Source organism: Mus musculus, chromosome X (assembly GCF_000001635.26).
Source record: "Mus musculus strain C57BL/6J chromosome X, GRCm38.p6 C57BL/6J".
In the NCBI taxonomy this organism is placed as follows: Eukaryota; Metazoa; Chordata; class Mammalia; order Rodentia; family Muridae; genus Mus; species Mus musculus.
The window spans coordinates 52,047,949-52,192,127 of NC_000086.7; the positions used below are offsets into that span (position 1 = coordinate 52,047,949).

The following is a 144,179-nucleotide window of genomic DNA, read 5'->3' on the forward strand; positions in this document are numbered from 1 at the left end:
CACAGTAAAATGTGCCTAAATGTCTGTTCACTGCTGCCACCAAAGCTGGTGTCAAACGATTCAGAATGAAATAACAAGAGTTTAAAAAATCATTCCATGTGAAAGGAGAGTTTCAAGCAGGGCCATGAAGGGCCTTTAAAGACACATTTCATTGAAACAGAGTTGAGATCTACGTACATGTTTAGAAAAGTCAACCAATGACTGGTACTGTGGCCAATTCCATATGCAAATGCACTGTAGAGTCCCCATGAAGAGAAGCTAATGGTCCACTTTTGGTTCTATGTGGTGAGTTAAAAAAAAAAAATCCCAGGCAGTGGTAAACCTAAGAAATGCTATTTGGGCTCTGGAATGCATTTTATATGTAATTTTTTTCTTGGCAGGAGACTTACCTTTCTAATTATGTTCCCTTTAGGCTATTATTAAAATCAGTCTGCATTTCCTAAGCATAGGCCACTGACAGCCAGAGGAAGGCAGTCCACAAGCGACTGAGTAAGTAAGGTCTACCTGGGGTTAAGTGCTAGAAAATACAATACCAATCAATCATAGAGTTTATGTGTGGGGCTATGTGCACAGACAAATGTTCTTCTAGTACTATCATACAAGAAACAAGAATAAAGAACAATATGACAAAGTTCTTGCAAAAGGCTTTTCCAGAGATCCAAGTACAAGATCATGTAATCTTTCTGGAGTCACGATGTCCATCCATAGCCCCCGAGGTCCTCTACAGTCTTTATCTGCTGAGATTGATGCATTATTCTTTCTATTAATCTTCTGCATTTTTTCTAATTTTCTGTTAATTTGTTAAGAAATTCCAAAAATAGGGCCAGGCGTGTAGTTCAGTTGTAGAACACTTTAGCAAGTACAAACTCCTGGACGCCTTCGACATCACTTGAACAAAGAGATGCAGAGGAAGGTGGAAGAGAAAGACCATAGTTATCAGGAACAGTGCTATGCATCTGTGGTCTCAGCTACATGGGAGGCTGAAGCAGGAGGGTCACTTAACCCAAGGAGCTGAGGGCTATCCTGGGCAAAATAGCAAGATACCATCTTAAGAAAAAGAAATGTCAAAAGTATACTGCACTGTATATTCTAATTCCACACACGAATATTCATGCTGAAAAATAAATTTCTGTAGGTTTTACCAATAAATGCTGAACTCAGAAGTGTCTTCAAACACTGATCCATAAACATTCCATTTTACACAAACACACACACACACACACACACACACACACACACACACGATTTTGTGTATAATGATTCCTTATCCATAGAACAGGTAACTTCTTGCAATATCCAGAATCCATTTACATATTTTCATAATACTCTTATCTCTAGCTTTTGTGGTGGCTGATGATGCTGAGGGCATTAGGATCTTTCGAAAGCATCAAGAAAGAGTACTTTGTATGAGGAAATCACAAATACATTCCAGGTCAAAGGACCTTCTTCGACCCATTCCCTAACAGTAGTCGTAGTATTGGGTTCTTCCCAATAGTCTTGGTGAGTATTGTCTCAAATGGTAATAACAAGGCTGAATCTTAAAACAAATGTGGTGCACTTGAGTTGTTCCCCCATGATTCTAGATGGTCCTTCTTTCTGTTTAATAATGGCTTCTTGAAAAACTGTGCTGAGATAATTCCAGGCCATGTGTACTAAATATCAAATTATGGCACTAGTGAGAAGTCATGCTCTCAGCGTTGGTGTCTACAGTTACTCAGATCCATTGTCATTAGCCCTTCACTCTCAATATATTTCAGCTAACCTAACTAGGAGAATAAAATGTGACGCTCTGATGTGCACCACATGTGCACCATCCTTCTGTTTATGGGGTGCTGGAGATGGAAACTAGGGCTGTCTCAAGTGTGCTAGCCAAGCATCCTACCAACTGAGGTCCTTCTCCGGCTCTCTTCAACTCGTGTTTTAAGTATATAGGTTTTAGAAGAATTATGGGTTAAAAAGTATAGAAACTCAATTTACAAGGTTATCATAGAATGCAGTTCATTTTTCCCCAGTAAGTTCTGAATTGGACGGATTCTGAGTGCTTTTTTCAAATGTTTCCAGGGGGAAAGATATGATTTTCTATTTTCCAATGATATCTGTCTCACAGACACAGCCACTCCTCTAGAACAGTGCTGCTCAACCTTCCTAATGCTGTGACCCTTTAATACAGTTCCTCACGTTGTGGTGACCCTCCAGCCATAAAATTATTTTTGTTGCTTCTTTATAACTATAACTTTGCTACTGATTATGAATTGTAAATATGATAATGCAGGATATCTGATCTGTAACCCTGAGAAAGGGTCCTCTGACCCCCAAAGTGACGGTGACCCATGGGTTGAGAATAGATACAGTCATTAACTTACAAAACTCTTTCACTATGTAAATAAACATATTCTTTCAACACAAAACGGGAAGTACAACTATGTTTTGCACCATCTACTTATTTTATTGTTGGTTCTATTATCTCAAGTGACAATTTATATTTCGTGTAAATCCTTTGGTTTTTAAATAGTCTAATTCAAGCTTAAAGGTGCAAATCACTTCTTCGCACTTCTTTCACTTTTATCCAAATAATAGGTGCTCACTCCTTTACCAACACAAGTTGAACTATGAACCTTTTTCTGTTTTGCCTTACATTCCCCTCCTGGCAATCTCTTCTATGATGTTTGTCTTAAATGCAGAGTATGTGAAGTGTTTGAAAGCAAAGTACTTCATAAATAACTTGGTAAAACTCAGACCCTTCACATGCAGCTAACTTTGTGGAAGTCAGGCCCCACTCCTAAGGCTTTTCTTCTGCCTCCTGCTCTAAACTCTAAAGGCTTTCAAATATTCAACTTGCCTTTCTTCTCTATTGAGGGGAGGGGTAGTATGTGTGTGTGGGGGGGGGAGGGTAAGCCTGCCAGCTGGTGAGAAGCCAAAAGTTGTCCAGTCAGACCTGAATGGAAAAATCTATGATTTGTTTATTTCATAGTTCAAGTTCAAAAGCAAAAGACAATTTAAATAATAAAAGGGCAACAGAGGGAAAAAAATGCAAAGAAAGAAAACAAATCAGCGAGCGTCCAGAGAAACCTTCAAGAATATTTAATTCGGAAAATGTTATTAGTTTGGAGGACTTGACTGAAAGAAAACAGCTGGGCAGAGTTCAAGGTTTTAAATTAAAAACAATCTAACAAGGTCTACAGGGACAACTCTTTGAGCCATATTTTGGAGACCAGATTCGTTTCTACCAAGTAAAAGTAATAGCAGTCTAAGCTAAAAAGGAAATTCCTCACAACTGAGGTACTTTCTAACTATCAGCACATTTTCCAAGTTCTCTCAAGGCAGCCCAGCTATTTACAATCTAGTTTCCCTCTTATATAAATGGAGTTATGTTCTCTGTGATTTGCTTTAAGAAAAAAAAAACAAACACTTATACACACCAGCTAGAATATGCCTATTTTATTAACATCGTGCTTTAATAAATAACTGGCTACTTCTAATAAAATTAAGCCTCTGTTTACAACAGCCCCCAATATTTTATTTTGACCATTCTTCAGAATTTGGTGTAAAAAGTTGAGTGAAATGTAGACCCTGAGCTATCAAGTAATTGTGTTTCAATATAAAAATAGAGATTTCCTCTTACAGCTGAAGATTGAATAGTAACATGAAACCGCCTCTTTGTGGGCTTTCAGTTCAGTAGAATTCTGGGATCTAAATGACTTTTAGAGCAGGAAGAGACTTGCATGATTGTAGTCTTTCTGAAGACCTGAGAACTCATTTTGAAATGATCTGCTATGTTTTCCAGATTTTCTGACTGGTTATTTGTACACAAGGAAAGGGCTTCCAAGGGGACAAGGCAGTGGACAGTCTTTGGCCTGGGACAACTTCGCCACTCCATCCATGTGGCTAAGAGTCACTGAGAAGATGTGCTCTTCCCAGTTTTACTTATTCTCATCTCTCCCACAAAAGATAAGATGCAGGAGCTCAGCACTCAGCTCTCTTCCCTGTGGGCTCCTTGCCTGGGATATGTAGCAAATGGATGCAGACCACTCTAAGTCCTTCATTTAACTGATCAAAAGGAGCAGGCAAAAAAAAACAAAAATCAAAGTAGATAGCCTTATACTATTTTAAAAACTGGAATATAAAACAAACAAACATACCCCCCCCCAAAAAAAAACCCTGCAAATATGTACACACTAGACAAAAACTGCTCAAAAGAGTGTTAACAGCTATTCACGGAGCCCAGACAGCTCCCTTTTATGGCACTCTGCCCAGAGTGGTCAGAAGGTCAGAAATCTGCATCACTCTAACACAGGGGAACAAATGAGATCGCTGGTCACTTGCTACTGCCATCGGGATAAAAAAAAAAAAAACAGAAAGTGTCAGCACTAAAACAAAAAATTGGTACACTGTGACTTCCTAACTTATCTGGTGTTTAATAAACATCCCCAAGCCTACGTGTCCATGGGTTAAGTGGGACGTCCTGAGTGCCGTTCTTCTTTCAAGGGAGACTACATCAAGAATCTTTACTTTGCTGGATGGGGTCCACTTTAAGTTTGGGTGGGTTCAAGAAATCAAGTTACATGTGATTCAACTCAATAAAAAAAAAAGGGGTGATCTGCAGTCTCTTCCAATCTCCAACTATGAATGAAGTCTCATTCTGTTCTTGTCCTGGTGTTTGAACACAGTCTGGCAATTGGCTCAGAACCCTGCTTGTGCCTTCACATTCTGTCCTAACTTAATATAAATGAAAGAAAGAAAGAAAGAAAGAAAGAAAGAAAGAAAGAGAGAGAGAGAGAGAGAGAGAGAGAGAGAGAGAGAGAGAGAGAGAAAGGAAGGAAGGAAGGAAGGAAGGAAGGAAGAAAGAAACAAAAAAAGCAAAAAGAAAGGGAAGAAAGGAAAGGAAGGAAGGAAGGAAGGAAGGAAGGAAGGAAAGAAAGAAAGAAAGAAAGAAAGAAAGAAAGAAAGAAAGAAAGAAAGAAAGAAAGAAAGAAAGAAAGAAAGAAAGAAAGGAAGAAAACCCAAAGTCAACTCCACTTCTCTCCCAATAAGGCAGCTAAAATAACAGGGATAAATGGAAATTTTCCAGCTTGTTTGGGCTTTTTCTTTTAATAAGATAACATGATAAATAAACCTGCTTCTGTACAGCTATTTAATATTTCAGAAATACGTACATGTTACATGCCAAGAAAGGACCCTGGTTTTCTTGTGAGAAACAAGGTGAGACCATAATTGGAAAAGAAAAACCCCACAAATAAAATGAGAGAAGCCAACAAAGAAAACAAGATCACCAATGCACAACTAACTACAGTTCTGTACCTACACTGCTAGCCACGCAGAACACGAGTCTCAAAGGAGGGGGGAGGTGAGGGGGAGGAACAAACTTAAAGGCAGGAGGCCCCGCTGTCCCCTCAAACTGAATGAGCAAAACAAAGTCAACATTGCTTAAACCAGTGGCCACACAGTAAAAACTGTACATTGTTGTCCATTCATTTAAAAAGCAAAGTCACTAGGATGGTTAAAAAAAAAAAAAGTGAGAACTTGGTGCCTTTGAACTTTCTGATGATGAACGCTTTTACTCAGAGTTTGACAATTATCTCCACTCTCCCTGCACAGCGAGAAACAGGATGCAGAGAGCAGCGAGGAGGTAGGGCTTTGCCTCTGCATGGGCACCACCGGCACTGTCAGCTTTCTCGTTGGCACTCTTCCCAGAATGGTCAGTGGCGTTGTACTCGAACTCCGAAGGGCACTGCTGATATTCACATCCGCTTCCACTTCCCTCTCCACTACTCTCATCACCTACATCGAAAAGAGAACAGGAAGTCCATCGCACATATTCTCACCAACTCAGAGAACAAACCCCCGCACTTGAAAGTCACCAACGCTTACTGATGTCAAAGAAGTCCACGTCATTTCCATTGTAAGCATTCTTCATTTTACTGGTCATAACCCGAAGGGCCATGATCTGACGAAGGATCAGTATGTCTGGCTTGCTGGTGTCAACCTGGACTTCTGGGTTGTTGCCCTGGTTGGCCAATCCATTTCCTGTCACTGCAAACAGGTACCTGAAAGGAAGAAATGGTCCTGTTGACACGATCACTTAGCTTGAAGACTTTACTCAATTTTAGAATCTCCACTGAGCATGGTGGAACGGAAGTTCTTCCATCTATAATCAACTATAATTACTCATTATCCTGGGAATGTGTACTTTCTGTGATCTGCCTGTGATCTTTTTGAAAGTGATTCCCTTTTTTGTGGCAATTATTCTGTCAAAGAAAAACACCCTCTCAAATGGGTGCTTATCTCACAGAGTGTGCCAGGATGGACACATAGAATCAAGAAAGAGAATGTGACCTTTTGAGGAGTGGTGCTGTATAAAGCCAGACCCCAGACCCCTGATCCAAGGGCCACAGGCACTAAATATTTTTTAATAGTCCTTAATACTGGAATATAACTACTGCCAAGCCCAGTCCTTTGTAAGTATCTGGGTGCCTCGGGGGGGGGGGGGTGCGGCTCACCTGCTTTTGCCTTTGCCATTCCAGCAGTCATCCTCATTTTCATTTCCTGCTGCCATCCTCTCATCATTGCAAACGGTGCTTGGGAGAGAGGACCAGAACTTCTTAGCTTGTTTCAGTTTCTCCTTGACATCAGTAACCTAAGGGAAAGAAAGAAGAAAAAGGTCCGTCCATGTATGAATGTGAAACTACCATGTATGATCCCAGCAGACAGGAGGCTAAGGCAGGAGGAAGGTTTCAAGTTTGAGGTCAGCAGTGGCTGATCTACACTGAGTTCCAAATCAGCCTGGGACACAAAGCAAAACCCCATTCCATTTTGTCAGAGGTATAGCCAGTGACAAGCTGCCTATGATTCTGTAAATCGCCTCTCACCTTTGCTTCTTTAATTAATCCTATTAAACTCATTGAGACACACACACACACACACGTAAAATACAAGTAGTAAGGGGACTAACTTGGAAGACAACAAAAAAGGATAATAGGGATACATAGCATCAAAACACATTATATATATATTTAAACCATACAATGGGGCTAGAGAGATGATTCGGTGCTTAAGAGTTCTTGGTGGTCTTGCGGAGGATCTGGGTTTATCCCTAGTACCCACTTGATAGCTCACAACAACTGCCTGTAACTTCAGTTTCAGAGGACCTGATGCCCTCTTGTGCCCTTTCACTTACCCTTACACAGGTCGTACACACACATACATACAAGCAAAACACTTATATATATGAAATAATAATAAAAACCACAAGCAGGCAAATAATGTTGCTAACATATAGCCATCTCAAACAACCAAGCCAAATCCGAACTACTTATAGATATACCTTTTTGATCATTTCTAAGTATCTGTGGATTATATGCAACTCGCTGTTTCAAGAACGGGCTGAAGAAAAATATACAGGTTTTACGCTTAGAAATAAATAATCTCTCAAAGGAATTAATAGCTCAAATGCAAACTTTAAAGGAGCTATCTGGATCCGTTCTCTACCTCCTCATGTACTTGCCATCTGAGGTGTACCCAGCCCTATACTCTGCAAACACAATCTTTCACTCCAGGATTTTACAGTCTGAACCAAGCATCCACATCACACAGGAAAACTTTACTGACATTATTTGTCCTCCTTTCACATCAGTGTCCTGTCAGGCTTCCTGCTCTATGGTCCTTACTATTACTATACTAGTATTCCCAGGTTACCATAGCATGCTGCCATATATGTAATCTTGTTCATTTGTGGTGTGTCACTTCACTGATAGCCACAAGTCACTTTTAGACTTTGGAGGAACCTAGCATTTTCTCGCAAGTACCAGATTCCTTAACGAAAACAAGCTGTTATTTGTTTTCCTGCCATCTGTGCATTTGGGGATTGTGAGTTGGTATTTAAAAGTATCTATATTCCTATCATAATATTATCTCCTTTCACCTTATACCACGTGGCTCTCTGCCCTCAAATCACTTTAACTTTAAAATCCAATACACTAAAATGTATCACCAAAGTTTTTGAAATATTTAAAATACAATGAAGATGGACTGAATTAAGATTGTTTTTCACTATGAGGACATTTACTTGGAAAAGGTGATTAGGAAACAGTAGCCAATGGTAAAGATATCTTTTTTTACCCAGAGGTAGTTGTTCATTTGCTTTCTATGTACAAGGTGAATGGTGATCACGTCTGGACATTTTGTGTATAGCACAAAAAATGCAAATAGTATGGGGATATCTTAAATTGACATTATTGGTTTTATTGGCCAAAAAAGTAAATCCATGCATGACCATAAGAAGTTAGTGTTATCCTATGAAATCAATTCAGGGTTTTAAGTTGTTTAGTCCTAGGCTATTTTGGCACCTATTGAACAGCTTAGACTCTCCCTTTGTTGAGGTCTTTTGATACCAAGGCCCTGTCTTATTGCTCTGAGCTTCCCCTGGGGCATAACCTAATGGCAGGTATATAACAGATGCTAAGTAAACACACAGTGACATTAAAGGGAAGTCGGAAGATGAAACGTGTTACAGCCCATTTCCTTGATGATACAGGAACTTTCTGAGACAGAAAACGAGGTACATTCACTGCCACCCACACATAACTAAATTAAAAAGCCGGAATATAAAAGACTCAAGACTCATGCGTCCATGCTTTCCAAGGAAAAGTTCATTTTGAAGCAAATGTTTGCAGTTCCTTGCCATTAAACACACCCATCCCTGCTAAAGAGCTCACCAGTCGGTCCAAACTAGTGCCAGCTGCCGTGGTTGGGCGTTGCTCTGGATGATAAGGTCTGAATCGAGCACTGAAGGCACTTTCAGAGATGGAGCGAGAAATTCGTCCAGCTGGGAGAGGCTTCGGAGGGCCACAGCCTTGGAAAACCTGCATTGGAAGTGAGTGAGTTTTTATTAGGGACTTTACAGGACAAGACAGTGGGCATCTCTAGCCATCCTGCCCAGTGTCCTGCCTTCAATACCTTCTGAGACACTTGAACACTATTATCCTGCATATTCATGATAGCATCAGAAATCTTCACATCGATGGGATCCATAACGGACTCAATGTTGAAAGGACCCTCCAGCCTCTCTGCCACCATCAGCATAGCATCTAACAAGGTTTAGAGAAAAACACAGACAGCATATCATTAGTGCAGACCTGAGTATCAGTCTTGGTTATTTAACAGCCTTTTTTTTCAATTTATTCATATTTTCTAGTCATTTCCATGAGTTCAAATTGTATCTATACATTATGCATCAGTAGTATACAAAAGTGTGAAAGGGACAGATGAATTTTCTGTTCTGTGGTAATTCAATCAGGAATCGTCTATCATTGAGATTGTTCAGTCCTTGGAGTGTGTCAGCCAGCATTCAGCTGCCAACCGTGAAGCTGGGGGCAGAGTACCAGGCCTGTTCTCCCAGACACTTCCTTGGGATCTTTTCCTTTCAGGTTCCATTTACGAGACTTGAAAACATAAATCAGTTACAATCCTGGCACACCAATTCTTTTCTTTCATTTCATTTAGACATTTCAGATCCCTGTGTGCACAGTTGGATAATAGAAATGAAAGTGTTCAGGGGATTCTAAAGACTTCAAATAATGAAACTTTGAGGCTTGCAATTTGAGGGCTAAGATAAGCTCATTTGCCAATGTGAGAGCCTCAAGTGATTTAGTAGTAAAACACAAAACGCCTTTTTGTAGTCCGGTGAAACCATGAGACAACATGCACTGCACAAACATTGTCCATTTGTGGTGTGTCACTTCACTGATACCTGCAAGTCGCTTTTAGACTTTGGAGGAACCTGGCATTTTCTCGCAAGTACTGGATTCCTTAAAGAAAACAAGCGGTTATTTGTTTTCCTGCCATCTGTGCATTTGGGGATTGTGAGTTGGTATTTTTACCTGATACTTGTACAAAAGTAGAACTCTTGGGAATGAAAATCCATCCCCACACCCAAGGAGAAAAAGGACGTATAATTATTAAACAGTAAACTAAAAAATATTTTTACCATTATTATTTTTAAGTTTTATTTATTTATATTATGTATATGAGTGTGCCATCTGCTTGTACACCTGCATACCAGAAGAGGGCATCGGATCCCATGACAGATGGTTGTGAGCCACCATGTGGTTGCTGGGAATTGAACTCAGGACCTCTGGAAGAGCAGTCAGTGTTCTTATCTGCTAAGCCATCTCTCCAGCTTCCTTTTATTATTATTAATTTGTGTGTGTGTGTGTGTGTGTGTGTGTGTGTGTGTGTGTGTGTATGTGTGTGTGTGTGTTGTCTGTCTGTCTGTGGATGTATACAAATGAAGAGTGGGTGCCTATGGAGCCACAGTCGTCTGATCCCCTGAACTTGGACTTAGAGACACCTGATGGACCTCTGGAAGAGCAATTAAGTGCTCTTAAAAGCTGAGCCCAACTGGTAACTTAAATGGGGTTTTCTCTTTTATACTTTCAGTACCAATGAATGACAAGCAAAAGGAGTTAGATCCCCATTGTCTACTCCTCTAGGCACCTCAATGTCAAGACCCAGAAAGAAGTATTCTTTTCCGGAAGGCTGGGTGTCCCTCTAGGCTGCTACCCCAGCCTCTACCTAATTTTCTAGTGTGTGTGTGTGTGTGGGGGGGAAGCTTTAACTATCAAAATGTAAACGAAATCGAAGTTGGTTATCAACCTTTTGTCTTCAGCCTACCACAAATGCTACACAACATTTTAAAGTGTGAGGTCATTTCTCTAAACTACAGTTCCAAAGTCACCAACAATGAACAGATTTCTGTGACGTGCAGTATTTTAAAGTAACAGCAAATGAAGTTTCAGACTGCATTGTGGTAAGCACCAATAAAGTGATGCCTCTAACCTTTAAAGAAAGGCTGACAGCATGAATATGCCATTATACTAGAGGAGAGAGGAAAAATGCTTTGGATGTGCTAGCGAAAAGGCGACTTTTGCAAACAAGTGGAGCACAACGTAAATATGTTCATCACTGTCAAAGTGTCAGGACCGCCACATACAGAAAGCACATTCCTTCGCAAGCTGAGAAATATTGCTGGCTCCAAATAAAAATATTATGAATAGATAATAAACATCTAAAATCAGAGGCTTAAATGGGGGGGTATGCATTTTGTACCTACTTATTCTCCTCGTGGTGAGGAAAGGCCAGATTGATCGCTAATGTGCTTGTGAAAGACTGAATAGAAACATAAACCCTAATTCTTCTGGCTGTTTGGCGTCTTTGTAAACTTAGAGCTGCTGGCCATAGATAAGGACCTGGGAATGGAGAGGGAAACCAGGCCTTTGTTGGGGCTGGTACCATGGTGTTGCTTGTTGCCCAGCTGAAGAATGCCAGTGACGATGTATTCTGCCGATGGCTCACAGCCCACAGCGAAAGCTGCCTCTAACCCTACAGGAAGTTATGTCTGGCCATCTATTGACCAGTAGCTGCCACCAATCCCCCGCCCCCTAAAAATTACCAAGAAGAATCTAAAGATGGCTGCTCTGGTGTTTTATTTTCTTTCTGGTTGATAGAGGAAACAATTTTCATATGCATGTGATATTATACTTGCTACTGTCTCCTGCCAAGAACTGGCTAGTGTCCTTGTCAGCAATTCCAATACTAAAGTCCCATTGGCAGCAAACAACATATGACATTAATAGGGTTGGCTCTGAGTCAAATGAGTGTTAACGGAGGCACAGTATGTGACAGACAAGTTGAACCTAAGAATAATTTATGATTCTCTGAAAACAAACTTCTTTTGGGGTAATCAAAGGGCCAGCATTTGGTTTACTTTGCAAATTGAAGGCTTTGTATCAGCCTGCTACAAAGGCAAGTTTTCAAAGGTGTTTCCTATATTTGGACCCATCCTGTTGAAGACTGGCAAGACTTAGCACTTAGAACTTGTGGTGATAGGCAGATGTGGATACAGGGAGAGCCCAGCAGCAAGGCTGACTTGGAAAAGTCCCTACTTGGTTTCAGAAAGAGTCAAGTCTGGTCCAACCACAGAGCAGCTCAAGGCACTGGTCTAAATGGCCCCTTCCCAACTCACCCAGAAGAGCATCCCTGTCTTGGGAATCAGCAGGAGTGGGAGGGGACAAGTGAGATTAATTAGGATGAGTATGATCAAATACATTATATGCATATATGAAAATGTCATATGAAACCCATTATTATGTATAATTAATGCATACTCATAAAAAACAATGTTGAAAAAAAGTATTCCCTTCTCACTAGGGAAAGTGACTCCTTTTTCATTTTGTCTCCAATAAAGAATGAGAGACCTACATCTTCAGCCTCCCAACCTGACTGAAGAGCTGAATGCAGTTTCCCAACTTAACCGCAAGATGCGATTAAAAAAAAAAATCTTTCACTATGCAGTAACTGTGCAGTCATTTAAACAAAGAAAAATGAGAGAGAGAGAGGGAGGGAGAGAGAGAGAGAGAGAGAGAGGAGAGAGAGAGAGAGAGAGAGAGAGAGAGAGAGAGAGAGAGAGAGAGAGAAATGAACATTTACAGCAGAGGCGTGTAATTGGGACGGAATTGTATGACCATGAAGGAGATTAATTAAACCCTTGTGAAAAACCCATGAAAAAGAACAGGAGATAAACATGTCTATTATTATGCCTGGCCTTTTAAATCAGCTTATTAGAAATAAAGAGTAGTGTGTCCATTAAAAATATTTACATACAATTGCATACTACACTACTCCAAAACAGTATCATTTAAAATAGCTGCAGAAAATCAATTCCAAAACCCCATCCATTTCCACTTGGGTTTAATTTTGTTTCTTCACAGATAGCACATGCAATTTAAAAAAAATACACTCCAAGAACAGCAGCAACAACTTAAGGCTGAAAACATTACTTAAGCCAGCCAGAGTATGTTTCTGATATGCTGCGGATCTGTAACATCTTAGAAGAGACATAGAGAAATTTGTAATTTATTTAATACAGAATGTGAGAAGGCCTTGGTAGTAGTCACTGGGCAGGATGAAATAACAGAGCACAGCAAATGCCCCTGTATTGTCCTCAAGGTGCCTAGGTAAGAAAGGAACCAAAGTTTAATCACTGTCACCACGGTTTTGTACTATATGCCAAAGATGCCCTTGTCCCAAAGAAAAGCCTACTATGTGCAGAAGTTAAATAAAAGCCCCACCATCTAAGAACTAAGTTTAACCAGCTGTGGTACAGTACACCTGCAATTCTAGTCATCTGGAGGCAGAGGCTAGAAGATGGTGAGTTGGAGGCCAGCCTGGGCTACATGGCAAGAAAGAAAGCAAAGCAAAGCAAACCAACCAACCCAACACAGAAATTTAAGAGGGAAAAATAAGTGAATTACAAATGTAACAACTGGCTATGTGGGCTATGTGGCCTAATGTGGGGGAGGTGCTTAGATGGGGACGCATCATAGTTTTTATTCCCATGGGAAATTTTGGCTTTCTCCCCTGGTTTCATTCTGTGTGTAAAAGCTTTTTTTCCCCCATGGTTTCCAGCTCTGAGCTATTTAGGCCACGATTGTGCTTAAGTGCTTAATATTTACATCTTTTCCCTCCAATGTCTGTGTTTAAGAATCGGTGGGAGCCAATTTATTGATGCACTTTCAAACAGACTTAATACGGCAAGTCACCCTCAGTCTAAAAAAAAAGGATTTTATTACAATTTTCTCTACCCCCAAAAAAGGGGAAAGAAAAGAAAAATTAGGCCCCCCCCCAAACAAACAAAATGAAACAAAATAAAGCAAATCCAAGGGAAAAAATGACATGCGTGCTCCATGATGTCAATGATTTAATAAAACCTTGCTTTCTATAAAGACTGCAATTCTGTAAATGTGATTAGGGAGTGAGAGAACGAATTGGTACATTCTCAGCATGTGAATGATGTTCCATCAGCGCTAGGCTTTATACATTTCAGTGTTGGCCTTGGAGGTTGCAGGACTGATGCACACGTTGGGCAATAAAGTAGATGATTGCTTGCGTTTTCCCAGAAATCCTAATTGCCCTTCTCAGAACCTAGCTAGCTTGCTTAGAGTATGGTCCGGGTTCTAGTAATGTTTTCATAAGTGGCAGAAACACTCAACAGTTCTACTTTCCAAATCATCAGAGAAAAACTCTGTCCACTCACATAAGAGGAGTCGACCATGGCTAAATCCCCTACAAAAACAAATCCAGTAATTTTCCACATCAGAGTTCTAATCTGATGATCCAATGCATATCTGGTCAGTCTCCCAAAGATGTGGTTGCAATATAAAAAAAATATATGAGAGACAGACAGACAGATACAGACAGACAGACAAAGGCAGACAGGCAGGCAGAGACAGGTTGTTGTTACATCAACCTTACATATCAAATAAAAAAAGAACTCCTTCAGGTTCCCCACAAATGCTACTTTCACCCTTATCTTTGTGAGACAGGGTCTTTCTCACTGTCCTGGAGGCACTGTTCTAAGGCTGGGCTGACTGTCTCTACCAACCAAATCCTGGGATTACACATATACCACCATACCTAGCTTTGTTTCTGGTTCTTGGGATCAAACATAGACCCTTATTCTTGCAAAACAAGCGCTTTGCCCACTGAGCCACCTGCCCAGCCCAAGAGAGACTCTTCAAAGCTACTTTCCTGGCTCTGTGAAGACTGTACATCAGAGGGAACATGAAGAAAGAAAGACCTAGGATGAGGACTAAACCTGAGTTTCTCAGAAAATATCAAAAAGGTACCTCTGCAACATTAAAAGTTGGTGTATCTAACTGTCTTCTGAAAGAGGACACTGACTTGAAGTACTGATTTTACTAACCTCAAAGTACTTAGTGTAGCAGAGCCAAGAGTCTGGAGAACGTCTAACACTAACATGAATTGAAAATTTCATACCTGGCAATGACAACAGTCCTTGTGGCCAGAAGTGGAGTCATCTCTAGTAAAACACAGAACATCAATCACTTGCTTACCTATGAAATTGTTCCACTCAAAATCAAGGTCTCCTTGGTTGGCCAAACAGCCTCGCATGATGTTTGAGCAATAGTTGTAACAGGGCTTCACAGTCACCAGGCCCCGGCAGTGGGAGCAGTAGATCATCTTCAGCAGTGCATGGGTGCACTGAGCTGTGGGGTTCACCTAATGGGTGACAGGGAAAAAAACAAGAAAATCATGTTTGAATTTAAATAGACACAACTGACACTGGAGCATCAACCATGAACTTAAGGATGGATGAGCAGATGCTGTTCCCAATTAGGAAGCTTGCCTCCAATGGAAATCAACTAAGAGTCAGATCAGACAAGTAGAAGAAGACAGATGCTGGAAAGCTAGAGTTAATGTTGGGGTGAGTATCACATGAGGTTTGTTTTTCTTCATTCATTTGCTATTTCTAGTGCAGCTGGAACTCAAGACCCTGTGCATGGCCTGCTACAACCACTACTTTCTTCAATGTCAGGCTACAACATTGGTACAACTTCTGAAATACTGATTCTAAGACTGCCCTTTCTTCTATTTTTGGTTGTGAGCCTAGCCTTTAATGAGTCATCTCTCTAGACCGTATGAAGCCCAAGAAGAAGGAAGATCAACGTGTGGAGGCTTCAGTGCTTCTTAGAAGGGAGAAAAAATATAGGAGGAAATATGGAGGCAAAGTGTGGAGCAGAGACTAAAGGAAAGATCATCCAGAGACTGCCCCACCTGGGGATCAATCCCATATACAGTCACCAAACCCAGACACTATTGTGGATGCCAAAATGCATGCTGACTGGAGTCTGATATGGTTCTATCTCATAGATAGAGGCTCTCCCAGAGCCTGACAAATATAGAGGCAGATGCTCACAGCCAACCATTGGACTGAGCTCAGGGTCCCTGATGGAGGAGTTGGAGAAGGAACTGAAGGAGCTAATGGTGTTTGCAGTTCCATGGAGGGACCAAAAGTATCAACAGACCAGATTCCCTGGAGCTCCCGGGGACTGGACCACCAACCAAAGAGTACAGATGGAGCAACCCATGGCGCTGGCCACATATGTGGAAGAGGATGGCCTTGTTGGATATCAGTGGGAGGAGAGGACCTTGGGCCTGAGGGTGTTTGATTCCTCCAGTGTAGGGGAATGCCAGGGCAAGAAAAGTGTGTGTGTGGCCAGAATTTAGAAGGTCTTGGACACTGAACAGAAACTGGAAGACCCTACAGATGAATGTCTGCTAAGGAGTCAAATAGCAATGATAAAAATACTACTCAAGTCAGACAAGGATAGCCCTCCTCTGCAGAGCAATGGCATTTACTGTCATCTTTCTAGATGTGGAGGATAAAATTATTTGGGATCATGAAAAAGCCAATTCCATCCTGTCATTCATTTCCATCAATAGGCAGAAAGGATCACAGCTAAGAATCAAGTGCCATCAGCTAACTAAAAGTTCCTGGCTTACTCTCTCTGCCCTCTTCTCTTTTGGAGCCTTTATCAGAGGATTAGTGCACTCTTCACTATCATCATCAACTAGTTCTTCAGACAAAGACTTTTAGAAGTTGATACTATCACAGGGAGCAAATCCATCCCAGAGATGCTCTCACTGTGATGCTGGGTGGCCGGCCATGCATGTCACCTGCTCTGGTATGTTACTTTGGCTATCACTTAATCAACAGCGCCCTGAGTAACAGGAACAGAGATTAATATTGTCAGTCTCCTATCTGGTAAGTACACACACACACACACACACACACACACATTCTTCTCTGGCTTATTTCCCCCAAAGAAGTCTAGCATAAAAGGGGGAAAGCATACAACATAATGGTAATTGTATACACTAAACTCAACATTCTCTATGAAGAGTTAGAATTTTTCCACAGTTTTAACCAGTCCCAAATGTTTTCCTAAACACTAAATTAGTCCCTTTAACTGTGTATTAATGTACAGTAAAATTCTGGCTAACCAATTTCCTTGAGGATTGGCCTCTCTGTATAACTAGATTTCCTGGATAGCGGAAAGTTCATTCCTTTGAAGTCACACATTGTTAGGATTTTGATGCTCATTCACCTCTCGTTTTCCAGATGAACAAGCGGGCCTCAAGAAGGAAGGGTGCCCAAGTCATAGGATCTGCACCGGAAGGGGCCTCAACTATCACCAGTAGTGTTGCTCTCACATTGTAGAGATAAGCAAACTCAAGCCAAAGAGATGAAACAACCTGCTGACAGTCACCCTCCCACGTTTGATTCCAGTATCACACCTTATCAAACACTGTGTCACAAAGTTTCCCCAAATGGGTCACATTTTCCGGTCATCCTAAACAGCAGATAGGAACCTCTATTCTTAGGCAGTGCTTATTTTTCTCTTTTATTTTTAGTCCCAGTCCACATTAGAGAGACTGCTAAATGGCTGGATCTTAGAGATGTAAAGGTTATGTAAATGACTTATAAAAAAACCCACAACACAACACAGCTGGATGTGTTAGAGCATACTTCTAATCCTAGACATGGGAGATGGAGGCAAAAATACAGCAAGGAAGAGTCAGTCTGGTTTAAATAGTGACACCCTGCTTAAAAGATAATAGTAATAAGCGAAGAGATAGAAAGCAGCAGAGGGATAGGAGGAGGAACAGGGAAGAGGAACAGGAGAATTATGGAACAGTACTTGGCATGTTGAATATTACTATTAAGAGCCAGCAGTATCTTGGTGGATTAAATGCCCTAAAGTGTCAACAAGTAGATGTCAAGCATTTCACACGTGCCTGGGTTTATTATTGATATCAAGAGAGGTGATATTTCTACATTAGAATATGAAACCTGTTCTATAGAACATAAATAAATCCCAAGGTAGAACAGACCCTTTCAGGAAGTAAACAAAGATGTTCAAGTTGCGATAATTAGATTCGAGAAGCATTTTCTGAAGCCCTTGTTCTACTACTTATTTTTCATGGAGTCAGGGAGCTAACTCTAAGAAGCAACACACTGCATCCTAAGTTTAACTGCAAGTCAAACCATGAATACAGTAGACCCCGTGATGCCTGCCCCTAAATTAATCTGATGGAGTCTTCAGTTTAAAGTCAGAGACCAAATGAAATGATATGACACAGTGGCGTTTAGTTAAAGGAAGATTATGGAGCTGGGTTTGGCAACATTTTTTCCCAGCTCAAGTTCTACATGTGATCTGTTACTTAACTACTAAAAAAAATGATCACAGAGCACTTGGCTATAAGATGCTATGGGAACACTAAATACACCACAGCTGTAAAGAGAGATGGAGACGTTATAAGAAACCTGGGATGAAGAAACATGCTAAGCATTAAAGCGAGAGAAAAAAAATGTTCTTTATTTTCACAGCCATAAATCAGACCACCATGTATGGTTCACACAAAGAGAATGCAGAACCTGGGAAGCAAGCCCCACATGGAGGGTGAGACCATGTATATAAAGAGGTTTTCTTCAATAGCCAGGGGATCTAAAGACCTGAAGGGGGAGCCCACAGGACCTCCCCTTTGTAGAAGACTTTTCAATAAACTAACAGTTCACCCTGAACCCGAGCTTTATCAACCTGCCTAAGGCTGGATGGTAGATGTAACAAGGACAGCTCTTCACTCTAACTCTGCAACAGCCCTGCCTCTTGGGGTTTAGCAAATGGAACCGCAGAGGACTTCTTATTAAAAGGCAAAGTAGGTTAGTTAAAAGGCCAAAGGTGTATCAATCAACACAGGAAAGAAAGGGGTAAATACTAGTGTGTGAATAGTGGTGCACTGGAAATTCTCTTCTGGAGTCTCTGGCAAAAGCTCAAAGCCCCGTCGATCCAGGGATGGTTCTTGCTGCCTGTCACATGGTAACAACAGGCCATGCATGCACTGCAGGATGCTTCTCCACAAGTTCCAATGGGATATCTACACTCCTGAGGAGGAGTGAAAGGTTAGACCTTTCTCATCCATAAGCCAACATACAGTCATAATACCATCATTTGTTTTGGGACCAGGTTGGCCTTGAACTCAAGAGACACATCTGCCTCTGCTGGGATTAAAGCTGTGTGCCACCACACCTGACTGGGGAGCTCTTTCTTTCTTTCTTTCTTTCTTTCTTTCTTTCTTTCTTTCTTTCTTTCTTTCTTTCTTTCTTTCTTTCTTTCCTTCCTTCCCCCCCCTCTCTCTCTTGTTTTTTTGAGACAGGGTTTCTCTGTGTAGCCCTGGCTGTCCTGGAACTCACTCTGTAGACCAGGCCTGGCCTCAAACTCAGAAATCTACCTGCCTCTGCCTCCCAAGGGAGCTTTTTAAAAAAGGGAAAAATCAAGTTCATTTACATTCTATTCCCTGGTGATCATCAAAAAGGAAGTCAATACTGCCTTCATTCGCTCTAAAACTCACTTACTGAAATATATTTACTTCAGAAGTCCCCAAACCAAATAGTAGATCATGCCACACAGGGGATAATTAAAAGAGCAAGATGCTCCAAGGTCTCCATTTCATCCTCAGCTATGTACTTTCCTATGTGGCACAGCATGCTACTTCAAATGTTCAATGTGACTGGGACTTTGGGTCACATCTCTTGACTAATAGCTGCTATGTTTTTCTTTCATTCAGAAGGCTCTGAGTCTAGATATGAATCACTTCCCAAATCCATAGGGCTGGGATAAGAATGTGGGTGGACATTTATGATTGTATTTCAGAAGATGTCACAATTTTTAGACTTCTCCTAGGGATATAGTTGTTTCTCAAAGCTTCTGAAGACAGAACAGGAATGAATGAATATATATATATATCCCTTCTACCTTTGAAAAAAATATGGCTTAAAGCACTCACAGAGAACATGCTTGCTTAGCTTTTACACGTGTTGGGGGAGGATGGTTGCTGTCTTTCTGAAATTGGCAGAGCTAAAAGCTGAGCCTGAGAGACAGGTAGACAGGGGTTCTGGAGTGCATGCAGTTAACTTCCTTGAGGTGTAGCATTTTGTCAGTGATGAGGATCAGATCTAGGTCTCACAAATGCCAGAAAAGTACTATGAGCCCCAGATGCTTTGGTGAAAACCGACATGACTTCTTTGGAATCAAAGCCTAACTAGGAAGCCTGGGGGCAACACAGGGGTTCTCAGACTTCATACACTTTCAGCACACTCAATGGACACTCTATATCAGCTACAGGGCTGGATGCTTTCTAGTGATAAGGTATAGTTTTTCAGGTTTACTGGTGAAATGAATCAGGGATTATGTTAGAGGGCAATTTAGGACACAACTATATATGGAGCAATGCATACTAGATACTGGGGGGAAAGGACATATTGTTTAATAAAATAATAATGACTTACTGAGTGCCAGCACCATGACTTGAAAACTGTTCAAGCTGCTATAGGAGTGAGAAAAGAGATATAATTACAGTGTATTACTCACTGTCCCAGCTCACAAAGAGTTCAAAGGCTCAAGAAAACACCACTGGACATAGTAGACAGGCATTCCCTTGGCTTGGGGGTGGGGGTGGGGTGGGGTGGGGCATTGCAGCTGAGTGGCAGAACACTTGCTTAGCAAGCACAAGGCCCTGGGTTTCATCCCTAGTATCACAAAAAAAGCTCCTCTTTTAACCAAACAGGCTGAAAATAACTCATATTTTCCCTAAGTTCTAAAACTTAAAGAACTTCAGTGAAATGTAGCAGAGGTAATGAATTTTTACCAGATCGGACAATGTTTATAGGAAGAAAAGGTTTATAGAAGGAAGAAGGGATGATATTATTTATGGAGAACATGTATTCACTCTTGCTAAGGAATGTTTAGCTTCTGGACTGAACAGTTCTGTACTAACTCAAACACCAAAATCAATTTGAGTGATTGATCCATAATCCTAATACACGAATATCCAATTTCTAAGACACTTAAAATTCTTTACAACTGACTTATCATTTTCCCAATATTAAGACAACTCTAGAAAGCTACTCAGAATATATCCTAGTAAGAGTCACTGGGAAGCCATTCATGTACTTCTTAACTTCGTTTAAAAGTATTCATTGTAGGCTGGGAATGTAGCTTAAAGACAGGGATTTTAGAGCTGAAAAATGGAGAAAAGGAGGGGAAAAGAAGAAAGAAGAGGGAAAGGAAGGAGAGGAAGGGGAGGAGGGACAATAGCAGCAACCCCCTCCTCTTTGCCTTCCTGAGCATGTAGCATGACATCTGTATGCCATATCTGCTATAAAAAGCCTTTATAGAAAAGTCTCCTTGTCAAAGCCTCTTTAAAAAAAAAATACATCAATGGAGCCTTTCTACCTAATAACCTGCATCCTCGAGGCCCACATTGAAAACTCCAGTGAGCATCTTACAAAAAGAAAAATGCTGGAGCACAACTCTTCCCACAGCCTGCATTTCATTTCAGAAATTCACAAGGAGCTTTAACCAACATTACACAACGACGGAAGTCAGCGTGCTGCGCTCAAGTTAGAAACACATTACCTTGTACTTTATTCCAGCTCTGAACACGCATGTGTTGCTGCGCAATGCCCCCTCCCCTGCATTTTTTTTTTTTTTACACAGCCACTCACACCAAACAAACAGCAAAGGTCTAGCTTTTCATCTGTTGCCTGGTAACATAAGCACCCAATAAAAACAACAGGAAATATTGCACCAAATTATGGTAAGAAAAAGAGATAGGGAGCCCACACTTGCCGTGGGATGTGATGAGTTTATTTAGCAATTTCCTAAGTCATCTCGAATTCAGTACACACACACACACACACACACTCTCTCTCTCTCTCTCTCTCTCTCTCTCTCACATGCACGTGCGTGCGCCAAGAGATATATATGAGACATTCCTTGCTGTTGATCTGATAAGAAAAATTTGAAAGCGTAATATATAGAATAGCTCCCATTCATTCACTCAAGAATACTTGTGGGCACACTGTAGATAGAAGCTGTACAAATACCCGAAACTCTTTTTTTTTTCTTCATGTGAAATCACTAGACTCAGTTATGCTCCCATAAAATAAAAATATGATTATTTTAACTCCCTTAAAGACTCTACATGTTTTGGTTTTATACTTTGCAGTATTTTTTTAAAATTTTTTCATTGTATATATTCATTTTATTGGTATTATTACCTAAAAATATCTCCATACAAGGACATGGAGCATGGCTTCTCACACCCCACTACCCCTACCTTCTCTCTTTTTTGCCTCCCATTAGTCTCCTTTTGTGCCCTAACAGTTCTCTTCTGCTTTTATGTCATTGTTGTATTAGCTATATAAAATTTAGAAATCATAAAGCAAATATCCAGAATCTGTGGTCCTGAGATTGGTTTAATTCACTTAATATAATTAGAGTGTTTGCAACTTTTACTTATTCCGCCTCTTGATACACCAACTCATCTCTAGCCTCACCATAGCTTGAGTTCTACCATGCCCTTTGCAAGTCTAGCCTTTACATTAAAGTGAAAAATATTAATAAGGGTAGAATGGAAGTTTATACTTGGTTTCTTAAAAGCTTATTGCCATTTATAAAGGTGTGGGGAAAAATTTAAAAATATATATACATATATGTTTTTTAAAAGCTTATTTGCATTTATAATGGTATGGGAAAAATATTAAAAATTGGTCTAGTATTTGGAATCAAGGGAAGTAGAGAGGAATCCACAGAAATCATTTTCAAGGCAGGATGGTCATTCATAACATCTTGATGGTAAAGCACCATTGTCTAATTATAGTCCCTGTAGTTTGGCATGCGGGTGTAGACACAGACCCATTATGCCAGTGCTAATTGAAACCATGAGAATGTATCTCTTTGGCAGAAGAGCTATTAATTTTCATGATTCATGTAACCACTTGTGTATTTCTTGAGCACCAAAATAGACTCCATCCTCCCAGGCAAAACTGCTGCTACAAGCAGGTAAGTAAGAAATGCATCATGAACCATGACAGATAACGATGGGGTAAGTAATACAAAGATGCATAGCAGCAGGATCCTCTTGAACCATCTGTTCCTAATGCAGGGGCATCACATCAGTTGGAATCCTAAGGCTCTAAGGAGTGTGCTAACAGTGCCGGGTCCAGCAAATGTGAGGCACGGCAAGAGTACTTCAACCAAGTAGTGCCCTTCTGTGGAAGGGAAGGAAGCTTGCTGGTGCCAGTGGCCCTTTCAAAGGCATTGTGTTGATCAAATCATTATTCATCTTGGAAGTTCAAAAGGAAGCTGGAAATCCAGGGTGTTGTCCACTTATAAAGAGAAAGTGAGACCATCTCTGAGTTAAGTATTCCAGCAAGTTGCCCCAAAGCCAGGAGGCTTTTCCAGTTTGCCTTTCAACATCTCTTTGTAGCCAAGTGATTTGGGTCTCCTCATTTGGCAAATATATTTTCTACCTTAAAAGGCCTTTCTTCAGGCTAGAGGGCATTAATTTTATTAGGTACCAAAATGTTACATATGTTAAATTGTTCTTCCAAAGAAAATGCACTTGGGAAGGATTAGCAGGTGAAGAAACCCGGGCATGAAAAAAAAATTACTCAATATATAAACTGGAAGAGAATCCAAATTATAAGTTAGTCATATGGATTTGGTACTTACTAATTTTGAAATACATTTGACAGCTCATCGCTATGTCTCCCACATAGTAAAAGTTTAATTGCTTAACAGAGACCTACAGTCCAAAAATATTAAAACAGTTAAGTATTTTTTTCAAAAATATAAATATGCCTGGCATACTGCTACATAGGGACATCCCATACAAGATGTCTTAATTTGGCATCTTTAGGAACTGATTTAATGTCTATGTATTTTGCTATTGCGTTATTAAAATAATATAAGCAACCTTAGTTTAAAATTTTGGTTTCAAATCAATCCTTAAGTCCAGAAGTAGTTCAACACTGAAGCCAAAACAGTATTTATTTTATTATTATTATTATTATTATTATTTTACAAATATAATACTTAATATAGCCTGATATTATTTTAGCCAAGTAACTGGCAAATAACCTTTGTCCTGTGTAATTTAGATGGCATATCTTGTATTCTCTGTATTTCCATAAAACTATGGACTATCTTTTAAGAAGTCTTTTAAGAAGTACAAAATGAATACAGAACTGAGCTCAATTCTGAAACAAAAATGTTTAAGGAGTTATGCTAAAAAGCAGCTTTTCTTTGTCCCCCAAACTAACAGTAGAGCTTACATTTGGTTAAAGAGAGCACTCTTCAAACACTTACTTAGGGATATCCATCCCTTGTCTTTCTCTGCATACTTGCATATATAGCACAGGGGTAGACATGTGTAATATACACAGGGCACTTAAACCACACATTGGCTCCTTCTAGCCCATTCATCTTAGAATGAACATAAGACACTGTTAAAAGTCAATAAATATGCCTGGTAAACTGCTATGCCAGTAACATGGGCCTTAAAGAATTGTATACTGTGGACTGCTTCCAGACTGGGATAGAGGTTAAAATGACTGCTGAGGCTGACAGAAGTACAGCATTGAGATTACTTTTCTGACTATACCTATCACTTCACTTACCCTACCCGAGGTTTATATTCCTCACCGAAAATTTGTCATTGACAATGAAAGGATCAGAAGGAAAAAGATAAGGGGAACAAAAATATTCTACAAAGAAATTCCTAACAATTTACAACCTGGAGTTGAGAGAATCCGTAAGTAGGTACATAGAGTTTTCTAATTCCAACCTATCAGCACCTATTTTCTGTGGTATCCCAGTCTCCAGACTTATTTGCTTCATTCTGGTAAACATCAGCTTCCTCTCTGACTGAGGTGACAGGACATTCTGTGTACTTAGTTGCTCATTAACAGTTAGCAGTCCCTGTTGCCTGGTTATGTTTGTTAATAAGCATCTGTTGGTTTAGACAGTAAGTGCCTTTGTTTGGATAATAAATTACATGGTCATCCTACCGGTAGATGAACTCTATGGCAGTCAATCTGGTGGGTATTTTGATATCTATAATACTGTTCAATATTTACATTGACCTTTTGTCCAATCACCAAAACAACTAAAGGACAAAAGCCACTATCTGTGCATACAGGATTTCAACAGTGGCTTACGCATTGGCCTTCCACTTGAGAGCCTAAGGGAAAAGCCCTAAGAGCAATCTGACAAAGATAACTTTGCTCCGGTGTGTATCTTTCTTCCCTAGTATTACATTATAAACTATCTCTACCTAGGTTTCTTTTGCTACTACAAAAAAAAAAAAAAAAAAAAAAAAAAAGACTAAAAGCAACCTGGGAAGGTCTGCCTTACATACCCTGGGTCACAGTCCACACAGAGGGAAGCCATGGGAGAGTACTGCCTTACTGGCTTGCTCTCCACAGTTTGCTCACTCTGCTTTCTTATACCAACCAGGACCACCTGCCCAGAGGTAGCAGCACCCACAGTGAGCTGGGCCCTCCACCGTCAGTCACTAAGCTCTGAACACTCAACACCTTCTTCAGCCCCAAATTCCAAACTGCTTTACATAAGGGTAGTGGCACAAGGTCCTTTAAAACCATTCAAGGGCTTAAGGGTACAGCTCAATGGTAAAAACTGGCTAAGTATCTGTAATGCCTTAGAGTTCCATTCTCAGGACTACAGGAAAAAAAAAGTTGGCAATCTAACAGAAGGGAGAGAACCATTTGCACTTTAACATCTTGCTCAAAATCCTCCTGCAGGAAATGTAGGAGAGCTAAACTTCCCTGTGGCAGTTACGGTACAGATGGGTCAGTCTTCTACCACCAACACAGAAGAACCCTTGTTCTTCGCTTCACCTCACAGACACTCATGAAGGCCCTTCTAAGGTGGCTCCATGGAACAGTCTGAAAGATACCCGTCTAATCCAACTCTTTTAGTTTACAAGAGGTTCCTTTTATCACATATCACAGTAGTATTTTCTACCCTGATAATCTCATAAACAAGGTCATGATCAAAACCTTGACTAGTGCACAGTATTTTTATGAAATCTCTGAGCACACTTTGTGATAAGGAAACAAGTGCTCTTAGGTACATATCATTTCCTAGTCTACAACTAGTGAGCTCATAGTAAGCATGGAGCCTGTGTGTGTGGTGTGGTGTGTGTGTGTGTGTGTGTGTGTGTGTGTGTGTGAGAGAGAGAGAGAGAGAGAGAGAGAGAGAGATTGGGAGAGAGAGATATTCTTGCAAGAAGAGAAAAATAACTAAAAACAGATGGAGGCTAATTTGTTAAGATCATTTTTAAAATTAAGATTTTAGAGTCAATGTACATCCTACTTAAGAATGGCTACCACGGAAACTACAGAAAAGAAGAATGATATATAAAGATGCTCCTCCTAGCACTGGTAAATAATTCTAAACAACACATGCCTGCGGACAACGTGTGGGAGGTGAGAGACCAAGAAAAGATCGTTATTGAGCCAATGGAACACTAATGATTTGGTTTTGCACCATTCTTCAACCTTTCTTTTGAAAGCAAACCAGTCAAAATGTCAACACACAGAGTACGTGCAGAGAACTTACCACGGACACTTTGCTTACTACATCCCTTGCAACTGCTAAGCCTTGAGCGAAGGTCCTGGCTGCAACAAATGCGCGGGTAACCTGGAGCTTCAGTTTCCGAGGGACATCTCCAAAAGGCTTCAGCTGCTCTGTATATTTGCTCACACATTCCAAGTACTCATCTGTAAAATGGTACTGGGAGTTCACCAGGCGAAACATGCGCTCCAGAAGGCGAGCCCAGAAGTCATTTAACATTTCTTCCAGGTTCACATTTCCCGCCACATAGTAGCGCTTCAACTCAACGAAGAGATCTTTAAATAGCTCTGAATTTTGCATGTATAAGTGGCCATATGTCTTCACGAACATATCATTCAGGGATTTCTCTGCATTTTCAAGAAGTTCTTTGAAGAATTCTAAAAAGAAAACCCCCAAAAAAGGAGAGGAAAAATGAGAAAGGCAGTTTTCTAGTAATTAAATAACTGAATGAGATAAATTAGAAAAAAAATGAAAAACAATTGTGAGATTAAACTGGAAAGCACATTTGCATATAAAGTGTACTTCTGAGGAATTTCCATCTCAAATCATTTGTCAATGAAAAGAAATCTCTATCACGAAGTTACACTTTCATAGATGGCTACCTCCAAGGGAAGGGGTAAGAGAATTTTACATCAGCATCTTTGGAATCAGTACAACATTCTGAAATCCTGAAATGAACAATGGCAGGCTGGACATAGTGATACCTGCCTGTACTGCCAACCCTGGAGAGGCAGGGGGATCAGGAGATCAAGGATACACAATAGATTCAAGGCTAGACACAAGACTGTGGCAAACAAACCAATAAACAAACAAACAAGCCAGAAAACAGCAGCAGTAGCTAAAAACAAACAAAACCTAGATGGAAATGAACACAGTATGTCTAAAAGATGAGGTTTCCCCAAACATTTTATTGTAAGACTCTAAGCCTTGCTAATGCTGAGACCCTTTAATACAGTTACTCATGATGTGGTGACCCCCAACCATAACATTATTTTTGTTGCTGCTTCATAACTAATTTTACTTTTAATTAAAATTTAAATATCCATGGTTTTTGATGGTCTTAAGCAACCCCCATGAAAGGGTTGGTTGACACCCTAAGGGGTCTCTACCATTGCTCTAAACCAAAGTAAACCAAGCCTCCTGATTATGACCTAAGATTAGGACAGGTGTTTCAAAGACTTCTTTTATCTCATTTCTTCTTTACTTAGTTACATAATATGCCTGGAAAATGTCTGGGGGCACAAAACCTAATCAAACTGCCCTAGAATCAAGCTCACGTTGCTGAAAATAATTTCTTGAACGTTTTCTCTGTAACATTAGTGTACCTTAGTGGTATCCACCTTGACTTTGGGATCCTACAGGATTTATACTGTGACATTATAATGTTCTTTTGAAGATTGCAAAGACACATTTATAACAGATGCCATCACAGCTCTGGTGTATTTGTAAAATGACATAGAAAAATAACTGAAAAATACAAATGACAATGTCTGGATATTTCCGATTCATACCTTAGCCACCATACACAGTCATAGTCCAAGTGCTAAAGGCTTTAAGTTTTAAGTGAAAACCGTAACTTAATTTTCTCTTGAAGCTTAATGAGATTAAGAGATGCAGGAGAAGTCCCAAGCTAGCTAGCGTTTACAAACACAGGTGTGAACAGGAGATCCTGTAATAAGCAAGATGGAAGATGAGAACTGACACCCCAGGTCATTCTATGACATTGACTCCATACTCTGTGTCATGTGTGCTTGTACTCATATGTGTGCTTGTGCAGGCAAATGTGCATTCACACGAAGATTATTTTTTTTAAGAGTGAGAAGCTAACACTAATTTTTTTTTTTTTTTTTTTTTTTGGTTTTTTTTGAGACAGGAACGCACTCTGTAGACTAGGCTGGCCTCGAACTCAGAAATCCACCTGTCTCTGCCCGGCACATTAATCATTCTTAAAGAATTTCTTGCCTGGTATAAAAATAAATACCCCCATGATATTAAGTTTAAAAGCATGAAATATAATGAATATCAGAGCAAACTATGAGAACTTGATTGAATGAGAAATTGTGTCTAAGTGAACATGGATCAGAAGGAAGGTGGTGCCACTTCAAAATGCAATAGTGCTACAAAAGTGTTCTCTTCCCACGCTGGGAGGACAAACCAGAGGCTGAAAGTTAACTCCAAATAGTTTTCAAAACCCTTGGACTAATAAGTACATCCTTTTGGAAGAAGAAAGACATGTGTGGGTTTCCATACATGCCAAGAGAGCCCATACCAATGCTTTGAGACCCTAACTCATCAATACTTGCTTCTTTGAGGTTTAGGGATAAGGTCCAGTATTCTGTCGGGTTTCAGATTTTTAGACTTTTGCTTCTTGGGCTGTTTCTTCTCTCTTGTTCCTAGTTGTGGATTTTCCCCCTTCCTTTCTACTACTTCTGGTCCTTTGTTTCCAACGTTTTCTTCAGAGCCTTTCTGCACAGGAGCCAAATAAAGAAGCACTTGCATCCTCACTGGCCTTTGTACCAATGTTTTCTCCCTTAGAGTGAGAGCAGAGTATATGAAGAACTACGAGACATGTACTAGGGTTCTCCAGAGAAACAGAACCAAGAAAGGGGGAGGCTAATTATAAAGGGAATTATTGGACTGGCTCCCACAACCTCAGAGACTTCGAAGTCCTGAGACAGTTATCAACACACAGGAGGGCCAGGGAGACCAGTAGGTAGATCCTATGTCTATGAAGCCCAAAGGGCTGGAAGCCTCCTGAAGAGCTACTGGTGCCAAGGGAAACCTGATATGCATAAGCACCAGCAGAGCAGAGGAAAACACACCACCTTCAAAAGGCCCATCAGCATGAGCTGGGTTCTCCATTTGTGTGTCATTATTTCATCAGGGCCAGCAGCCTATTAGATGGTGCTGCCTGCACCAAGGCCAGGGGCTTCTGCTATTCAGATCACTGGCCCACATGCCAATCTTCTCTGGAAAACACCTCCACAGACACATCTAATAGGATGCTTTATCTCATCTCTGAGGACATTTTAACACGCCATCATAGGAACATGTGAGAAGAACGCTGTGAGGAGTCTGTGTGGGGAGGCCTGATAAGTTCTCCAAGGGTACACCAAACAGGGCTGGAGAGATGGCTCAGCGGTTAAGAGCACTGACTGCTCTTCCAGAGGTCCCGAGTTTGAATCCCAGAAACCACATGGTGGCTCACAGCCATCTGTAATGAGATCTGATGCCCTCTTCTGGTGTGTCTGAAGAGAGTGACAGTATACTCACATATACACAATGAATAAATCTTAAAAAACAAGTCTTGGCCCCACCCAGACTCACTGAGCCAAAAACTCTAGGTGTTGATCTAGTGTGCTGTCAATTCTTTAATTAATGAAAAATGTCTCAATTTCACTGCTCACTAGCATTTGAGGGGGTGGGGGGCAGTGCTGCTTTAATGACAAGGAAAATGTTTTCTTTCCAATGAACTGCCTCTAAAAAATATTACCTTCCTAGAAAGGATGCTGTGTGATGTCTTGGGCGTAAGTTTTCTTATATCGGGTTCTTTCAAGTACGTGTTAACATAGATGACTAGTATGTGTTGCATTTTCCCATAATTCCTAGTTGGGGAGTTTGAGGGTACTAAGGAATTGCAAATGACATCTGGTCTGTGTCCTTTACAGTGCCTTTTTACCAGCATCCTTGGTAAATGGTGCTTGTTGAATCGGGGCATGAAATGTGGAAGTGGATTGTGTTTGGACATGCCCAGTATGCTACACTTGCATATTGCAAAAGGGAAGACTGGTCACTGCGAACAGTATAAAAACCTTATGCCAACCAAGAGCTCTTAATACTTCCTGACCTAAAAAAAATTCCAACAGCAACAACAGGCCCTTCCTTACATTATATTTTATCATATTATTCATAACATTAGTATACACCGGAAGAAACTGGGTGTGAAGAATTGTTTGGCTTCTGCTTCATATTTGTTTAATAAGTAAATCTGAATGTTCAGTTGCATTTTTAATCAAAAGCTCTTATAGTCAGGATTTTACAGGGTAGGAGACATACAGTGGGGTTCATTGAAGTCAGTTTAATTTAAAACTTAGAAAAGAGTCAAGACTGATCCATTAGGCTTCAGAATACTATAAGCCAAGGATATCATATGGAGAAAGTTCATCATCCTATTTTTTGTTTTTGTTTTGTTCTTGAGGCAGAGTCTCACTATGTAGATCAGGCTGGCCTCAAAGTCACACAGACCTGCTTGCCTCTCTTTTCTCCTAGGTGCTGAGATTAAAGGCATGCTCAGTGAATCCATCCATTCTCGTCAGGAGCTGACCATAGATGCAGCTGTCCTTAATACAGCTACACAGAACATAAGAAAAATGACTTAATGAAAAGGAAATGGATTTGATGGTGACATATGCCTTTGTCCAGCATTACCACATGGACTTTACATTGGGTCTCATGACTCAAGATTTTCTTGTGAGCCATAAGCCTCTGTTGCACATGTAAATATGTGTGTGTTTATGGCAACATGTGTTCTAGGAAATTAGTGTGGTGCCACATATACACTAAATCCTAATGTATCTCGTTACCCAGAAATTTTATCTTCTTGCCTTCACACATTAAAAGACTCTTTTATGTGGCCATTTAAGTTGCAGATATAAAGAAATTCTGAATGGGTATGTGGTTAATAAATGCTTGAGAAATTCTATAAAAACTAATACAACAAGTTAAAACCTCACAGCTTAATCTCTCCAAATGGCTATGCAATTTGACAGGTATGTACTGAGTGCCTATTATGGGCTCAAGTCAAAGCACACAGCTTTACCGTGTACCTTAAGCTTTCTTCTGTACAATCAGACTACAACAAAACTTTCTAGAGAGACAGATTTCCCCTATCCAATTTACCTTTCCTATACAGCCACTTTCCACTTTGGCTTTATGAGTGCACGAGAGACTGTCAAGCATCTATACAATTCTTAATCCTTCACTTCCTACAGTGAGTTCTTCAATATTTATATATTTCACCCTTGAGTCAAACAGACAAATAATTCATGAGACCCAAATTCATTTCTCCTTACATTCATTTCATTAATGGGACTATTCTGCCTGGTTTTTGGTTTTGGCTCAAAAGAATGGCAGACATCATGTAAATTCTAAAATTAGACACGGTATCAACCAAATCATAATTTTCATGCATAATTCTAGTCTATCTCCACTGCTCCCTACTACTCTTCCTATGACATTTCCTTCCAGAATAAGGACACATTAGACAGTCAAGTAAGTACAGGGCCACGGCCATCCTTCGTAGCAACTTGTAAGTGCTGCAGTTCTCATCTCTACCTGTGCCCCACCCATCCTTAGCATTATTCTTGTTCCTCAGAGTCAGGGTCAGATCCTAACTGCTAAAGAAGACCTGCCTAGGCCAAGATGCATAGCAATCATCCTCCATAATCATTAATGAAACCAATTATAATACAAGAGTTGGCGAAGGGAACCAGCAAGGGTAGTGTAAACCAGAGTTCCCACTGATCAGAGGCTGAGTTAATTGGAAGTTAGAGCTCCTATACAGCAACTGCTTGTACTTGTGTAAAAATACTGCTCAGACAGAGTCTGTTTTAATTTAGTGAAACTACTGGTCTGGAAGAGAAGTCGGAAGAAGAGGCAGTAACTGAGCATTTGTGAGCAAGTTTATTTCTGTAATTTTCCATTTGGAAGCTTACCCATACAAGCAGCTCTTACTCCTTGAGCTCACAACTAGCCGCACCTGAAGGGTGGAAATCAGTACCCTAAGGTGCTATGAATGTAAAGCAATGTGACTGGTGGGGGAAAGCATGAAGACTCCTTCTTAGACTACATGTCAGATTTGGGAAGAAAAGAAAAAGAAAAAGAAAAAGAAAAAGAAAAAGAAAAAGAAAAAGAAAAAGAAAAGGGAAAAGGAAAAGAAAAAGAAAAGGAAAAAGAAAAAGAAAAAGAAAAAGAAAAAAGAAAAAAGAGAAAGAAAAAGAAAAAGAAAAGGGAAAAGGGAAAGGAAAAGAAAAAGAAAAGGAAAAAGAAAAAGAAAAAAGAAAAAAGAAAAAAGAGAAAGAAAAAGAAAAAGAAAAGCCTATGTCTTTGATGGCATCTACAAAACAGGCAATTCTTTCTCACCTCACATGGCTAATGCTGGTACAAAGTTATGCTCAGTATACACAGACACAACTAATAATGCAGGGAGTGATGCGATTGTCACTCCTAGAATTTCTTTATGTCAACAACATTTTCAAACATCTTTTTAAAGACTGGTTTATGTCTTGTCTAGTGGTGTCGAACATAATCCATATGGGGGAAAATAAATGAAGGTAAGGCTGCTGGAGGTCTGCTAAGAAGACCTAAAGCCTTATAAAACCTGGAGCTGTTTATCCAAAGGGAAATGCTTAATGGCTCTACCTTGCAATGTTGTGAAATGGCCCAGACATCCATGAGACTAGAAGCAACTCCTGGGTGAAAACTAAGGAAGGGAATGTCAGCAGCTACACAAAGAGAGAGTTTACACTGCCTGTACGCTAGAATGTTGCCAGCACTGCACACTCCAAACACTTAATCAAGACTTCTTATCCCTCTTGTCCCATGCATTTTATATGCATACTACGATATTTACTATGGGCCTAGTGGGCATAAGAATTGAGCTTGGGGCCTGTAAACACTTCTTGACTCTAAAATTCAATTATTCATAGTGTTAAAAGGACTTATTTAACATGGGAAAAAACTGGAGTGAAAAGCCAAGCCTTTCCTATAAACATATTCTATGTAAATATCCTGCTTTTTATAAAAGAACATCATGTACTTCTGGAATTTCTATCGCCAGCCACTTGCCTTGCATCAAATAAACATTCAAAATTCTTGAATAGGGTCAAGGGAGCTCTGCTTGTGCTATTAAATAGCATTAGTTACTTCTATATAAACAATCGAGTGGGTATTGATGAATGAGCTAGAATGTATTCTAGAACGAGCCCATGCCCTTGAGAGACTGGAAGCCTTTTCTATTCAATCCATTTGTTTGATGCTGTAACTCAGCGGCTTGAGTTTACATTATGAGGGAGCTGTCTTTACACATAAGGATTAATTTCTCCTTCACTAGAAATGCTGCATCTCACAGCCTTAGTGTGGCTTGCCAACACTAAGTTATCACAGCACCAAAATTCTTGAGAAGCCTTCATAAGTGCTACAACTCATCCTTTCCTGGTAGGCAAACCGAAGGAAGCAGTGTGATGATTTGTATATTCTTGGGCCAGGGAGTGGCACCATTTGGAGGTGTGGCCTTGTTGGAGTAGGTGCGACCTGGTTGGAGGAGGTGTGTCACAGTGGGTGTGGGCATAAGATCCTCACCCTAGTTGCCTGGAAGTCAGTCTTCCACTAGCAGCCTTTGGATGAAGATGTAGAACTCTCAGCTCTGCCTGTGCCATGCCTGCCTGGATACTGCCATGCTCCCACCTTGATGATAATGGACTGAACCTCTGAACCTGTAAGCCAGCCCCAATTAAATGCTGTTTTTATAAGACTTGCCTTGGTCATGATGTCTGTTCACAGCAGTAAAACCCTAACTAAGACAAGCAGTCTATCCCATCTTTCACTGCAAGCAAGTATGTAATGAAGAGCAGCTAAGATGGGCATCTATGAATGGAGAGAGAAGGAGAAACAGAAAGCATTTTCCTGACAATGTGAACTGCTGGCTTTGTGGCTATCTCCTCCTATAATCTGGTAGCCTGAAAGTGTGTAGCAGACACTTTCCTCTGCTGTGCCATGTCACTCCCGGAGAGCATGTGAGAGAGCATGGGGGTACTAAAAGGTCACATACCCAACTCATGTTTAGCAGGAGATAGTAAATTAATAGGCTACCCCTAAGTTGGCAGGACAACTGCCAGCTGTAGTCCTCATTTGGGGCTGTTATCATATCAAAGGGTACTAGGGGATCCTGCCAAAGGGTCAGTCTTTTCTCTCAAAGGTTAATTTTATTAATGACTTCTCCTAGGGAGAAAATAAAGAGTATTTATTCTCTTATGGATCTTGATTTTTTTTTGTGTGGCCAGTGATTTAGACTGGGTACTATGTACTTAGTAGTTCTGGGTACTATGTACTTAGTAGTTCTGCTGGTATTGTTCAGTTTACAGAGCTAGCCACTTGGGATATAGCACTCTCATATTTCTTTGTACCCTGCAGCCCCACAGAGAAGGCTTTGGGCATACATAAGTAAGTAAGGAAGCTACAGGAACCACAGCAAGCATTCTAATGTACAATCTGTGTCCATCATTCAACAGGTTGTCATATGGCTTCACAAACCCATACATATACACACATACATTCATGTATAGACACACATACATTCATGATCTCATGTCAAGAAAAAACAGGGCACCAAGTCATTTAGTGATTCTACTTTCATGTATGTATGTGTGATTTGTGTTGACACACAAAAAAGGATGACGTAGCTACAGTGGTGATGGTGGAATGTTAATGATCAAAGATGATTTTTTTCAATGTCTCTCAAATTTCTGTCTCCTCAAAAATTTCAATGACATTCTCATATATATGAATGAGTACACTGTCACTGTCACTGTCTTTAGACACACCAGAAGGTGGCATCAGATCCCATTACAGATGGTGGTGAGCCACCATGTGGTTGCTGGGAATTAAACTCAAGACCTCTGGAAGAGCAGTCAGTTTTCTTTACTGCTGAGCCATCTCTCCAGCTCCAGCATTCAATTTTTTTTTTTAGATTTACATAACATTTCTACAAATTCATGAAGTAAGAGTGATATTTTGATTCACAAATGCATTAGGTAATGATCAATTTGGGGGTTTAATATACCTGTCACCTTAAACTTTTGTCAATTCTTTTGGCAAGTGTATTTAAATTCTTCACTTCTATTTTGAGATACCCAATACATTCCTGGTGTCTATGGTACATCTATTTGGCAACAGCACACCAGAGCTTACTCCTCTACTCAACAAGTAACCCATGGCCAACCTTCTCCCAATTCTCCTCCCTTCTACTCCTCCCACCCCCCCCCCATGAATCTACTCACAAATTCTGTGAGCTTTTAAAGGCTTATGTAGTACTTCCACGTTGTCACAAATGTTAGGATTTCCTTCTTATGGCTGACTCATATTCTGTATGTGTACATCATATTGTCTTCTTCCACTAATCAGTCAGTTGACAGACAAGTTGAATCTACACTCTGGCCACTGTTAACAGTATGGGCAGTGTGACTTTAAGAGATTGCTTTCATTTCTGTTGGTTCTCCCTTCAGCAGTGGAACTGCTAGACCACACGATAGATCTACTCTATTGCACTTTGCTGTGCCACTCTTACAATGCCTACAACAGTGGACTGGGGTCCCTTCCCCCTCACAGTATTTTATGATCAGAAAAGCAGTATTCCTTCCTGTATTCAAAAGGGGTTTTAGTTTCTTTTACTCAGTTTCATCAGTGGAGGCTTCAATGCTTTTTTTTTTTTTTTTTTTTTTTTTTTTTTTTTTTTTTTTTTTGCTTCTTCCCAAATTGTCTACAGTGAACAGTGACAACAAAGAAAAACATCATTTTAAAAAGACCAACGGGGGTCTATTTTTTTCCACTAGGAAAAGCGCTTCTTTTGCAGAACAGAATGTTTTTCACTGTAGCAATTTGAAAATTATGATAGGTATGGAGAAGGCCCCAATTACCTGTAACTCCACAACTGAAAGAAAGCTCCAGCCGCTTGCTGAGTTCCTTTTGTCTTTTCTCCCATGAAAATAAATAGTATCACATGATAGAGAGACTAGGGCCCCCACATTTCTGTCATGTAATATTATATAGTTAACACTTCCTATGTGATTAAAGGTTCTTCAGAGGCATTGTTTTTAAGGTAAACATTTAATTTTTTGAAGTATTTCTTTTGTGAGATTATAGTAAAATTATATCATTTGCCCCTTTCTTTTCCTCCCTCCAAGCCCCCCATATACCCTCCCTTGTTATCTTTCATATTCATGGACTCTTTTTTTCATTAATTGTTGTTACATGCATTTAATTTGTATATGTGGATACATATACAAGTATAATATAATATAATATATATTCCTAAATATAACCTGCTCAGTCTGTATAATATTACTTATACGTGTGTTTTCAGGGTTAATCATTTGGTATTAGATAACCAATTGGTGTGCTCTTTCTTGAGGAAGACTATTTCTCCCACATGTAACATTTTGGCTAATTTCCAATATTTTAGTATTCTAATTAATACTGTGATGTGCATCCTATTAATATCTTACACTAATCTTTATGAGCTTCTTCCATTCCTTAGAATACATAGCTAGCAGTCAATTACTAAGTCAAAGGATATGAATATATTTAAGACTTCTAACACTGTCGCTACATCAATCACCTGAAAGGTGTGCCCATGAATTACACTATATATTTGAGTCATGTTTAATTCTAAGTTCTCATTGCTCCATTAATTCTCCCAAGAGGGAGGATGATGAAGATGGGCTGGACCAATGAACAAGAATGGCCTAAATCATGACTAGTCTGGGAATTCTCTCAATTAAACAACTGGATCCTGTAATAGCTCAAATAAGCTCTTTCTTTACCTGGACAGGCAGACACATAAGAGACAGCTGGGATGAGTGACAACATTTCAAATCCCCAGGCTCAGTACACAACAAATAGTGAAGTCAAAAGCTTATGCTTATCTCCAACCAGATCAGTAACTTCTTCCTGATGCTATGTCTTCAAGAGAAGTCAAAGCTAAGTGCAGAGCCTCAACTAGCATTGTTGTGGATTCTGCGGGAACTGCACATACCCTTTCAATCCAATGAGATAACTAAAACCACAGAAAATGCTTCCATCTCAGAGAACAATTCAAAAGGCAGGGGAAAAAATGACTAATACCAAAATGTACTTATTCATTCACATCAAGTATCACACATATATTGAAAAAGTGTTAGGGGGTGGGGTCTGGAGAGATGGCATAGCGGTTAAGAGCACTGACTGCACTTCCAGAGGTCCTGAGTTCAAATCCCAACAACCACGTGGTGGCTCACAACCATCCATAATGAGACCTAATGCACCACCCCCCTCCGGGGTGCAGGTGTGCATGCAGATAGAGCACTTACATACATTAAATAAGTAGATGAATAAATAAATTTTTTAAAAGTTAGGGCATAGATGGATAAGCAGTTAAGAGCACTTGTAACTCTTGCAGAAGATCAGGGTTCAGTTCCCAGCACCCACGTGGTGGCTCACACCTTCCAGGAGATGACTTCTGATGACTTCTTCTTACCTCCATGGATATCAGACATGCACTTGATACAAATCATTTGAATGCACACTCTCATACAAACACATAAAATAAAAATTAACAGCAGGGCGTGGTGGTGCACACCTTTAATCCCAGCACTCGGGAGGCAGAGGCAGGCGGATTTCTGAGTTCGAGGCCAGCCTGGTCTACAGAGTGAGTTCCAGGACAACAAGGGCTATACAGAGAAACCCTGTCTCGAAAATAAATAAATAAATAAATAAATAAATAAATATTAACAAGTAAATCCGTTTAAAGTGTTTAGCAAAACTACACAGGTCCGTGTCACATGGATGGAAAAGAAAATGAGAAAAATAGCAGTGCATTCCAAAGAAATCAAAGGCAGTTAGTGTGATCTAGGACAATGCATTTTTAAATAGGCCAGATGGCTTCATGTCTTTCTTTGTACTTTGTGGCTACTCTGCCTGTGAATTGTTGCCCAACACACTGTAATGAGGTTTCAAACAGCAATACTTGTTTTAAAGTCTTAAGGATTGAAATCTGAAGTGAAGATTAAAAACCAATCTAGGGGGTCGGGAAATGGCTCAGCTATTAAGCATACACACTGCTCTTGCAGAGGATCCGAGTTCAATGGCCAGCATTCACACGAAGTGTCTCCCAGCAGCCTATAATTCTACCTCCAGGGCATCTGAAGCTCTTGTCTGGCCTCCTTGGGCACCTGCACCCCTACACATATACTCACACAAAAACACATACATATAATAATTAATAAAAATAATTAAAAATAAGCTGGGCAGTGGTGGCGCACGCCTTTAATCCCTGCACTTGGGAGGCAGAGGCAGGTGGATTTCTGAGTTCAAGGCCAGCCTTATCTACACAGTGAGTTCCAGAATAGCCAGGGCTCTACAGAGAAACCCTGTCTCAAAAAACCAAAATAATAATAATAATAATATCTTTAAAAACTCAAGCAGTGGTCATGGACTCCTTTCATCACAGGTGGGCCCTGTGACTTCAAGACCACCCTGATCTATACAGTGAACCTTTCTCCAAAAACAAAAGCAAACAAAATTAACCATCTGTGTTTGTGTTACTATATGTATTTCTATAATATTCAAAATGAGTCAGGGTTTTTTTCCAAACCTAAAACAAGATCTTTATTAATTATGTGTAAGCAACAAACTCTTCACCCTAATAACAAATTCATGAAGTTAAAATATAGTTAAGATCAGGGCTAGGAAAATTCTAGAAATTTCAACTTCGCTAATGGCCATGAAGCTCACCTAAATGTATCTGTCACTGAAGGTGAATAGACAGCTCGCTTTCATTGAGGTCATTACTTTCAGAGGCCTATGACTTCAAATGCCTTCAGCCCCGAGTCTCCACACTGGTTTTTCTTATTGGCTTAATGAAATAATGACTGGTATGAATGAACTACAGTGATTAAAACACAGCTTTAGCTAAGTCTGGAGTGTTTCGTGTCATGCCTGTGCGAGATAAGCACAATGAGAGTGGCGGGGGCCACTCTAGCTTACACAGTGCAGGCCGAGAGATGGGATGGACAATTATGTCTTTTATGTGCATTTTAAGCTAATTTAGAAATTTTCTACTATTATTCAAGTTAACAAGCTGTGGGCTCACGGGAGAGTTTCCAAAGAAAGACCTGGGGAAAGTAGTTGAGGGTTATGAAAAAGAGGGTACCATACAGATGGCTAATTAACATCTTATAGGACCTTTCACTAAAGCAGCTGGTCTAGTCCCATATTTAAAAGATTCACAGAATTTTTAGAATTTGAAAGGGTTTTGAGGGAGCATCTTGCTCAACCCCCTCATTTTATGGATGGGAAAACTGAGACCCAGTTAATTGCCCCAGGTCACAAAGGGTCCTGCTGCAGAATTCAGGCTGACAATTCGTTGTGTTCTGCCTCCCAATCAAAGTAGCTTAATTTCCTCCTAAAATGACAAGAGTTTTCCCAATAGATGAGTATCAGGTGACATCTTTAGATCCTTACGATTTAATGTGCAAAATATCTAGCAAATAGTTTAATTCAGGGAGTTGTTTAGCAGTTGTGTTTCTTTGTGGTTATTATATCATTTTATTATGTAATCCAGAAACGTATTTAACACAGCAGCTTTGATCACCTTAATAACCCATGTTTCTTTTAAAAACAATGAGTCTCACAAAACGGCCGACCTTTGGGGATGGGTCTTTATGTTGTAGTCCCCAAACATGGATTATGCTCCAGTTCTATTTCCATTCCCCTTGCCAAGTAATTCTCCCAATACCCACTTCACTGGCTGATTAGCATATTCATGAGACAACTGCTTCAGCTAATTAGCAGTTTTATTACCAAAAAATTCCCACGACTGGCCAAGAGGGGGAGCAGCTACCCCTGTCACTCTAACGCTCTAACTCAAGGACCATTTTAAGATAAAGAGTTGACAAAAAAGCCTGTAGGACAGAAAACTACAGAAGCCAGTCCTCACGCCCAGAGGCACATACTGAAAGCATAAGCGGCCCAGTGACACAGGCTCAGTAGTTATGAGCTGAGTCTGATCCTGAAAACCTACAATATAAACAGACAACTGACTCCTGAAAGTCGATGCCTGACATCAACACACCCTGTGCAATGAACACACCATGTGAACACACACAAAAGAATACTTATTATTGTTATTATTAATAAAAGTTTAATATTTTAAAATAAACCCAAGAAACTGGTTGAAAGTACTACATGGAGGTATTGCCAAATGAGGTGTTTTCTTGAATTTACCTAGCTCTGAAAACATACAGGCACTGCTTTGAATGTACAAATCCACTTATAAACTTTGTATTTACTTGAGACACACAAAACAGCAGAAAATGGAAAGTATGGAAGCAAAAAAATAAAGAAAAAATAAATAAAAACCACCAAACAAACAAAACTCAACCAGCCTCCCCCCAAATCCTTAGAGACAAAGAAATAGGCAAAAGGATTTGTCATTCACATTTGCTAAGTCCATTATTGCCAGAGCAGGTACTACAGCACTCACTTGCAATGGAGTCAGAATGAACAAAACCTGAGGCAACTAAGGCCATTTCTAACCTCGTGCACACTCATACATTTTGAGAACACAGAAAGTTGCCAGGGCTCAAAATCATCTCTGTGAGTCTGCATTTTAGGCTTGGACACAGCCAGATGTTCTTTGGAAGTTAATGGACCTATTGCTATGCTTTGTTTGGTTTTGTCTGGTTGTTTTTGCTATTTGCCTTCCATCATTTTGCTATTTCCTCACTATATATCTCCAGGTGGGTGTTGTGAGTAACTTTGCTATCCTTCTTTGTTCCCCAGCCACCATCTTGTTTCTTTGTCCAGTTGCTGCTTCTCCATTTACATCAAAGACAGGTTTCTCTTCTTTTTAAATCAGAGTTTGGACAATTCTTTGATCCCACCTTTGGACTTCTGAGAATTGAAATAACCCTAAAGAGCTTTACTCAACATCCTGGATCTTTTAAAAATATATCCATCAGCCAAACAACTGATGCATCACCCACTAAAGGATTGCTAAGTACCAGACAGCTGATGTTTTATTACAGAAAATTGTATCAGAAAACTTAAAATGTGTACAGTATTCCAGCTCTGTTCTGATCTCCAGACCAAACAGATTTCAGCGGCTTACAACAAATTTTAATTGGTACTCATTAACTTTATTGTCTTTGCCACGTTTTAAATTAGAGCCAGAAGACATACGCATGAGCTTTTATAATAATTTTTGAGTATGCTTTGGAACTGATAAAGGTACCATTTTAATGTATTTATTAAATGAGAACAATTGTTTCTATATTTAAAAAAAACAAGCATATGTTAACACTTACTGGTAATAGCTCTCTATATAGCTTTCTTTAAAAGAAAGCTTGCACATTGTAATCATGCTACGTAGTATACTGCTACAAATTCATGGGGAGGGAAGGGGAAAACAGCTAAACTAGCAGACCTATAGGCAGTAACATTGGGCTCTACTCCAGAGAAAGATATGTGTACCAAGTCTATACCCAGAGTTGGGTATGTGTTATATTCTACAACTTTCTCTTTGAGAAGCCCACACCTATGCTCTTGGATGAGTCTTCCTTTCTGCTGAGCACCTTTCTCTTTCTCTCCACCCTCAAGCTGAAGCCTATATGAAATGCTTTATATTAACCCTCAGATGTCTTCCCTTTAAAAATGAAATGAGAAACGAGGTAACTTAGAGAAGATGGGCTTGTGTCTTGGAAACAAGTTGAACTTCACAGCATCATGCTGTCAACAAGAGCCAGATTACAGTTTCCTTTCTAATATGGGTATGAAAGTCCCATGTGGTTATTTTTAAAGCACTCACCTCTCAAATATGCCAGAGTCAAGAGACATTCACTGTTTCTGGGCATGGTAGTGCACACCTATTCCTCATTTTCTCATAGCCCAATGGCTTCCAACAGACCAGTGGACCTAGTGAAAGGTATATAGCACTGGGGAAGCTAAAGCAAAATCGCAAATCACAGGTCTCCCTCTCAAAAATAGAAAAATTAGATGAACTCAGAATGGACAGGGAATGAGAGTATGAATGAATCATTGTTTTCAATAATAAAAGTAACAGTGACCTAGACACAGGTGGGATCTAGCATTGTACCTGCCAATAATTTCTATCTTCTCAATTATTAGCACAAAGTATTTAACAGAAAGAGCTACACATGCCAGGGTCAGGTTAATCAAGAGGATATAAAAATACATATATTTATTCTCGCTCATCCAGGTAAAGGAGACAGAACTAAGACCACAAAGACTAGAGGTGTAGGTCAGTAGTTGAGGCCATGTGTAGCCTGTGTGATATCCTGGGTTCCTTTCCCAGTCTCAGCATGCAAAAATAAGACCAAGTACATATTGCACACAGTGTACTTGAAACAATGAGTAGAATCAGTTGCATATACTATAATATCCAGGCAGTATTTGAGTTCAACTACATTACAAATTAAATGTGTTATAGTTCTTGCCTGGACAGCTTGCTTAATACTTACTAAACTGGTTACAAAAAATAAAAATTTCAAATAATAACTCTCAAAATAAATGCCTGAAATATAACCTGTTCTACAGCTGGGGAGTGTCTTATCAGCTATATCAAATCTAATTTAGTCTAACTTCTCACCATGGTAACAGCCCTTTGCAGGGAAACTCAAAGACATTTCACATCTAGAAAATTTGCTGTGTACTACTTCACCACGCAGAATGTCAAGAAAAGCCTGCTTCAAAGGTACTATGTAATTAGAATGGCCTTTAAAACAGGCACAAAGCAAATTGCTCTGATTAAAATCAAGTCTACTTCACAACGATCATGAGTGAGTAACATCACAGAAAGGAATCCTGGGGTGTTTGAGACCACATAGTATATAGTTTTGCATCTGTTATCTGTAGTGTGGACTCAGGTAGGGCTTGAAGTGCCTCTCATCTGCTGACTTCCTCTCTATTAAATGAAGTATACATGTGAGAGGGTTTAGAGTTCGGCTGTAGTTTTCCAGGGAAAGACTACACCAAACCTCAGCTAATAATGATCCTGGAGAGGGAAACAGGCTTAGTGAAGACCACAGACTCATAGCCATTTCCAGGTTACAGGCTGCACAGATGCTCAAGAGCTGAGCATCTTGGTTAGTTAGATTCTAAGAATTCTAGCTGACAATCCATTTTGAAATTTAAAATCAAGTCCAGCATCTATAGAATCTCTCTATTGGGTGAGAGAGTTAAAGAGTTTTGAGATGCCTGCTTCTTATTAGGAAGTCTTTACTTGCGTCAAGAACACTATGGAGCATTCACCCAAAGAAAGAAAAGGAAAAGCATTTAAATTAACCCCATCTATTTTTAACTCTCTTTGTCCGTATTTCCATAATGCCTAGGATACAGATGCCTGTGTAAAACTGCTTAGCTAACTTGCCCCTAGAAGCCTACTTCAACCACAGCACCACATCTGGTAAGAAAACTGAAGTTCTCAGGGAACCGAAGATAACTGAGAACTGACCATACAAAAACATAACTGTCAGCTCTTCCATGTAACTTAGATCACATACCATCAAACTTCTTGTAACGGGATGCAAAGATGGCTTGCAAATGGTTGCACTGTTCGCTGACCACGGTTTTGAAATCATCTTTACTTTGCAGGCTGTACTTCTCTTCCATCTCTTGAGAACAGCATGTATAATCCTGGGGACAGATCTTCAAATGGTCACCTGGAAGGTAAAAAGACAATCTATGTCACCAATATCCATCAGGTTCAAGAGAGAAGAGCTTGATTGCCGATGCATATTCTACTTCATTTAAGCCACTTGAAGCTCAAGCGTTGCATAAGGTTACATGGCACAAGGGAAAGATCTCATGGGTTGATGGTTTTATTTTGTCTAATTTTTTTAACTAAAACTTTATTGTTAAAATAAGCTTACAAATAAATAAACGACACACAAAATTAGCCAAACCTAACCTCTATACAACCTAATGAACTTATATATTTAGAATTGGCATTAAAATGGAAGTTGTGATGCATTGTATTAAAATTTTCACCTGCAGTATCAAATATATTTAGTATACTTATCAACTAAATTAAAATAAAATAACTAATAAAGTCACCTCCCCCCCAAAAAATCCAGAAGAGCTTTGTAATCTGGAAGATGACTTAGCCACAGGAAAGTTGGTATGAGGCAAGAAGAACAGCATCATTTGGTAGCAACACAAACCTCTTTAATGAATTCCTTAGGATTCTTTGTGATACACCATGTATGTAAGTCATGCAAACAAGATATGTCTTTAAGGATGTTTAAGGGAGTTTATACTTCAAGAAGAAGAGAAGAATTTATAATATTTGTGATAACAATCATCAATTAAGTAAATATCTAAGTCTCTGTTGTAGTGTAAGAAAGTAACATAAATTTATACACATGAGCTCTACTGACGGAAAGCAAAGAATTTTAAAATTCAAATTTGAAATGAAAGTGGTTTAAGTTTAAGGGGTTGTCAGCACAGAGGCAAACTACTCATACTGGAAAATCAGAATCTATGCTAATTCTTGAAGAAGTGATCACAGGCCATTCTCTATGTCCAAGATTCCTTTGTCTTGCCACTTTCTAGGCAGGCTATTGGACTCTAACCACCTACTGTGTGTGTTGTCACATATTCCTTAGATTCTCAAAGTCCAATGGTTTCCAATAAATGTGGTCTTTATGTAGTGATATAACCCAGAGTTAAGAAAAGTGTCAGATGGCTCATTCCCTAGCAGCCTAGCCTATAAAGTATCAATGTTCTTAGAACTACACTCTGTCCATAATTTAGAGGTAAGGGTTTGAATAGGTTCTTCTATGCCTTCTCCTCTTTGTTTTCCTTAGCCACCAAATGAAAACTATGCTTTGAAGAAACCAAAGCTTCATCCCTCACAATGACCAAACAGGTACAGTGAAGCTCAAATTTAAGCTACATCAGGTACTATGACTTGAGTCATTTCAATATTTACAGATTTGTTAAAACTGTAGAAACCCTCACTATGACTTGTTCCGATGCTCTGCTGTCGCTGTCCACTTCCGGAAAACAAAGAAGGATCTGAAAAGAATCAAGATCTCAGGAATGTGGGTCTGAGCCTGAAGCGCCCCAACTACTGGAGGGGGTGAAGATAACAGGGGGAGAGTTCATCTCAAAATGAAATCTCAGGTATGTGTCCCCTGAAGACATGGGAACTTCACAATGGTGTGTTGAAGAAGCTAAGGGCCACGGAATGACAAACGTATCTTTCTATTGCTTGGCTTTGTGTACTTTGATGAAACAAGTCTTTTCCTAACACAGACACAAAAGGAGTGTTGGGGTTGGGCAGGGGATCTGAATATAAAATAGTGTTGGCTGATCAGCTGATTAACACTAGACTATTAATGCATAGATACAAATAATTACATACTTAGGATGGATACATACACACATACATAGACTGAGATAGATGCAGAAATGGAAAAATAGAGAAATAGAGCTATTCCTGGTCATTATTTGCAGTTAAAAGTTATGGAGACTGTTACTACTTAAAGGACAAGCTTCAAATCTCCATCTAGAAACTATTGTTTCTTTAGTGATTTCTAAAAGCCTTGGATAATAGATAACTTTACTGAGTGGAAAAAACGATTTAAAGATTGTGAAGCAGAGTTTAGAGCTGAGGTTATAGAATATCTCAGATCTCATTAGTAAAAGCAAAGCAATGGTTATGGTTGCGAAGGTTCAGTTTAATGCAACCCCTTCCTTAAAACCAACCCCCCCCCCATTACAGGTTGCTGGTATCAGAACACATAATTAACAGAGATAGCCTGCTGTCTGCTGCTCTTAAGCTTGAAAGTTCCTCTACTAGTCTAAACACATAAAACAGTATAAAGGCCCACAAGTATGTAGTACTATACTTTTATTATTCCAGTACTCAGAAGGCAGAAGCAGACAGATCTCTGCTCAAAGCCAGCCTGGTCTATTCTCAAGCCCTTACAAATATTCCATTGGGCATGTATAAAATTTTCAAGGCAAAAATAAATTATCAGGAGTCTGGAAAAATAGCCATATCTATCCAATCCATTTTTTAAGACAGGGTAATCACGTGGCTCTGGATGAACTGGAAATCATCATGCTAGCCTCAAACTCATCTGCCTATCTTTGCATCCAAAATGTTGGGATTGAAGACACCGTCATGTCCAATTGTCTATCCAATCTTAGCAGGTTCACACAAGTAAAATGGATAATCTATTGAATTACTGAGTGCTATGAAAACTTACCAAAGCAAAAGACCCCTTTCTTCAGCAATTGACATGTGTGTGGGAGTTCCCCCTCCTCTCTCTCTCACACACACACAAACACGTGCATCTTGAAGGCAGAGCATAGTGAGAAATTGGGAAGGAACCTTCTTCTCCAATGAAAACACTAGACATTGGGAAATTCAAACTTGCCTACAGGAGTTTTTTTACACTGAGGACAGAACACACCCTTCCAGCTTTACCAGTAGCCTTGCTGAATGTTTACAAAGAGAAGTATAAAACCCCACACACTCCACCCTCCTCACATCCACCAAGACCTTCAACAGGACCTTATGAGGGCCTGCTTATACTTGAACAGTGGAGAACACATTAGTTTGGGCAATGCCTAATAAAGTCAATTCGTGTACCTTCATGTTCGATCTTTCCAGGAAGACTCAGCTAACTAGTAAGAAAGGCTTGCACCTTGTGTAAAGAAGAGCAACAAGGTAGAATCATGGACATGTTCATTGCCAATGTCATCTTCCTCTGAGAGATCTCATTCTTAGAATACTAACTCTTTGGGGTATATAGCCTTCTGCACAACACTCTGTCTCCATTTATAAAAAGCACTCCTTGAAAATTTAAGTTAACATTTTGGCCAAAAGCTCTAAGAAATGTATAATCTAAAACATACTTGTAAATTAAACCCTAAGACATACTGAGACTACTGAGGATTAAGGGACAGAGCAGTTAATGCTGCTGAGAAGAACAAGGTGGAAAAGGGCCACAGCACAGTCTTGTGCATTTGAATTATAGATGCGTTCCAATAGGAATCTTGGAGAACTCACTAGAGCAATAAGGCTCTTTTAAAAAAGAAGTTTTACCCTTATTTATTTAGTGTCTTGGGCCATGTGTGTGTGTGTGTGTGTGTGTGTGTGTGTGTGTGTGTGTGTGTGTGTGTGTGTTGGTATTATCTTTAGTCACTGAGCCATCTTTCAGATGCTTGCTTATGTGTCTTATAAAACTGAGTACTTTTAAACTTTTTTCAATGTATCTTAAGTGGTTTGTCTGCATATGGGCCTGTGTACCATGTATGTGCCAGGTGCCTGCAGAAGGCCCCTCCAAAAGTATTAGATACCCTAGAACTGAAGTTACAGATATTTGTGAGCCTCTGTGTGGGTACTTGGAATTGAACCATGGGTCCTCTAGAACAGCATCATCCTTGGTGCCATAATGAATTAGAGAGCAGCTTGGACTGTGTGAGACCCATCTCAACTCCCCTTTCTCAATGTAGCAACAAAATAGATATCTGCATTTCCTTTATGAATAACTCTCTTCATAACTCTGAAGCAATCAGTTTTTTTGAGAATGGCCAAAGGCAAACTCATTGCCTGACACAAGTTTGTCCTTCTCATTATGTGCCCCCCCCCACTGTATTCTTTCCCCTTATCAGGCATTGTTTGATCTCCTCAACTTGAGTATTTCATGGTCAGGGATGTGGCTCACTGTTAGAATGTTTACCTAGCATGTGTAAGGCTCTGGGATCAATCCCCATCACCAAAGAGATGAAAACGTAAAACAAAACAAAACAAAACAGAAAAAAAAAAACTCTGACTAATTACACTTTAATCAGCAAAATGCCTTATCTGGAAGGCAGAGCACATATGAATGGTTTTCTGCTCACATGTTGCTGTGTTCAGTGAGAAATGCCTTTTCTTCCTGAAGACCTCCCTTTAAAACCTGATCATCTTATACATTTCTCATTTAAATAAGATGTTATAACTCCTTTAGGCTACAAGAGCACAGCCACAAATGAGCTGATTTGGGAAAGAGTCAGTGGGAGACAGCACTCAATGCAAGCAATGTATACTAGGGTCTCATGCAATTCTCATTACACCTTACGTAAAGAATCATCACTGGGATGGAAAGATGGCTGAGTGGTTAAGAGCACTGACTGTTCTTGCAGAGGGCCAAGGTTCAGTTCCCAGCATCCACATGGTGGCTCACACCTACCTCTAACTCCAGTTCCAAGATATCTAATACCTTCTTCTGACCTCTGTGGGTACAAGGTATGCATGTGGCACACATTCATATGTGCAGGCCAAAAACATATATATATATGTGTGTGTGTGTGTGTGTGTGTGTGTGTGTGTGTGTGTGTATGGAAATAAATCTAATATTTTTTTAAAAGAATCATTACTGGATACATATTCCCAAAACTATACTCAGCATTGTTCATCACCACCACCACCAAAACCAAAAAACAACAACAACAAAAAAGATGGACAGGCTTCTGGATTCAAGTAGTTTCCAGACAAATAGGAGCTAGGATCTCCAACTGTCATTTGTCCCACATGCTACCATTTCCCCAACTCGATCTCCTCCTTCCACAATCCGGAATGCACATCCATATGTACATACATTGCTTTAATATGTTCTGTCTGCTTTTCACCGTGCCTTCACTCTGCCTATTGTTCTTTTTACCACACCCCACTTATTTAGCTGCATGTATTACAGAAAGGCTGATTTTTTTCTTTGTAGTACTTGTTCAGAGTTCCTTGTTCTCATTTAAAAAGCAGGTGAGCTGAATACTTTCTTGATTTTCTAAGGAAGCAACTAAATGAAGTTGCTCTTTGTACATGGCCCTTGATTTTTTTTTCCTACTGTGGCCCAGCCCTGTCCTAGGAGGCTTGAATTGAGATTCAATGAACCATGCTTTTAAAGCTGAACTCTACAGCATTAAAAAAAATCACTCGAAAGAGCCAAACTTTTTTATCATACCAGCTCTATGTAATTTCTCTTTGGTCTTAATATAAATGCCTTAGTTTTTAAAGCCAAAGACAATCATAAGAAATTACTATGAAATCTTGCTGAGTGTTTATTGGTTCTTTTTTTTTAAGGCAGTTGAAATCAATGTTTTAAAAAGAAGGCATTGAATATTAGCAATCTCTTCAGTCCTGTAACAGAGTAACAGCAACTTGAAGTGAACAGTCTGTAGAAGCAGGTTCTTTCTCTTGCTTATCTGTTGTCTACTCCTCTTACCAAAGACTGACTGATGCACTAACGGGTGCATAGAATGTTCAGTTATTCTCAGATGCTGCCAACTCAGCTTCCCATGGAACATGCTGTAAATAGCAGTTGAGTTCTTTACTTAGTTTTTCTGTACACTGGTATTTTGACTGCATGTATGTCAGACCCCCTGGAACAGAAGTTGCAGACAGCTGTGAGCTGTTATGTGGGTGCTGGGAATTGAACCAGGGTCCTCTGAAAGAGCAATCAGTGCTCTTAACCAATGAGCCATCTCTCTAGCCTCAGAATTTGGGTTCTTAAATGGAGAAGAAACCGTTGGCTCACCCCATGTGATTGGGAAAGCACACATTTTCTACTCATAGGCAAAGTGCCTGTTCAAACACACTTGGAAAAGGAGATGCAAACTGAATGCTAAGGGTAAGAAATGTATTGAGGAGAACAAATGGGATAGATTTTAAGTGTAAATGTTAAGAGGCAATGAGTTTGCACCAGGTTCTCAAAGAAACACTAACTGTTTCCCATGAGATATAAAGTTCTTTAGAAATATATTCTATATGTGTGTGTGTGTGTGTGTGTGTGTGTTATTGCTGATCCGGGTGTTAAAAGGGGTCTTATACAGCCGAAGGTGGCCTCTAACTGTGTCACCAAGGATTACCTTGAACTTCTGATCCTAGTGTTTCTGTCTCTCAAGTACTAAGATTACAGGTATATATCAACAAAATCCAATCAGCCAACAATTTAGATATAGTCACATTTCTGACAACTTGTACTAGGTGACAAAGAGTTATTTTGACACAAAGTAGAAATGTGGAGGAAAAACCATACCCAATAGTTGAGTAATGTGTACATATGACCATGAAGATAGCAATCAAGTACAATCATTTAAGAGGCACCAGAAGCGCTGGGCATGATGGTGCACACCTTTAATCCCAGCACTTGGGAGGCAGAGACAGGTGGATTTCTGAGTTCGAGGCCAGCCTGGTCTACAGAGTGAGTTCCAGGACGGCCAGGGCTACACAGAGAAACCCTGTCTCGAAAAACCAAAAAGAGGCACCAGAAGCAAAGTCAAGATCCGGAATCGGTTATATGGATAAGACAATATGGCGTACACACACTATGGCATTTCTCTTCAGCCACAAAGAACAAAATTATGTGATTTGCAGAGAAATGAACAAACATGAAGATCATCATCATGTTAAGGGAACTAAGCCAGAGCCAATTCCTTACAAAATCTAGATGTTTTAAGGATATCTAGGTTTTGCAATGAGGACTATTAGGGAGAAAGGGATTAATGAGAAGGGAGTTACTTAAACATAGTGGGGATAGATCCAAGCAAAGCACAAGGGCATCATGATGAAACTCAGAGATTTTTTTATAGGGTTTTAAGCTTTTTGATTTTTTAAGGAATAAAGTGAAGTCTTGGACTGGATGCGTATCCAGTATAGAACACCCATGAGCTAAGAACCCCATCTATGGCAGAAAAAAAAGAGTGAGGGAGAAATAAAACAGAAACACCAAAACCTTGAGTTCTAAGGAAACATGATACAACATAATATAACGTCCAAGGTGAAACTGACACTGGGAAAAATCTAAGAAAAGTCACACATTGTTGTGTCGCTATTCAAAGCAGCACCACTAGTAATAACCTAATTATTATCAACAGAGGAAAGGGTCAACAAAATACAATCTATCTGTATAATAGAATATTATCCAATCATAAGGACAAGTAAAATTCAGACATATGTTACCACCTGACTGAGGCTCACACACTGCCAAGTAAAAGGAGCCTGTCAAAGAGTCCATGCAAGATTCCATTTGTAAGAAATGTTTAACACCAGCAAATCTAGACAGAGAATATATTAGCAGTTATTTTAGAAGGGATCTGGGGGTGAGGAGAAAGGAGGATCTATGATTAAAGAGTGGGTAGTTTCCTTCTAGAGTGATTACAGTTGATCTCGGTGAAGGAGGTACAATAGCCAGCATATTAAGAGGCACTGGCCACTACAAATGTGTGAAGGAAATGTAGGTCTGAGCCAAGAGGAATGCATCAGTACTAACTCATGAGTTGGGACAAATGTACTACACTGAGGACACATGGGAGTTGGATATCTAAAAATCACTCTATTATCTGCTAAAATGAAAAGTTAAATTTGAGAAGAGTAAACCTTAGCTTTAAAAGAATAAACCATCAATGATAAATACATGTGGCAGGCAGAGGGCCAGGGCCACCGTGATTATGACTTTCAACATGCTTTTTAAAAAGACCAATACTTGGTAAAATTCTAATATTAGAAAGCTACATTAAGCTATTATTTGCTGGGGCAATTTTCCTAATCTCTCAATTGCTACCTTACCCGTTTTCTAATTTTTATTTGTTGTGAACATAAAACAATTCTTTGCTCTTGGTCTAAAGCATACCAAAATAGTTTCAGTTCACTTTCTAGATGGGCTATGTAGCTACCAAGGAAGCTAAAATACAGGTTGTTATACAAGTTTAGCCTTTCCAGATCACCTCAGAAACCCCAGAGGAACACACAATGGTCGGCTTCATGAAAACAAAGAGAGCAAATCACAGAGGTTTTTAATAATCCCAGGAGGTGGGGGACCATATACATTAATCCATCCTCCCTGCTTCCAAAAAGGAGTGAAATTACTGCATATAACGTGCTACGCACATTGAAAGCCTGAAGTCATTTGACCTAAACTTCAATAATAAAGCACAGAAATTACAGTCATTATGCAGATGTATGATTTGAGATCACCTACCAATCAGTAGGAGAAGCACAGCTAGTTAGCATTTTTCAAAAACCTTGCCAAAACACAGCTCTGGAAGGTTTAAGACTGCCGATTATTCTTAAGTCTACTAATCCTGCAAGGTAAGAGAAGGAGGCCCCAATGAGAAACACACACATTTCTGCAATCAGCTTTATTATATTTCACTAAGAATCACCTTCGTGCGTGTGTGTGTGTGTGTGTGTGTGTGTGTGTGTGTGTGTGTGTGTGAGTGAGAGAGAGAGAGAGAGAGAGAGAGAGAGAGAGAGAGCTGTTACTTTAAAAGTCTACCCTTCATTTTGGTGAGTTCCTAACAGTTTTAAATGTTACTCCACATTGAGACCAAACAGGCTGCTTATTACTTGTTAAATGACAAGTTCATTATGAACTTAAAATACTATCTAAGGGTCTTAGATCCCCATTTGAACTGCAAAGTGACCTATGCCAAACCAGAGTGAATGGACTGCAATACATACTGATTGACCTATGCTGGGCTATTTTGTTGGCATTGTATTGTGTGAGCATCTAGATCACCCCCGTGTGGTGTGTGTGTGTGTGTGTGTGTGTGTGTGTGTGTGTGTGTGTGTGCATATGTGCGTGCATTCACACCTGTGCTCTAGGAGTGTATATGTGTTATGTTTACTGTTCACTGGAATTCTTTTGTGTCCACTTCACATCTCAACTCAGAAACTCTGGAACCACAGATATTTATTACTGCACCCAGCACTATCTGAATATCTGCATGTCAAATGGTTTGCCCAGTTGAGTCAATCTCATCTATCTTGCACACTTATAACCACTACCTCTAGGACTCAATGCTAGGGACAGCAATCAACACTCAAAACAATAATATGAAAGAGCAATACTAGAATTTCACCAAACCTCTCCAATAACTCTCAAGACTCCAACAGATATGTTCTCAACAGTGGTACTAAAAGTTATCAAAGGAAACATGTTGGGGCCCTGAGGGGTAACTAGGGGCAGTAAAGAAAGACTTTTTTCCTGACACTGATTCCCTGAGACAAGGATACATACTTTGTTGGTTCTGAGAATCTCATTCAAATCCTAGTTGATTTATAATATTTATCTGGACTCATTGAACAGAAAGTCTGATGATATCCAATTCCAAATTCATCTATGGATTTCAGAATCTTACAGTGATCTGAAAGAGCCCCATGTGATCTTGAAATCCCTGAGGAAGTATGCATAAAGAGGCTCTAAGGATGTTGTTACAAATGCTTATGAAATTAAGCTTCTCACAACTTTCTCCGAGTCTGTTTCTCTTCTGAACTTTTTCTCCTTTATCCTCCATCCCAATCTTCAAGGTTTCCTTCTGTAGAGGATGAGTCAAAGACAACGAAGAAAACAGATACTCCCAAGGTTGCTCGAATCTGTTCTAGCCTCAACAACAAACACAAAGTGGCCTAAAGAGGAAACACCCCTGGCTATGACTTTTTTCTTTGTTGCTCAATAGTGTATCTCAACTGTCATCTCCAAGCCACGAGTCACGGTTACAAAAACAACAGAGACACGGGCCTTATCAATCATACCAGACTAAGGCCTTGGTAGGTCCATTTCTGAAAGGTGACAGATAGAGGGCTAAGCTCAAAGTGTCAAGGAAGTTCCTCAAGTCAGAGAAGTCTGGCCATTAGCAATATAACCTTTCTCGGCACCTAGCAGATCTCTTGTACAATCACAGATGACCCCAGGGAAAGCAAAAGGAAGAGATAGCCTCAGGCAAACATGGCAGATATCCCTTCCCTCCACACAGAAGGCTGACTACCACATAACCTCTCTGAGAATGACAGAGTACACTGTCTGGGTTACTATACGTTGTCCAAAGCAATAACTTTCAGGCTGTGCCACACCTTAAGTTACTCCATTTTATAAAGGCACAGCCTTGACCTCAGTTGCTACACTGTACTTGGCATTGGCCAAGGGAGTATGGCTGTACATCTTGTTGAGGTAAGTTAAGAACCACCACTTATCAGTGTACCATGAAACATTAATTTACTAAGCAGTAAATAAACCTAAGAATATTATCTAATCTTAGCAAAAACACTGGAGATGCAGGCTTATCAATCATACCAGATGGATGAAATACCAGTCCCCTGACCTTGGACTATACAAGCAACAATACCCCAAGAATGAGATGTAAGCTACCAAGACCTAAGCACACTGGCCCATTCATTATCTGATGATTTGTCATGAAACTCCCCTAGGAAAACTGGCACAGAAACATATCCATTTCTATCCTCAGAATGCACATAGCTCAAGTAGTTTCTCCCTCCATGACATATTGCCTACTTAGGAACCTGAAAGCCATGTGTGGTGATACACACCTATAAACAATACCAGTGCACAGAAAACAGATAATCAAGAGTTTAGGCCAGTTTCATAGAGTTATGATAATAGAGTTAGAAGCTAGACTGGGCTCCAAGGGACCTTGTCTCAAACAATAACTAAAACTAAATCAGAACAAAGCAAATGGACATTTGAAACTGCCTGACCCTCAGTTCTGCATCTGCTAGCTCTGTACACTCTAGAGACCTTAATTTGCATGTGTATCAACTCTCTGCCTCTGCCTCCTGCCACTTTCATCTTTTCTGTAACATATATGTTGATGTGTATTTATATATAATTGTGTGATGTGCAATGTGACCTGATTAAAATTGTCTATATCCATGAGTAGCAAATAAAATTTGAAAATTAGAAAATTTAGCAGATTAAAAGCAATGAAATTGATATTGTTTATGTACTTCTTATTCAATCAATGTTGATATTATAGAAAGACACAAATCTGTCCCATTCTCTGTAATATAGTTTGCTTACTATAACCTCTCTACCACTCCAGAAATGGTCATTGGTTTTTTTTTCTAAGACATGTAATGTTCAAATAAAAGGATATCTTAAGACAAACATAAGGATGTCTTATCCAATTCATCTACAAAGAGGTAATAGCAGCTACCTACCATTTTTCTGTTTCCAAAGTCCCATGGAAACAAAAATACAGTTACATATGGTGCATGTCTTTAATCCCAGCACTTGAGAAGCAGAGACATTGGCCCTCAGTTGAGTTTAAGGGGAATTTAGTCTACATAGTGAGTGGCAGACCAGCTAGGGCTTTATAGTAAGATCCTATCTTGAGAAGATGAAAAGGAATATCTGTTAAAAATCAAGGTCTTAATGTGTTTACTTACAGAAAAACTGATTTCACATTGGCTAGAGATATAGTTTAGTGGTAGGTCACTTTCCTAGTACATGTACATACACAAGACCCTGGGTTCCACATCCTCCGCCATCATCATCATCATCAATAGGTTTCTAAGAAAACAGAAATTATAGGGAACAAAAACAAATACTCATTTGCTATACATTCAAGTCCCTACAGATCTGTTTAATTTCTGGCAATCTTCAGATACACATATAACCAGGCTGGGGCTCCTCAGTTGCTATACAACCATAGTGACAGTGCAAATATACAGAGAGTATCTTTGTTCTCTTTACTGTATGACTGTCAGGTAACCAAAAAGGAAGGACTATGTGTTTCCATTCCTATTTGGGCAGAGATGAAGGGAGAGGGGCTGACAGTAGAATAGCTGCAGAATGATGGTGTCTGCCATAGGATCTAACGGAGACAAGGGTACTTGAGAAATCAAGCCAAAAGATAAGCCTGAGACCCACTGCTCACAAACTCAGACTATCAGTCAATTTTCTAGGGTTCAGAACAATAGGGTGAGTGCATGCTGGTAGTATTCTAAGCTACCAACTTGGCTGCCATAAAGTTGGTCATGTGCCAACTATTAATTCATAAAGCAATTATTGTCCTCATCATTTGAACCCAAAGACATTCCAATTACCTACCACTTCTAGAATGTGGCTGGCCCTTTGTCAATTTAGGATGAGCTATGATCGTGGAAAGTGGGTGGTTGAGGACTGCAGTCACTAAGAGACAGAAGTAAGTGAGAAAGAAATGGCTGGGATGTGCCAGGAGAGAGAGAAAGAAAAGGGAAGTACACAGCCTAGTACTACCAGTAACAGGAAAGTCACCTCCAACTGATGCAAATGGTGACCTGGCACCAAAGCCCTGGGTTCCATGATAACTCCCACCAAGCACAGGGACCTGTTTTTCTCCCTGGTTTCCATTACACAGAGCCTGCAGATGGCACACAGCATTACTACTGCAATTATTGAACATAATTATCATGAAGAGTCTTTGATGTGATAGCAAAAATTATTAAAATGACCCTTCCTAGAGAAGAAGGGCAATAAATGCAACCTCATTCGGAAAATTCAAGGACCGCCTTTTGTAGCAGACCCTTCTGTCAGAAAAGCATAAGTCTTTTAATACACTTGTTTTTTTCTTCCTCTCCTTGAATATCTTTTATCCTATGTGGAAATGAATAATGGTATGTCATTCAAGATATATTTTAAGAATATACTTAAAAGTACTTCAAAGAAAATAAGAAATGAAGTGACCTCCTCTGTGTAGTTCCTCTGATCCCATGGTAACCAAAAAGGAACAATTTTTAGAATCTGCCTTCAAGGATGAGAATAAATAACAACTGAACCAAACCCTGGCCTCATCCTAAAGCTAATACTTGCCAATGCCACAATTATCTGCTAGAACATGCCAACACTGCAGTATAGTGTTAAAAGAAATACTAACTAGAAGTATAAATGTCCCATGTCACATTTTGAATCAATCTGACCTTGTGTTTTAATACTAAGCCAAAATAGCACAATCCTAAATTGTATGCAGTATTACAGAAGCATCTGCATTTACCATATCCAATTTGCTTAGTTTTGATGTAAGATAGTAAAACCATTTTAAAAGCTGAGACAAAACTATATATGTCCAGCATTATGAGCCTTGAGTTATATAAACTGAATGCACAAAACTGAGTAGGTTCAACTAGGTTATATGGAAAACGTGTTTATGCTTTTGGTTCTACTTTTTAATATATGACAATGAACATAGCCCAATATAAATACCAGTTAGCTGCTATGGTCGAGATATGGTATGAGGTCCCATAGGGCTCATATGTTGAAGACTTGCTCACAATAGTGGCACAGTTGGGGTGAACCTATAAAAAGCCTAGTAGGGAGTCACTTGAGCAGACTCTGGAGAGAATGTGGAAGCCCAGCATCTCTGGCTTCCTATGAGAAGCAAGTTCTTTATCCTATACAAGCTCCTCCCTCTGTGACACCATCTACAAGAAGTCTTTGGAAGAGCAAAGCTGACACCAGCACCATACCTTTGAATCTCTACAACTATGAGCGAATGAAGCATCCGCCCTTTATAAAGCTGGCCTGCCTCAAGAGTATATAGCAATGAGATGGACTTTACCAACTACTCTAATGGGTTAATAGTATATCAATATAAACAGATAAACTTAGAAATAAACCAGTATAACCCTGGAGCTAGAAAAGCAGGGGCAGGTAGATGCCTGGGGCTTTCTGGCCATTCAGTTTTGCTGAATTGTTGAGTTCCAGATTCAACGACAGCCTCTTGTTTCAAAGAAAATTGTAAGACAAAAAAATAATAGAGGATACCTGACATTGACCTCTGATACACACACACACACACACACACACACACTTATAAACACAAACAGACACACACACAAAGAAATGAACTACAGTTCAGTCTCACTTTCTATGCATATACAAACTAGAAAAGGTCCATGGTAGCATAGACTCTGAGTTTCTACTTAGCTTAATGACTGCCAGGAAGAGAAAAGGATGGGTTTCTAGAGTGTTCCATCATTTCATTAGTCTGGTATGAATCTCTGGAATTCTGTAAGTTTTGGCTACAAATAAAATGAATTATTATTTCAGGGTCTATGATGGCTAGTCTCGACTGTCAGCTCGACTGAATTGACAATCACCATGGAAACATACCTGAGGGTTTCCATAAAAGTTAAGAGAGGACGGGTGTGGTGGCGCACGCCTTTAATCCCAGCACTTGGGAGGCAGAGGCAGGAGGATTTCTGAGTTCGAGGCCAGCCTGGTCTACAAAGTGAGTTCCAAGACAGCCAGGGCTACACAGAGAAACCCTGTCTCGAGAAAAAAAAAAAGTTAAGAGAGAAGAAGAGAATATGGGTGGCACCATCCCAGGGCCTGAGGTTCCAGGCTGAATACAAAGGACACAGCAACTAAGCAGGAGCCTTTCCCTTCCCCCTTCCCTTTCCCCTCCCCCTCCCCCAAACCCCTCCCTCTCTTTCTCCCTCTCTGCTTCCTGACTGTGGATGCAATGTGACCAGCTGCCTCTAGTTCCTGCTGCCATATGCATTCCCCTCCAGGAGGGGTACTGTCAAACTGTTGGCCAAAATAAACTCTTCCTTAGAGAGGCTTGTCTAGCATTCTTGCCACAACAGTGAGAAGAGTAACTGATTAGCCTATGCCTGAAAAAAATATTTCAGGCTGAGCAAGCACACTAGCAGTGGTGGCACACACCTTTAATCTCTGAGTGGGAGGCTGGCCTGGTCTACAGAGCAAGTTCCAGGACAGCCAGGGCTACACAGAGAAACCCTGGGCAAGACAAAGCAGGAGCAAAACATGCTTGGCACATGTGAGGCCTTTAGTTCTATCCCTAGAAGTAAAACGAAACTTTCTTTTTTCTTTTCTTTTCTTTTTGCTTAGCAGTTAGAATTCTAATAGCATGCATGTGCTATTTCTTTTTATACTTGTTTATGTACTTAATGCCTGTGTGTATGTAAATGGATGTAAGCATGCTTTGGGTCTGACATCTCTGGAGGCCAGAGGGCAACTTGAGGGTGTTGGTTCTCTCCTTCCGTTGTGTAGAGTCTGGAGACTGAACTCAGAATGTCAGGCAGGGAAATGCCCTTACCTCCTCGAAGCCATCTCACCAGCCTGAATTAACATGTCAGTAGCCCACGGATAGCTGCCCAAGAAGTATACTACATATAGTGCACTTGTTAGAACCAAATTAAAAGCCTGGCTAAATTTCTGCGAGTGTATTCATTAAGCTAGAGACACCATGTGTTATGAGAAACATAGAGGCTTGAGTGTAGGCTTGATTCTGTTGCTTAGCAGGTATGACCTGGGGAAAAGACCAGAGCTTACTTTGGAAAGCTGTTGGAGGCATTAAAGGTTTATAGTCACCAAGTCAATAGTATCCACAGGATGTGCAGCTCAGGGATAGAAGAACTGTCTAATAGGCAGAAGGCCCCAGGTTCCTTCTTATGAACAGCAACATCAGAAGATACTATAGGTTTCTCCTTTTAGCTTCTGGGTTCTGGTTATTTAACTGATGAAAATGTGTTTGTGTCTTAGTATCAGTAGCCTTAAAAGTTCTCATTTTTAAAGATTTGCTTAGGTATATTCTTTAAAAAAAACTTATTTATTTATATGAATGCTCTCTCTGCAGATACACCTGAACCCTAGTAGAGGGCATCAGATCCTGAGCTACCTAGTGGTTGCTGGGAACTAAATTAAGGACCTCTGGAAGAGCAACCAGTGCTGTTAAACACTGAGTCATCTCTCCAGCTCCCTGTTTTTGCTACACGTTTAAGTGTGTGTGTGTGTGTGTGTGTGTGTGTGTGTGTGAGAGAGAGAGAGAGAGAGAGAGAGAGAGAGAGAGATGCTCACATGCTGAAATGTGCTTAAGCATTCTCCAGAGGCCAGAGATGTCATGGAGTGTGAGTTATAGACAGCTGTGAACCATCTGATGTTGGTGCTGGGAAATAAACCTGGGTCCTTCGAAAGAACAATCCACACTATTTGCCATTGAGCTATCTCTCTAACCCTCAAAGCACTTATTTTTAATGACAGGCTAACCAATAATTTCACTTTATTCAAAAACAAAACTGTCCCTTTATGAAATATAGGCTCTAGAATTTTTGGTTTTAAAAATGAGTTATAAATTTGGAAATTAAATAAGAAAAAAAGTATTAAAAGTTGACTTGTATCAGCAAGTTCATAGTCTGATCTCATATATTATGGGATAAATTTTGTGTCAATATCCGAGTATTTCTATATACTTTTCCTTTGTATCTTAGCATATTCTTACTCATAAATAAAATAAAAGAGATTGAAAAAGGACACTCCTGTTATTTTATTTAAATATGAACATGACCTTTTAAATTCTGCAGGCAAAAAAATATAACTACTGCACTCCCCCGACTAATGACCACTCTTCCTAATAGCAGTCATTTGGTTGAAAGAACATTCTGTTCTGTGGGGTAAAAGCAAAACAGGTAATGCAAAAATTCAGACTGTCTACTCAGGATAAGTGTATGTCAAATGAAAACTAAAAATATAAATAAATAAAACACCCTGAGATGAAGGGAGTTTGTTCCTTATCACATCAAAGGAAGAGAGAACAAAGATGGAAATGACAGCTCTCCACACAATTGGTTAGCATTTAAGCACCTTTTTTTTATCCCCCCTTTTTTTGATGTTGCTGACGAGAGTTTATGGACCTCAGAACATCTGTCAGCTTACTGCCTGATCATTTCCTTATACTCTCTTTTCGTCTTAAATATCTCTGTCAAAGAGATGTGCTTCTACTTAGTTTTAGCCTGGTACTATAGATTTCCCTTCTTACCCTTTCCCATTTGTGCCTAGGATTCATATGTGTATACAAAGGCAGGTGACCTCAGTGGTACTCTGGCCTTGATCCCAATAGTATATAGGATTTAGGGCACCAAGAAACTGGATAAACAGGTGTGTGATGGTAATTACAGCATTATTAAATTCAACAATATAACAGGGGATAAGCAAAAGCTCCAGGGGACTCTATGCTTTCTTCTGGATTCCCATGTGCAAGTAACCTACCCTACTTGCATTTACACATAACTAAAATATAATAAAAATAAATCATATATATATATATATGCATATGGGGATGTATATGCAAGGCCTTGGGTTTAAGGATTGGTAAGTACATAGGAGTTAAGGGTATAAAGTGGAGAAAGAACAGAACCTTCAATGTTTGCAAAGCAGAAGACAGGCCAGTGAGATGGCTCAGTGGGTAAAGGTAATTGCTGCCAAGCCTGACAACTTGAGTTAGATCTGAGACCCACATGGTAGAAAAAGAATCTATGCCAGCAAACTGCCCTTTGATCTACACACACACACACACACACACACACACGCACACACACAGAGAGAGAGAGAGAGAGAGAGAGAGAGAGAGAGAGAGAGAGAGAGGAGTTAATAAATGTTAAAGTTACTTTTTAGAAAAAGACAGAAGCAGTTATGTTTTTGTTTTAATAAAAAACAAAAACCTACTTCAGATTAGGGATAAAAAAAAAAAACCAGAAGGCCTAGCAAATTAAATACAAAATCAAAACTTGACAGGAGCAATTTCTACAGAGATTCCAAAGCCCACAGCTGTCTGGGTCTGGGTCTCTCAATCTCTCTCTCTCTCTCTCTCTCTCTCTCTCTCTCTGTGTGTGTGTGTATGTGTCTGTCTGTCTGTCTGTCTGTCTGTCTGTCTCTATCTCTGTCTCTGTCTTATCAAAGGGAGGAAGCCATTTAGAGGAAGCACTTCATCACAGCCACGGGGCTAGAAAGGAGATGGTCAAGTGGCTGAATGACTTCTTTGCTAAGGAGACTCACATTCTCTAACGAGAACAGTGAACTGAGCAGGTCAGAGGTACTAGATCAAATAGTGGTATCCACGATGCTCTGCATCTAGTCACCCAAGCAGGAGGAGATAAATCACTGGGACCAGATGGTATCCACCAGCCAGTTTGGAGGTAACTCAAGGGTGAAATTGTTTTGGCCAACATGTGTAGGCTGACTTTACAAACAGCTACTGTGCCCAAGAGACTGGTGCTTGTCAATGTGATTCCTATTCCTAAGAAGGGCTCCAGAAGGGATCCTGGGAAGTAGAAACCAGTAGCACTCATTTCCATATCAAGCAGGCTGGGGAACTTTACAAGAAAGCTGAAATCACTACACACTTGCACAATAAAAGCTTTAAGAGGAAGAGAGAATCCAGAATGTTAGCAAAGGGGAAAACTTCAACGTTCACTTATTAACCTTGAGGCAATGGAACAGGTGGAGCAAGGAGCGTATACAGATTAAGGACAGTTTATGAAGAATGCTAAAATCATTAACAAAAGGCACTAACACAGCTTAGTGTGTATAACTGAACTTTCCTTAAAGGCTTAAAAGAGAGAAAGGAAATTCAGAGGTTCAAGAAAAAGACTGGGTCACTGATGATTTCCTCCAAACAAGCAAACAAACAAACAAACAAACAAGCTATAAAAGGCACACAGAAAGAAACTAAGGTTCAGTATGGGAAAATAAGAATATGACCTCTTTTGATTAAGTAAGCTACTCTTTGCATCGCCCCCTGCTATGTTAGAGATACTTAGCAAACAACACAGAAACTATAGCAATGTCTCACTTAGCATCGATTCATATTTGGGGATGAACCACCACACAAAGCAAGCCTTAGTTTCACCCCCTCCAACACCCCTCCCCAAAGAAAAGGGGGGCAAAAGAAACATTCAGCCTGTGAAATTTACTGTAGAAGTCTGAAGCCACCCTCTGGGACACAGCCTTTTCTTTTGCACACAAATACTTCAGTTGCATATTTAACCAACTCTGCCATCTGACTTCTAGACATTCAGTTCTGCCCTGGGTTTAAAAGGGACAAAGAGTGGACCAAAATCAATGACAGCAGAAGTGACAGCTGAAAAGGAAGGCAGAAGCGACAGCAGCAGAACAGTCTGGGGCCACTTAGCTTAGGGGCACATAGTTCCTCATACTTCAAAGAGCCCTAAGGGCATTACTGCATTATAACAGCATCTAGTAGCTGACTCTCATAATGAGGACTTCAAGTCTTCTTTAACAGATTGTTCCTATCTTTTTAACAAGGTGGGAGAACAAATACATTAGAAACCATTTTCCTGGAAAATGTTTAAAATATTTTCAAAGACAATCTGATGCCTAAAGAGTAATCTTTGGGAACAACAAAAATAACTTACACAAAGCCCCCCGCCCCCGAGAAAGAAAAAGACCTGAGACTTGATTGTATTTAACTGGTACTGGAGATGAACTTAGGCCCTGACAGAGGCACTGAGTCACATATCACCAGGAAAGGTGCACAGGGGATTTTGATCCTTATCCTCCCCAAGTACTGGAACCACAGGACTACATCTGCATCCTAAGACACAGCTCTTCCCAGTGTTATTGTTTCTTTTACGTACGTGCATGTGCAGGCATGCCACAGTGTACGTGTACATGTGGAGTCAGAGAATAACTTGCTGGCATTTGTTTCTAATGCACGGGGTTCCCAGGATTGAACCCATCTTGTCAGTCACCTAAGACATTGTTTTATTTATTTATTTATTTATTTATTTATTGTAATTAGGTTTATTGACTGTGTGTGAGCATATTCATTCGTGTGTGAGCACAAATGTCCTTGGAGGTCGAAAGACAACTTGTAGGGTTTGGGTCTCTCTTTCTACCATGTGGGTCCTATGAATCAAATTCAGGTCGCCGGGCTTTGTGGCAAGGTCTTTAAGCACCGAGCAATTCTCCCCCCAAGACATAACTTTAAAGACGTAAGCCAACACATGATACAAGGTGCAACTTGAAAGACTTGCACCAAAGTTCTAGAGAAAGCTATATGGGAGGATTCTGTAAGGAAAACCGGTTTGCTTGCTATCCATTTGGAATCTAAGAACTGTTCCAAGGGAGGACATTAGTGGTCCTTCCACCTGAGTGTGATGTCCTTGCCAGAGACACAACATCTGAGGACTGACTGGCAGAGCAAGGCCAATAAAGGATAAAAAAAAAATAATCCCCAAAAATTTAGAAGAGGACTTAAGTGAACATGATAACAAGGTTTATTTCTAGGGTGGGTTCAAATTATTTCTTCAAACACACAATTTCCCAAGTGGGTAGAGACAAATCTGCTGAACACACTTCACATCTGTTAAATGCATTCCTCTTGAGGCAACTTGGGCATGGTGACTGGAGCAGAACCTACACACACAGGAACAGACCGAGAGGACGGTGCTTGAGAGGATTGAGCCAGTCTCAAACTGCATGCCCACGCAGCGAGACAGCACACCCCCTACTCGCTGTGAAATGGACTGGCTGCTCCAGGGAATGAAATGGGGCCTGGGTGACACGAACGACTAAAGAGCAGTTTCTTGGGGGCTGAGGGGGTGTGTGTGCTGCTGCTTACATTATGTTCCTGTGCATGAGAAAGTCCCCAAGGTCAAAGAGAAAAAGTGATGTTAAAACTGGCTTTGCAAAAAGGGACTCTAAATTCCACATGATGGAAGTAAAGACCTTCAAGAATGGACTGACAGGGAAAGGGGCAGGAAAGAAAACAGTGAGTCACTCTTTTACGTTCTAAATGCCAATATGCTAAATGCCACATGCTCTATCTGGAACTGACACAAACCCCAGATGATACAAATGTTCTATATGAGAATGAATGAGTTATGACTGGTCTTATAGTTTTAGGTGGCCTTGACGTAAGATGGAACATGGGCATAGCTCATCACTATCCCCAATCTCAGAAGGCATTTCATAAATGGATGTGTGTCTGTGTGGTCATATATGGCACTTAGTGCTGATATTTGGAGAGCGCTTCTTGAGAACAATGTCCTCTTAACATTTCCTACTTCTTAGCAGGATCAGACACTAAAAGCTCTAGAGTGATGCCTCGCTACAGGAGGGATGAAAAGCTTACAATCCTGCCAGCATTTCTGGAAGGAGCAAGCATCCTCATGAGAAGCCACACAATGCGGACTTTTCAGCAAAAGCTTGTAAACTCCTTGTTTCCTCTCCGAGGGAAGAAAGAGCACTGCTGTGGTCCTCAAGGCTCCCTGCCTCCTCTCCAGCTCCCACTACTCCATAGCTGCTCCCACCACAGAAAATAGGTGAGTGAGAGAGAGCAGAGGCAGCCTAGCGGCAGAGGAGGCAGCAAATGGTGGCAATGGCTGTGGCAGCCAAGAACTGGGAATGTCTGCCTGTGTTAACTGCACTACAGTGAGCAGTGTTTTACTTTTGTTTTGAAAGATGAGTTTCCATTCTCACTCACCCTCCCCTAAACATCTCACCTTTGTCGAATGAAAAAGGATGATTTCTCTCACTTCTCAGCTCTCAATGTTTCATCTCCCTCTACACTCCAGGGATGTAAGCAGGAAAACTAGCTGCTTGCGAATGACTGCTCTCTGGGTTTCAAGCCACTGAGACACAGACAGAGCTTAAGACCTTAAGAAGAATTTCCTTACGAAACCGTAAAGGCTAGTGGAAGTAAACGCATCCAACATCACACAGCATTCAATCTCTGTATAAACTTTGCTCTCTTGTTCTCCAACCTGTGACCAGCAAAAGAGAGGGTAAGATCCCCTGGAGTTACAGTTGCAGACCTGATATTTGGGTGCTAGGAATCTAACCTGGGTCCTCTGGAAGAGCAGCCAGTGCTCTTAACCACTGAAGCATTCCATCTTCCCAGCCCATGTAACATCTTTTTAAAGTCCACATTAGTTAATAGTAGACATTAGAATAATGCCAATCAAGAAGTATGATTTGAGTGGAATGTGCTATTGGGTATGTTGCTTGCTTGCCACATCAGGCGTTTTTTCAAATTTAAATGTAACTCCCAGTTTACCCATGGTCAGAGTACAATTCTGTGACTTTTCGATTACTCACAGGGCTTTCTATCAGCAGGCTCAAACCATCCCTATCATCCTCAACAGAAGGCCAAGGTGGCCACTTTGTCCCCCCGACCCACCCATACATACTAGCCTTAAACAGATACTGGCAACTTCCTGCTGCTCTGAATTTGCCTTTTCTAGATAGCTCATTGGCCTGAGGCTAAGAACATGTACCCCACGCCCAAAGCCTTTCCTTTATCTCAAACATGTTTATGTTATATATTTTGTTTTTATTCTGGTGTGGGATAAAATATTTTAGAACACTGAAACCACGCAAGACTCCAAAGTCATGAGAGGCTCCCACTACCCTGCTAGGGTTCTGATTTTCTTGAGTATCTACCCAGGAGTGGGGTGCTGGGCTGTGTGAGCCATCCATCTCCATCTAAAAGAAACTCCAATCCACAGACACTGTGGGCTAATGACAGAAACTTAACTGTTATTGGTCTCCACAAGCTGACATTCCTACTACTCAAGAGACCAGAAACAACAAAGCCATTTAAATTGGGAGAGAGGACCAAAACACAAAGCACTCTAAAACAACAGTTTTAATCCCTCAAGTAAGAAAACATACTTAAATTTAGTCACTACTTCCTGTTTTCAACCTGGAATTTTGCATTCTGAGCTTTAACACACACACACACACACACACACACACACAGGCAATTGTAAAAGCAGAATGAAATAGTAAGAGGAAGACCCTCCGCCTTGAAAACACTCATGTGAATTACATCTTTCAAAAAATGGTAGAGGGAACACATAATCAACTCTCAGGATCAGAACACAACGAATTATCCCCAAGATATCTAGACGTGAATGCAGCTGAAAAGCTAAGAATACCCAGTGTTCTGAACACAGCTAAAAAGTGGGCTTCCTAGTCACTAGGCAATTCAAGACAGTCTCGGGCTATAACAAGACACTCTCGTAATACAGTTGAGTGCAAACATGATCAAGCTATTTTAGGAGCCTGGCATGGGTGGGTCGAATGTCCTTCTCAAATGATGGTGGGAGGCAGTAACTGGCCTTTGTGAAGAAAGTCATAGAGCTTGTTGATTTCTTTTTCACTCTGAAAACTCTTTTTATTCATTATTCCAGCTGCTGGGCAAAGCCTTTCCCCTGATAATATTTGCTGAATTTTAGCCCCATAGTCAAGGAATTTTTTTTTCTACTTCCCAAATTTCTCTTTTATTTAGTATTTTCTTTTCTTTCAGCAGTAACTTTGGTGGTTATCCTGTGATTTCCACCTAATTGTTAAAACTTCATCTCTTTACTGAAACTTCAACCTCTCACCATCATCATACTTGTTTTCCTGCCTTTCCCCATCTGTCCCTCTCTCCGTCCCTAGCCAATCAACAAGCACTTAGTGTTTATCTAAATAAAGTGGTGCACAGTGTCAAACATCAAAGATAAAAATGACCACACTCTGCTCTTGAGCCTAGTGTGGTTCTTTGTGCCACGCCATCCCTTGCTAGCCTCACTCCTATCCTTGTCTTAGCAATATCTTACCAAGCTTTGGAGTTGAGAGAACCTTCCCAAGGGGTGGCTAGGATTGAGACCTGACTATCTTGACTGTTCCTTCCCCGGGCAGACACTCTAACATCTCCATCATACTCAATTGGTTTGATTTTATTCAGATGCTGAACACATGCAGTAATAGAAGAGACTCAAGAACACTAACTAACGGCTTAGGAATCTCCACCTCCCTTACATAAGCCAAAGCTACAATTACTTTATTTTTTTAAAAAAACCCATCAAAACCTACCAACTGATGTTGTAGAGGGGAGAGGAACGACACACAAAGGAAACAAGCCTGTTAAAAGTTTCAAATATGCACTATTTTCCATATTACTCATCTTTCCTAAATGCCTACAGCTGTCTTGCCTTCATTTCTCTGCAGAAAGATGGAGCAATAGCCCATAGTAGTTGACAGGTTAGAGAGCAATGAGTTCAGAAACAGCAAGTGACTAGACAGTAAACTTAACAAGCAAGGCCTCAGACCAGGAAGGACATTACAGCACCAGTACACTCATCTGCCCTCCAAGTGTAAGCATGCTACCACAAAGGCCATCTCAAGTCCTCAGCGGCTAGCTTCAGAGGTTACAGAGGTCAAGACTGTCCACTAAAGGCACAAATCAAGTATGCACTGAGATGATGAGTAAAAGTATAAAAAGATTCTAGATCACAGTGCCGAGTTCCAAGACTGAATTCCAAATGTTAGTGCATGGAAACATAAACATATGCTTTTAATGGGTCAGTTCCGTGGGTCCCTGCTTTTGAATGGTAGAGGTATTTCCAAAATAATAATCAACACAGACCTAACAAGTGGGTCCACAGGACCAACTCCACAAATTACATATATCTAAAATTCTTACCTCTTAAAATGGTGGTAAGGTATCAGTTTTCCCATCAAACTAGATGTCCTATGGACTATTTTAAGCTCTAATGTACATTTACAAAAATCCTGGATCTCACTATGTTGTTCAGACTAACACACTCCCAGTTTGAAGGGAATCCTCCTGCCTCAGCTTTCTGCATGTGTAATTGGAACTCCACACAGTATACCACCTTCCCCAGATTCCAAGGGAAAAAAAATTTTCTGGGCACTATCCCTTCTTAATGGCTCTAGTTCAGAGGAAACCAGTTGTAATTGATGAGGGAAATGAAATCTTAATACTTGTTCAGATAACCACAAACAGGGAAATCAGGAAGATTAATGGAACCTGTTAACATTACTGCCCAGATCTATACTTGAGGCTCCACATCCCCATCTACTGAGACATTCTTCAATGAATCTGGACTTTATACTATAAGGCATTTTCTAACTGAAATCTAGGATTTTCAGTTTCATCATTGCTACTTGTGTCCCCCCAAAACAGACTGCTCAACGTAGTTACAAGCTGCCACCCGCTAAGCCAGCTATCTTGACAATGCTATCCTACTAGTTATAAAGCCAGGGCTGGCCAGAGACCCCATCCTGCCTTTACTCAAAGCTTGGCCAGAGGGCCCTGCCACTCAAGGCTCCAGTTTACAAACACTGCCCTAGAAAAGAAGCTGACCCACCCTAGTGCCCTGGAACTAAAAATAACCCTGTGGGCCTGCAGGCTAGCCAGGTTCAGGCAGCAAAAACCATTCCTGGACCTCCTTAACCCTGGCTAGTCTTAGGTTGCACACTCTTGCCAAAGAACTCACTGCACATCCTGAGTCTCCTCATGCTCCAGGCAAAGGGTGGAACTTAAGGCACGGTAAAGTCTTCATGACCTCTCTCTCCTCCTTTATTTAGTAAAACACAAGGGGAGGCAAGTGAGGAAGGAAACAACTGGCTTTGTTAACCCAGCCCTGGGCCTCAAAGGGTAGAAACGGGACCTCAGGACACAGAAGAATTAAATGACTGATTCAAGGTTATTCGGCACAGTCCGGGGATCACGCTTATAGCTCCTAGTCAACTGTAAACACATCAATCTGATTCCAAAACATGGATGCTGCACAGAGTTTGGACACTTCTGTACAAAGGGGTATTGTGATGATCCCTGGGCAATCTTTGACCATTGCACTCAAAACAATATTTCATACTTTAAAAACCAAAAGCACCAATGGAACAGAAAGAGTATTTCTTTGCTGTTCTGTGGTTCCCTAGGAAGAGACTCACACACAAAACTTATTCACACTATCTGGCCTTTCAATCAGAAATACTAACCGGTCTTGGAGGGATGTAGCTGATTATTCTATGTTGAATTCCCATGCAGAAGCAACGTGTGGAGGGAGGCTAGTCTTAAGAAACTCACTCATAAAATTCCTTCTGAAGTACAGGTCCTGCTTTTACTTCAACTACATATGCATCCAGGGCAGGGATAAGGAATGTTCATATTGATAACATGTCATCAAAGGCAGACATCATTCCATTCTGTATAGTCTGTCTGTCTGTCTGTCTGTCTGTCTGTCTATCATCTATTATTCATCTATCCATCCACCCCCATCCATCTGTCCGTTTGTCTGGTTATGCACAAGCTGAGTGTGTCTTAGCTGGACCAGCAGTCCTTCTGAGTTCAGAGCTTTTTCAGATTTTGGAATATTTGCATACATGTCAGATGTCTTGAGGATGAGACTGATGTCTAGACAAACCCATTTATTTCATGTACACATTATCATACACATACCTGGAAGTGATTTTATACAGTATTTTATTGGATGTGCATTTTTTACTTTGACCTAGCTGTCCCATGAGACCAAGTGTGGTATTTTCCACTTGTGGAATCATGTCAGAGCTCCAAAAGTTTCAAACTTTAGAAGCTTTGAAAAGTTCTGACTAGAGTTGCTCAACCCATATGACTTCTTTGCCTCGCTCTCCAACAACTGACCCTGCTGAGTTAGGAAATCAACCTCCCTCCTCATTCCGCCAATAGGCTTTGTTATATAATATAAAGTTCTTGTAGTCTTTTCCCCCTAAGCACTTAAGAAAAATATTTTTGAATATTTTATATCCTTAATGTGACCATAAATTATTGTTCAAGTCAAGACACACTGCAAAAAAATATATATAGTAGTAATAGTGACACTGGAGGGTATAGCTATAGCTCAACTGGTTTATCTAAATTGCACGAAGCCCTGGGATTCACCGTGAGCATCAAATATACAAAGTGTGGCACAGCTTACACTCATGATATCAGAGGATCAGAAATTCAAAGTCATCCTCAGCTACATCATGAGTTTGAGATCAGCTTGGAACACATGAGATTCTATGGAGTAAAGGGTAAAAGCCTGCTAAGTTCCACACTATCTTCTCTTAAAATGAGTCCTGTAGACAGATATTGGAAATTTGTTGGACTTTTTTTTTCCTGGCAGTGTATGAAAATAATTTAAATTTCATTGTTTGGATAGCACAGTCAAGGCCCTTTTCCAAGGGCCTCCCTGATCAAGAAACCCTGAAGGCTATAGCGTCACAGAGTGGCTCTCCCTGTACCAAGTGTCCACAACTCTCCTTGGAAATCATTCTTATCTTCAAACCTCAGATCTAAAATCATCTATTCAACTCATGAAATCCTTATTGGGTTGGGAATATAGCATGCGTGTAGAGTTTGTGCAATCCCGAGCCAGGCCCTTGTTCAATCTCCAGCACTGCTCTGACAGAAGTGAAACAACCGGACTGGTCCTGTTTTCACATGTTCTGCAGAGCCATGGCAATCATCTAAAAGCTTCTGGTGGCTCATTTTTCACTCTTTTAGGATTTTTAAGAGCACAATAAGGGGCTGGAGAGATGGCTCAACAGTTAAGGTCCTGAGTCCAATTCTCAGCAACCACATGATGGCTCACAACCATCTCATAATGAAATTTGATGCCCCCTTCTGGTATGCAGGTATACATGCAGATATACATTAAAAAAAAAAAACTTTTTCTTTTAAGAACATGGTAATTTTACTGTCTAGGAAAATAGAAAAATCATTTCAATATCACGGGTACCTAAATTATTTCAATATCCTGGTTACCTGACGTTATTTTCACGTATTGTCACAGTTCCTTAACCTTGTTCATGTATCTAAATGTAGAGCCTACCTTAAACATAGTAATCATAGCAGGTACCACAAATTACAGTCCTTACTCTTCTATGAAACTCAGAAATTAATTTCATTCTATATAAAATTAACAACGTCATATAAAACCATTCCTTTAATCTCCCCACAGTGAGGCACACAATTTAATCCTTGTTAGTGCTGTATGTTTGCTTTAAATCCTGTTGCTGCATTCCTTCGTGCAATCAAGTGCCTTTTAAAAACCAGTATATGGGTTACATTTGCCTTCTCTAAGAGAGGTTATGACCTTTTTATACCCTGTGGGGCTTTTGACCCCGGTTCCTGTTTTTTCTTACATTTCTGCTAAGTTACAGTTCTCACAGAAGCACTCTCACTTCAGTGAGATAACTAGAATCTGTCTGAAATAATATTGAGCTTTCTCCCATTAGACAATGTGAGCTAAGCAGAGAAGCCTAACATAGTATTCCAACGCATCTGATAAAGAATGACATGAAAACCTAGTCGAGGATGTCAAAATATTTTTAAAATACTTCCTTACACGGTGATTATAACACAGCCTGATTCAACTCATGGCACTGTTCTCTTCACAATGAATTTTAAATGCTGCAGCATTTTGCACAGCCTGCTTTGCAGAATAAATCATTATTTCAATTATTCAGAAGACAATTCTTGAACAGCACATAACTAGTTAAGGATTTAATTATCCTAAAGGAATAGGGCGGGGGGAACCCAGAGTTTGAGAATTAGGAATGAAATAAATCGTTTTACTCAGAAAAAATGTTTCATGGCCTATGAAATACTGAACCAAGAAATCTGGAGTCGAGCACCCACAGAGCAGCTGTGACTGATATTACTATTAGGGAGCTGCCATGCAAGAGGCAGATCAAAATAATTAACACTCAACCTGATTTTAAAAAGAGAGAGAGGAGGCCAAATGACTCCCATATGATTGCTTTTAAAATAAGAAAGTTATGTCAAGTAGTTGATCACTCAGTTAAAGATGGGAGTTGACAAGGTGAATGAAGGTGGGCGGTCAGCTCTCTCGAGCTGGTACAGAGGAAAAGAAAATTTCAAAGTCAAGTGTCTTCTTACCGAATGTTTTAAAACAAAAACAGAAGAGCTCCTTAAAACCCACCCACATTGCTCCAAAAAGAAGGCTGATGGTTTTTTCTTTCTTTCTTTCTTTCTTTCTTTCTTTCTTTCTTTCTTTCTTTCTTTCTTTCGGTTTTTGATTTGTTTGTTTTGTGTTGTTTTATACTGAGAACAGCAAATATGTAATCTCAGTTCTTTTTCCGACTTCAGGAGCAACAGCAGCAAAACCCGTCCCCCAAATTTGGGGTTATAGTCAACCAAATGTTTTGTCTTTCACTGTTCCAAAATCTGGCTGGAGGGAAAGGGGGTGTGTGCTCTTTTGCAAGAATTGGTTTATGGTTACTAGGGGGTGGGGGCCTCTTACTCAATTAGGAAAAGCAAGTTTGTAGAGAAATGAGCCAACCGACAGGACCAAAATCATTGAAAAAGGCTCCACTTGAGCTCATCGGTGGGGAATGAGAGTTCCTCCACCAGCGGACGGGCGGTTTGTATGTGTTGGAGACTGAAGCTTAGCTTTTCATACCTTCATGGTCCCAGTGGAACAGTTTTATCATGTGAATTTTACAGCCTGGATCACATTTCCCAGCTTCTCCGGCAATGCTTGAAATGGCTCATCGTGAGGCGTCTTTTCTCGTCTTCTTCTTCTGTTTCTCTTTTCTTGGATGCTCTTCAGTCTCCAGAAGCCAGTTGCAGATTTATCCCATTGCCCTTCCAAGGCTTCGGTGACCACTAGCTGAATCACTATTTGCAGACTAAGTCGATACTCAGGAGTACAAATAATAATAATAATCCAAACATGCTAACCAAAAGAGATGTTCTTTTAGAACATCTTAAAAAGAACATCTTTCTAAAAACATCTTGGGTTACAGGTGTTTGAGCTCCAAGCAAAAACGAAGTCTCAATTACTTTGTGAAGTAAAGCAGAAAATTCAGTGAGATCCCAGCAAACTTTATTAGTGATGGCAAGCAATATTAATGCTTTTGTTTCAGGAGTGCTCTGGAACCTTTGTTAAAATATTTGAAAAATACATCAGACTGTGTCTTCCCCCAGTCATTTGTTTAAGAGCTCTGCACGTGTGTGTATCTGTATGTGAAAAGTTACCTATGACCGAATTCCCATTCAGCGTATGTTATGAGCAAAACTATGCAATTAAGCAAAGTCCGGAATTCTCTTCTGGTTCAAATATATGCATAATTGGAAACTATAGCGAAGCTTCAATCTGTTGCATAATTAATTAATTAATTCTTTTTTAAAAGATTTATTTATTTATTATGTGTTCATCATACCACTTTCTGCCTGCATGTATGCCTGCAGGCTGGAAGAGGGCATCAGATCTTATTATAGATGGTTGTGAGCCACCATGTGGTTACGTGAGAATTGAACTCAGGACCTCTGGAAGAGCAGCTAGTGCTCTTAACCTCTGATCCATCTCTCCAGCCCCAATTAATTAATTCTTGACTTCTAGGTCTAAGACCACTGGCTTCCATAGTTCTTGAGGAGTTTATCATGAGCAGAGGAATAAACCTGATGAGAGAGGCACCTATATATTACAAACAAGCAGTTAGTTCTCTGTATTATCTACCTTGGGAGTGAGCGTGGGACTTTAGACAGGATTTCTCTGTGTAATCCTGGAACTCATTCTGTAGACGTGGCTGGGCTCAACTCACAGAGATCCACCTGTCCCTGCCCCCTGAGTGCTAGGGTTATCTTCTCTGTATTAAGGTAAATATACAATATAGCAGTCCCGATGTTCATTATTTTTAAATTACTTTCTGCTTTCAGAAGTGCAGAAGTCATATATACATCTAGGAGTATGGACTGTATTTAGATTTGCTTTTGCCACTGTCAAGTGCTTCAATTGAGTGAACTCCTTTTACAATTGGGTTAAGAGGGCCAGCAACAGGGCTCAGTGGGCTAAGGTACATCCTTCCAAGCCTGACAATCTGGGATTCATCCCCAGGATCACACAGTAAAAAGAGCCTACTAATTCATAAGTTGTACTCTGAGAATCACATGCATGCATGCGCGTGTGTGTGCATGCTCGCGCACACGCACACATGCACACACACACAAACACAAACGTTAGAAATTGGCCAATATAATGAACCTTAACCTTATACCAGTTTCTGTATTTCTCATAGGGAAAAACAATGACCTCACAAAACAGAAAATGGCACCCCCAAGAGAAGCAATTTACTTTTCAGGACATTCTAATGGCACATAATAATCCATCCCAGGGCTGCAGTGATGGCCCAAGCCGAGTGCTGGTGCAGTAGAAATGAGTGCTTTTACTCCACACCTAACCTACATGCCACCACACTAGTCCATTCCGGCCCCGCATTAGCAGCCTCGAAGAGATTTTATAATAACATCATTTTTAAATATAATTTTCAGAAAATTGAGATGAACTTGGCATAGTGGCACACACCTTTAATCCCAGCACTCAGTAGGCAGAGCCAAGTGGATCTCGTGAGTTTGAGGCCAGTCTGATCTACATAAGAGAGTTCCAGGACAGCCAGGGCTACACAGTGAGACCCTGTCTCAAAATAATAATAATAATGATAATGATGATAATGAGATGAGTATGGTGACTCACCTGAAATCTCAGTTTAAGGCCATCCTTGGCTACATACCAATTTGGAAGCCCGTATGAGCTACAAATGCACATGTATGGTGTGAGGGGAAAGGGAGAACATATTTTTCTTAATGCTGGAGTGTCAATTGATCTATAATCATTTTCAGCAAATGTAAGACTCTGTAAGAGCCAGGGCATTCTCATCGAATCCTAGTGCAGTTTTAGACCACTTTCCCTGTTAACATGTAAGACATGTGGTTACCCCCTGTAACCATACTCCACCCCCCCTCTTTTTACAGGGTTTTTTCCCAAAATGCCAAAATACAATAAAAGATTTATATTCCCTTGCCATGTTTCAGAAACAAACAGCCGTTGTCCCTGTGTACGGATGAAAGCACTGTCCTCATGGTTAAGGGAAGGAGCTTGCATGGAGATAGTCTTTCCAAAAACAAGCACTCTGTGCCTCTATAAGCACTATTCTCACCTTGTCTTTTAAAGCTTCTCTTTGAAAAACATAGATCCTATTTCTATGAGAAATGATTTTACAGTTCACAAACATTCAGATACGTTACTTCCATTCCTAACAACCAGTTTACCTTTTGTATCAAGAAAAACAACTCGTAAGGGGGGGGGGGGGCTCACTGACTCTGTATGCTTAGCTTGCCTGGCTCTCAGGCCCTTCCTTAGAATGTACACACGGGGGAAAAACATCTTTGATAAAAATTAACATTGAAGTGCTGGTGAAGCACCTGCCCCAGAAGCATGGAGAGCCAAGTTCTGATCATAAAGCACACAGACACTCAGCTCCAGAGAGGTGGAGATGGGAAAAATAAAAAAACCTGTGGCTTGCTAGCTAGACAACCTAGCTTACTCAGATTCAAGGAGAGACCGTGTCTTGAAAATTAAAGTGGAAAGCAGTTAGCTCTGGCCTCCTCAAGCACACACACACACACACACACACACACACACACACAGAGCACAGAGGGGGGGGCAGGAACACAAACCCCATATATGTACACTTTCACAGACACAAAATTTAGAAATAAACAGCAACAGTGCAAGTTTTCTTTCTTTTTCTTTAATAGAGAAGGCTCCCCTCACAGGTGCTAAACACAGGAGCAGTTCACAAATGGGACTAACATGCTTACTGTACATGAGTGCTCGCTGGCATCCACGAAACACAGGTAAGACAATGTTCTTGGCAGAGCAGTCAGCAAGCTCCGAAAGGAAGCGCCTGTTCAAATTCCACCCCTCTTCTGATCACCTACCATCTGCTCATAAAAGACTTCACCTGCTTTGATGGCTGACAATCAAATGAGATGACAAGTCTCCACTACCCACCCTGGGACTCAGAGGTTAAGCCAAACGCACACTCATAATTGCCGAAGTGGAAGTTTTGCAAATGCCCTTTGATAAGGTCTCTGGTACAAATTAGCAGCATTGTAGGCGCTTGCTTAAAAGCAAGCATGTGGCTTATGAACCCCTGCCCTTCCTGCTTATCACGTCTTGCAAGTCCCTGGGATATTCTACATAGCAAGCTTTGAAAGTTCAAAGTGATTTTCAAAATTCTCTTCCTTAGTGTGTGGCTTTTAGTATCGAATTGTTGGAAAACCTTAAAGCCGAGTCTCAATACAGGTTGTACTTTGGGATTTTGGCTGTAACCACAGAGATGTTAACAAGTACTGGACATCAAAATGTCCTGCTTCCTTGAGAATCTCCTCTAACACTTACTGACACCCTTGAAACTTCTTCATCAGCAACAAGTTAGGGTGCTTAGGACCGGCAGAGAGATTTGCACTGGCTTCCAGGCAGCACAGGCGGTGTACACAGCGCATCACAAGCAAATGAATTCCTTATCAAACATTCATTTTCACATGAAGAACTTAAGAACTAAGACTGAAGATGTAACAAGAGTGGTAGAGTACACACTTAGCATGCACACCACACGAAAAAGGAAATTAAAAGAGCTGAAAAAAAATCTATAAACTCTCTGAGTTCTCTTCTCCCCCTCCCTCTTTTGTTTTTCTAAGACATAGCCAGGCTATCTTCAAACTCACTCTCAAGGAGATACTGACCTTGAACTCCTGATACTTCTGGTGCTGGAGTTACAGGCAAGTGCTAAGCATAAGCTGCTATGCCTGGCTCAGAGTACTGTTTTCTATAGAATCATCAGGAATGATTAAGAAATATGTTCCAGTGCTGGGGAGATGATTCAGTGCTTAAGAATACTTGTTGCTCTTGCAAAGGACCTGGGTTTAATTCCCAGCACCCACAGAGTGGCTCACAATCATCTATAACTCCAGTTTCAGGAGATCTGATGGCCTCTCCTGGCCTCAGGCACAACAGACATGTGGCAGATACACACATACACAAGCAAAACAAGCACACATGTAAAAACAAAATTTAATCTAAAAATACTTTTGAAAGGAAGGAAAAATGTTCTCTGTGCTTTCTACTCCCTGCCTCATGTACTTTTAAAACTTAAAATGTCATGTCATGTTGCTTTCTTCTGGATAAGAAGCGGACTTTATGAATTCTTTTGGCCAGAAATAAATGGTGGGCAATAAAAGCACCCATCTTGGCTAAGAATACAAATTGGGATATGCCAGGAATTCACTGTGATATTATCTGTACTTTTTCTTTTTTTTCCTTTTTTTTTGTAAGGGTGGGGTGGGGATGACCAGATCTGGCTATGTAACCCTGGTGGGAAATGCAAGGACTATGTAGACTCTCATTCTTTTCTTAGCCTCCCAAGGGTTTTAAGATTACAGGTGGCACAACCACACATGGATTTTACATTTCACAGTTCGATTATTCACACACACACACACACACACACACACACACACACACAGAGAGAGAGAGAGAGAGAGAGAGAGAGAGAGAGAGACAGAGACAGAGACAGAGACAGAGACAGAGAGAGAGAGAGAGAGGGAGAGAGAGAGAGAGAGAGAGAGAGAAGAAGAAGAAGAAGAAGGAGGAGGAGGAGGAGGAGGAGGAGGAGGAGGAGGAGGAGGAGGAGGAGGAGGAGGAGGAGGAAGAGGACGAGAAGGACGAGGAGGACGAGGAGGACGAGGAGGAGGAGGAACACACAGAGACTCTAAATTAGCTCACTACCTTAACTAGTTCCCAGAGTGACTGGTATTTCCAAAGGGATGTTAATGTAACGTTCATTAATCAGTGCGTAAAGTTCATTTATTCAGTGACTGTCACAGGTCTACAGGACAGGTGAGCACTGCATTCCATGTTGGGGCAAACTCCAAAAGCTCTCTCCTGAAGCAGTGAATAGTCTAGACTTTTCCCCTAGGGGCCCACAGGCAAAAAGTAGGCAAGCACCTGGCAAAAACTGGGGGGAACAAAAAGAGGCATCAGAAAAGCATTCAGTTCCAGGCTGTCCACAGTCCCATTCTGGAGTCTCCAGAATTGGAATGACTGTGACCTATCACCAACTTTTGGCCTCTAGTCGGTGATGTATGGAGCTAATGAAAGAAATGAGCACAATTCAAGCAAAGCTATCAAGGTGAATGAGTAGGTCAAGACTATACCTGTTGCTGGGAAACAACTGTGGAATAGGCCCTTGCATATCAGTGTGCAGACCAAAAGTAGATGGATATGCCAGGCCTGGTGGCTCACACCTGTAACACCAGTACTCAGGAGGGTGAGGCAGAAACACTGTTGGGAATCTGAGGCCAGCCAGTGATACCTAGGCCAGCCTAGGTTATACCGTGAGCCATCTCAAATGATCAGACTCAGGCTGAGAGAAAGAGTCTGCTCAGAAGTATGGGGTTTATGGAGGAGGGCAAAATGTTCTAAATTAGATTGGGTCATAGGTTTACTATTCTGAACATACTGAAAACCCTGTACTTTAACAAGACAAAGTTACAATCCTCGAGGTACGAGTCCGTCAAGCTGGAGAGAGGAGCCCACATTGTGATGCTGCCACAGCTGCAAACCACTCGGCATCACGGGAAGAAATTGGAGAACCAAGATATAGCTCTCTTGGCATCGACCGAATGACTAAAGCAAACCCTATTCTTTATGTAAATGGGTAATTTGTACACATCCTACTCCCGGGCACTATGAAGGAAAGTTCTAGAGAAGGGCAACAAAAATAAAAGAAGAGAGAATCCCAGGAGACTAAAGATGGAAGGTAGGAGGTGAGGAAAAGAAAAGGAAACTGTTGAGTTATGAAAGAGTTGAGCCAGGGTGAACCAAGAACAGCTCTCACTATGGAAATCTTTAGAAGCTTAGAATGGCTCGGCTGGGAGCAGGGCAGAGCCTACAAGTACACATGGGGGAAGGAGAAGGAACCTAGAAAGCCAAACCCACTCTGTGACCTTGGGAAAAGTTTGCTGACCCTGCTTGGACTTCTACTCCTCAGTCTTCAAACACAGTATGATTGTCAAGTGTGCTCAAGTCCTCACTGATTGATCAAGTGCAGCCTTTCAAGCAACAGAAAGAAAGAAGCTCCTTGAAGCAGACCTATCATATTCTATTCTGATTCCCACTACGAAAGTCTATAAAATGGGGACATCGAGCTTACATGTGGCTGACCATAGTGTTGGACTAGTCAGTACACATGCAACTTCCAAATTCTGCAAATACCCAGAGGGTCTAAGACCCGGGCCAAACCACCAATGACCCTTCTGGTGTGCCCTGACATTGTTGCAGTGTATTGTACAGCTGGGTGGGTTTGGCTTCCTGCTTGGTCAGCGTAGATGAAAACCAACACCATCGACACTTCCATGTGCACACAATACATAATAAAGTGTTCTCAAAGCCTCTGACCATTTCAGCCCTCAATTTGTAAATGTCATCTATCACGCACAACAGAGTATCTCACAGGACGAACACAATCATTGAAATTCAGCCAACACTGGTGTATTAAGGGACTGCAGGAACTGAACTGAGTGGCCCTGGTATGTGTATAGTGGTAGTCTATGCTTTTTGATTTGTTAACATGTCCTCAGGGAAATAATTCTAATGTAGCCAGTACAAAACCTAATTCTCTACCAAGTAGCAAGAGAAACACAGTAACAAAATGGAAAAAGGTATTTTTTTTTTGTAAATTTACACCAAAGAACAATTTGTGGAAATGTAAAACTTTAATTGTGATGGAAACAGGTTTTCAAAAGCAATCTATTTATAAGCATGGAATGCACATTTAAAAGCAAAAACCTACTTACAGGAACAGATTTGGGGGGATAAGAAATTGAACTCAGGGCATACACTAATCAAGTGGCCTCCCACTAAGCTACACCCCCCATACACACCCACCACACACCACACACAAGTCTTAACAAAAAAATAAGAACTCCTTTCAACTGTGGCAATTTCCACGTGTTAATAATGTCAAACTGGAAAGACTTCACACAATTACACATTTGACAAAAAACAAATAAGATAAATAAAGAACAGTGCACACAGGAATTCCCATGGCCTTTGGGCATTTAGTGAACCAGTTCTCGGGCTCTGTTCCTCTCAGAAGAGCCAAGCCTCCCACTTTCCGTTCCTCTCCAGCCACTGAAAAGCAGACATGGGTTTTTTTGTTTGTTTGTTTTGCTTTGATTTTTACTTTCTTTCTTTGTTTTGTATAAGAGTGAGAAACACCAGCCCGAGAAACCAAGTAGTCACTGAGCGTGGTGATCACCAAACACATCGGAGCCTTCTTTCACATCTTTGTTGACAGCCTTTAAAATATCTAGATACCTGCGTGACCCTCGAGGTAGCTGCTGTGGAATCATAAAAGTATACTAGAAGATCATGCCTCAGAGCCTGCAAGCAGGACAAACTAATTTCAAAAAAGAAGAAGAAAGCAACTTGAAATCACTCGGAGAAAAGAAGTAGGCCCTGGGCCCCTTCGAATGGCCCAGCTCAGTTCTGTGAGCTGTCCCCTAGCCAAGTCTCCCCAGGTTTCTCCTAATCCTCAGCAGTCACTGAAGAGAACCAGGATGAAACTTCCTTCTGAACAAAGAGAACTGAAAAGGGCTGAGTCTCAAAGTCACAGGTTCCTAGCTTGCCACTGGCTCAAAGCCAAGAAGAGTCCAAGTGCTCAGGCCATCATGGGACCTGTGTTTCAGCTGAAGGCCAGTGAGCTGACAAGCAGGGTGGGGTGGGGGTGGGTAGCACATACGCAGAGAAGTTTGTCTTCTGAGCTACAGGATAGTTCTCTCTTAGCCCATAGCATTCCACACCCCCAGACTTTTCCCAATTAATCTATGACGTGACTGGGCATGTGTGGGCTCCTGTGCACACACGTGGCTTCACCTGACATACCTCCATGATGGAATCCAACACAAACACCCTTGCAGAAACAGACATTCATGAAGAAGATACTCTTGGTAACAAATGACAATATGCAGGGAGCTCAGGGTTCTCCCAGCTGTAAAACACAATTGGTCGGTGCAGTGCGCTGAGTTACCAAAAGGAGTTAAGGAACTGGCAGTCAATCACTCTGAAAATAAACCATGGACCACAGTGCCTGAGTGCTTTACACAAGCAGTTTAAAGCCCCATCCAGTTGCAACTGCAAGCTTGTTCCATAGAAGCATCCTTTAGCTCCTTCCAGTGTTTCCTCTGAGTTCTGTCTCCTCAAGAGCCTTAGGAGAAGAAGGCTGGATATCATCTCAGAGGTACTCATAGCCAGGAGCCTTTGAATAAAGAAACAGATAACCCTGGGGCTGCATTTCCTGGAGGGTCTCCCATCTGAGCATAGGCCAAGGAGGATGGATGGCTGTTTTGTCTCTCCTTCTTCTTTCATATGCCTGTCTCTATAAGCCCTCCCTCCCCTCTGAGCCTATCCCTCTGCCTTTTATAATAGCATGAATACCTAACTACCTCTATAGCCACTGGAGATGGGAGGCATCAGGGAAAGAAAGAAGACACACTCAAAGAATTAATCCCTGCCAAGGTCATACCATCTGTGGGATAACCTCTGGAGGAACCATAGAGAACTTCAAGGATGTCAGAGGCCTCTGAGCTCAGAGCCTAGGACTTCCCAATATCTGCGGTAAGGGCTAAGCAGCCTTTTAAATTAAATTTTATCTCCTGCCTCAGCACCAAATTTTTTTCCCAGCCCTTACGTGTACCCAACACCTCTTCCCATATGACTTCATCTCCTCTTACCATTCAAATTACGGCCTCATTGCCATGTCCTGTATTGCTCATTTCCCCTTGGCAGCACAGTTGGATGAGGCAGCTCAATTTTAAGAATAATTCTAGCTATTTCCTGTCTTCATTGCTGTATCATAAATACCATCTATCAGTTTGGAACTTCAAAAATATGTTATGATGCTAATGTTAATATTTAGTAAGCAGCAGTGACTGTTTGTTATGGGCCAGGCACCAGGCCAAGTGCTATGCTTTCTTTCTTTTTTTCTTTTTCTTCTTTCTTCCTTCCTTCCTTCCTTCCTTCCTTCCTTCCTTCCTTCCTTCCTTTCTTTCTTTCTTTCTTTCTTTCTTTCTTTCTTTCTTTCTTTCTTTCTTTCTTTTTTCCACTGTACATGGGGATACTGGAGTAGAATCCCTTGGAAATATGTCCATATCCAAAGCTAGCTGTGATGAGGGCAGCTCATCAGACATATTACTCCGTGTTCAGTATGGCTTCCAGTGTATTCAGAGATGCTCAGTTACCACCACAAGCAAGAATGTAACATTTTCATTACCCTTGGTCCAAACTCTCCACCTTCTCCATCACTCCTGACATCCTAGGCAGCCTATATGATTCTAATTTCTGAACTTTGTCTCTGTAACTCCTTCCATGGGTATTTTGTTCCCCATTCTCATTTTGCTCACTATGGATGTTTCATGAAATTGGAATTGGAGTCATAAAAAATGTGCTTCTAAAACTTCTACTCTGAGCCCATCACAGGGGAAGAGGAATTTCTCCAGTATTGACACATCTCTAACACCTGTTCTTTCCCCAAGCCAAGAGTCCTATTACCAACAACTTCCCCTTGCAATATGAGATACATGTGGGACTTTTTTTTTTTTTTTTTTTTTTGGCTGAAGGTAAGGCTTGGCAGAAGGTTGCTGGAGCCTTTTGGGAGTTCTTAGGATATGGTCTGGCCTGAGAAAATGAGCAGAGTCTCTGGAGTCGGAAAGACCGTAGTCACTATGGGAAACACCTCGGCATTTCCTCAAAAGGTTAAGTGTCAAACTGCCTTGTACTTGTTCACTCTACTCCTAGAAATATAACCTAGAGACAGAAAATAAATCAGAAATGGAAACGAATATTAGAAATGTTGATCACAGTAGTGGGAAGGTTAAAAAACAACCAAATTTCTCATCAAATGGTAAATGGATGATCAAATTATGGTATGTATGTTATGTCCATACAGCTGACTAGTAACCAGCTACAAGTCTAAACGATGAAATAATGAGCACAAACAAACAGGAAAATTCAGAAACAAAAAAGCAAATGGATTATTATTGCCAGGAACTGAAGGGAAGAAGGACTGAAAAATGCTATCTTTTTTTTAACTTGTCAGTGTGGGGTGTGTGTGTGTGTGTGTGTGTGTGTGTATGTGTGTGTGTGTATGTAACTTTTTTGCATCCTGCTCACTGCCTTCCTCCCAATCATCCCCTCCTACCCGGTGGGTGCTTGACTAGTTAGTGCTGTTGTTCAACAACTCTATGAATGCACTGAGTCCACTCTGACCACTCCCTGTCACTGAGCTGCTCTTTGTAAGCTGGACTCCAAGCTACAAGCTCTTAGATAAATCTTACTTCAATTGAAAAAAAAAAGTTCGTTTAAAGCCCTGGATTCATCTTGTAGAAGTGAAGGCAAGTCTCTGCTCCCTTGTGGGGAGAGACAATGAATCATTTTACAAGGTTTTGTGAGAGTTACTTGAAGACCCATAAAAATCAAGAGTGCTGGCACAGAAGAAGTGGTTAAGAAAGAAAGAAAGGAAGAAAGAAAGAAAGAAAGAAAGAAAGAAAGAAAGGAAGGAAGGAAGGAAGGAAGAAAGAGAAGAATGAAAATCACTGCCCTTGCTACTTAAAGCAGAAAGCAGCATGGCTGGCTTTCTCAATTGTTTCTTCAGTTTGGCTTTGTGTGTGTTACCTATGGACTTCATGTGCACCTGACACCCATGGAGGCCAGAAGAGGGCATCAGATCCCCTGGGACTGGAATTATGGACAGTTGTGACTCATCATGTGAGTGCTGGGAATTGAACCTTAGACCTCTGCAAGAGATAGCCAGTACTCTTTAACCACTAAGCCATCTGTCCAACCCTAAGAAAGCCTATCTTATAGCCACTAGATACAGTAATGTTCTCATGAAACACATCAGTGGTCCTAAATGAGCCAATAACCAAGAAATCTAGGCATCCATGAAAACTAGATTGCTTGGGAGTAGAATTCAGGGAGTATTACATTTTATTTATTTTTTATTTCTTTCTCTTTCTCCTTCCCTCCGTCCCTCCCCTCCCCTCTCTCTCACTCACTCTCCCTTCCCTCCCACTGCTCTCTGTGTGCGTGTGCAAAGTGTGTACTTGTATGTGTTTGGCCATGTGTACATATGCACGTGGAGACCTGAGGACGAGGCTGATGTTGAGAAACAGTATCTGTCATCCACTTTATTATTGCAGACAGAGTCAATCAAACACAGAGCTCACACACCTTTATTCCCAGCAGTTGGGAGACACAAGCAGGAGGATCTCTAAATTCCAGGCCAAGTTCAACTTCCTATATATAGTGAGTTCCAGATGCGTCAGTTACATGGTGAGACGGTCTAATTAAAACAAACCCTAGGCTTTCCAATATGGCTAGTCTCACTAATCAGCTTGCTCTAGGGATCTCACCTCTCCTTTCTGAGGCTAGAATTCCAGGCAGATTGCCATGCTTGCTATCTATTTATTTGTGTTTTGGAGATCTGAACCTGCTACTCACACTTGCAGGGCAAGACCTTGAGTCATTAAGCTATCGCCCCTGCCCTTTTAACATTCTAAAATTCCTTTAAAGTAACAGATTCTAGGTCCCAGATTCCACCTTAATCTTCCCATCAGCCCCATAAATCTCATGCAACTTCTCCATGGCAAGACACTGTAAGGTCTGATGTGAAAATGAAATCAATGCCCCTGAAGCCTCCCCCAAAGAGTAAGTGTTTAGGGCTCAGTTCCAAATACAATATTCAGAGGTGGAACTTTGGGAAACTGACTGGGTCATGAAAATTCTGCCCTAATCAATAACACTCAATTCATACCTTGATGGCATTATTGAGGGAGGGGAGTCAAAATGTGATGGAAGTTAGTCCTCATGCCAGAGCCTTTTCTGTGGATGCCCCCACCTACTTCCTAGCTGTCACAAAGGGAGCAGGTTTGCTCTTCCATGATTATCTGCCTCAACATAAGCCCACAGAGATGGGGCCAAGGGACTTATTAACTTGAAGCCTCTGAGAGTATGAGTCAAAATAACGTTTTCTTCCTTTAAGTTGGTTTTCTCATTTTTGTCCTAGCAACAGAACACTAATAACACTAAGAATGAGTCAATAAAATCCTATTGAGTCTTATGAAAAAAAACTTTCAAATAAGAGACTCGCTCAGGATATAAGCCATCCTTAGTGAGGGGGGATATGGGGAATTAAACACATATTATCGGGCTGGAGAGATGGCTCAGCGGTTAAGAGCACTGACTGCTCTTCCGAAGGTCCTGAGTTCAAATCCCAGCAACCACATGGTGGCTCACAACCATCCATAATGAGATCTGATGCCCTCTTCTAGGTGTCTGAAGACAGCTACAATGTACTTAGATATAATAATAAAGAAATCTTTAAAAAAATAAACACATATTATCAGAGCATGTATTTTAAAAGACCCTTCTAACTGAAAATAATCATATAAAAACTTAAAACTGAAAATAAATAACTTAGGAGCTAGCTCAGCTGGTAAAGTGAAAGCACTACAACCTAAACTCTATCTCCCCAAACCCACATGCAAAAACTGGGTGCTGGGTGCTTATAAGTGCAGCACTGGAGAGACATACATAGGCAGATCCCTGGAGCTCTCTAGCCATGACTTTGAGCACAGATGGTGTGGTGCAAGAAACCCTGTCTCTAAAACCAAAGTCAATAGCTCTTGAGGAATGATACCTGAGGTCAACCTCTGGGTTCTACATGCATATGCACAAATATACAAACAGTAACCCTCACACACGTGCGAGCACACACACACAGATGTGAGCACACACAGAGACACATACACACACATACACACACAAGATGAAGGAGGGAGGGAGAGATGGAGGGAGGAAAACGGAGAGGAAGAGGGAGCGTGAAGGAGAAACAGCAAGACAGAGAGAGAACACCTTGTTTAGTTCTCAGCATTTGGTTGCTGTTGGAGGACTTGTTGACACTATTTATACACGATGCTAATTTTGCATCTATTTTTGAAAATCAGTTATTCTCTAAAGTAGTGTTTTCTCTTGGAAAGTGGAAAGTACAAAGAAAGGGATAGAGACAGACAACTGGATCCAGCCCTGCTAGTTACTACCCCATTCCAGAGCCTAAAATAAGACCTGCTTCCAATATGTTCTTCATTACTCCAGGAAGACAGTCCACTTAAGGGCTCAACTATGGAGCCAGCCCTAGTTAGTCAGGCTCAATGATAACCGATGCTCTGTCCACGCTAGCAATTTTGAGGAAGCAATACCTCCAAACAAGCCAGCACGCCTTCCTCAATATAAAATCAGACATGCACGCCTCTCTCCCAGGCTAACTGCCCTCCAGAGCAGCACAAGAAGGCCAGGGTGTGGCAACTGACTGTTGAGGAAAGAATCCCTGGTTAGTGTAGGCTAAATACCAGCACTACAGTAACACTCACTCACAGTGAGTGCCCCAGTAGCTCCATTGGGGTAAAATGAACATATGAGATCTCAATTAGAGTTCATTATGCTATAGCATTTATTTTGAAACTGTGAATTTGGTTCAAGACAATTGATAAATTAGGGCATAATTTGAGCATAATGTGGAGTTTCACATTTACTTATGCACACAATTGTGTCGACAAGAAACATGAGGTGAGTGTAGAAAACTGCAACCAGCTGTCCTGAGTCATGTCAGAAGGCACCAACTATACAGAGCAAACATTCACCAGCCCTCTGTGTTTGCTGTGTAGCGTGAGCCACCTCATATGCAGTCAGTGACATTTTCCATCTTCTAACACTTTACATTCATGCTGGCACCCATGCTCCAGGCAAAGTCTAGGTGTCTTCAGGGTCAAGGACCAGTTACTGTCACAGCTAGGTGCTTCTTAACCACCCAGCATGTAGAAAAGTGTACTTGAGCGTTTCTTCAGTCGGTTCTTTAGTGTTGTACCCTAACTCCAATCTTATAGGAATGCAAATAAAACAGCCAAAATCTAAGTCAGGACATAACTAAGTGCTGGTGAGGTTATAACAAAGAGGTAGGAACTCTCATCATTTGGCAGGAAGAAAAAAAATGGCACAGGCACCTGGAAATACATTTCCTTCTGCTATTTCTTCTAAAACTAAACATGCTCCTACCATTTCAGTCAGTGACCATGTCCCTTGGCATTTACCAAAAGGATCTGAAAATCTGTGGTCATACAAAAACTCACACACAAATGTTAACAACAGCTTTAATTGAAATTGTGAAACTTGGAAGCTACAAAGATGTCACTCAGGGGCCAAAAGGGAAAATACTGACTATAGTATATCCAGACAACTGAGTTATATTATTTATAACTAAAAAGAAATGAAATATTGAGCCTTGGTAAGGAATGGGGGAAACCCATTTGAAAAAGCTGTAGACACCATGATATCACATTCTGGGAAAGGTAACATACTATAATAGTTAGTGTATGTTAAATATTTGCCCCAAACCACAGAGCATATGCCACCAAGAAGAACCTCTTATGTATACCATGGACTCTAGGTTCATAATGATATGCCAATACAGGTCCATCCACTGTAATTACTGGCCAATCTGGCCAAGATGTTGATAGCTATGCACATGGAAGAAGGAAGGAATATACTTTCTGTTCAATCTTGCTTTGATTCTATAAGAGTTCTAAAAATAGTGTAAAATATTAAGGGTGTAATTATTAAGATGGCTCAGTAGTAAAGAGCACTTGCTCTTGCAAAGGACCAGGGTTCAATTCCCAGCACCGATGTGGCAGCTCATAGTCATGTGTAACTCCAGTTACAGGGGATCTAACATTCTCTTTTGACCTACACAGGTACACCCATACACACACAATTAAAATTAAAATATATACATGAGAGGGGGATAAATCTCAACATTCAAAGGCCTTGAAAAATAAATAATTCATGATTATTGTAATAATGTAACATAAGAATTTTCATCAAAGGAATGAAAATGACGAGATGTGCACTTTGACGTGTTTCAATGAACAAGACAATCAACACAAATCGGGATAAAAATGTAAAAGACCTAGATAATTCAGACAATTTTGACTCCTTTGTAGATAGGACTTACATGCTCTTTTTCTTGTTTTCTGGAAAGAATAGTGCTACTGAATTTTCAGAAGTTAATAAGTCGCAAAGATCAGTTAAACGAGGCCATATCCTTCAGCTGCAGACAGGAGAGGGGGCATACCCTGTTCTTAAAACCTGCAGTAAATTAAAGTCATTTCTTTTTTTTTTTTTAAGTGTTTTTTTCTCCCTGAGGATCTCAAAGTTCAAACTTTAAAAGAGGAAAGAGACAGATGAGAGAAACTTAAGAGTTGCTATAAATGTCTCCGTCTTCAGTTTGGAAGGTTACGCAAGGATGCACAATTATGTGAGTAGGAGTGAAAGTCCCAGCCAAAAGCAGACACAAAGCATTGACCGTGGTTCACGGAAGCTTCAAGGCCATGGGCAATAGAACTGCAGGTACAACCAAGGCACCAGGAAGTCATGCATCATTTCCAAAGACTGACATTCAAGACCTCAAGAGTAAACAGTCCTTCTAAAGAGCTGCAAACGAATTCTGTGTCTGAGCCATTACCCATCCTTAGATGTTCCCAGTGACTCTTTTACTAGCCAGGACCCCCCCTTTCTGACCTGCCACAATCCTCCACAATAAATGAAAAGAATATCTGTATTAACTGTCATGTTGGAACCTGAGGCCCTCTTAGCATAGTGTCTGACCATATCTGAAGTACTGCTTGGTAGAAACCTCCACTATCCAGCAGATGATTGCTCAGTGGGATAGAATGTGTCTTGGATGTGAATATCCTATTCAATCCTTCAAGGGGGTAGCTAGATAGAAGGAGGGAGAGAGGGAAGGAGAGAAGGAGGGAAGGGAGAGAGGGAAAGAGAAAAGGAAGGGAGGGAGGGGGGAGGGAGGGAGGGAGGGAGGGAAGAAGTCGAGAGAGGCAAGTTAAGCAAGCAGAGAGGCATACAGGCAGGCAGGCTCAGGGGCCGACTCCTCTCTCCATGCCACTTTATGAAACTATTAGAGGACTCATCAGGATCAACAGTTTAAGGCCAGTGAAACAGCTCAATGGGTTAAGTCACTTGCTGCCAAGTCCAACAATCAAGTTTTAATCCCAGGTCCTGTAGGGTGAAAGAAAAGAACAGACTCCTGGAAGTTTGTGTGGGCACAAACACACAAAGTAAATGAATAAATGTTTAAGAACATAAATTTGTAAAAATCCTAAGTGTCTCCAGTCCAGCCCTCATCTTTACCTACTACAGGCATCCTATTGCTTCTGATACTAATTTAAATAGTGGAAAGCAGTCCACTACTCGTTAAATACAGCTCACCTACCTGCTGAGCTCTTTTCTGTAGCCCACATGACCGAATGAAATGTGTGTATATTATTAGGCTGACGCTCAAATGAAAGGACTTTTCCAAAACAGTACTTTGGCAGGAGAGTGCTGGGATTTGGGCCCAGCCATTAACTTTCTTGTTGCAGAAGCTTCACTCCACTTACCTCTTTTTTTTTTTTTTTTTTTTTTTTTACTTCCAACCTCTAAGCTGGCTTTTAAGAGGATTCTACCAGGGACACAAATAAAATAGGAAAATGTTTAAACAAAGAACACGGACTTGCTTGTTTCAATTAGAATTAGGCTAGGCACATTCTCAGGAAACTTTATCTGGGAAGTAAGTGGGCACAGCACAAGGACTCTTTTCATTTTAACACATAACGTCTTCAGGAGAATGAAAGGGACGTGATTTTATTCCCTTTCAAAAGACAGCAATAAAGACCCTGATGATGCTGTGTAGCATGTGATATGCAGCCCCTAATGACATTAATGGAAATGAGAGGCAGGTGCATATTCTCGGAGACTAAAGAACAACCTGAGAGGTGGCTATTCACTCAGAGATCTGTCTATTCAGAAGCCGTAGGCTCCCTTGTTTTAAGGGCCTGCTCAATCACTAGCATGCTGTTCAAGCACTAATAATAGTCCTAATTTGCTCTGATACACTTGAAGTAAAAGTACTATTCTCCCAGGACAAAGGAGTCCTACTCCACCCCCGGTTTCTAGTCTGTTAAGTTTATGTTTTCTGAGAAGATGGGCAATTTTATACAGAATTAGGTTTTTAGGGACAGGGCAAAAAAAAAAAAAAAGCCCACATGTTAGTCCACCTGGTGTTTTTGGACTTTTGAGCTAATTCTCACGGCCATTATAGACCAGATTCTGTCTCTCATGGTTGAGGGAGGCAGTAGCCAAGCGCTAGCCCCTCTTTCTGAGGGTTAGATCAGGGAATTCCATGCCATCTGACACACTGGTGCTGGCAGAAGTTGGAATCTCTCCTAAAGGAGAAATGGCTGCAGTACTCAAGAGCAGGTGTTTACATCAGCCTTGACTTATGATCTGCTGTGTATTGACAGGATTCTGCTTTCACATATGGCCACTAAATCTTACTTGGCCATAGTACAGTAGCCTTGGTTCATAAGCATCAAGAGACTTTATGGATAAGGCTGGCTATGGAGGAAGCCTGGCACTTGTCCTTGGGGTGGGCTCCAAGGCTGCTGATCTCTCAGTATATCCTTTCAACTGCACTGATGAAAGCAGAAGTAGCTTTCAATTGCATGGGCTGACAATCCTCATAGTGACATTAATTCCTTCTGGGTTTTTTTTTTCTTTTTCTTTTTCTTTTTCTTTTTCTTTTTCTTTTTCTTTTTCTTTCCCTCTTGCCCTCTGAGATAGAATTCTATGTAGCCTAGGCTGGGACTGTAACTCCTTATGTAGATGAGAATGACCTTGAATTTCTGGCCCTCCTGTTCCTAACTCCTGATGACTCAAATTATAGGCAGTGGGCCAGCACAGCTGCTTTATGAGGTACTAGGAATCAAACACAGGGCTTTAGGCTAGGCTGTATCTCCAGCCCTATTAATTTACTCTCATTTCTAAGTGTCTGTCAGAAAACAAGATAATACAGAAGTAGAAGACATTCTGGTGAGCAAAGGTTCATTTTTTAAAGATTTTTTAGATTTAATTATGGGGGGCGGTGTTTACAGGCATCCTCAGAGGCCAGAAGAGGGCGTCACATGCCCTGAAGCTAGAGCTACCTGCAGTTGTGAGCTGCCCAAACTGGATGCTGGAAACGAGCTCCTCCTGTCCTGTGTGCAAGCAGTATATGCTCTTAAGCCCTGAGCCATCCCTCTGGCCATGCTGTGCCCCTCTAATTCCAGTCCTGGAAAGGCTTGAAGAGAAGGAAGAGACATTCAAGGTCATCCTCGGCTTCATAAGAACTTCCAGGCCAGTTTGGAATACATGAAACTCTGACTCCAAAAAAATGACAGACACACAGACAGACAGACACACAGATATATATATATATATATATATATATATATATATAGATATATATATATATATATATATCGAGAGAGAGAGAGAGAGATCCCAATGAGATTTCCACCTTATTAGCAAATTGTATCTTCAGAGTTTAAAATATTAAATAATATTAAATATTATTTCCCAAAAGGTTTAGGAACAATTACATAGCACTTAACAGACAGGCAATGCCAGACAAGCCTAATGTTTAGAATTTGTACCAGAAGCAGGATTTCCTGTAAACAAGAGCAGGGTTTAATTTTATAATCAGACTTAAACATGTTAACTGCTAATTAATCACATAGAACATCCCACCTGTGAAGCTGCAGCTTCTTATCCTAATTTTAATGCAGCACTGACACCCATAAGGGCTCAAAGACTGGAACCAAACTCTGTCTTAAGCTCTCCAAGCTGTAACATGGAATTCATGCTAGATGAAAACTTGAGAACCAGATGATCCATAACCATTTTCCTCAACACTTTCATGTGGTCACAATAGCTTGGTTCTTCTTGAGACAAGTCCTTTTCCTGGACTCTTCTATGCTAGCAACAACCCTGAATGTTTCCAGTAAACATACACGTTTACTGTACAAACAGTGCTGACTGTAAGAAGTAGATGAGGAGTTGTAGTGTGCACTTAATTGGGGAGCACAAATGGCCCCAGAAGTCCATACTTTTGAGACTTCACAGGAAAAAGACCTTTTCTCTACCCACCAGTGTTAGGTCTTTGCCTGCTGTGGTTTTAGTCCATTTGATGTAGAGGGAAAGACATGCTTCAAAGCCTAATGGCCCTGATGTTCTAAGATCAAAGTACAAAAGCCAATGATGCTTTGGTCACACAAAGGTACTCCTTGTTACTATTTTTTTTCTTCTAAATGGGAAAGAAAATGAGTTTTCAGGGGGTAGGGGCACAAAAAAAAAGAAAATGAGTTTTTAAATCAAGTTAATAAAGATTTACTTAGTCCCTGACCTTATATGCAAGGCATGATGAGGGACTGTAAAACTGAATAAGACATAATGCCTGAATTCAAGGAGCTCTTTCAGAGGCAATTAAAAAAATAAAAAGTCCCTACCCACCCCACTTTTTGAACCAGGGATCTGTTGTAGCCCAGGCTAGCTTGAACTCACTTTGTAGTCAAGAATCACCTTGAACTCCCGACCTTCTGACTCATCCTCCTCAGTGCTGGGAACACAGGTTTCAGCCAGCACACCTGACACAACAGCCAATTTTAAAATAAGATAAAATGTATTGCCTTGAGGACTAGGGCTATGTCCACCTTCCTCATTTTTAAATCTTAGTAATTAGCATTTAGGCGGGGCCTGTAGTGGATACCTAATGTATTCTTACACAAGAAATGAATGAACAAGTCACTAATCAAATCATTTACTCTCTCCTAGAAAATTGATATGAGGCAAAAGACTTTGCTAACCATGGGTATGTGAACAAACATATGAGAGATTCTTTTTGACCAGCAGAACCATCTAGGGATGAAATGAAGCACTTACCTAGCGTGTACAACTAACTCCCTGGATTCCATCCTGAGGGCCAGAAAAGAAAGAAGCAGAAGGAAGAGAGGGGAAACTTCAATAGAAGACCCAAAGAAAGAGAGAGCTGTTCTTGAGAGGTAAGAGGCAGGCATAAGATGGTAGATAATGTGAGACTGGTGGAGAAAAGTAGCCCGTGGTCTCTCACAAACTCACTATTTATGACCACAGCAGACATTTGTGGTGAGGTCCACAGATTGGGAGTACACACTCCTATTGGCTTATTGGTCTGAAAGACTGTTCTGAACATAATGACTGTGACTGCCATTAGATTTTGTATAGGAAGAGCCTATCGGGATGTTAATGCCTTAACATTCAAGTGTCTTAGGATATGGATGAGTTCAAGTTCACCCTGAGATGAGGCTCTGAATAAAAAAGAATAGGCCCTCCAGGGCCATTCACAAGTTCTCATCTAACATCCCAGGGCTCAGCCAGACAAGCATACTGGCTGAGCCCAACCTTGAGCAGAGAAGCACATCCCAGCCAGTCTGCTTATTAGAATCCAATCTACAGAATGGACGCCAGCTGTCTCCCAAAGCTCTGAGCCCAATTCTTCATACTACTTTTTTGATCTCCTGGGAAAGGGGGCCTCTTCTAACATATGTACACCACATATATCAGCCCTGCCCCCCCCACTTCTCAACCCCCTCTTAATTTATTAATTTGAATGACTGCATTAACAATATTAACCTATAACATACTACCTATCTAAAATCTAAAAATATCTCTCCAAAGACTCTGACCAGCCAAAATCATGCACTGAAGAAATAGAAGAAGCCCTCACCTTACAATGTATGTGCGCTTACATGACACAGAGTTTTGATAAGCTTAACATTATGGTTCCAAAGACCACAAGGGATGCAGCCAAAGGAGGAGGAGGGACAGGAATTGCTAAAAGCCAGCACAGAATGACAGCTGACAGCGGGGAAGGAGACAAAAACCATTCAGAAAGCTCAGTTACCCAGAACTGCTCATTTCAAGGTTTGATTGTATTCAAGAATCCATATGCAATGAGGAAGGGGCTTTCCTCACGGTCCCCTTCCCTTTCCCGATCATCTCATCAGCTCTCATCATCTCATCAGCTCTCAACCCATTTGTCGCTGAGACAAAGAACGTCATAGCTGGGCAGTATCTTCATAATATTTGAGCTCAATGCCCTCATTTTACAAATGCTAGGAACAAGGGCCTGGAAGGAGGACACGTTGCATGCCCTTCCTCCAGCTAGTTAGTGGGCAGGGAGGGAGCAAGCACTTCAGCTTCAAGTTCTAAGCCAGATAGATCTAAGGCACCACCTCCTGTATTACAGTGATATCTTGATATGTCTATGCTATGTTGTGTGTTGTCGCTGGTATGGTAATACATATAGATAGTCGGGGTGGGGAGGGATGTGTGTAAAAAAAGGCAGGGATGCACTTACCCTAAGGGAGGGGACTTCCTTTCACAAGAGGCCCCTTTTCACAGAGATTAAAAAAAAAAGCAGTATGAACAGTTGGGCTCAGCGCACAGAAAGAGAACAGGTAAGATGGGTCAACAGGTCGAAACACTTGCCAATAAGCCTGAAGACTTGACTTCAATCGCCCAGACACACATGGTGGAATAAGAGAACTGACTTCTGAAAGTTGTCCTCTGACCTCCACACATGCACCAAGGCACATGTATATATAAATACACATATACTCCCTTATAAAAAATAAAACATATATTTTTAATTGTCCTAGTTGGCCTGGAGAGATGGCTCAGCACCAGCTGCTCTTCCGGAGGACCCAGGTTTGATTTCCAACATGCACATGAAGGCTCAAAAGTATCTGTAACTTCAGATCTAACACCCTCTTCTGGCCTCTACAGGAACTATACACTCATGTGGTACACAGACATACCTGCAGGCAAAACAGTCATTCACACAAAATAAAAACTTGAAAATTTCTTCAATAACAAGGTTCAAATGTCAAGTATTTAAAAACCCATCTCTAATTTGGTTGATTCTTATGATTATTGTTGGCATATGTCTTCACATTGGAGCTTAGAACACTCTTCCTAAGAGGAGTGCTGTATATATATCACTATGAATTCTGAAAATGACCCCCACAAAAAAGACCCTCCCCTTCACCACCCAGTACACAGAGTGCTCTCTCTGCTTCCAATGGTCCTCTTTGCAAGGAATTTGTTACAATAGTTCTACAAAAAGCCACGTGGGCTGCTCTTAGCTCCCTGTTTCTACCGTATCAACCACTTCCTTTCCTCACAAGGTCAGAACTAGGACAGAACAAGAAAAAAAGAGCTTTGCAAAAGAATTGTGTAGATCCCACATCCATTTAGTTATATACTGCCGTAGCGTCTCTGGTTTCTACTGGTTAATTCTTTAAATTGAGTTGAACCTTACATATTGTTCTTAATTATTAACAGGCTGTAACCCATTAAATGCAGTATAGTCAACAATTAAAAAAGGTTCATTAACAGAGAGATGAGGCATGGATTAGAAAAGCAAACTCTCTCATCATTTCTGCAAGCCCCCTGGAATAGTACTGCATAGTTCTGGGCTGGAAGACAGAAACTAAACTGGGGCTCAATAGAAGTAGCAAAGTAACAGAGGATATTACCTTGTACAGGAATATATCCATGGTCCTAACTCTCACAAAGGCCCCTTAGTCCTACAAGTGGTAATCTAAGATAGGGTGATACCAACCACCAAAGGTTAAGAGAGAGATGGAACCTTATATTTAGCTTTAACCAAGTGCATCATTGCCTGATCCAGTAAGCAACCAAGAGCCATTTCTCCCACCTGTGCAGGTGGCATGGACAAAAGCAAGCAAGCCTGGGGGCAAATCCTGCTATGTGAAGGTTATTTCTGAACACCAGGGTTGAGGCTCCCTGAGAGCCCACACGAGGCTGATCACTGCAGCTTATCCACTCCCGCTGATACACACGCTTACCTTTTAAATGATTCATCGCCCCTGTTCCTCACAGAGACCTAATTTACACAGCTGTATCTTGTAGGTCCTAAATCAGTTTCCATTCAGCATACCTCAGCCTACTGGCCCAGATATGCTTGCAGAATAGGCACAATCTGTCTTGTTTCATGGGGCATTATTGGCCAGATCTTCTTTTTAGGTCCTACTGAGGAAAAGTATATAAAAACCTTGTTCCCAATGTGTCAGACTGCCCCCAATGAAGTAGCTAACCTTTGCTCTCTTTCCATTTCTCTGCTCCTCCTCCCTCTACTCCACCCTTTAAGCGCCTGTTTCCCTGGCCACCTGTCAAAATAAAACAAGCCTCCTCAGATCTTTCAAAAACTGATGCTGCAAAGAGGCTATTAGATGATTTCTTTCCAGGACCTGTTGAAAGATAAAAGATGAAGCAGACAATTTAAAAGGCGAGACTGTACCCTGCCGATCACAAAGCTCGAGGCAGACAAACCGTGGAAGCCAATGACACAGGAAACGCCCTTTGACCAGACACAGACACTAGGCTAGGCAGACTTAGTTTCATAAAAGAATACGAGGCTGAATTGACCCATTTCACAAGTAATAGTCATAGAACCATTTCATTGTAGTAAAGTAGGAGAGGAGGGAAGGTGGAAGGTCAAGACGAGTCCCTCTTTTAAGAAAAACAATAGTCAGTATTTTCTAGAAGTTCTTTTCAGATGACAAATGGTGTAAGCAGAAGGGTTTTGTTTGTTCAGTGTCTATGTTTTGAAGTGAGACACTCAGACATACATATGGGAAACTTTCCACTGATGAAAGGATAAAGCCAGAGAAAAGATACTACCCCTTCAACTGGGGACACTCAACTTGCAGGTTTAACCCGCCTTTCCACCAGTAAATGCTTTGGCTGTTTCCAGGAATATTGCTAAACTTGGTTTTTTAGAAACCAAAAGAGAGGCAGGTTCCTGGCAAGAACTAGACGGCAGGTCAATTTGGGAAATGCTGAGGGGAGGGGCCCCTGATCTTATGGTGCTAATTCGTTGGCTGAACATTCCAATTTGCTTCCCTTTGCCTTCCCTGCTCTCTGAAGGGCTTAAGAGTAGGCTGTGCTTAGACTAGGCTTTATGCCCAGGGCACATTTCCTTCTTTAAAGTCTCCTGGAAGTAAGGAACTTGGCAATAAAACTGAAGTGAGGAATAAAGGTGGTCATTGCTGTGTCCCAGCATCAAATCAAAGAGCCCACTGGAGCTCAAGTAGAACACACTTGCCTGGAATGTGTAAGGCAGGTGCACACACACACACACACACACACACACACACGAACAATTCAGCCATTTGTAAAAATTGCCAGTATAGAGCCACAGAGCCATGAGGCCCTAAGGTTCAACTGGTAGCACAAGGGAAACAAAACAAAACACAGATGCACCAGCTTGTTAGGTATTGTGGTTTAAACCATGTAGAAATAAATATACCCATGTGAGAAGGGCTGGACTATGATAGTAAAAAGACAGATACAGAAGTGACTTGTCACTGTGGCTGTCACAGAGTATCTTCAACTGCAAAGCATTTGACTTGTGACTTGCCATAAACTATAATCTCAAGAGGCCACCACTTGCACCCAGGTACAAAGTCCCAGTAGCATAATTATTAATCAGGGCTGGCAGGAAACAAAGACCTGAAAAATAAAGAGAAGATGGTGTCTGGAACCACCAAATCCCTTTCACTTTCTAGATCTCAAGGGCACAGGCTGGGGCTAGAGATCAGAGCACTTGCCCTACATACATGAGGCCCTGGGTGCCATTTTCAGAACCTGAAAAAAGGTTTTGTTAGGCAGTGATGGTACATTCCTTTAATCTCAGCAGGCAGATCTCTAAGTTCAAGGCCAGCCTGGTCTACATAGTAAATTCCAGGACAGCCAGGGCTACACACAGAGAAACCCTCTTTCACAAAACAAAAACAAAACAAAACAAAACCAAAAACAAAAACTAAGAAAAAAAATGTCTCTAGGGTCGGGAGAGATTGGCTCAGTCATTCCAAGCACTGGCTACTCCTTCAAAGGCCAGATGCTGAGAGTTCCAACACCCACATGCTAATTCACAACTGTCAATACCTCTCAGCATCTGGCCTTCAAATGCAGACATACACGCAGATAAAACATCTATATACCTAAAAGAAAAGAATCTTAGCCGGGCGGTGGTGGCGCACGCCTTTAATCCCAGCACTCGGGAGGCAGAGGCAGGCGGATTTCTGAGTTCGAGGCCAGCCTGGTCTACAGAGTGAGTTCCAGGACAGCCAGGACTACACAGAGAAACCCTGTCTCAAAAAACCGAAAAAAAAAAAAGAAAGAAAAGAATCTTTTTAAAATAAGTTAACCTTAAAAAATTATGTTTAAAAAAAAAATCAGGCCAGACGGTGGCACATGCCTTTAATCCCAGCACTTGGGAGGCAGAGGCAGGTGGATCTCTGAGTTCAAGTTCAGCCTGGTCTACAGAGTGAGTTTCAGGACAGCCAGGGCTACACAGAGATATCCTGTCTCAAAAACAAACAAACAAACAAACAAACAAACAAAGAAATACTGAAGAAAAGGACTGGCGGGATGTCTCAGCAGATAAAGGCACATGGCACTGAACCTGAAGAGCTGAGTTTAAACCCTGGGAAGCCATGGTGGAAGGAGAGCCAACCTCCAACCCCCTACAACGTGTCCCCTGACTGTCACACATGAATCATTGCACATACACCCAAAAATACATGGAATAAATAAGTATATGTAATTTGCATTTTTTAAAAAAAATGACAAAGTATCAAATGGCACATAGCTTCTTGAATTTGTATGATATACATTCAGCATAGAACAAAAGTATTTTCCGCTTTCTAGTTATTGTATTGGGCTGTTGTTTCCTGTTAACATAGTCTTGGTAGCTATGTAAAAGGAGAATTCTGGCTCCTAGAATAAGAGATCTGAACTCACAGATACAAAGGACACTAGAGATGGGAAAAGTCTCACTCTTTAGACTAAAGATCCATGATGGTACCAGAGACCTGACAACCTGGCTGAGTTTCTTGATTCCTGTTTCTTTGGGCTTTATGGGCGATCAGTGGAAGACATTGGCCATGTGAAATCATGTTGACAACACTGATTCTTACCCTGTCTAATGTCTTTACAAAGGAGCCTGCCATAATAAATCCTTTCTAGATTTAGGAACACTAAGAAAATATCTTGCCTGAAGAGCTGTTATGTTTTCTTTTATCAGATAAGGGGGCAGAGAAGCATAAGCAGGTGGGTGTCCTGTTTTGCCTCAGCTACCTGGAAGCCCAAAGTTCACTTATTGTAATAGGTCTGGTTTTCAATTCTTCATTCCATCTGGAATTCTCTCCTCTGTGCTCACTCTTTGTATTTCCTATTTGCACTAAGTGGATTAATCCACATAATGTATTCAAATTCTATCTAAAATGACTGCTCAGTGAATGTCATCTCTTGTTACTCAAAATAATTGTTGTAAATAACAATTTTCCTTCTGATTATAGGAATCCAATTGAATATGGCTCCAATAATTTTAAGCAGGTGGGGTTTTCATTAATTATTTTGTAATTTTTTTAAAGTTTCATGTTCTGCCAGAATTTCATTTAATTAAACACATATGGTTCAAGGGTCAGTAACCAGCTCCTTTTATAACTGTGCCCGGGGTGTTTGAGGGACTAACAGATTGCCATTACTACAGCAATTAGAGAGCTGAGGAAATCATTTTAGTCTCTTGTTTTTTTTTTCTTTAAATGGAAAAATATTCAATATTGACTGATGAAAAGGAAACAAATATTAGGCAATGGGGGAAGAGAAGAGAGGTGTATGAGACGTGCTGGTCAAAGTTACGATCAATTGTTTGGAAAGGGGCATGGGCACAGATCATCCATCTCACGGGCCTGAATCTAGGGCAGGGAAATTTGTAGTGTATGAGAAAGTCACAAACACTGAACATTTATTAACATTTAAATGTATTACTACTCTGCCTTAATTAAAATAATGATAAGCCAGGCTTGATGGCTCATACCCATCATGGCAATCCCAACCATCAGGAGAAATTATATCAAGTAAAGGATTATTTGAAGTTAAAGGCCAGTCTGAGGTACATAGCAGGTTCTAGGCAGGCTTATGTTGCAGAGAAATTTTTAATAAATAAATAATGTACGGTGGGCATTATTTCATAAAATGACTATCAAAATTGAGACCCTTCATAACAAATTAATGATCTCTTGGATATATCTCCAATCACTACTTTCTCCAACATGACCAAGTATGTGACTATAGAAATACAAGCTCTAGCCTAGTATGGGGGTTCACGCCTTTAATCCCAGCACTTGGGAGGCAGAGGCAGGCAGATTTCTGAGTTTGAGGCCAGCCTGGTCTACAGAGTGAGTCTCAGGACAGCCAGGGCTACACAGAGAAACCCTGTCTTGAAAAATCAAATAAATAAATAAATAAATAAATAAATAAAAATTTAAAAAATCATGTAAGCTCTGACCTAACTTACTGATCACGTTTCTAGAAACTGTTGAAAATGATGAAAATTCCTCTCTAATCAATTAACAACAAATTTCCTAAAACTTGAGGCAATTCATATTTGGCAAAACATCGGATCAAAATCTCCATCTCTTAAATGTCACCCTAGGAAGCCACAGAGCATTGGCATAATATTCAAGCATATAGCATATATTCAAAGACATTTCTGAAATTAATAATTGTGCCAAAGCAATCATTTCCTCTTATTCTGAGTGATCAGCTACATTCTCCCCATATTAAAAGCATGTCTCAATTTTCCCTGTTGTTTTTCCTCTGTGCAAAACATGAGGGGACAACAGCTGCTGGGACTTCAAGAAAGAAAACAAATATCCTGTCGTAACAGCAGAGCTGCCATTAGTCTCTTATATTAATCTGGTCAATTGGAGAAATGCCTTCCATAAATTTGAGTAATTGGAAGGAATACGGGATGAACCATACAGTATTTTGAAGGAAATGAAGATTTACCACTTTCTAACACACAGTGAGTGACCCCAGGAAGTATAGCAATGAAAACAACTTCAAGATCTACTTTTATATACAGAGATATTGGGCTGGGGAGTTGGCCCAGAGGGGAAAAAGGACCTGGATTTGAATCCTAAGTTGGGAGCAAATAAAAACCAGCACAGCTATCTATGCACACTCATAGCCCCAGTACTGGGGGAAGGGAAGAAACAAGCAATTCTCTGGCTTCCACATGTATGCAACATACACACACACACACACACACACACACACACACACGCACACCACAAAATAACGAAAAAAAACAAAGAGATATTGTTAAAATTAACACAGTGCTTCTGTTTCAATGGTTCCTGACATGTTTATTAACACTTTTCCTCCCTTGTGGATGTTAAACACCTCCTAATATCATATTTACATCACTCATTTGATTAGCAAGCCCCCCTTTTTTTGACACATGCTGTATGTGTAACATGTTATCATAAACATGTTCTTCCCCGGAATTCCATTTTATTTAATTCACTCTGAAACTTAGAGGCAACCAAGAAAATGATCAGGGCTCCAGGACAGAAGCTGATGAAAGTGGTAAATGCTGGGTGCTTTAAAAATAGATCGTTCTTTTTTTCTCTTTCAAAGGAAACACATAAACATGCAAAAAAAATGAAAATAAAATAAAAAACAGAAACTGGGCATGGTGGTGCACACCTGTAATCCTAGCAGTCAGGAGGCTTCTCTGTTAAGCTACATAGAAGACAACATCTCATAATCAAACAACAACAAAATACATAGAGTCTCTTCCTGTACGCTCAGGTTAGACAAGAATTGCTTAAGCTCTATCATGAACTCTCATGGCTGAGTCTACATCACAAGCCCTTCATACCACAGTACCATCTCAATGATTTTTTTTTTTTTTGGTTTTTCGAGACAGGGTTTCTCTGTGTAGTCATAGCTGTCCTGGAACTAACTCTGTAGAGGCCTCGGACTCGGAAATCCACCTGCCTCTGCCTCCCAAGTGCTGGGATTAAAGGTGTGTACCACCACTGCCCAGCTTCAATGATTAATTTTTTTTTAATTTCCTTCTCTCTGTCTCTCTATCTATGTCTCTGTGTCTCTGTCTTTCTCTCTCTCTCTCTCTCTCTCTGTCTTTCTCTCTTTCTGGCTTTTTTTTTTAAATATTTTATTTATTATATATAGGTACACTGTCGCTGTCTTCAGACACTCCAGAAGAGGGAGTCAGATTTTGTTACGGATGGTTGTGAGCCACCATGTGGTTGCTGGGATTTGAACTCTGGACCTTCGGAAGAGCAGTCGGGTGCTCTTACCCACTGAGCCATCTCACCAGCCCCCAATGATTAAATTTTAAGAAACACTTTCAGTTTGATTTGGACAAATTATCTTCATCATAATAGTAAGCCACAGTATTTTAGATAAGGCACTGGCCATAATAATCACATTTCTATTTGTACAGAAACCAGGGTATACCCTAATTGCCATCATGAAGCAAAGACCTGACTCTCTGACTACAAACTGGTATATCCAATTTATTACTATGCAGTCAGGATTCTGCATCAGTTTGGGCTTGGACCTTCAGCCTTTGCCATTTCACTGTGATCAGCTCTTGAGGACAGAAGATTTGTGAAAGAGCAGATAACCCAGAAATATAGCCAGTTAATGCTCCAAATACTAGGATCTCAAGACTACTCATTGTGAGTGTAAGTAAAGTTGCCTACATTCTGGTATCTACATACATGGTACCAGCACCTTAGGACTTTGAATTTCTGAAGAAATCACCATCTAAAAGATGGATTTTATACACAATAGTCATCTAAATTTTCTGGAAAAAAAAAGATGTAGCAGGGCTTGTAGTTCTATGGTTATGTGAAGTCCTTCAATCTTAAGCACAGGAAAGGAAATAGGGAAGAAAAGAGAGAACTGAAGTAAAACAGAATAAAATTAAAAACTAGGAACTCCTGAAATGGTGAGAGCCCGAGCTGAGTGTCACGGGGCTTCCCACTGTGCTCCTGCAAGTGCTACACTTATCACTCGGGTTGCATTTGTTTCTGTCCTAATCTCTGTGAGCAGCCTCTCTGTACATGCTCTCCAGGCGAGGGGCCAGGGTCCTCCTCTCCTCCTGGAGGCAACTTGCACACCACCTCGTCATCGCTAAGAAAAGGCTCAGAGAAGAAAGTTACCAATTGACAGGGACATTCCAACCATATTTTGCTGAGCCGCTGGTGTACTCTAACAATCATTACTGGACTAAAGGACACCATCCTCAGCCACTCTATCATTATGGGATGAGAGTGGGCACTGCCTTTTCACAAACACCTGAAGCCTCTGGTGCTTATACACTGATTCCTCTCCAGAGTAGAACAGAAAAGTGACCCAAGAATTAACTTAGAACTTTCCAGTTCCCATCCAAGTCCAACAAGCGTCAATAAGGATGTCCATCCAGAGTATATGGCCAGAAAAAAAAGGGGGGGAGTGGGTTCCTTCTAGGTCTTGATAACAGGTCCATAAACCCTGCACTGCTCTGATAAGTATTCTACAACTGGCCTCAGGACTCACTGCCAGAAACACAAACGGCATGTTCATGGGTTGAGCTGTCAGGCAGCTAGAAATGACGAAAAAGCATGGCTTCTAGTAAATAAGAAGATACTCATAGGTCTGAAACAGGCAAGAAAACAGTTGTCCTCCCATCCCTGGTAGTCCATGAAGCCGAGTGCTAAATTCTCTTTCTCACTACTTTGATTTCGGTGCCTGTCAGTGAATAGCTAAGTCAATAGGGATGGAATCTTCAAACGAGGTACCCCTTCCTATAAGGAAAAAAAAGTTAAGATGTATTAAAGACAGTGAGTGCTGGGCAGTCTGCCCCAAGGTTGGATGGTGATAACACAAAGAAATCAGAGAAAGAGCATGACAAAATCTGGGGGCGGGGCATTTTCCTATTTTATATATGGATAAAAAAAAGCTTCTGTAGTGAGGCAATAAGTGAGTGATGAAGCCTGAAATCTGTGAGGGGGTGAGCTCTAGTCTGGCTACAGGCTATTCTCAGCACTGAGAGGCACAAAATCTGGGGGTGGAACCCTCCAGTACATTACTTACCTAGCACGAGTGAGGGCCTAGGATGGGACCTGCAAAGGCCCAACTATGCCTGGGTACTTGGGGAACAGAAGATAGTGTGACCAGAGTCGAGGCAGGGGCATCACAGAATAGAGAGAAAAACTTGTCTGAAGGACACCTAATGGGCAGATACCATAGGACTTCAGAAGCTCTGGGGAGCACTCTGGGGAGCACAGGGAGCAGCTAGAACCTGTACTTAAGATTTGATTTGGTTTGGTTTCGCGTGGGTACTTGATGATGGTGTGTACATGTGGAAATCAGAGGAACTCGTGAGGACTGAGTCTCCCCTTCCACCATGTGGGTCCTGGGGATGAAGCATAAAGTCATCAGGCTCGGGGGAAAATACTGTGACCTACGGGGTCATCTCATTGTCTCCCACTAGAGCCTTTTGAGCATGGAAAGTAATGTGACCTGAGTTAAGTGGAAGAAAACAAGAACACAGACTGCTGTGTTGAAACCAAGGATACTGGTGATAAGCCACTAATAAATCCAAGCAAGAGGTGACAGGCACCAGGATCAGTATGGCACTGTTCTGAGATCAAGAGTGCAGGTTAGGGACACATCTTGAAAACATGGCCCAGTACCATAGAAGACCATCTAAGCAAAATCCCACCACCACCCAGTCACTGGAAGCTTGGTTCAGACCATAAGAAAATGGATACAGACATCGGACATTGGAAAGTTCTTTCTTTCTTTTGCCTCTGTACCAGAATGAGAATGTGGCCTCCGAGTGCCAGACTGCTTAACGATCAATTACCTGCCCTCCCATGAGAACAGTCTCTCCCAAGGGCATCCAGGTCTAGTGGACCTGAAGCAGCAGAGCAAAGAGAGCTAAGACAGTTAGTACCAAACTGAGGGTAAACAAGGCCAACCATTAACCACATGGCAAGCTGGGGGCGTTTCATTCGAGTGCAGTTTAAAATGAACTCATTTCAAACCCCCCTAGCCCTCCCCCAATGCCAACAAAAATGAACCCTTTCCATGAACCCAAAGCACTAAACCCAGTGACTTCCCTGGAGAAGGAGCTACTGTGAAGGCCTGTAAGGCTATGTTGGTGAGAAGTTTGTCTTGGTTTGCTTTTTTGAAAAAAAAAAAAAAAGTCTTAGCCCAGGGGAATATTGTATAATTAAAGCAATTTTGACAATAGTAGATAAAAATTTGACTCTAAATCGTAAAGCATGTAATGACTACCTATTCTGGTGTGCACCCACAGACACACGCGCACACACACACACACACACACACACACACACACACACACACAGGGACTTCTGTGAAGTGACTGCCAGAAAAATGGCACTCCCACTCAGACTGGACCATTGCAAGTGGGAGCTGCTAACCACATGCTTTCCACTGCTGTTTGCAAGGACAGAGTGCTTTGTTTTTGTCTCTGACTAAGCACCAGACTGAACACTCAATGGAGACAAATGTGTGAGAGAATAGAAACAATAAGAAAAGGAGGAAGGAAGAAAAAAAAAAACTCTATGCTTATGCCGGGGACTTCAGGCTTGCTGGGATCTTGCTCTCAAGGGCTTAGGGGAAACCAAGGGAAGCTATGTAGTGCAAATGCAACCACTTCCAGCCACTCTGGGAGATACAAGCTGGATGGTTCAGAATGAAGCCAGGCTAGCTCTGAGCAGAGCTGGTGTGAAAGGAATGGTGGGAGAAATCGAGACGGGGCCTGGGTAAGAGTAAGGAAAGGGGCATCTGGTAGGCAGAAGCAAAAGCCCACAAGCTTCAAAAAGCTCATCTGCAAGCCCAGCGAGTTGCTGGAGTTGCTTCTCGTGCTGGAGCAGACAATGTGCGAATCTCTGGGGATTAAAGCCAACCACATGCAATGCTGTCCTCTCACCCCAGAGAGAACCAAGTAACAACACCGCATTGGAGGTGGAGAGGAACAAAACATGCTAGGCTTTGCCCTGTTTCCTTTGGGCACCAAGGTCTAGGTAGCTGTAATAAAGTAGAACATGTGGCTTATAAAAGGCAGAAGTGCACTGTCCACCACCAAGGAGGCTAAGAAGAAGTTCCACATCAAGGTACTGGCATATTCATATTCGGTGTCTGGTGAGGGGCCCCTTCCTAGTTCACACATGCTAGGCTTCTCACTACTGACCGTATCTAACCCATGCTCAAGGAATCTCACAGAGGTCTTTTAATAGGGACACTAACCCCATTCAAAAATGCTCACCTCCCTCCTTAAAGTCTCCTGTCCCAGTACCATGAGCACGTGCAGTGTTAAGCTCACAATATATGAACTTGGATGAAGACAAAAGCATTCGAACAGAGCAGGTTGAATAAAAATGCCAGTTCCTAGAATAAGGGCTGAGCTCAATGATGGCCTTGGGGTTCCATCCTCAGAACCATCCCAAAAAAATCTATTCACAGAATTAATATAAAACTTTAATAATTCCTGTACTTTTGGAAACCACAAAACATTTCTCAAGAACCTACCACTAGGCCACCTGGTATGACAGAACTAGAGGCCATGGGTCTGGTCTCTCAGATCAGGTCGAACCAGGCAAAAGAGGCTTTCTTTTTTAAAGGCTCAAATACCTACAGAGTTAAGTATCCTTAACTTGTAACATTTCTTTTCTTATCATTATACATTTACTTAGTTTGGTAAATGTTTAAAAGAGAAACCAATATTCAAATATTTAAACCTGAGAGCCAGTTTTCTTGCATCTTGTGACTTTAGGTCAAAATGCTGGTTTCCCAAACTGGGCACAGCAGGCGATTCATCTAACTTGGGTGTTCTAGAGGGCTTAGAAGACAAGCTGGAGGGGAAGAAAATCATAAGCCAAACGCTCTCAAGTGAATAAGCCATTACATTAATAATATACAGTCTTTAACTTATTTTAGGGGTGGAAAGCTGGAGATAGAACTCGGGGCCTTGAACACACTGGCCAACCACTCTATCGCTGAGCTTTAACCTATTTTTTTTTCTTTTTAAAATAAAAACACGAGGGGATGGAGAGATGGCTTAGCAGTTAAGAGCACTGACTGCTCTTCCGAAGGTCCTGAGTTCAAATCCGAGCAACCACATGGTGGCTCACAACCATCTGTAAGGAGATCTGACTCCCTCCTCTGGAGTGTCTGAAGACAGCTACAGTGTACTTATGTATAATAAATAAATAAACCTTTAAAAAAAAACACAAGCTAGGTAAAATGGCGTACACATCTATACTGGTAGCACACTGGGGAAGTTGAGACAAGAGGATGGCAAATTGTGGCCATCCTGGGCTACAATCAAAAGACCTGGCTGAGATAAAAAAAAAGGGGAAGTGGAAAGAGAGAAAAGGAAGCTGGGGAGGGGAGAGAGACAAAGGAGCATAGTGATTGGTTCACTCACTGGACCCTGAACCCCACCCCCTGTCCCCGCCACTGTCTTGAGAGCTTTCATTCACTCGCCCAGGATTTTCAGTGGAACTTTCTCAACTTTCACTTCAGAACACATCAAAGCCAAAGGTTCCTGTCCTAAAAAGGGTGCTTTGTGGGCCACGCTCCACAGTGGCGCTCAACAGTTCAGAGTACATGCTGCTCTCCAGGAGGACAAGTGTCTGTTTCGCAACACCCACGGCAGGGGTCTCACAACCACCTGTGACCATGAGGGGACTGACACCTCTGGCCTCTGTAAGCATCTACACAATGTGCACAGGAACACATAGGCACATAATTTAAAATAATAATAATAAAAAAAATCCTTTAGAAATCCCAGGGGTGGCTCCAGTCTAGGCATCGTAAAAGGTATCAAAGGGCCCAGATCAACAAACTGATTGTGTGTGTAATGTGGTCAGCTCCGGGCTGCTCACTCAGATTCACACTAGCCTCTTCACTTCCATCACAAGTCAAGTTTTAGGTTTCTCAAAAAAATAAAAAATGTAAAAAAAACCTTTCTATAACATCCTCTGACCTCCCAGCCAGCACACGTAACCAACTTATCAGCCATAGGCTAAGGAAACAGATTTTTTCACCTCCTGTATAAATGCTACCTACGAAATCTACCTGCCTGGTTCAAATGTAAACTCAAAACCTTGATTCCAGTTGGACACCTTTTGGACTCCCCGGAGCCTATCACAGGGCTCCGCTCAATGATTACTGAGGAGAAAAGTTCGGAAGGCCCTTTCTCCAAGCAGAATGCACAGGCTTCCTGACAGCTGTCTCCATCACTTAGCTTTCCCACCAGTTCCCACATTCCCAGCTGTGTTCTGGACGCTTGTGCGGAGGAGAAGCCCAGGGATTTTTTTTTTTTTTTTGTACTTCTTTTTCTTGATAAGATACTTGAAGAGAATCAACACGTGGCAAAGAGAACATTAAAGTTAGGAATAAAGAGATTTGGGGTTATTTTACCAATAGAGAGAAAGGGAAGAAATATCACTATGTACACTGACATTTATTCAATATATGACAAGAAGGCTGGATTCCCTCTAATTCCCTCCAAAGTGCTTTCAATGTCCTTATGTCTCTATTTTCAAAGAGTCAATGGTTCTGGTTTGTGCTTCTATCTTGAATTTAAAATATATTTTCCCAAGTTTAATAGGCATTCCCTTAACCCCAGACTAGCCAAAATTAAAGCAAATATGCATAGTGTTGCAATGAGAGCTTTTACCTGAGCCAATTTCCCTGGAGAGTTCAGAATCTCAGAATGACAGTAACTCAGAGATGAGGTGGTGAGCCTTAGACATCATTAATGACAGTAGGTTTTAAACTGCAAATAATCATTAAGAAAAAACACACACACGGAGGCCTGAAATTGCAGCCACTGCTGCTGAGTCAAGAGAACTTGAGTTAACGGCCTGCCTCAGCTACAGAGTGAGTTCAAGACCAGCTAGGGCAACTTAACGAAACCCTGTCTCAAAACAAAAAAGAAGGTCAACACTATCACTCAGGACTTTGCCTTGCGCAGGAGGGCCTAGTGTAGGTTCAATCCCTATTACCAGATGACCAGATGACTGGGGCAACCCAGTCAGCCAAGACATAGCCCTACTCACAGATTCTGCTCAGTAATATTATAGTACAATGTGAACTGACAGCCACTGATCTAATTCTACATTCAAAATCTACATTCTAGTACCACCCCTCCCCCTCCTTTTCAAAGAAAGAAAATCCTCCTCAAAAGTAGCAGACAACAAATTCGTTCTAAGAAAGCAGGTCTCCTTCTCCTTCTAAGGCACTAGACTTGCTTTTCTCCCTCAATTAATTTTTCCATCGTTAATAAACCAACATCCCTACCTATCCCAAAATAAATAGGCATTTTAAGTATTCTCAGCTCTGGTATCGCAATTACATAACTTTTTTTTTAACCTAAATTATGTATGTCTGCTTCCCAGTATCCAAATGCTTTTATTGATCGGGTTGAATGACTAATACCGAGGACAGAATCCAGAGCCCTGTGCATGCTAAGCATGTGTTCTATCACTGAACTACACACCCAACCCTCTCTCTCAGGATCTTTTTTTTTTTTTTTTTTTTCCTGGCAAGGAACTCTAGGTGATTAATCAGACATGATATCCCTTTAAAGAAACCATACTGCTTCTCCTCTGGAAAGTTGAGCTCCGCCTACCTTTTTCACCATCTTGGTAACGCGGAGGAATTTTCAATCTACCTCATAAGATTTATCTTTTGTCTCACTTAATTTCTAGTTTGTACCTGCCTCGCCGTACCTGGTGGACTTCTCCTGCCCTAGCCTCTGTTTTGTGAGAGACTTCTTTTTTTTTTCCCTGAAGCAACTTCTTTCACTCTGCCAGTTAGTCATGCCGGGTTTGTTTTTTTTTTTTTTTCCTCCCCCCAAGCAGCTGGTCTTTTTGATGTCTGGCACACATTTATCTGGGCTTCCAATAAGATGTTTGTACATAGTTTCCAGGCTTCCTGGAGGTTATCGACTTTCTTTAACTCTTCCATTCAGTTTTTCCCCTAATTTCCAACATTTGTTAGAGTTTCTTTTTCAAAAGTTGAATACCTGGCTGATGGATGTCTTTGATTTTTTTTTTTTTTACTCTCCCACCAGATTGCTAAATTAAATGCATCAGAACTTAAATATAATATTTCAAATTACCTTCAGGATGGAATCGCTTCATGAATTCTCTGCACTTTCATGTTCTCCCTAGTAAGCAACAGATGTTTCACCAAGTGGAATTGGAAATGCTGTTACCTGTTCACATTTTAATGTATCTGCTTATTTATATAAAATATTCTGATGCTGTTACACCTTGGTAAATATAAAATTTAGATTTTTGGTAAAAAGCATAACTCACGTACGTTGAACAAGCTCGATGCTCTAGACCTAACATGGTAATGTGCTCTTCAAAGTATGCAAAAATCATAACCACTTCAGTTGTCTGTTCCTAAAACTGTATCTCAAAGCACGAAGAAATACAGAATTCTGAATCTTTTCTAAAATTTTTCTACAGTTTCCTATAACAGGACCCTGGTTATGCCTCACCAGGTATAGGTGCTTCCTGTCTGACCACTTGAGTTCAATTCTGGGGACCCACATGGAGGTAGAAGAGAACTAACACTCCCAAGCTACACTGGCATTCACAAGCACATCTGACCCACACCTGTACCCCAACTTCCTGCCACTGTCCCATATACACACAGATAAACAAATGTTAAAAAAGTGAGTGCCTATAATGCTCAGTTATTAGTTCTATAACTGCATCTACTCCCTCAAAGCAGAGCAATCATCTCTAGGGAACATCAACATATCGTGAAAATTTACTCTCATTTTTCCCCTATTTTAAGTGTTTAGGTCCAAGATTCTTGGGAGTAGAACAGACCAATGGGTTTGTTATATACTATGGAAGTATAACGCCATTACATCACGGGTGCCATAGAACCATATGCATGAGAACCTCACCTAGAACATACTCGTTACTGGTGGGTACCTAACCCTTGAAGAGAGTTCAGCAGTGACTCAAGGAAAACAGAGTGATTTAAGATATCTGGAGCCACAGAAGCTCAACACAGAGGGATGACTCCATTCAAAGAAGCCGACACAGCCAAATCAGAATGGGAAGTTGGGTGGCAGGTAAGAACAATTTAAATAGCCTCTGACTACCTTTATCTCTTGCCTCACAACTCCTTTAACTCCAAATAGTTGCTAATTATCTTTCTAAAACAACATAAGCCATGACATTTCCCTCACTACAAACCCTCACTACTCTCTATGGTCCAAGAAATAATGTATATTCCTCCAACTATGGACTCTATACTATCTATAATTGGGTTTGACATTTTGCCTGCTGAAGAGGTGACTAGATCCTCTCCACTACAGCGTGAGGACAGTGCTGCCTAACTTAGATCTATAGAACCTCCAAAGGAACCAGAAAATATATCTTCCCGTCTTAGCACAACGCAGTACATAGTAGATTCAAAGAGGACTTGGGTTCCAACCCTGCCTCTGCCACTCACAATCTGTACAACTCTGAATGTACTTCTTATTTAATTACTGTATTTACTTACTTCTATGTGTATGGGTGTTTTGCATGCATGTTCCTGTGTGCAGTGCGCATGTCTGGTGCCCTTGGAGACCAGAAGAGGGCGTTGGATTCTCTGTGACTGGAATGGCGGATGGTTGGTGCTCACAATGGAACTCAGTGCTCTTAACTGCTGAGCCATCTCTCTCTACAGCCCCATGAATGTATTTCTTAATCCTTTTCAATCTCAGGTTCTATGAGTAAATAAAAGGTGATCATTTTGACTGCATAGATGATAGTTGTAGACTTTAAATTAGACAAAGCCAAAAGAAACTACACAATAGCTATTAGCTATTAGAAGGCAAAAATGTGTTTTTGTGAGCATATAAGAACAAACCTGTGCTACATAAAATTGTTAATGTTACTGGGCAACAATCAGAGAAGGGTACTTCAGACTGACTCAGACTAACACTGATGTTCAGAAAACAGAAAACTCCCTTTTTCCTTCCTCAGTGGAGTCTCCAGCTAATCCCGAAATTGCATGCAACCTGATGTGAGTCAAATAAAGGTAAAATAGTAATTACACTGAATCAAACATTTATATTTATACATTCTAAAAGAGATTCAACTGCATAAGCCAGAACTGTTACTAAGTTCTCTTTTTAGCAAATCCAGAAAACAGTTGCTTTAACACTGAAGGGACAGACCCTGGGATTCCATAAGACCCTCTCAAATGACACATCGAGAGCCAAAGTGACGATGTCAATATATTAAGAAATCACAAGGTCAATTAACAAAATCCAACCCTAGCTGGCTGTGGTAGCAGTGCATTCCTTTAACCCCAGCACTTAGGAGGCAGAGACAGGCAGACCTCTGTGAGTTCAAGGCCAACCTGGTCTACGCAGTGAGTTCTAGGACAGCCAAGGTTACATCATAAGGCTCTGTCTCAAAAAATAAATAAAATAAATGAATTAAAATGAAATAAAACCCATCCCAGCTAAATGAAGGGAAAACACAAATCTAGAAACACATACTTTGTCTTATTTACAGTATCAGTATCTCCATCCTCCTTTCATCTCTGTCCTAACATAGCTTGAGTAATTCCCAGAATCCTTTGAGATACATATATGAGCATTTTCAAGTGTGGGTACATGTTCACAGGTTCTTTGCTTATAAAGATAAACAGAACAAAAACAATGACTCCAAGATCACAGTGACTGGTACAACGTTCTCCTTGGTATCATTCTATGTTGTTGTGAAAAGGCACCTTTTACACTTTCAATACTATTTCTAACTAAATGCCACACTCTTCAAGGCAATTTCAGCACACTATTAATGTGCTAATTTGTCACATATCCTAATGAAAATGGTTAGGATTTTAGAGAGTAGGGCCTGGGGAGATGGCTCCGGGCTTAAGAGTACTGACTGCTCTTCCAAAGGACCCAGGTTTAATTCCCAGCACCCACAAGGCAGCTCACAACTGTTTATAACTCCAGTTCCCTCACACAAACATGCATGCAGGCAAAACAGCAATGTACAGAAAATGAATCTTTAAAAAACATATAGATAGCTTATTATTTTATTATTTTATACTAACAAACTACCATCACCTATTTAATACTCTAGCCCCAATCTCTTCTCCTTGTTTGTGCTAGGGATTGAACCTAGGGTCTGGCACATGCTAAGCACATGCTTATATCCCCAAGGCCACATTTCTCATCTCATTCACATGCTATTTATCACACCTTATGGTGCATTCCAAGTATGTGTGAATGGCATATCTCCCTACTACCAAGCCCTGTGGGGTTTTTTTTGGGGGGTGGGGGTGGGGAGTGGGGGCTTGATCTCCTACCCTTCTTGTTGCTTCTGTGAATACTTCACATAGCAGGCAAACCAAAAAAAAAAATTTTGGCCAATGAAAGCTATTACAGATGCTGTGTGATCATGGCACGTGGACTGGCCATTAAGTATTGGAGTCAAGCATGTTTACTTCCTCCCTGACACCAACAAGAGAACATCAAGATGGTCCCAACTATGACCTATAACTGTGAGTCCTTCAGAACAGCAAATCTGCTCACAGTCTTTCTAGACTAGAAGTGCAAGGGTATCAAGAATAAAACTTCAAGAAGTAGGGTATGGTATATCTCATGGGTAAGAGTGCTTGTCTAACATGTACAAAGCCCTAGATTCAATCCTCATTATTCTTTCCAAACAAAATAAAACATTACACCTGGATAAGCCTAGGGTTCAGTGAACTAATCCTATAGACATTGCAACCCGCTACCTGTAAAATCATCTCTGGCTTTGAAGAAAATACATACTTCTTCTCCCAAGTAAAGTGCATGGTAACTAATTCATCAGATCTAGGCTCATGCCAAGTCATTGACTTCCCCAGAACTGCCTCCCCAAATGGTCAAAATGATTTAAGGATAGTCCCCAAAAGGTGAGGCTGATGCGAGCACCTGGAGAGGCCAGGGTGATGGTAAAGACTACCCTGCTTCTAGACCAGCCATCAAAAGGTATTCACTGGGGTCTGTCTGTGTTGTGACAGTGTCCTAGACTCAAATGAATGCCTCTAACACTCCACATTTTTGAGCCATTCAGTCATGCATTTTTGTTATTGTTGAAAGTGGTGCGAAATTGCACTGCATGAGCTAAAGTCCTTGGTGGTCTTCCAAGGATTCCAGCTAAAAAGGCACTTCCTTTGTTCCTCAGGAGAATGCAGTCCAGTAGGTCACTGAAAGGGGGAAATAAAAGCAGCAGCCCTGGGAGGGAGATGAAGGACAAGACAAAAAGAATAAAATGTTTTGGGTGTGAGCACATTAGCTTCCATTTCCTGCTGCTGGGCACTAATAACTCCCTATCTTTTTTGGGGGGTCCAGATAGACATTTATACAAAGATGTACCTCAGGTATCTTCAGTGCCCGTGACAATCAAAGGGAACACCCATCGTCCCTGACCATCACCTTCCCAAATTCCTTGTCCATCAGACTGATGGCTGGGGATGCTGCCATCTCTAGAGACTGCACACCACAAACCTGAAGTACCTGGGGAGGGTGATTTCATAGCCCTCGGCCAAAATGCCTCTAGACCATCTCAGAGGCACATATTGTTTGTACAGGCACATGGAAACTTGTCACTGTCCCATTAAGTGCATAGCTGCATGCCTCCCTTCAGAATGTGGGAATGACAACTGTAACCTTCACGCCAATCATCTCTGAAGCACCCAGGCTCGAGCCGTGCAGGGCACAAAGACCTCAGGTCTGACCTGCAGAGCTCCCAAGCTTCTGCGGCTGCCGGTTCAATTCTCTTTTGCTGGCAGGGCAGGAGGAAGAGGGAAAAGAAAGGGGGCTTTTCAGAGCTCTACAACCAATAAAATCATGAGTCTGGGAGGACATACTTGAGTTCCCAAAAAGACAGGCAGCTGAAGGGCAAACAGCCTTTCATCAGTAGCCTGTGAGTTACTTGACAACTGCCAAGGTGCAGTGGACGCCTGGGCTACTACCAACAATTTCTTCAGTTCTATTTCTAGATGGAGCCCGATTACACTCTGAAAGTACCCAGCCACTTCCCTCAATTACTTTTGTAGTTTATATGTAATTGATGACCACACTTAATCTCCGAGGTTATTAATAGCCTTCCAAAAGATGACCCCCAAGTCTTCTAAAGCTTTTGGAAGCGCCTGGTTAAAATTACAGTATTTCCTTTGCTGGCTGCTGGCCCCCTGCCTGCCCCACCCGGGCAACCAGTACAGCGAGGCAAAGGCGCACTCTGCACACTTCCATGAATGGTTCGGAATGGAGATTTGGCCTTCGGGGCTCGAATCTCTAACGCCTCCGTTAGGTTAAGCTGGCCAAAAGCCAGTTAGATTCGTAGCTCCTTCAGAGTCTCCAGGGTGAACAAGCTACCTGTGCCGTTTCGGCCGCCAGCCCGCAGGGCTGTGCGCAACAGTTGGCGGCTTCAAAAATCTAGTACAACAGGGAAGGAGGACTAGCCCAGGCACTGCCACCAGCGGGCCTGGAGACCTCGGGAGCAGGAGGGGAGGGCATACCTGATGCAGCCTCCCCAGCGCTCTAGGAGGACTTCCCCCAAATACCATACACAACCCCCCGCAACCCCCCCAGCGCTGAAATCCGGTGAACTTTTTCAGAGGCAAAGCCATCTTCATTTGCATAACCATCTCCAAACTGAGATTTAGGTTTCCTGTAATCAGTCCTTTCAAAGGTCTGTAATTGAAAGTGCAATTAACCCTTAAAATGAGGTGAGAAAAGAGAAAAGGAAGGGAAATACCCGTTTTATCCAACACCTTCCGGAAAGCTGGAGACTTCCCAAAAGTCGGGATTTGAAGGAGTAAGAAGAGTTCGCTTTTTAAAGGTGACTTCTAAAGCCCTTGCAGCTCCTAAAAACTAAACCGTGTCAGCGGTGGAAGAGAGGCGGCGGGGAGAGGAATTTTAGGAGACCGTCAATGAGCGGCTCATTCAAGTCTCACGTTTTGCGCCCCTAGGAATCTGCAAACTCCAGGAGGTTCCCCACCCCGCCCCCACTCGGCCTCGTCGTCACCCACACAACAAAGCGGGGAACCCAGTAAAGAATTCAACCCGGAAAAGGCGAGAGAGCCCAAGCCACGCACGTTGAGGGCCAGAGTCCCTAGTGGCTTCCCGGGAGTGAGAGGGCTGGGGTGGGGGGCAGCAGCAAAGGACCTGGGTGGCACTGAATAAACCGGCGGCGCCCCTCCACTCGCGGTGCCCGCTCAAAGCCGGGGCTGGCTCTCCTGCCTGCCCGTTTCTCCCTCTCGGCTACCTGATGCGGCGTGGGGGGGGGCGCCCCTTTTCCCGGGGTGCCCACCGCTCGGTAATGGGGAGAGTGCAGGATTCCCACCTACCGTTGATCTCATAGAGGGGGGCATCATTCTTGTTGAAGCCTTTGGACACGTAGAGACGTCGCACTTCCGAGCAACTTTTCGACTTGAGCTCCGCAGCCAGCAGCGAGGCGCTGAGCGCGGCCAGGGTGCAGAGGAGCGCGAGCAAGCCTAAGCGTGCCATGGTGCGGACCCTGACGGACGCGCTCCCACCTTTAGGGGACAGAATGAGACCCGATGGAAAGCAGCGCTGCGGAGCGGGCGGAGAGGCGCGGAGTGAACACTCACGAGCGGAGCGAGAACCGGGGAGTTGAAGTTGGTAGTGAAGGAGGAGGAGGAGGAGGAGGAGGAGGGCAGGAGGAGGAGACGCGGGCGAAAAGTGGAGCTGGGCCTCGAGTCAGGCAACGGTCCCCGGTGCCAGGCGCCCAGCCGGGGTGCGGTACGAGGAAAAAGGCGTGGAATGGGCGCGGGACCCAAGGGACTAGGGAGAGGATCCGTGACCTCGGGACTCCGAAGGCTAGAGAACCCGGGCCAGCTAGCCAGGGGCGGAGGGGCTCAGGGAAGGAAGGGAAGGTGGCAGGCGTCGCAGAAGAGCAGAGTGTGGGCGGCGTCGGCGGGCGATCGCTGGCGCGGGGCTTCAGCCACCCGGCGCTGCTCCGCTCACCCAGCCCGGCTCAGCTCACTGCCCTCGGCCGCACGGCTGTGCCCTTCTCAGCTCTGCCGCTGATTGACTGGCCCGGCTCGCACAGCGAGGCTCCGCAAACTTGGCCAAGCGGGGCGGCCCTAAGGGAGGGAGGGGGCGGGCATGAGGGGGGGGGCGAGCCCGAGACAGGCGGGAGCACGCAGGGCCGGGCCGGGAGAAAACCTGGAAGCTGGGTTGGATCTGGAGCGGGCCAAATCCACTTCCTAGGGGGCCCGCACGGGGCGCGCGGCGCTCCCTCTTGCGACACGCCCTGCTGGGCTCCTCCCTCCTGCCCTCCTCTTCAGAGGCGGGGAACCTGCCCCCCGCCCCCCCCCCCAGCAAGAGAGGAAAGGGCAGTTTCTTCCCGCTTAAGGGGCCAAGTCTCAAGAGATCCTGGTGATCTGGATCTTGGGGCCTTGAGCCCCTGTCTGAGCCACAAGCCTTTCTCCACAGCCACTTGACAGGCTATCCCCATGGGCCTGAGCAGCACTTAGCCCTCCAGCCCCAATACCAGCCTCGCTGCTTCTACCCAGCATCCAGGGCCACTTCTAACCAACACCTGGGCAAGGAAGGCACACTCACATACTGGCATTGCTTTGATCCAAACAACGCGGGGTGGGGGCCGGGGGACCTGGAACTCACAGCTGGGCTGAGAGGCTCACCTAGCCCCCCTTGACCCATCACAGTGTTCCCCCAAGAGCACAAGCTAGCCCCTAACTCTAGCAATCATCTTCTCACCTGCTTCATCCCCACACACTGTTCAACGCACGCTCACACCCTAAGTTCTGCAATAAATATACACAAACTCTGAAACTGACCAGAAAACAATCACTGAACCTCAAGGAGATGGAGCTAAATCAAGGTTGCTCAGAAAAACTTTTGGCCCCACACTGCCCTGTGTAGGGTATAGGAATTGACACCCCACAGAAAGAAAGAAACGCTAAGAATTAGCACTCACCTAAGGTCAATGTGTCCAAAGTCCCAAGACTCTTGAATGAAAAGACTCTAGTGGTGGCAGGGAATGACAGCCCAGTATTTCCAATTCTTCCCGTTCTACATTTAGTCACAAGAAAAACTGGGAATGGGTGAGTCTTCCCACCTTCCAAGCTTTGTCAGATTCCATTAATGAGTGTTTTTGAAGCTCCCAGGGCTCCTTTAATGAAGGGAACCGTGCAGATTGTGAACTTGTCATTACTGTTGTTATTGTTACAATCTGCTTTAAGAGCTCAGGGTGAGAAGTGCCTCAGACACTTCGGGAGTGTGCTGGGAACTGGGCAGATGAAAAGGGCTGGAGCTTATTATTTGGCTAGACTCTCAATTCCCATAAAATTACATAGGGTGAAGATACGAACCATCATTACAATTATCGCCCTCAGAGGGTTTGTGGAGACTTCCTCCACTGTTCTTTGGAAACCGTGCTGACATGGTTGGAGGTGAGGAGCTGTGGAGGGTGTTTTGAATGCCCACTGCAGACTCCTCTTCAATATATTAACTCTTGCAGAGCAGTAGCATGAACAGACACACTGTGACCTGTCTGTAAGTAGGACTTCCAATTTCTTTTCTGTTTGTTTGTTTGTTTGTTTGTGGTAGAGTTTTCTCCCTCCCTGTAGCCCTGGCTGTTCTGGAACTCTGTAGACCAGGCTGGCCTTGAACTCAGACATCCACTGGGCTCAGGCTCTCAAGTGCTGATATTTAAGGCCTGCGCCACCACACCCAGCTGTGACTTAAAATTTTTTATGTCTGGCAACACATTTAATTTATGCACACTCAGCTCCATTGAATTCAAGGAACTTTTAAATAATCCAGGTAATCCTTAAACTGCTAACCATGAGGTCCTCCTGGCACTGCTAGCGCTTAGCACAGCACCTTAACATCCACTGATGCATACATAAAGATATTCCTCAGCAAGGGAAATATGATCTGAGATGCGACCAACATTAATAGTAAAATGAAATTCCAAACTGGGTATATGATACACACCTGTAATTCCAGAAGGTATAGGCAGGAAAATCAAGACTTCAAGACCAGCCTCAGGGACATAAGGAATTTGTAGCTAGCCTGGGCTACATATGAGCCTCTTTCAAAATAAAGAAAAATAAAATAAATCTCTGACAATGAAAGAGAAAGGGATTTTCCTAACGTATAAAAGGACCACATTGGAACATTGCCTCCCACAGCAAGAGGAACTCATTTTTGCCCCCCTCAAGTCACTGATGCTCTTCCTTTTAGTGTATTATTAACCAAAACTTGAGCCTTTTCTACCAGAAACAGTAACCTCTGGCTACAGGCAGATCTGGACAAGTCTGAACTTTACCAGGGAAGGCAGGAACCCCAAGCCCTGCTCAGAGGCGGTTCCCACTTCAAAGCCTCCTTTCATTTAAATACAAACAGGGTGAACAACTGGCAATCTATGAAACAAATATCACCCAGATGGAAGCTTTTCAGATGGCCCTAGCTCCTGATGCTCTCCCCTCCCCCTCCCTGGCTCACCAAAGGAGGCTGGAGAAGCACCTTCACCAGGGTTGGAAGAATGCGGAGAGTTTTCAAACTGTTAAACTTCGCATGACTGTGGATTGGTTTTCACGTTTGTTTCTTATTATTATGGTAAAGACTACATAAAATTTACCATTTTAGCCATATATAGATATATAAAATTGAGGGCCTAGGAATTTGCTCAGTTGTTAAAGGGCTTGCCAAGTAAGAGAATCTTGTGTTCAGTATCCAGAACCAGTTAGAAAAGAAAAAAAAAAAAAAGCCCAGGGTGGGATGGGGCGTGGTGACAGATGCCTTTAGGAAAGCAGGGGCTGAAGGATCTCTTGAGTTAGTCAAGGTCAGCCTGCTGTACAAAGCCAGTTCCAGGACAGCCAATGCTGTTACACAGAGAAACCCTGTCTCAAACAAAACACAAAATAAAACAAAAATTCTCCAGTGAAAACGCACCCATTTGTAATCCCAATGCTATGGAGGATGCTTGGCTCCTTGGCCAGGCAGATTAGGCAAATTGGTCAGCTCTGAGCTCCAGGTAGTAGGAGATCCTGTCTCACATAGCAAAACTAATGAGGACTAACACCCAAGGTTAACCTCTGACCTCCACAAGCATCGCTGCACATATACAAGCACATACAGATGACACAAAAGTAAAATATACAATTCAGCAACATTCCAAATAATCTAATATTGTTCAGTCATCACCATAGCTAGTTCCAAAACATTTTCCTTGTCCCCAAAACAATCCACATACTTCATTTTCTCACTCTAGACCCTAGAAGCCACCAAATCTGCTTACTGTTTCTAGAGTTTTGCCTAGTCTGGACATTTTGTATGAAGAGAATTATTCAATGTGGGGACCTTTGGTCTGGCTACCTTCATTCAGCATCAAGTTCTCAATATCCATCTATGTGGCAACATGTTTCAGCATTTCCTTCCTTTTTAAGGATGAGTAATATTCTATTACACAGGCATACCACAATGTGATGCTATAGTACCTTACATGTAGGCGTCTCTAGGGGCGATGATCCAACTCCTAGCATCCCTTCAAACACAAAGGATATTTTGAATTTTGTGTCATTGTTTGAATTCATCTGCTTACAATATCTCTCTCTCTCTCTCTCTCACACACACACACACACACACACACACACACGTGCATATATATGTATATATATACATATTTTGAGCATATCTTCTTTTATTGAATTCCTCTCCCACTGAACTTTTTTTTTTCTTCTCATAAAGTTCCTCTCCTGCTTTGATTTCTCTTGTGGCATGCAGTATGTGTGTGTGTGTGTGTGTGTGTGTGTGTGTGTGTGTGTGTCCCACTGCATTTAATTAGGGATGCCTGCATGAGCATAGGTAGGGATTATGAGCCTAGCTTCTGACATTCCTAGGAGACACAGTCTCACAGCAAACTCTTTGGATTTCTTTTTAAAAGAGACAAGGAAACCAAGTCCCAGACAGGTTATATAGCTTATTCACAGCTATTTATCTTTGAGTAGCTGAACCACCAAGACTGAAATCTAAGCCTCTGTCATAATCCCATATTATTTTTGTCAGAAAATACAGTGCTCTGGGTCTTGTTTAGGATCAGTAGTAAATGTGTAACTTCCCCAAATCCTGTAGAACTATCTTTTCTTCAGATTAATAACTGAGTCTGGCACTCATACAATGTACAAGATAGTGCTTTGTTCTAACAGGAGGGGAAATGTATAAGCCAAGGCTGGCTTAGACAGAACACACTTATAGCATGCCTGGTGTTTTAGCTAGGGTTTTACTGCTGTGAATACACACCATGTCCAAGGCAACCCATAGAAGGACAGCATTTAATTGGGGATTGCTTACAGGTCAGAGATTCAGTCCATTATTATCAAGGTAGGAGCATGGCAGCATCTTAGGCAGACATGGTGCAGGAGGAGCTGAGAGTTCTACACCTTCATCTAAAGGCTACTAGCAGAATAGTAGCTTCCAGGCAGGTAGGATGAGGGACTCAAAGCCTATGACCACAGTGACACACCTACTTCAACAAGGCCACACCCCTTATAGTGCCACTCCCTGGGCCAAGCATATTCAAGCCATCACAATGGGGTCTCTCATCTAGTAGGGGTGGGACACATACACACAAGGTATGAACACATTGTGCTGTCCTCCAAGTGAGGAGAATAAGTTAAATCAGGTCCTTTTGACCAACAGGTGAGTTCCCCACACTGTCAAATACAAAGATGAGAAGAAAGCAGATTCCTTTTCTACTTTTGCTAAGTTGTTGCACCTTTACTGGATTCAGCAAACAAGTCAATGGCCTTTCTCTACACAAAGAATAAACAGGCTGAGAAAGAAATTAGGGAAACAACACCCTTCTCAATAGTCACAAATAATATAAAATATCTAGGCGTGACTCTAACTAAGGAAGTAAAAGATCTGTATGATAAAAACTTCAAGTCTCTGAAGAAAGAAATTAAAGAAGATCTCAGAAGATGGAAAGATCTCCCATGCTCATGGATTGGCAGGATCAACATTGTAAAAATGGCTATCTTGCCAAAAGCAATCTACAGATTCAATGCAATCCCCATCAAAATTCCAACTCAATTCTTCAACGAATTAGAAGGAGCAATTTGCAAATTCATCTGGAATAACAAAAAACCTAGGATAGCAAAAACTCTTCTTAAGGATAAAAGAACCTCTGGTGGAATCACCATGCCTGACCTAAAGCTTTACTACAGGGCAATTGTGATAAAAACTGCATGGTACTGGTATAGAGACAGACAAGTAGACCAATGGAATAGAACTGAAGACCCAGAAATGAACCCACACACCTATGGTCACTTGATCAGCCTATGTATATACTGTCATTCTTATCCATTCCATAGACAGTTCTCTCTGATTCATTCTTCAGAAAGCCTGCCTAGGGAACTCCAAGCAGACAAAGCAGCAGTTCCTGTCTCCTTCAAAGCAAGAAAATGCCAAGCTTGGGCTGGAGAGATGGCTCAGCGGTTAAGAGCACTGACTGCTCTTCCAGAGGTCCTGAATTCAATTCCCAGCAAACACATGGTGGTTCACAACCATCCGTAATGAGATCTAATGCCCTCTTCTGGTGTATCTGAAGACAGCTACAATGCACTCATATGCATAAATAAATCTTAAAAAAAAAAGAAAAAGTAAATGCCAACTTGTCTTTCTACAGAATCCATATTGTCTAAGAATTCTTCCCCTTAGCACTGGGAGCTATTCCAAACTGGGCTTTTCCCCAGGGAAATAAAAAATAAAGAATAACTCTATTTGAAATTTTCTGGTTTTCAGAGTGAGCAACTGCTTCAGAACTGGTAAAAGTTTGTTTGGACAGGACTAGGAATGTAGCTCAGTTGGAAGAGTGAAGCCCTGTGTCCAATTTTTAGCACCCCATTGAATTGAATTTCAAGTCCTGTAATCCTAGGACTTGAAAAGTTGAGACAAGAGGATAGTCAGAAAGTTCAAGCTCATTCTTGGCTACAAAAATGATTTCCAGGCCAGTCTGTGCTTCATGAGACTCTCACTAAACTATTTTTTAATGTTGGTTGGACAAACTCAACATAGTCTCTAAACCAAATTTCACCCATTAGCTCTTGTCCTCTGGTTCTTCATCTTTTCAAACAATCAAGCAAGTTATACTATATGACTACTTACTTTATACAAAGGTTGATTCTAGGGCTTGGAATGTAGGGTAGTAATAGAGAATTTGGAGTATGTAAGACTTTGCCTTCATCCCCAACACTATGGACATTTTTTTTTTATTTAAAAATAAAAGTGATCTAGGAGCTAGGGTTGTAGCTCAGTTGATAAAGTACTTGCCTGGTATGCACAAAGCCCCAAGTTCAATCCCTGGCACCACACACACACAAAGGGTGTCATAGTGTGTGCCAATAAGCCCATGTGAAAGTAAAAGGAGCAAGAAGTTCAAGGTCATCTTGGCTACATAGCAAGTTCAAAGTCAGTCTTGATAGTTGATGCTGAAATAATCAAACATTTTTAAACAAACCAATAAATAACATTTTAGTTCTGTAAAGACTTTGTATGCTTGGAAGATCAATGGCCTTTACCTAGGGGTAAGAATAAGGCCTATATCCAAATGGAGACAGCCATCTCAGTTTCCTCTTTTTGCATGTTGGTGGCTGTGCTTAATCCTTTGGAATTGAAACTAGTACAGAAGTAGTGGGCCTATGGTATGGGATTGGTTCTAGGTCCTAATATAGCAAAGCAAGAAATTTTTACCCTGTGACAGTTTCACTTTCCAGGGGGTTCAAGGCACTGAAGGACACCCTGCCCCAACTGGACTTCATGGAACCTGCTTCTCTGCAGTCAAGAACTGACAAAGGCAAGGCTCCCCGAGAAAGCAACAGAATGCCTTAAATGGCAGCAAGAAACGCCTTAATAAAGGGCCTGTGTAATCTAACAGGTGTGTGAACCTGAGCTTCAAACCTGAGAGGATGCCACGAATTTCTTCACTTTTTTTTCTCCCCACCTCCCTTCATCTGCACCACCATCCTCCTCAGCCTTTATGTGAAGAGACAATATGCATTTTTTAAGAAGACCCAGCGGGAAACAGGCATTTCTATTCCAAAGACATAGCACAGATAAAAAGAGTTGGAGAGCAGGTCAGACATACTTTGACATTTGTCATTTTTTTGAGCCACTGATGGGCAATGTCTGCAGCACTGCCACTGTTCCTGACACACTCTAACAGTAATGCATTCAAATGAGCCAGAGACTGAAACCTGTGCACACGCTCCTCCCTGGAAGAGAATGGAAGCCAGCACATGCAGTACACCGGGAGTAGCTTTCCCCATGTTCCTTCATGCTAACAAGTGCAAGCTTTCTAGGATCATTGTAACAGGCATTTTCTTAGGAGTTCTCAGAGGACCTGGAACCTTCTACCAGACACAAGGACTTTGAAGATGAGGTTTTTGTGTACCCCCCCAATATCCACAACGTCCAAGAAAAGCCCTGGTTTGCTTCCTTTGATTCCAGGGATTTTTTTCTTTTTCTTTCTTTCCTTTTTGATTGTGTTTTGTTTTGTTTTTGCTTTTCTTTTTTTTTTAAGATTCATTTATTTATTATAAGTACACTGTAGCTGTCTTCAGACACTCCAGAAGAGGGCATCAGATTTTGTTACGGATGGTTGTGAGCCACCATGTGGTTGCTGGGATTTGAACTCGGGACCTTTGGAAGAGCAATCGGCGCTCTTAACCACTGAGCCATCTCACCAGCCCCTGTTTTTGCTTTTCAAGACAGAATTTTTCTGTGTAGCTCTGTTTCTGCCTCCTAAGTGTGGGATTAAAGGTGTGCACCATTGCTGACTGACAATTTTAGGATTTATTTTAAAAGTTGCATTAAGGGGTTGGGGATTTAGCTCAGTGGTAAAGTGCTTGCCTAGCAAGCCCAAGGCCCTGGGTTCGGTCCTCAGCTCCGGAAAAAAGAAAAAGAAAAAAAAAAAAAGTTGCATTAAGAAAAAAAAAATTCTTGAGAACCAAGGATGTGGCTCAGTTGGTAGTACTTCCTTCATAGCATGCATAAAGCCCTAGGCTTGAACCCCAGTTCCACATAAACCTGGTGTGGTGGCATGTACCTGCGAACCTGTCATTGTGGCAGTAGACATAGGAGTACCCCACATTCAGTATCACCTATGGCTACATAGTAAATTTGAAGCCAGCCTGGTCTACGTGAGACTGTGTCTCAAAAATATAAATTAAATAAATAAATACCATTTTGGCTGGTTGGTTTTTGGTTTTTGTTTGGTTTTCCTGTTTCCGAGAACAGGGTTCTCTGTTTAACAGCCCTGGCTGTCCTGGAACTCTCTTTGTAGACTTAGCAGGACTGGAACTCACAGAGATCTGCCTGCCTCTGACTCCTGAGTGCTAGGATTAAAGACATGTGTCAATATGCCTGGCTATAAATACTTGTTTTTTTTAAAGACTATTAGAGAGCAAAATGTAGGGGATTGTTTGTGCTACATAAGAACTCAACCAAAGGAGCTGTATCCTTGCCCGTAAATAATGTAGTCTAATTTATGTTCCCTGCCTTTTTAAAATTTAAGTGTGAATTTATATGGATCTACCAGTCTCTTTGTGTTTGGCTGGTGATAGAACTTAGGGACTTGGACATGCTAAGTACTCCACTACTGAGCTATATCCCCTTCCACACATAAGCTTTTTACATTTTTACTTTGAGAAGTGATCTTGCTAAATGACCCAGACTGGCCACAGTTTTGAACACTCCTGCCTCAGCCTCCTGAGTGCCCAGGATTACAGGCCAGTGCCACCATGGCTGGCAAACTACTTGCCTTTCCTAAACATTTACAAGTGGTAGGACTTTGAAACCATGCTCAGTTCAGTCAAGATTTTACTTACTTTGAAGAAAAAAATGTGAGGAAGCCTTCTGGGGTTCTAGAAATGTTCTACGCTTTGATCCAAGTGGTAGTTTCCTGGGTACATACATATGCAAAAATGTCACTTTGGATTTATGCATGTCACCATATGCATGGCATTCCTTAATACCAAATGGGGGAAATACAACAAAACAAGATTAGGATGTATGTGTACACACGTATACACAATCTGTAATTTATCCTTTAAACTACTGATTATATGCTGGGCAGTGGTGGCGCACGCCTTTAATCCCAGCACTTGGCGGGCAGAGGCAGGCAGATTTCTGAGTTTGAGGCCAGGCTGGTCTACAAAGTGAGTTCCAAGGCAGCCAGGACAAAAAAACAAAACAAACAAACAAAAAAGCTTACTGATTATATTATTATATAGTTTGAGGATTGTTTTCTATTTTATGATTGCGTACAAAATTTAATCACCTAAAGCTGCATATGCATTTATGTGTATACATATGTGCATATAGGTTAAAATATATAAGCTTATATGTAACCTAATCACATGCTTTTGTGTGTATGTGTGTGTATCTGTGTATGTGCATGTTCACATATATGTTTAAGCGACCATAAAGAGCTCTTGTTTTTCTTGCTTGCCTTTTCTTTTCTCATCAGTCTAATGCTCCCTGTTTTTGTTTTGGTTCGTATTCCTTATATCTCAATTAAAACAAACTTTCACCTTATACTTAGCTTTAAACGTTTATCAATTATCTACTTCTCAAAATTCATGGTTTTGGGACCCCTAAATGGGTTTGAGGAGAAGTCAGAGGTAAGTTACCAGGATCTGCCCAGAATACCCAGGAGCTGGCAATATAACGCTATCTGAGAAAGAGTTGAAAATGGAAAGTGGGAAGCAATTGTAGAGACAGAAGCATCATGGCATTCAAACAGGGCCCTTACCGGTTACAGAGCCATGACTGAGAACCACATGGAAACCAGGTAAGTGCAAGACTCAGGTGGAAATGGGTAAGGAAATAGGATCAGGAATTCAAGGTCAACTTCAGCTAAATAGTGAATTCAAGGCCAGCTTTGGGTACATGAGACCATGTCTCAAAAACTAATAGCAAGTTCTATTGAGAACCTCTCTTTACTACTCAGGAAACACTAGGTACCTAATTGTCATGCTTAAAAGGAGTTAAATTGGGCTGAGCCTGGTGGTGCATGCCTGCAATCTCAACTACTTAGGAGGCTGAGGAAGAACAATAACAAATTTGAGGTTAGCCTTAGCTGTATATTAAGTTCTAGGCCAGGGTTGCCAATTTGAAATGCCTCTAATTTTACACATCTGTTGTGTGACAAAACTTCCTGGGAAGACACAATACACCTGTATACTCCCTAGACAGGAAGCCCATGACAGACCAAAAAGGGGACACTAACAAATTCCAACACACATATCTACTCATCCCAGATAGGGAATCCATGATAGAACAGAAAGAAAAAATACAGATGCCATGCAAGTCCAAGTTGGTAAACCAATGCGTTTTATTAGCATTTCTTTTTTTTTTTTTTTTTTGTTTTGTTTTTTTTTTTTGTTTTTTTTTGAGACAGGGTTTCTCTGTGTAGCTCTGGCTGTCCTGGAACTCACTTTGTAGACCAGGCTGGCCTCGAACTCAGAAATCCGCCTGCCTCTGCCTCCCGAGTGCTGGGATTAAAGGCGTGCGCCACCGCGCCCGGCTTATTTATTAGCATTTCTTACAGGAGTAAAGATGAGGGATTACTTACAGAATAACGACATCACCAAAGCCCACCCCAGCATGGGTGACAGCTCACAAAACCTGGGGGCCTGGAGCACACTGCGCAGCCTGCAGGCAGCTCAGTAGGTTGAGGAGCACCCTTTCCGAGTGATTCAGGTGGGATAAACCTACTACAGGCTGTTTGCCTATTTTCTGCTTCTTCCAAAAAGCTTGGCTTGTGTGAAAATCTTTGCAACTTGGCTTGTTTACTCTTTGGGAAGAAGGGGCCTAGTGAATATGGTCAGTTTCAGGGACTTCCTGATGCTATTTCAAGTTGCCTGAAGAAACTTTCCTACAGGATAAAATGTTTCAATCTCAGAGAAAACCCACTAAATAACATCATCTCTAAGACTCTAAAGACAGATAATGGTTGTTGGGAATAGGGGACCACTTTAAACTTCAGTGATGTAGCCACTGGTAAATTGCTTATGCCCTGGTAAATAACTCCTCACTCATACTTCTATAGGTAACTCTAATGAAATTCAGTGGATCATTTCTTTAAAAAAGACATCAAAGTAGAAGAGGAACTAGCAGGAGTAGGAGGGGGACAAAAGAAGGTAATGGCTATGAACTAACCAGTACCCCCCAGAACTATGTATCTAGTTACATATGTAGCAGAGAATGGCCTAGTTAGCCATCAATTGGAGGAGAAGACCTGGTCTTGCGAAGATCATATGCCCCAGTACAAGGGAATGCCAGGGCCAGGCAGTGGGAGTGGGTGGGTTGGGGAGCAGGGTGTGGGGAGGGTATAGGGGACTTTGGGGATAACATTTGAAATGTAAATGAAGAAAATATCTAATAAAAAGAAGGTAATAGCAGTCGACTATGATCAAAATATATCGTATACATGTATGAAAATAGGATAATGAAACCCGTTGTAATTATAATATGTGCTAATAAAATATTACTCAATAGTAGCCTATTTACCTAGCACATATAAACCTACAACAAGTACTACAAAAATATAGAAAAAAACTAATTAAAATTAATAGTAATATTTTAGGACAGTCTTCTACTCTGACCTGGATACTATAAGCTGTTCTATTCTTTGTTGTTATTGCATGAGACTGTGTCATGTAGGCAAGACTGGACATGAATTTATTATTTAGTTGAAGCCGGTCTTGAATTCCTGATCCTCTAGCCTCTGCCTCTGTAGTGCTGAGCTGTCAGGCTTACAGCACACCTGGATCAGCTGTTGCAGGTTTGATTGCCCTTTGCTGCTTCAGCTCCCAGCTCCTTTGAGGTTGGTGGAAGTAGTTGTTATCTGACCCCAGATAATCTCTTATCATCTATGTACTTCTCCAAAATACTTTTGTATTATCTTTCGAGGGCTCCCTGTGGGTTACGCAATTTCTGTGGCAACTCCGGGAACTGGTCATCCACATTTCAGAGATAAGGAAACAACTAGTTTCCTTATCTACATCTCATGTCCAGGGGCCCAGACAGCCACTGGTAGAGCCAAGATTACCACGAGTACTGCTACCAAAGCCTTTGTTCTGACCACTCTGCTTGCTATAGAATCTTATAATAGGTGTGTGTGTGTGTGTGTGTGTGTGTGTGTGTGTGTGTGTGAGAGAGAGAGAGAGAGAGAGAGAGAGAGAGAGAGAGAGAGAGAGAGAGTTTTAATGTTTTGGGGACTTTGCTTGTTTGGGTTGTTTTTGTTTTACAGTGCAAAGATGGCACTCATGGCTTTTTGCATATTTGACACAACATTGAACTGTACCTGTTACTTCCTAGAAATCTAGAACTATCAGGATATAGTTTAAATAATTACAGCAATATACTATAATACAATTTATGAAAATGTATTTGATTTTAAAATATTTAATTAAAATTAAATGTATTTAATTTGAAAATACTTCTATTTCTTTCTTACTATTATTAGTGTGTATGGATGGGGGGCTTATAGAGAGTGCATATGTATCACAGCACATGTGCGGCGATCAGAGGGCATCTTCCAAGAGTTTCTTTCCACTATGGGTTCCAGGGATTGAACAGGCTTGTGCAGAAAGTACTTGGATCAAATGAGCCATCCTACCTGCCCTGAAAATGTCTTATTGTACCATATTCATCCTTGTACTGATGTTTGGTGATTCAATGCCTATGTGGCAAGGTGAATAATGGTCATGTGATGTAGACTTAGGTATCGTTCAACTTCTCCATCTATCTGTCACCAGGGAGCTATTCTGAGTACCATAATAAAACCTCTCACTATCTGGCTCTATCACAGCCTGGAAATGAATCAGCTTTGTCCTGTATCCATGGCATATTGGTGACTTAACCATCAGACACTTGGTAGACATCTCAGTGATCAGATTAACTATTGTGATATTTCAATGCTTATGTTCTTGTTTCCCTTAGAACAGTGTGTAATTTTAAAATTGTACATTGTTTATTTCTACAGGGTTTTTTTTGTTTGTTTGTTTGTTTTTGTTTTTGTTTTTTTGGTTTTTTGTTTTTTTGGTTGGTTGGTTTTGGTTTTTTGAGACAGGGTTTCTTTGTGTAACCCTGGCTGTCCTGGAACTCACTCTGTAGACCAGGCTGTCCTGGAACTCACTCTGTAGACCAGGCTGGCCTCGAACTCAGAAATCCACCTGCCTCTGCCTCCCAAGTGCTGGGATTAAAGGCGTGTGCCACCACTGCCTGGCTACAGTTTTCTATTTAACAATTTTGACTATGATTTCTACAGGAACTTGAAAACACAGAAAGAGAAATTGTGGATAAGGAGGGACTACTGTATTTGCATGGCAGTGAGATTTTGTTTGGCTGAGTCATTCAGCCATGAGGAGGTAACATTGAACACTTTAGCTATTACAAATAATATGAATATGTGTACACATGCATTTGTATGAGTACCAGTTTTCAGATCTTTTGGGTTTTGACATACATTATCATGGGATGGTTCTACACCATTCCCCTCTTAAGCAGAAATCTGAGTTGTCTGTCTACAGCTTGGTGAGCAGTCATGGACTCTGAATACAGTGTCTTCTGATGGAATTCTAATTTTGCCACATATCAATTTCTTGTTCCCAAATCTCCAGATCGTCTTTCAGCTTTGCAAAGACATGGCCTTCAAAAAAACCTAGTTTTATTAAGCAGAGAAAATATGCCTCCCCCAAGACACAATTGACAACCTATAGCAACCATTATGTATGTAACAACAGACTTTTTTTTTTTCCTTTCTTGAGATAGATTCTTATGTATTTCTGACTGGCCTCTAATTTTCTCTGTAGTTGAGGGTGACTTTGTTTCTGATCTTCCTGCCTCCACCTCCTGAGTTCTGTGATTACACATATGTACCACCACTACCAGTTCAGATAGTGCTGATGAGGATGGAGCCCAGGAACCCAGGGAATACTAAGTAAACATTTCACCACCCGGGCCACATCCATAACCATGGTGTCACCTGCAGGCATGTGTTTTTCTGACTTACTTTCCCCCATGCAACACAGCAAAAGTCATTCTGATGATTTTCAAATTTCTAAGTGTTACAACTGATATCACCATCAATAATTTCAGCATCTTAACCATCATCATATTGGTGGTATTGAGTGTGGAACTGAAGACAGTAGTGAAAACACAGATGTCTTAAAAGTGAAAATAGCCCAGATGTTGAGGCCTTGAGTTCAATTCCCAGTACTGCAAAGGATAAAATAAGGGTAAGATTGCTGAGGTCTCAGCACTCCTCAGTTCCAGCTCACAAAGCTAGCTTTTTCCTAAGAAGTGAAGAGTAGTTGCTCTCTGTCCTTTCCACCCCTTAGATGCTTCCCTAAACTCCAGTACCAGCCAGTACCAGCTTTGACCTTAGCCTGCACCCAGGAAGAAACAGTCCTGTCTCATGCCTGGCAGCCCCTGTTCATCTGGTACCCACAGACATGCTGCACCAAGATGAACGGTAATACAGCCTCCCTCTGCATCACCATGTCCCCTCTTTGAATTCCATTGAAACATCACTTGACAATTAGGAGAGCACACTGGACAACATGCAGCAGGGACCCATTAAAACCTCGCTTTGGTGGATATAAAAATATACTCATTTTCACAGATTTAAATACATCTCGGTTCTCTGCAAAGGGCTGTATGACAGATGGCTTCAAAGCGAGTCACATTTACAAACAGCACACAAAAATATTGTTTAGCAGATTCTCAAAGAGTTCTTCAGATCCCTCCAGAGCCAGTCTTTTTCACCAACTCTTTTGCTTGTGATTTGCGGAGGCTCCCGAAAATGTCTCTGGACTTCCTAACAACATCTCTGTGTCTTTCCTGGGCTTCCAGAATAGGACAGTTCCAGAGCCCTGGAGGTGGCTCAAGTGGTATTTTAGAAAACATCATCTAAGCATGAAAATTAGCAATTCTTTACCCTAACATAATCTCTAACCCAAAACTTAGGGGGGTGGGAAAGAATACAAAGACTGTCATAGGCGTTATGAATCATGTGTACAGCTATTTAGTTTACTTCAAGTCCTCGAGCTGGCCAAAAGCCTGGTACTGTATGTAGCTCAGGCCTATAATCCCAGCATTTGAGAGGCAGGCTGAGAAGGCAAGAGATTAAAAGTTAGAGGTCAGCCAGAGTTATACAGTTCCAGACTGGGATATACAGTAAGAACCTGTCTCAAAAGCAATAGCAGGGGATGGGATGTAGGTCAGTTAATAGAGTGCTTGCCTAGCATAGCTGAAGCCCTGGGTGCCTATAATCCTAACACTCTAGTAGTGGAAACAAAAGGAATAAAAGTTCTGGACCAGCCTTTACTATACAGTAAGTAGTAGTACAGCCTGGGTTACATGAGACATTATTTCCAAAAAGAAAACACAGTTCCACACAACACCACCCACAGAGAACAATGATAAAAGATATGTTTCTGGACAACTCCTGTAAAATTGAAATTTACAACAAAGTCACACATTGAGCATAAATACTGAGCAAAAAATAGTCACAGTATGGGCCTTGTCCTCCAAGAGTGTCCAGCCTTGCGAAGGACCTAAACATTAACTCACAAGGCAGGCACTGTGTGTTAAATCCAGATAGGCAGTGTGTGGTGGGGTCACTGTGGGCAGGTCCAGACCAAAGGAGGTATTTATAACACAGGGGCCTCAAAGGGACAGATGGAGGAGTGAAGTCATACCAGAAATACAAAATGCCTTGAGTCCTTGCAGGTGTGTTAAGTTGGAGGCCTACAAGCCACGTGTGGCCAAGGATGGCTATGAATACACAAAACCATAAACTTATAAAAAACATTATGAGATAACGTTTTTTTTTTTGTAACATCAAAGGGTTGGATTCCCCTGAGAAAGAATGAGAAAGGTAGAAGCTAGGTAGAGAGAGAAAAGTAGAAGATGGTAGAGCTTGGAGGGAGAGTAGGAAAGAAGAAATGGGCAAATGAACCATAAGTTGAACCCTTAGGTCAATAGCATAGCCCTGTGTGGTTGGAAGGAAGGGGGCACAGTGGGCACGTCATCAGCACCCACCAGGTTACAGAGACTGCCCTCCACTTAGTGTCAGCCTTATCCTAAATCCACCAGGATTCATGGCATATTTAACACATGGATTGACAAGGAGAAGAGAAAGCCCGGGCAGAGCCCTGTTTCTGATTCATAGCACAACTGTGGCTTGTCAGCACTCCACAAGGAGTTGGTGCATTTTCAACTCTTCCACTGAAAATTTTCTGTTTTTTCCTCCCACTCATGTTCTAGAATTTTATTTATAACACTTTTTGGCCAGCTCTTTGAAGTGTGTGTGCCTCTGTGTGTGAGAGACTGAGAAACTAAAGTACTCTATTAAGCTTGGAGCTTCTGGAAAGCAGGCCCCACATACATTCCAAGTATTATAATTATGATCCATTATGCATAAGGAGCAGCAATATAGACGCCACCCTACCCCTACCCCCAGTTCTGGTAACACCATCTTACATCTGCCTCCTAAGCAGAATGTGAGTCTAGCCACAGCCTCTTGTCTGGTCCCAGGAAAGCTGCCTGGTCCCAGGGCCCTGAGGCTTTCTGGACCACTGACTCAGACACTAGAAAGGACTTCAGAGTCCCCAGTCTCAGTTCTTTGCTGGCAGATAAGTCAAGCACAAGGCACCCCATATGTCAAAGGAGAAAGAGGTCACAAGCTTCTCCAAGCTGCTGAGGAATGACAAGAAGACAATGTTCCCTTGGGCAAGGGTTATATTTTGGGTCCCCACCTAAACCTGGACAATCACACACCTATTCATGGGGTGAGACTCATGGAAGGACTGGTGGTCCTTCCTGCTACAGTGCAGGACTACTACCCAGACACAGGTTCTGCCTCTGTCCCACAGGGAGATCAAGCATTTAGACTGGCCTGTGGAGTAGCCTCCTACTCAGAGATTCATTGCTCCGGTGAAATCGATGGAATAGTCCAACAAGCCTATACTTGAGCTGCTGCTCTGCCCTTTTGTTCATAAGCGACCTTGGAGAAGTTAATCTTCCTAAGCATCATTTTACTTGTGTAGAAAATGGGAATAAAAATAGCTCCTTTCAGGGCCAATGAGATGGTTCAGTACTTGCTGCCAAACAAAATATACAAGAAGGAGCCGGCTGCACTCCTGTGATCCCAGCACTCAGGAGGCTGAAGCAGAAAAATGATAAAGGGTTCAAGGGCAGCCTGAGCTGTGTGCAGCCAATTAAACCAGGCTTGAGCTATAGAGCAAGACTCTGTCTCATAACAAACAAAGACCCACGATGAGTCTGTCTAAAGATCTAGTAATTCAAAATGGTTTAAGTCCATGTCCCAACTGGGTAAACACTCTGCTATAGGAAGATGGGGTTGAAGCGCAAAGCTTACAAGATCTGACATGTACATGTTCTTGTTTTTTGAGATTTATTTTCATCAACCTGAAGAAGAGCTCCAAGTTGGGCAGAGAAGTCTAGCAGTTTTCATTACTGCCTGCTTAAATGGAAAATGCCTTTTTAGGTGGGAAGATGGATGTCGCTAAACTAAAACTGGAGAGTCTTAATTGTTGTCATTTGCTTTGAAAGACATCTTTTCTACTGGAATAGCTTATCTCAGATAGTAAAGTGAAACATCAAGGTAAAGTGGCAGACATAGAGCCCTATGGAGCTGTTGTGATAAGTATTACTTCTGTTGCAATTACAGAGCAGGAAGCCAAAGGACGCTTTGGGGGATGGCCATGTGGTTCGGTTGGCTGAGTGGTTGTCCATTGTGCATATAAAGTCTGGGTTCAGACCTTAGCACCACACAAAAACAGGCATAGGGGTGGCTGCTTATATTTCCAGCTTAGAAGCAGGAGGATCAGAAATTCAAGACAAGTGCAAGGGCAGAGGGGGGAGGAAGGGAAGGGAAGGGAAGGGAAGGGAAGGGGAGGGGAGGGGAGGGGAGGGGAGGGGAGGGGAGGGGAGGGGAGGGGAGGGGAGGGGAGGGGAGGGGAGGGGAGGGGAGGGGAGGGGAGGGAAGGGGAGGGGAGGGGAGGGAAGGGAAGGGAAGGGAAGGGAAGGGAAGGGAAGGGAAGGGAAGGGGGAAGGGAAGGGAAGGGAAGGGGGAAGGGGAAGGGAGGGGAGGGGTGGGGAGGGGAGGGGAGGGGAAGGAAAAGGAAAAGGAAAAGGAAAAGGAAAAGGAAAAGGAAAAGGAAAAGGAAAAGGAAAAGGAAAAGGAAAAGGAAAAGGAAAAGGAAAAGGAAAGGAAACAGATTGAGAAGAAGAAGAGGCTTTACCATTTTTATCCTGGCCCACATAGCTGAACTCTAAGAGGAGAGATACTTTGCCTCCAAAGCCTACTCTGTCAACTCGGAAGCTGTGGAGAATTCCCCCATTGGAAGCCTCTCCAGAGCTGGTGTTTCTCAACCCGATCCTTGAGCCCAAGGCCCTCTAGGGAAAGAGCAGGAGGCCAGGGAGCCTAAAGTCTGTTGTAATTCCTCCAAGCCAAAAGTTAATGAGGCAGCAGGGAGGCCCTTCCTCTAGACACACAAAAGCAAGATTCTCCCCTCAAGGAACTTAGACTCTTTGCTCGGCTCTCATCCCCTCCCCATCACACCCACTTGTACATTTTTTTTTTTTTTTTAGCATCCTTGAGTCTTTTCTTGAGAGAATTGCCTGGCTGTCTCTAATTAGGCCTGTAAACTTACTGGAGACAAGGGCCCCTGGCCCTTTATGCCTTTTGTTTCCCTCTCCCTGCCACAAGAGCCTTACTCAGCCTAGGCAAGGCCTCTATAGAAGTTACTGACTATCTGACCTTGGGGACTTGGTCAACATCTGAATTTGTGTTAAGTGGCATTCACTGCTGGCTGTTCCTGGCTGGCTGTCTCACACAGAGTGAAAGAGACCACAATGTCTAAGTATGCCAAGGGCAGTTTGAGTAGGGAGAGACAAGCTGTGAGCAGATGGGGGTGGGGGAGGTGCATGGGGAGGGGGGGTGTTCTGTCACCGCCCTCCATAGATTGGATGTAATTACCTCTCCAGCATGTGCCCAGATTACCTTCTGTGAAATTGAGTCTTTGACAGCAAACTGCCTGTTCAAAGTGACAGGAGCCAAAGGGGGGGGGGGTGAGGCGGATGAGGCTATATTTTGAAAAGCCTGACCTTTTCAGATACAATTTAATATGGAAAACATCTTTTGGATGCTCCACCACCACCACCACCACCACCACCACCACCACCACCACCACCACAGCAAAGACACGAACTTTAGGAGGGGGAGGGTTAGATCACACTTGCTTCTGCAAGCTGAGGGATTGCTTTCCCACATTAGCTAAAGCACAGCATCCTGGCAATCCAGGGTAGACTTTAAAAATATAGATTACATTTATTTGTGTGTGCGTGGGGAGCAGGGTTTCTTGTATGCCACAGCACTTGTCTGGAAGCCAGAGAAAAACTAGTGGGAGTCTGGTTTTCTCCTCCCATCTTGTGGGTCCCCGGAATCAAACAGGTCGTCAGGCCTGCCACCAAGCATCTTTAATGGACAAGCTATCTCACCAGCCCCAGGGACAGCTTTTGGATCTGCAGAGAGCAGAGGATAGCACACTTGGAGTCCAAGATCATCCTAGAGGAACCTCTGTAAGCCTTAGGGGTGGTCCTCTCTCTAGGCAACATCAACATCCTCCGCACGCGGAATCATAGGAAGGAAAGACACCTAAACCACATGATAGCAAGCATGATGCTAAATCCAACTTGGAAGACAATATTCCTCAGGCCTTGTTGGGCAAGAGGGAGCAGATCTGTTCCACTCGGCTCTTTTTTTAAATCTCTTTATTATATTTATTTCTTTTGCATGTGGGTGGGAACTGTGTGTGTATATACCCTCGTGTACAGGTGGAAGTCAGAGGACAATTTATGGGAATCAGTCCTCCCCACCCCCTGCCATGTGTGTTCATGTGTGTCTTGGGGCTATAACTCGGGTCCTCAGGCTTGGTGACAAGTGTATTTACCTGTAGTAAATTTATCTTGCAGTTCTCCACCCCCATCCCCACCCCACCCCACAGTTGGTGCTTAAAAGTGTCTCTGAGAGAAATTACAAAAATGCAGATTTTTAACTCTGGATAAGGAAGAGCTTTTTGACCTGGTGGAGGAGTTGCTGTTAAGATTTAAATAGGCTGCCCGCTAAGGGAATCATTTCTGCCAGCAGAAAAGTGGATACATTTCAGGTGCAGTCCTCTTAGCCACACATCCTGCTTCCTTGCTCAAATCTGCAAAACCCAAAGCTCTAAATGCACATGATTCAACCTGACTACCTGTGAGATCCTGCTGGAATAAAGAGGAGGAGGCTGTTAGCTTGCTTGTTTTCAACTATGTCTCATTATATAGCCCTGGCTGGCCTGGAACTCCTTAGGTAGTAGACCTGGCTAAATGTTGGGATCACAGATGTGAGTCACCACCTCAGGCTGGATTTCTCTTTTCCCCTAGAAAGCAAAGTGAAGGCCTCAGAGTTGGGTCTCCAGGGTAGGAGAGTGAATAAAAGTGTCAGCACATGCTGCAGTGCCTTGGGATGCTCTTGCTTTGACCCTAGAGGAGTCATTCCAGGTGTCAGCCTTCCCTTCTCCTGTAGGGCTGTTTTGTGTCAGGCAGGTCTAACAACCCACCTGTTTAGCTACTCTGCAGAAGAAGTCCAGTCCTCTGCCCCAAGGGAGAACAGCCACTGAGCAAGCTTGGCAAGGAAATACAAGATGTATGAACCCCTAAACCATTTTTCACTCATTTACCAGTCCCCTAAAGGTACTCTATGAGCAAAAGACATGAAATTAGCATTCTTGACCTTTGCCCCCACAAATCACCATTCCCCTGAAAGAGTGACTAGTCACAAGGCAGATTTCAGCCATTCCTGCCTCATAGACACAGAGACAGATTTAGAGGCATCTTGCATTCCACCTCAGCTTGAAATGTGTTTGGCTTTCTAATGTTCATTTCTCATCGAGAAAATATTCAATCCCATACCCTGCTTTCAGTAATGCTTCATGTTGGCAGGGAGGGGTGACCTGTTGACAATCATCAAAGCAAAATTTCACAAACTCATGTGCTTAAAGCAATGAGTCAGGAGATACTTGTCAAGATGGGGGAGGGAGAGATAACTCAGTTGGTAGAGTGTTTGCCCAGCCTGCACAAAGCCCTGGATTCGATGCCTGTCTCAGTTAAGGTTTTACTGCTGTGAACAGACACCATGACCAAGGCAAGTCTTATAAAACAAACAAACAAACAAGCAAACAAAAAACAACATTTAATCAGGGCTGGATAACAGGTTCCGAGATTCAGTCCGTTATCATCAAGGTGGGAGCATGGCAGCATCCAGGCAGGCATGGTGCAGGAGAAGCTAAGAGTTCTCCATCTTCATCTGAAGGCTGCTAGGAGAATACTAGCTTTCATGCAGCTAGGATGGGGGTCTTAAAGCTCACACCCACAATGACAAACCTACTCCAACAGCAAGTCTTATAAAAGACAACATTTAGCACTTTCTAATAGTGCCACTCCCTGGGTCTAGCATATATAAGCCTTCACAATACCCAACACTCTATTAACTGGCCTTGGTAGCACATGCCAGCCATCCCAGCCATCTTAGACTAGGGAGGTAGGAGATGGAGGCAAGAGGATGAGGGGTTCAAAATCATCTTTGACTACAGTGAGTTCAAGGCCAGCCTGGGCCAAGTGCGCAAAGCACTGGGTTTTGTACACAGCACTGGAAAAATAAAACTGTTCACTCAGGTGCTACAAGTTCACTGGGTAGAATAGATATTTACAGGTAAGGAAACTGAGCCCTACAGTCTGCCTTCATCTAACCATCTTGAGCCAGAGTGTACGAAACAAATGTCCCTTAGGCCGTTGTAAGGAATACCATGTTAGATCAAGAAAGGCTTCACTGCAAAACCTCCTTTGGCTCTCATGCTGCCTGGGCACTAAAGCACAGCCATTTGGCTGTCCAGGAAACTTGGGGACTGAAATGACCTCTTCTACCTCTAGATATTCTTACAGAGCTATAGAAACAGATGACTTCTTTGGGAACTCAGTGATTCTGAGCTTCCCGAGTGTTGCCTATGTTCAATTTCAGAAAGACATTGTGGTCATTAGATTCATTTGCTTGTTGTTTGAATTTTGGTTGTTTGGAGACAGGACTTTGCTGTGCATCCCAGGCTGGCCTTGAACTCCCTGTGTAGCATAGTGACCTCACACTCAAGTCGATCCTTGTGTCTTAGTCTCCCAAGTGCTAAGATTACAGGCTGGACTGGAACCTAGTTTCAAAGGTTTCTCAGGTTTCTTTCTTTTTCTTTTCTTTTCTTGGTTTTTTGAGACAGGGTTTCTCTGTATAGCCTTGGCTGTCCTGGAACTCACTCTGTAGACCAGGATGGCCTACAACTCAGAGGTTTCCTTCTTTTAAGGTCCCTTTTCCTCTTGCTCTTCTCTCTCTACTCTTCTCCTTTAAAAGTAGAATACCTGTTGCTGGCACGATCCACGGGTGAAGGATGTTTACTGACAAGCCTGATGGTCAGAATCAAGCCTCAGGTCCCACATGGTAGAAAAAGACAATTCATGCCCAAAGTTGTCTTCTGATCTCCCTTCTGCCCGTGGTGCTTCCGCCAAAAATAAATAAATGCAATTTTCTTAAAAATTCAAGAGTGGATACTTGACAGATGTGTGCTTTCATTTGTATTTTCCAGCAACCCCAGCATTTGGGAGACAGAGGTAGGAAGAATATATTTAAGGCTACTTTGGACTATAGAGTAAGATTCTATGTCAGAGAGATAGAGATGGAGTGGTAGAGACTGAGTGCAAGAGAGACAGAGATACACACACACACACACAGAGAGAGAGAGAGAGAGAGAGAAAGAGAGAGAGAGAGAGAGAGAGAGAGGTAGACTCAGGAAAGATATAACAAAAGAGAAAAAACAGGAATATTCTAATACTGGTCATAACCCAGTTTTTCTCTTATTTTTCTTTTAACTAAACTTGTCACCTGGGTCCCATGCTTCCTCTCTTGCTGGCTCAGGACTCATGTCAATGCACTGCCATGAGTGAGAACAGTGCAGGGGTTTCTCTGTGGACTTTACTCAGCAAACATCATCTTCCCTCTGGCCCTTGAGGGCTTCTCCAGAAACTCTTAAATAGTAGCAGGACTCAATTCATCTCGAAACTTACTGAAGCCATCTTCCAGGGCTGAGCCCTTTGAAGGAAAGTTGTGTGGCAGCTATAGCAATATACCTACTCTGCTTCCTATATTGTGGAAAAGCTCAAAATGACTAGTCAAAGGTGACACTGAGACGCTGAGGATATATGTCACAGGTAGAGTACTACTAGTCTAGCACACACAAGGCTTGGGTTCTGTTCCCAACATAGGAAAAACAAAACAAAACAAAAAGAGGAGATTCGGTGCAGAATTGACCCTCTGTGAATGTGAATGACATAGAGATGTTTGAGGGCAATAACATCACCATTTGTTCTTGGGCTTGCTAGGTGTGGCTTATTTGTGTAGGGGTCTTTCTTTAGGTTATCTCACATGCTCCTAACAGCTTCCTGAGATACATGGTGTGTTGTGGTAATGATGAAACAGAGGCAGACCAAAAAGAGATGCCTTCTCCATGTCTCCTGTGCCCATCACTTCAGCACCTGTGCCCTCTGGGCTTCACCATAGTATGTCCACTGCCTAACACTACCCCATAGGGAAGAAGAAGATGCCAGTAGATGCTTCAGACTTCTGTGCTCTGGTCTGTTGCCATGGGAAGGGCTTGAGCTGCTAGGTACATCTGATTGGTGTTTTATCTGACTCTTCCTGTGTTTTCCCCCTCCCCCAACACACACACACATTCCCAGGAACACACAAAGTCTTTAGAGGGCATGGCTGCCCCTTTGACTTACCCCTCCCATCCAAGCTGGAACTATTTTCCTAGGATCCAACCCTCCCCGGAAGCAAGAATCTATGTGCTAATGTGTTAATCCTCCTATTCAAAAGGTCGTTACTTCCCTACTGTGGGGACCAGCAGTAGTCTATAACCCGCCCCCTTACAGTATTTCTGTCCTGGGGCGAGCCTTGTTCCAGCCTAATTATAGCACAAAGAGGAGTTTAGACCCACTCAGGCAGTTGTTTAAATTTACTGGGAGCAATGGGGGCTGGGGATTTGAAAGGTAGAATGTGGGTTCCAACTTCCAAATGACTGAAGACCCTGTGATGGCCTGGGCTTTTAGAGAAGCTAGAAAGGCATAGAGCTGAGTCCTGCACACATGCTTTAGCCAGAGGGGTCGCCCAGTGAACAGAGGGGGTGGGACTGGGGATGGGGGTGGGAGCAGAGCTTCAAAAATTTGTCCCTCCCGCTGGACTAGGGATCCTTTGTTGTGGAAGCCTGTCCGACAGGCTGGGTTCAGGTTTTCCACTGGAGCATTCTGAAAGCCAAGAAAGAAAGACATAGGGACACTAGCACAACAATGTTGACAGGTGGGGGAGACAGGTCTGATCTCCATCAGCTACATGTTCTCTTAGTTAAGCAATGGACTCTGGATCCTACTTAGCTGAGCCCTAGAACAGGGAGAATATTTGAGATACAGTAAGGACATCCTGTCCTTCTTGCCCAGCCATTTCAGGAATGGTGGGTGGCATGGCAGCAGCCAGGGGAGAACTGGGCCCTGGCCCATGGATTCTGTGGAGAAGCAAAAGGAACTTGACTTAGGGACCAAGAGTCACATTCTCATATAACTCAGGGTGGCCTTGAACTCATTATTGCCTTGAAACTACTGACCCTACTGCCTCAACCTCCCAGTGCTGGAATTAATGGGTGTAAGTCACCACATCGAGTTTGTGTAATGCTGGAGACTGAACACAGTTTTTGTGCTTGCTAGGCAAGCATTCAATTAACTTATTTCAGTCTCCAGCCTGGCCTTCGGTCTTATGGGTGTTCTGAATATGTTGCACAAACTCTTCTCTAGTGAACCTTCAAGTATCTGTATTCCAGAATTGACCTCTTGAGAAATTTCTGAAGTAAAAGAAAGGTTGGGATATGACACGAAACACAAAGAGGACCATTGCTCTGCCCTTCTGAAGCACTCTGTGAAGCCACAGATAACTGGCTCCAAGAGGGCCTGAAGGCCACTAAAGAGTTTTGTCTACTGTTCCCTTGGGAAGATGTTCTGAGTGCTAAAAGGCTCCAGAGCCTACTGGGGAAAGGGAAAAGACTAGGGAAAACATATCAAAATCAACCAGTGTTTTACAGCCTTGAGATTCGGGATGATCCCTGGTCCTATAGCTCAGAAGTGAGCAGGACCTAGTCTCTGTGATCAAGGAATTCACATCATAGGAATTCACCTAGACATAGCAAGTCTGTTTATATAAACAACTGATTTTTGTAGTTTTTCACTGCTGAGAATGAAATCCAGGACCTCAAACATGGCTGTAATTCCAGAACCTGGCAGGCAGAGGCAGGAGGATCACTGTAAATTTAAGGCTAGTCTGTGACACATGTTGATCTCCAAATCAGCAGGGGCTTCTTTTTTTTTTTTTTTTTTTTGATTTGGTTTGGTTTGGTTTTTCGAGACAGGGTTTCTCTGTATAGCCCTGGCTGTCCTGGAACTCACTCTGTAGACCAGGCTGGCCTCGAACTCAGAAATCCGCCTGCCTCTGCCTCACGAGTGCTGGGATTAAAGGCGTGTACCACCACTGCCCGGTTTACAGTCAGGTGGCACACACCTTACAGAAAGCTAAGAAAGGGTCATTGTGACTATAAAGCCATGCTGGACTACTGAATAAGAATAAGTTCCAGGTCAGTCTGGGCTAGTCTAAAAATTTACCTTAAAAGCACCCCTCCCCAAAGGAAGGAAAGAGAGAGAGAGAGAGAGAGAGAGAGAGAGAGAGAGAGAGAGAGAGGAGGGAGGGAGGGAAGAGAAGAGAAGAGAAGAGAAGAGAAGAGAAGAGAAGAGAAGAGAAGAGAAAAAAGATGAACAGAAGTTGAGAAGCAGAGAAACGATGAGAGAAGAATAGGATGTTCCAAGAAAAGTCACATAGTTTTGCCATAGTGGTCCATGATCTTCAGTTGGAGTAGCATAGAGTGTGGGGTTCCAAGTCCAGCTTCAATAAACTGCATTCTAGCATTTGGAAGGTGGAGGCAAGGAGGATCAGAGATATAATGTCATTCTTGGCTGCATAGTAAGTTTAAGTCTGCCTTGGGTTACATAAGGCTTTATCAGTGCCCATGTACCAACAGATGTCCTTATACTCGTGCACATACAGGCAGTGTTAATGAAGAAAAAAAAAGTGGACATACACAAAGTTTGGAGGGGGTATGTTTGGGGAAGAGCTAGGAGTAAGAGGGTGAAGTTCAAGACTGTTATGATCAAAATATAACTGTATAGATGTAAAAAATAAAATCAAATGACACAAAAAGAATTAGAGGTCTTTAAAACTTGAAAGAAAGAAAGAAAGAAAGAAAGAAAGAAAGAAAGAAAGAAAGAAAGAAAGAAAGAAAGAAAGAAAGAAAGATTACTGGCTATGTGCATGAGTATAATAAGTTACCTAATATAATGTTACTGAAGATACGAAATAAATGCTTAAACATATAATGGTTTCTAATGACAACTAATATGCATACTTTCCTGGGAAATGATATTAATTTAGGCAAAAAAATGGTTCTAACAAGATTACAATGTGGTATATATTTATTATCACCCTGGGTATAGAACTGGACCCTGCAAACATTAGGCAAGTTACTTTCCAATTGAGTTACACTCCTCAGACCTAACATATTTAGATTTAGCTGATCCTGAGAGGCAAGAAGGCAACTTG

General features: G+C 41.7%; 1 protein-coding gene across 2 annotated transcripts; it reads right to left on the minus strand.

Moving 5' to 3' along the window:
- Window positions 1-3,058: 3,058 nt before the first annotated feature.
- Gpc4 (glypican 4) lies at window positions 3,059-116,975 on the minus strand. 2 transcript variants are annotated; one of them, XM_011250978.3, is made up of 9 exons: window positions 96,240-97,757; window positions 43,694-43,852; window positions 26,346-26,737; window positions 14,910-15,075; window positions 8,953-9,083; window positions 8,712-8,858; window positions 6,498-6,634; window positions 5,869-6,044; window positions 3,059-5,778 (listed from the first exon to the last, which is right to left on the minus strand). In XM_011250978.3, the coding sequence occupies exons 1-9, from the start codon at window positions 96,253-96,255 to the stop codon at window positions 5,573-5,575; spliced, it is 1,530 nt and encodes a 509-aa protein (XP_011249280.1). In that variant the 5' UTR covers window positions 96,256-97,757; the 3' UTR covers window positions 3,059-5,572. The 2 variants fall into 2 exon arrangements, with proteins under 2 accessions (XP_011249280.1, NP_032176.2); NM_008150.2 differs by lacking the exon at window positions 96,240-97,757 and adding an exon at window positions 116,668-116,975 and having other exon boundaries at window positions 5,070-5,778.
- Window positions 116,976-144,179: the final 27,204 nt, after the last annotated feature.

Excerpts from the sequence above, each read along its gene's own strand:
- Gpc4 (NM_008150.2), bottom strand. The coding sequence starts at position 116,827 with ATGGCACGCTTAGGCTTGCTCGCGCTCCTCTGCACCCTGGCCGCGCTC. Across the intron at positions 9,084-14,909 it reads TGAGTGGAACAATTTCATAG|ATGCTATGCTGATGGTGGCA; the intron begins GTAAGCAAGTGA and ends AAACCTTGTTAG. Across the intron at positions 6,635-8,711 it reads GCACTAGTTTGGACCGACTG|GTTACTGATGTCAAGGAGAA; the intron begins GTGAGCTCTTTA and ends TCTTTCCCTTAG.